Below are 143,280 nucleotides of genomic sequence, written 5' to 3'. Positions count from 1 at the left end.
CTTGTTTTTCAATGAACTTTACTTCCCCCTGTGAGTATCCTTTCGCACTTGCACCGCTCCTTTCCGGACAGACAGGATGAAAAAAGAACAACATCAATAAAACAATCAAAAAGCCAAAGAAACAGCAACCTGTTGTTATTGTGATTGTAGTGATCGTGGCTGTCCGTTCCGGTGGCTTCCTTCCTGCGAAGGCATCCAATGCTAACCCCTCAATTAAAAGGCTTGCCGGGATTTGATGTTCCCCCTTTTATTTTAGATTTCCTTTTTTGTTCGGTTGAGTTTAACCAACTCCATTCTAGGATCTTGATGATAGGGTGCGCAAGAGAATGGAACCACAAAAGGAATAACACACACTCATATCAAAGGGCAGACAGCATAGAGGGCGAGGATCCTTTTTTTTTCTTCACATTCAAACAGGAAGGATGACTTTCTCTCACTCTCTCTCATTCTGTCCCCGCTGTGTGTGTCGACGCTTTCCGGTTGGAAAACGCTCACACCCAAAAACAACATTATGCCCATGGTTCGACGATCACGCTGCCTAGCCAAGCGTCAAATTAATTCCATTTTCAGATACAAATGAAATCTACGCTCTACCACAACCACACCCGTTCTTCATCATTTTGTCCCTTTATTTTCCCTTCCACACCCAGCAAGTGCATGTATGTATGTGTGTGTGTATGTCACAATAAGGATGTAATAATTGGAAAACGAATTAACACACTTCCCTTCGCGATCGATCGTGCTCGATTGTCCTTTTCCGTGGTTCGACAAGACGTCATCCACGTCACACATCCTTTGTACATCCTTTGGCTGTGAGCAAAACAACAACTTACACACAACATTGTGCACACAGGTACCATTCGAAGGGACGCAAATTCTTCCCTCTCCGAAACGTTTCGTGTTGATACATAATTTATGAATCATGTTCCCTTCACCTACAAAGCACTAGCGGGCAAGCGATTTTGTGCGTTTTTTTTTGTGTGTGTCTGCCAGATCACTGTAGGGTTGGGTTGGACTATGGGAAACAGAACCGTAGCTCGCTGCTTTTATGAACAATCTTTTATTTTCATCCCCCCATTGCCCGTTGTTTGTTGGCAGAAGGGTGAAAAAAGGCAAACCATCGAAATGGTAATTCACCTGCCGCGCCACACACAGCAAAAAGCGACAACCTGCTACGGGGCCGAAGCGCTGCAAGTGCATGGGAAAAGGCTACATTGCATGCAGTGTGCCGCGTCACGGTGTGAGCATTCCGCTATGGGTATGGGAATTGGATGGTAATGTGGTGGTATTGTTCGCACGAATTACTAAAGAGTAGATAGCGCTGAAACCGGGTGAAGGAATTTTCTCGATTACACACACTACCGGAGCGCACTCTTTGGTAGAGACTAGGTTTTGAGGAGCAAAATGCGCTGAACTGTACAAATAATTTTACACCGATGCACGCTTATGTACAATAATGGATGTACAAATAGAAAATATAGTTGAAATAAATTTGGAAAATTATTTAGGCTCTAAATTTTCCCAGTCACATATATGCTCAGGATCGGAAAACTAGCATTACAAAATGCCTTACAAAGAAGAATTAGAATTAGCACGTATTAGATATTGCGAATGAAATTTCAAATCATGTCAAAAGGTTAGAAACAGCTAAAACTAAGAAACATCAAATAGTGTCAGAAATATCAGAAACAACATCTTTCAATTAGGCTAGCGATCGGCAAACTTATCGAGCGAAAGAGAAAACTCTTATAAAAATATTTGTAGAGTTACAGGTGAACAGCCAACAAGATAAACCAAAATAAAAAAATGTATGAAAGTTCTATAAAATGTGTGAATGGTAAATAGCCGCCACCTAGACAGCAAAGAGCAGCATGCGGCACGTGTACTTTGCCGATCGCTTAATTAGGCAAACCAAATACAAACATCATTTACATGATCGTTTTATAACATCCGTATAAAATTTAATCAAAACAAACTTATTAAAATCATCCAATGTTCATTTAATGTTCTTCGTGTTCAAATCTGTAAATGATGCATTCAAACGATTCCTTATATTCAATATTCCACCGTACAGTACCATTATCGTGTTGGCAAATAACTAGCCATATGACACCAAAGTACGACATGACAGTTGCGGGGACCGATTGCGCGAATAATAATTTTTTATAGCGACAACAGAAAAATCAAAGCTCATTCTAACGTTCATACTGCCCTGCTGTGCATGCAAAAGCAACATTTAAGCGGAACGAATAACTCCACCTGCCCCGGACCCTCCACCAGCTCCCACTCCCTCACACCCACTCAGGTGCATCGACCCAGTGGCCTATTGTTGCAGCGCTACCACCGTCCCGGCCCGTGCCGTATCGTCCGAAGGCCTTCCGGATGTGGCCGATGGCGATCAGACGCAACGGACGCCGGTCGGTACCTGGAGGTCGGGAAACGCGAGGCAGGGGGAAAAAACGGCAACAATCCTCCTTGGACCACCCCCCCCCCCTGCTCCTCCCCATTCCCTTTCCTTCACTTGTTTGCTTGTTGGCGGTGGGATGAAAAATCGTAAATTTTCCGCTGTCACGCTTGACGGACAAATTCCCTCCGTCCGCGCTTCACCTCGCTGGCCAGCGTAACAAAAAATCCAGCCAGTTCGAAGGAGGCAGGGAGAGGCCGTTAGGGGATGATGATAATTTTGATTGAGTCAAACCCATACGTCCACCCAGCTCTAGGCTATCCACCCACTTCCTGTCGAACGGCCTGTGCTGCCCTGTCCAACGATCTACCCCCTCCACTTTTCCCTCCACTTCTCCACGCTCTCTTTTGCGATAGTTAGATACGGCCGAAACGATTCCAGCCAAGAGGAGAGCCCTTCATTAAATGGGCATGACAATGGTGATTACGTGAGTGGATTTTTTTGTTCCTATACGTGTCTGTGTTTGTTGTTTTACACTCGATCGTGGTAGTATTTGAGCCCTGGTGGACTGATCGTTTGCATCGTAACAATGTGTTGATTTTGGTTTTGTTTTATAAACAAAGCAAGAAAGTAATTTAAGCGTGCACAAGGGGAAAATTCATTTGAAAAAGGATCATGATTTTAACAAAAAAAAACAGGTCATTTAAATTTTACTGACTCATTTTTTGAATAATAAGAATTTTGAAGAATAAGCTCATTTTTCATTTCTTAATCTACTCTGAAGTACGGAGAACTTCTACAGGATCTACATTCATCAACAGCTGTATCTTAGTGCTTTAACTAATTATTAAATACTTTTTATTATTCTACAAAACACTAAACCCTACAAAGGTTCATTTTATAACCACTCAAAACGTCACACCATACTTTTTAACGACCGCCATGTTATGACTCCAATGCAGTAAGGAATAACGATACATTCCCATCACGTCATCAGCTCAGGGGGACACCATCATGATAGACGTTTCCTTCGATTTCCTTACGAGAGCTTCCGAGTGGGTTTACGGCGTGCCGCAGCGAGTGCTGCATCATGTTGGGTCCCACCCACGCGAAACACACACACACACGGGCGCGGTATGTCGGCACTTTGACGGAAGCCTATCTCGGTCATAAAATCAGTGTCATTGCGTAACGGCCCCCGTTAGCAGTCGCGGACGACACAGATGAGCGGGTTAGATTTGTGTGGAGTGCAATCGCCACAGCAAAAATCACACACACACACAGGGATGGCAAGCAAAAAGTAGCTAGAGAAACGTCCGATCTGCAAACAGTTCGCATACGGGGCAATACATGATGCATGGTGAGTGAGTTGCTGTATGACAATGCTTGCTAATCGTTGTCCACGCCCGGGTCGATCGGGCTGCCTAATGCCGGGCTTCTCTAATGTTTTCCGTATCAGATGCCGCTTTGGTAGTGGTAGTGTGTACGATGCAATGTAAGAGACACACAGAAGCACCATTAGAACACCCGTTAGTGCATACATGACAAATCGAGGACAGCCCGACATGGGTCAGCTGATGTGTTTGTAAGTGGGAGGATGCATGTTACGTGGCCAGAGGGCGTACAAGCGTGATGATTAGTCATTACAAAGACAACATCGCGCTTAAGCCCGTAGAAAATTATAGAACCTTACTGCAAAATATATGCAAAAGAAAGAAAACTCCATCGGAATATGTTCATTTTGTTCACTTAATAGTTTATTCGAGCATTTAAAATACTTTACTTCCCTAACTGTAATTCTTCCTATTCCCGAAAGTCATTCTGCAACTGCCATGATCAAACCAGCATAACGAACAAGAAATATCGCTTATCATAGAACACCCAAATAAACATAGAAAAAACAGTGGCTACTCCAGCATAAAGCGATTGTACAATGCATCCTCTGTACGACCCTTTTGTACGACGAAAGTCCAACGGAAATATTCACTGGGACCCTCCGCTCGGAAAGGACCTACGTAGATATTTCCTGCATGAGATGCTCCCCGATAATAGTGTTTACTTTTGAGGTAACGTCACACAGCGTCACCTTCCGGTGATCGCGTCCCTAATTACAGACGCCCAGCGACGTGCAAGATGCGCACTTCCGGCGTCTAAAAGGACGAGCTCGGCACCTATCGGAGAAATAGCCAGGTCCTCGCGTAAGGTGATGATATTCTAGCACTCCCCCTTGCACTCTTACGTAGCCAGCCTTGAAAGTGTGTAACGTTTACTTCCACCTTCAACTGTGTCTGCATGAAAGTTGTATCCGCTTTGAAGTGTTCGTTCCATACCTTTTTCGTAGGAAAGTAAAATATATCCTTGATAACCGAGGGCCAAACCCCTCGTGCAAGAAAACAGAGCTTCCGTCTACCGTTAGGGAAAGATTCCGGAACACTTTCCTGTTCGTTGCCCTTTCCCTTCATCGTTGGAAGCGTTCCAGACGGGTTCGTCTGTCGAAGCATCTTCCTTAGCAACGGCCAACGCATACTACCCCACGGTGAGTCGGTACAGTAAACCAAGGTGATAATAATTTATTCCTTGAAGCGGAAACGTATCCCTACGTCCCTACGGTTGGAAACATCATGCAACGAACCCTTCTTCCTTTCGAGGAAGAGTAAGTTTCCGTTCCCGATCGATCCGCAGTCTGGCGTAACGTGGTGCGCAGACAACACGCAGTGAGTGTGGGCAGTAAAGTACCATAACGTTTCTTCCTCAAGGAGCATATCCATCCTTCTGAGGGCGTTTGCTTTTTTTTATAAGAAGATCACTACATTAACATTCCAATTATTCACCCCTCGCTAAAGATTGCTGTCTGGAAACGACACACACAAAAAAAAACAACCAAACTACTCGATCAAGAGTTTCAGAGGCATGCTTGTGCTCTTTACTTCTCACAGTATGGCATGATCTTGAGGCAAAATTATCATACTGATCCACCGTTGAGTGTCTGTGCAACCTGCGCACGGAACCGAATCCGGACTGAGGAGGATTCACGTTCCGCTACGGTGCATTTCGTTTCAGGTTGGTTTCAGGTGTGTGCCGTGGTCGGATATTTGCGTGATTTTTGTGGGGAAAAAGGATAGCCAGCGTACGCTCGAGCAATCCTCGTCACGGTTGCACAATCTGCGAGGGTAGTCATCGAGGAGGTTTTAAATTTTAAAAGGCTTCAAGAAGCGCAGGTTTGCCATCTTTTTGCCATCCTATTTATTATTATGACTTTCATCTATCCAAGTTTGACTTTAAAATATGATTTGAACGCTTTCTTATTGCCAATTCTAACAATTTTTTTTATTATAATAGACATATTTTTGTCAATATTGTATTGACAGGGGTTGGTTTAGGGGAATAGCATGAAACACATAGTTTCACCATCATTACAAATAATATGAAATCAAAAAAATAGAGCGCGAAACCGTAGAACAAGGAGCAAGAACCTCATAAACTAATCATATGCCTTTCTTTACCCTGTTCAGCAACACATAACTGTACGCGTATTAGTCTCAAATGTTTCACATTAACGCTTCTTTCCTTTCCTTATTTTCTTCGCTTCTCGGTTTCACATAACGCAAGCACGTAGTACGTCTGCGTCTTATCACGTACCCAACATCGCGGGTTGGGCACGTCGCTGCGACTATCAGGTTCATGTGTATGTGTGTGTGTGCATGTGTATGCGCGCAATGTTAAGTAAACAAGCGTGTGGAAATAACGTCGTACCACTTCCAATCCTGACGAGGTCCCGAGCACATCGGGAACCCTAAGCAACGCTCGTTTCATATTGTACCACATTTCCTTCCATCTCCAGCTTATCGCCATGTCCAATGGATGTCGGAGTCGTTGGCCCTTTTGATATACCAGGAATAGCGTCCTGCTCCTGTTGATTTTTGAACCGATGCAAACGAATTTCACACAAACAGTGGAGGCCTTTCATGCAATTTCCCTTCCCAAACAAATCGTCCGAGCTAAGAACGCGGCTGGACTTCTTTTTACAGTTGCGTTTCGCCCTCCATTGCAGCTTTGTGCTCTAATTCTGGGACCCTCTTAAGGCACTCATGGGCGTTTCGGAAACAAAGAACGTCTTTGTTGTACGACACTTAACATAGCAACATAGCAATGTTTTCACAGCTCTGCAGAACAGGACTTGCCGTTGAATTGTGTGATCATTAAATTTAGTTGTTCAAGTGCTAGAATTTATTGCAAGTGCGGGTAACCATTGCTAAGAAAGTAAGGGATTTTCTTTAATAAAGATGGTTTAATTAGTTTAGACCACTTAAGTGTCTAACCATTGAGTATTTTGAGCGAGCAGGCTTCGTATTTTGTATTTATTGTATTTATCTGGCGTATATTTATCTGACTTTGAACGTTTCAAGCATTTCTATTAATCTTATCATATAGTCAACCTTTTATGTTCCCGAACCGAATCGCCTCCGTGCAGTGTAAGGATGTTCCTACCGATTGCTCAAATAATTTTGCTCGTTATCATCCAAGCGGAAGTTCAGACCCTTCTATCAGAAAAAAATGAGAATTTGAGCATTACTCCCCTCTTTTTCATGTTTGCTTCGCATCCTGTGCTACATGAACCTTAACCAACGTACCACAACCAACCAACGGCAAACATCATCCTCGATCCTCGCACACAAGCAATGCTTTGGCCTAGGGAACTACCCAACACCATTCGAGCGGTTGGTTCTGATCTGATGACGTTTGGCCTCTTTTTGTGTATTCCTCTTCCGTGACCTCCCGTGAACTCCTTACCCTAGAGTCGGGCATATTTAACTTCCTGTGCATTTACAGCAGCAAAACCATTGGGGGTAACGTATGGCTTTTGCTAGCATCGAAATTTAAGTGTTGCGGCTGAAAGACTCGCCCAAAATCACGCACTGTTGCACATCCTGCCTTTTCAAAGAGCGTTGGACAAGTGGAATAAGCTTTACATATGAGTATGTCATTTTTACAGGAGTCTTGTATACAGCATAACTTCCATTAAACATAGCATCAACATTTTATTATCAAACACAATAGAATGTTGATGATCTAAGCTTTATTTCTTCAGGGCCTCAAAAGGAATTAGCAACCGTATTACAGATGAAAAAAGCGATTTGCGATTTTCAGGAATAGCATAAAACTTATTCATACAAGAAATTACCGTTAACGATAGATCGGTCATAATTGATGATGATCTATCAAAGCCGATTAGAAGCGTTGGTCGCGATCGTCTGAAACGGTGAACAGTTGTGTAGAAGCGGAGCTTACAAAAAAGCCAACTATCGTCAATGCCTAGAGATTGCTACTTTCAGTAGAGTATGATGAAGGATGCTTGAGTAAACGATAGAGCACAAATTTATTATTTTCTTCAAACGCACCCGAGAAGTCTGAGTACAATTTGGGACATCTCGGCAAACGGTAAACGAAGCTAAGCGGAACGCTACAAAGAATAGAGCGAAAAGACCAACAAAAAAAACCAATGCGACCCAATCACCTGACGTGTATCGAGAATCAACATAAAACTAGTGCCAATCAAGTGCTGTTTGTTGAGATTTCGAGAGTGAAAAAGCGTGTGGAAAATGATCCACTTCACTAAATCGCTAATTTCGTACAGTTCAACAATACTGGCGGGTAGCAAGGAGATTCTCCACAAACGTAGAGAAAAAAGTTCCTCCGATTTTCATCTTGATCTTTGTCTGTTTTCAGATTGGAACAAAACTCCATCCCCCAACAACCAAATCCACATAGCGAGCGGAAGTAAAATCGGAAGCAATGGGAATGGAAAGCGAAAAGCGATAGAAACCAGAGAGAATGGAAAATAAGAATGAACGTAGCCTCGGAAGAGAGGCTGAGGCGGCGTTTGAAAGCAAAAAAGTAGAAAAAAGGCAGAGATACATCCTCCAGGGCACCGTAACGCCCTCGGAACGAATCGGATCGGCACGCGGAAGATGAATTAAATTAGAGACGATTTGATTCCCCCCTCCGTTTGCCTGCCTGGTAAGCCTTCAGTTCGTTTCGTTCCAGTGTCCCCCAGTCATGGCATGGGGTCCATTTTTCACCGTTGTTCCAGTTTTCCGAGCAAAATTTTGTCCCGAAAAAGAAGTAACTTTTTTCCCACTTCAAGCAATTCTTTTACCTTTCCTTCTGTGCACGCGAACGTTTCGTGGACGTTGGGGAGCTTCAAAACAGCAGGCACCAGTAATGCGGCCAAAAAGAAGAATCTAATGAATTTAATTCTTGGGTAGGGGATTTCATCACCGCAGCAGACAACCAAGATGTCCCCAGGAAAAAGGGCATCTCCGCGTTATGATGGCGGGCGGGTGATCATGGACAAGGCGGACATTTTTGATCTAGTTTCATTCGTAGATCCAATCGTCATCCATCTGTTTGGAACACTTCCCTATGTCCCATCATGGCCTGGTCGCGGTAAAGTTTTTAGCTCTTACTGCATTTACCGTTAATTGTAGCGCAGAGTGTGGGGTGCAACCAGATAAACCCTTCCCAGGAGTCCGAACGTATGGGAAAGGGGGAATCGAAGCCGCATGAGACGAGTATCTTAACATGGAACAACCACTTGTCGACTTGGGTGTTACACAAGTCCGATTTTTTTTGCCCTTTCAGTGTGTGTTGTAGCTAAGACGCAAGGAACGGCGTAGGAAACAATGGGGTGCCGTGTCATAAAAAGGGCAAAACCCTAGAACGATGACGATCGCCTCCGGAGAGGGCCCGATCGCACGCGGATCGCAGGAAGTTAACCTCAATTAACGGCCTGTACCATACGATCTTTATTCCCTTTGCCTACTGGGGATACATTCTCACCGACACAGCGAGTGGCAAGGCAATGGTAGTGTGCGACTTGTGAAGGCATCTCTCATAATCAGAGGTTTGCTTAGGGGATGCTACGAGGAAATAAATAGATCAAGAATAGTGACATACAGCATGGAAGAGGGGATTTTGAAAACTGAATTATTTCACTTATTGGCTATGAAGCAACAGTTTGAAAAGAAAAGCTAGATTTAAGGCAATTTATACAGAAAAGTATTGAACCCGAAAATTATTTAGCACCATTTACATGGACTTTTATGTTAACTGTGATTTATGTATTATAATTTGATCAAGATGTTAACCTCCATTCCTTCGAATTAAAGATCATTCAAAATCATTTTCCTCTGCCGCACGATTTCCAAAGAGCTCAAAAACAGTCCCTGCACCCACTGCAAAGCGCAATGCACATGCGCGAGGAGATATAACGCTTCCTACGAAACCAGAAAAGAATTCTCCTTTTCATTACGATGGTTCATTCACCTCGTCCGTCGGGATTTTCTTTGACCTTCATTTAAGAAAGTATCTATTCATTCCTCCTTCTGTCGGGGTGAGGGATGTTCTCGTTGAATCGTTTTCATTTTTCCACGACTTAACTTCCCTTTCTAGCTCTTCCTCGCGGGGCTTTGGAGAGTTAGGGAATCGAAATATTGTTCTATGTTTTGTTAGGGAAAGAGCAGACACCTCTTTCCGGCTTTCAAGGTGCTGATGGAAATAATGTATGCAGGAGTATGTGCTGCTGCATATTAAATAAATCATGTCCTTTCAGAAAGACAGCTAAGAGACAGTCTTGATAATACAGTACTGTATAAAAGATCTTAAATGGGAAAGAAAAATAAAGATGAAGTTTTAAAACAGAATAATAGCTTAACGACGCTTATTAAACCAATGACGATGTAGATAAAAGAATGGATCTTTGTCCCTGCAACAGATAAAACGAATCTTCGCATCTCTAACAAAGGAAACGACAGCTATGACGACAAAAACAAATCAAAATCATTGTCAATTTATGAAACTACCAAAAACCATTGAACAATCGGATAAGGGCTTCAGCATTGAAATATTCAAAGCTATACTTTCAACAGCATTTAAATCGACTAAATGCAATAGGTTCATGGTACTGTGTAGCTCTACCTCAAACATAAGTGGAAAGCACTTCAAACTGAATGATTTGAAGAAACAACCCTAAAACCATCCACGCTCAATTTTTTATCCTTTCTCAAGCCGTGCTTCGATCAAATCAAAGAAAGATGCATTCAATTCCCACTTGCATCCCCCCTCTTTACACCTTGCATCCATTGTCTTTATGCTCAACAATTAATGATGCTTTTTGACTGCCCCCTTTCGTCCTGATCGAAAGCAGAAGCATAAAAAAGTAACGATCCCGAAAGGAGAAAACGTTTCGAGTAATTAAAAATCATGTCAAGTCATCCCTACCGCGGACCAAACGACAGGTTCAGGATTGGACTTTAGTATCGAAACGTTCCTCTCCTTTTGGGAGTGATTCTTCATCATATTATTTTCTTTCTTTTCGTGAACGGATGTTCGAAGGAACCTGAGCGCATTCCCACCTCAAATTTGTACGTAAACCTTCCCAAGAAACTAGAAATCCCGACCTGTCCGGTAGAGTCCACTTGTTAGCCGGACTTGGTTTTCTCGCCTGAGCTAGTGTAGAGGTCATTGGCACGAAGCTATTCCGTAAGAAAAGGGTTCGAAAGGAAAAGGGTTACGAGTTACGGGATGCCTTTCTTTGGGATTTAGGGTTTGGTCCAGCAACGTTTAAGTTAGATCACCCTACGATAGGGCGTAGAGAGAAATAGGCACAGAGAGTGTGTGTGTGAGAGAGAGAGAGAGAGAGAAAGAGATAGAAAGAAAGAGAGAGAAAGATAGAGAGAGGAAGAGGAGAAAAAATAACTAAAATAACCCAAGGATCGTAAATCGTTTCCACGGGGGAACAGGATTTCCGAGCCCCTTTTAACTTGTACAAAGTGGAAAGTGGTTATTGGGTTGAAAATAAAAGGGATCGTGACATGCATATTTTGAGTCCTTTCGAAATCGTGGGAAGGCTCCAGCAATCCCGCATGATTTCAATCTAGGTCCTGACCAAGCATCCGTCTTCACTTTCTCCCCAAACACTCGGCTCAGGGCATATATTTATATGCTAATTAGCGTATCCTTTCAAATGCTCTAATGTTCCATTGAAGCAATGGAGGTTTTTAAATGCATTCAGCTGTGAGCGCAAACGATCATTTTTTGAATGCGTACAACTTCAATATTTTAAGGATCTTTATTTTCATTCTTGAGAAGTCTTTACCCCCTGAAACTATCTTCAAAATAAGAAGGTATTGTATTTTTAGCTCATAAGATACCTCCCCCAGTCAACCTAGCCTTGCATCGAACCATCTCCGCGTGAAAAGAGAGACAGAGCAAAAACATTCTATTTTACTCGCAATGCTCCGAGGTCCTTGACATGGGCCATGCAGTCAAACCAATCACCCAAGGAAGTTCCAGCTCCATAGGTGTGCAACGGGAAAGCGACGGGAGGAAGCAAAAGGCTGGCGAGCAGCGCTGGAGGTTCAGAAACCGATCATATTCGTAGCGGTCGTCGAAAAAAGGAAGAAGTTAAGAAGGAACAAAAATCAAAACACGCATCTAAACACCAACACATTAACACACACACACGCCCTCGGTGCTAGTGCGCGGGGACGTGCGTCCGCGCTCATACGCAACACGCTAGTTGAATGACCCCGCGCGACCGCGATCGTTGCTCAAAGTGTTTTCGACTTTAGCCTTTCCTGCTTGCGCCTGCCTGTGCTGCCCGTGTGTCCTGCCGTGTGCTGTCGGCCAAGATTTGGAGTTTCTTTTCTATCCATTCCACCTCTCTCTCTTTCACTCCGTCCCACCCAACAAACCCCACACAGTCCCTTTTTTGCTTCTAGCGTGTATCGTTTTTGTATCGCGCTTCTTTCTTCGCTTGCGTCGTCGTCGTCGGCGGTAAAGGAAGAGATTAGATTGGATGCCTCAGCGCACGCATCCCGCCACTCCGCGTTTATAGCATTAGCTTCTTTTGTGGTCTTTTTCGTAGAGCGCGTCTTCACCCGTACGATTCGTTTCTATTTGACTCTCGCTCTTCCCAAACCTTCCCCCAGACCCCGGAGTCAACGTGTTCCATTCCCGGTTCCCGGTTTTATGTGTTTCCTTTTGTGCTATGCTCGGTGTAACGCTGTTTCTTCCGCTGCTACACGCCGCGGACGATCGTTAGCGCATCCTTCACCATTCCTGCGCGGTGGATTCAGCTCTATTCCTGCGTACCGGTACGTGCGGTTCGGTTTTCTATTCCCACTACCTTTGCCTTGTGCTCCAATGCACGTTACCGTGGAGAATTTCAATCCCACACGGAGTTGAAAATAGATTTCTCCCAGGATAGCTGGTACCCCTTTTAGGACACGGGCACGGGTGTTTGGTTGCGATTAGTATGAACAGCTAAGCGAGTGACGAGTGTTTTGTTACGATCCTCTCACAGTTGACCTTTTTTGAATGTTGATTTTTGACGCCGTGTGAAGAGGGTGAACTGTTGACTTATAATGTTTTAAATACTACACTGTATTTACTTGATATTAAACCTACACATTACCGATTTACCTACGAATACATCACAAACATCGTTCATGTCGAATCTAGATTTATTTTTCATCTTTTAAATCTTCATAAACACAATGTATTTTTTTATTTTTTATCAATATTCAAAATAGGTCAAACATTAAACACCAGCGAAAGATACGTTAAGAAAGCGATAAAAATGACTTTCTTGTCTAAGCTCGATTTGAAATTTGATCCCTGTTTCTTCGGCAACGTCTACGGTACCAAAGACAACAACCAAACAACCAAAAACATTAAAAAAAAAAAGAAACATGAACATTCGCAAATTCGCGTGATCGCGAAGGATGAAACCCCAAAACGAAGATTGAAGATCGCTACCGTAAAAACACCTTCAAGCATTAAACTAACCCTCCCTTCCTTCCCTCAAAAAAGGGGATCGCTCTGTTCGTTGCAAAAGTCCGGTACGGATGTTGCCTTTTTTTTCGTCGAATCCCCACTAACAGAAAACACGATGAGATAATCCTTTCAGTTTTGTATGATTTGTTGCTACGATTTGGTTTTCCTTCACCCTACTGTCACCACCAGTAGCTGCTAATGATTGCTTGTTGCGTCGGTTTTTTTTGCGAAACCGGATTGGGACCGTTGAGTAGCGGGGGAGGGGGAGGGGGGTGACTTTCGGGGGCCTTATTATTTGCCATTCGCGTACCTTCCGGTAATGGATCGCATGTAGAACCACCTTCCGTGTGCTTAAATATCGTTACATTCACGCTAGAGAATGATCCCCCTACGTTCCAGCTTCATGGCTCATTCACGAGAACGAGAGGGAGGCTAGCTGCGGCGGTGGGGATCATGAATGAAAAGCGTTTCAGAGCGGTCAGAAGGAACTCCAACATGAGCCACCGTCGACATAAACGTTTGCTGTGCGAGGACGGAGCAGCAGATGGATGCGGATGAAGGATTTAAAAAATTGATTTCTGCAATTAGCCTCAGGAAACCGAACACGATTTCGATGGAAATGTGATACAGCGGCCGGATGAGGATCGTTTTTTTGTGGAGGTTTTGTTAATACTATTCGCACAACCACATCAATTAACACCGTCATTGAGAAGCCTTTTTTGTTGCTTCAAGCTATGATACGTTTTGTATTATTCGGATGTCTTCGACTCCGAATGTGTTACTCTAAAACGATAACTTATATCAACATTTATCCTTCTACGAGAGAAATATGCTATAAAAAAAGAAACAAATCAATGAAAACGTGTAGATCGATCTGTAGGAATCTTTTTTGTTTCCTTTTCCAACACACACTGCTTGATCCGGCTCATCTTGAATCAGCATCACATAACGGTGTCGGAAACGTGGCCATGCAATAAGTTCCGTTCCTAATTTCCTTCGGTAAACCTTTTCACTCCCAAACTAACCCATTTCGTTTCACCGTTCCTTTTACACTGTACTGCTAAAGAAGCTTTAGCGACTGTACTTAAGCTTTCCTCTGATTTGTCTGGAGATTTTTTCATTTGGTGTGGAAACTGTAGAAACATTTTCAAAAAAAAAAAAAACGGTAAGACTTATGACAAAAATCGCCCCTTGACTCGTCCGTTCAGTTCAATAAATTTGTTTGAATATTTTTAATTCAAAAAACAACAATGACAAATAAAATGTCTGTCTTCTATGTTTGGATTTAGATTCTTATACAGACTGTTCTCTTTTTTATCATTTCCTAATGTGTTTTAAATACTTCCTCAAAACTATAATTATTTTAATTGTCAGATTTTACAGTAATTGTACAAGAACAAGACAAGAAATGATAAAACCTTCAAAATATATTAAAATATTTTAAATCAAAATTAGAGTTATCTCTCAAGTCAAGGATTTCTTTCTTTCCAGGGGTTTCCAAGTCTCTTTCGAATGTAAAGATTGTTATTCACCGCATGCAAAATGTTGTTCCACATCGATCTGACATTTCATTTCCATCATGATAATTTTTAAAATCTACAGCATGATTTTCAGCATGTCTCAAGCTGGATTTAGTTTGTCAGTTCTGTGTTATGTATTGAAAATCATGTGTTGAAACTGAAATTTCATTTTAATACACATAAACCCTTTGACAGCTGTTGAAAAACATTTTGAATACGGTGAATAACAATGTTTACATTCGAAACTGACTTGGAAAACCCTGTATTGCTTCAACTATGTAACTATTACAATTGCAAAGCTTTTGAATTCCATACATACATGAAATAAATGCTAGAAATTTGTCAAAATATGTATGCGTTTTTGAAAGAGTGTAATTTTAAAAATAATTTTAAATCTAAAACACTAACTAATCAATACAACGGAGATAATCTCCTTACACTGATGTAGTTATTTTTCCTTTAGTTGATTTGGCTCTGTGCTCTCTTTTTATCTCCTATGTCTCTTAAACACTTACCCTCAGTCCTCCAACTCATCCAGTACCAAGTCTCCAAAAGTCTCATTCATCACACACAAACACACAAAAAAATAAACCCCACCATAGCTAAACACTCACCGATGGATGGGATTTACATTTTACAGTTACGCAAAATGCGAGGAAAAAAGTAAGGAAACCCCAAAACGAAAACGGAACAACCTCGACGAAATGTCCCGCGCCTGCTTTGGCGGTACCCGTGGAAAGGAAAAACTGCGCCACTGGCTAATACACGCGCCAAGGAATGGACGGTAGGGAAAGGAAACGCACGAAACGATGGCAACGCGCAACGCAAACCAGCAAACCCGCAGCAACAAATGAACATAATTCCCATCGGTATCGGTTCAGCGGTGGATTTTTTGGAGGGGTGGAGATGCCTTTCCCACTCTTTTCGGCAGCGGTTTCGTTTTGCTAGTTTCTCTAGCCCGTTCGCTCATGACTTGCATGCCGCCATGGCCGTGGCCATTTTCATAGACAGGAAGTGTCGGTTCCGTTTCTTTCCTTTCGCTCGATTGAACCTTTTCATTTTTTTTTGTTGGCGTCCGTTTCTTCCGGAGTAGACATCCGATTCTTAGCTTCGTTGGGCGTATTTGCTATCACCCACATATTTGTTTGTAAAGTTGAATTGATGAGCAACATCCGTGAGTTTGGTACAGTAAGAGGTAAAGACATAGATTATGAAAAAAAAAATAGTCAAGCGTATTCCTGTAGATATATTGTATTTTTACCCTGAATCCTATTCTCTAGAATAACTATTGTAACATACACAGAAAACTTTCATAGAAAGACGCATTTATCAGCAAATAAATCCCCCTCGCCATCAGAAGCCAGGACCAGATCTTTCACTAATTTCACTCAACTCATCCAGGAGATAACGACCCTTGAATAAACGGTACGCCCTCAACGCTCGCAAATGATGCCGCGCTGGTTTCCAAATATATCTCCCTCCTTACGATCAGGGCATTACCCTCCGTGCCACCAGGATAACCTCATTAGTGGAAAGGACCTTCTCTCAGGCTGCGTCGTCGCGTCACAAATCCAGCCAAGTCAATGTTTAAATACCCATGCATGACGCACGGCGGGCCAAATACCGTGCCAGCAGATGGAAGCTAAATTTAAATGCCCTCATCGTCTGCCAGACCCCGCAAGGAACATCCCACAACACAGGGGTGCACATTTCGGTGAGAAACCAGACCAAAGCAAACACACACGCGCATGCTACTCGTGCAGCGGTTTGCTCTTTAAACATCGATTTGTACGGTTGGGTTCTGGGTGTGTGTGTGTGTTTTTTTTTATCGCTGCAGTTGCGATGGCTGCATTTGCGCACCCTCCCCGGTATCCTGTTGCTGAGCAGAGTCCTGGTCGACCCGCAGGGAGCCAGAAAACCCTCGTCTAATTGCCCTTTAAATTGAGCGAACGCATGCCTCGTCCTATCCATGCAGGCGGTGCGAAAGCGTATCCTTAGCAGGAGTTATGCTGCGTGCGTGTCGACACACTCGACAAACATGCTGCATCTGCTGGTACCTGCGCTTTAACTTTTCTAGCGTGGTTTAAATAACTTCCTCGCCGTGAAGGGTCGGAAGTGAAAGCATTTTTTTTAAACACAAATCTCATATGACTGCAGAGAGAGAGCGAGAGTGGCACACACTACGAGTGCAATTAAATCAATCTTGATTTAGTGTAGCACCATGAGAGTGTTTTTTTCTGCTTTTAAATCACAATACTATACTGGTCATACACAATCAAGATACACTCCCAACAAGAATGATACTTCCTTTCGCCATCATTTCATTGTAATCTTCGTTCCAAGGAAAACGAAAAAAAAACAGAAATATGATTTCGTGAGAATGTTTGGATGCCATTCTCACGAAATCATATTTCTGTACAAGTAAGAGAAGAAAGCAATAACAATCCTTCCCCAAATAATAAAAATCTGGCAAGTCTCATGTTCGACGGGTTCGCATCAGCAACGAACAATATTACACGCCACGCCAAGCCACATGTGACCGGGACCGGTTCCCAACTCTTGCCCACTTTCCCACTCAAGCCGGATGGCTGGGATTTGACGATCGTTTCCCGTCGCTTTCCCAGAGCCATTTCCCATCCGATGCAAATAGAGCACTTCTCGCCAGCAACCTGCAACCGCTGCCAAATGTGGATTTTCCTTTCCCGCTAGCTCCACAGTGAACCATGCGCTCGGCGTTCGTTCAAGTGGAAAAACAGATGGGGTTCCGCGTTCGATCGCTGGTCTGCCGAAGGAAGCAAAGGAAACTAATTTCACTGCTGTTGTTGTTTTTTCTCTCCCTTTCAATGAACAAAAAAAATGGTGACAAAATCCGAAACGAACGAAATCACTTGCCGGGGCCGTACGTTATGGAATTTGGGCGCTGAGTGATGTATTTTTCCTCTGTGCGGCAAACAGCATTGGAGGATTGGGAAAAGTCCCCAACACATTTCCCATCAACGGGGCAAGGAAATTGTTTGTCATGTCACGACGATTACAAAGCACTGCAACTAATTGGTTGGGGTTTAGCGATAAATTCTAATTTGAATTTCCTGCCCTTTTTTCTACACCGCATGCAACGATAATAAGTTAAAGTTTAGATAGGATAAATATCATCCGCCTAAACACGCTATACAATATTTTACTGACCCGAAACTATGTTAAAGATCACGATCTTTCGATCAACCAACATCAAACGTATCACCATCACGCTGCGGTTAACTGAAACCATCGGAATAGGTAACGGCACGCGTAAGGATCTGAATCTCACGAAATCCCTAAATTAATGGTCACAAGATGCTGGAACATTTGGTAAAAAAATTGAGCCAAAGAAGAACACAAGGTGAAAGGCCAATACGCCGCGGCAGAGTGTCCTCACGATCGAAACACCAGCGCTCTAAAATCCCGATCATTCCTCTCTTTCTAACCAACACCAATGTTGGTGCTCCACTCCAAACCACCCCAATGCCCTACCACCCGTTCCTTCTAACGGTATCCCACGGGGAGCAAGTGAACGAACGTGGATCGAGCGAAGCTTGGCTTGGACCTCCATGAAGGAAGCGTGTTTTCTATTTCTATTCCGTCATCTACCACCATTCAGCTCCCTACTTCACCCTGCCTGAAACAACCTCTCGCCCGAGGATCGTAAAGAAATTGTTCACCCCAACACAAACCGTACAGCCTGGGTCGACTCACCTCACGTCCGACAGTGCAGAATGGAACCGCTCGGGAACGAATATCCTCTTCTTAACTGCGGGCCCGCGGTCAATTCTCTTCCGTGCTCACTGAACCGGAGGATGCGAACGATCGTCCGAGGCGTGATTTTGTTGGCGAGCGCGCTCTCTCTCTCTCTCCCTCTCTTTTGCTTTCTCTCACGATCTTTGCTTTCTTGGCGTAAAGAAGTTGAATCTTTTTAGAGCGTAAAGTATTTTAAAACTAAAAAACCCCGTTTTGGCCGGTAATTGAAAAAGACGACTTCTTCCTATCTCATAAAATATTGGAAAATCTTCGCTAGTAATCTGGATTAAATATATAATGTTAATAAATTCTCCTCTGAAACACGACTTTTTTTCCTTCAAAGTAACTTTGAATCCATCATGTTTGTAGCGTAAACAAGTGAATTGAGCGTAATTTTGCATATTGCCGTAGCATGACAAACAGCGCCGTGGCAGTGGCAATATTTCATCTCATTTTATCCCCATTCTCTAGTTCATAAACATCTCACACCTCACACAAACCAAGTCGTGAACCGGTTAAAATGAACCGTTCCTTTTTCCATGAGTGGATGATGAAAATCAATATTTAATCCTCGTCGGAATTTCATCTTCAAACTCTCTCAGATTCTTCATCGTGCACATCGACGAGCGTAAAGCACCATGCTCATCTCAATGACAATGGGCCCATAAGACACCTATCATTTTCTTCTTAGATGCCTTCCAGCTTAGTAACTAACTCATTAAACATAAATATTTTTTTATAAAACTTGTTTGATCAATTCAGTATAATGTTTTCATCTGATAGCACTTCATGCTCATCTTCTGAAATACGTTCAAATTGTCTCCCAATTAGCGAATGTGTTTTAGGCTTTCAGCTCGTTGACATAACCATTAGAACATTTCGGTTGGTTATAGAATGCCTGTGAGATCGTAAAACATGTTTCCAATTATTCAATTACTATTCCAAACCACCTGTGCTCGGCAACTGATGGCAATTCTAGTTGGCAAATGACGCTCTGCATAAATTGTAAAACACACGCCATCAAAAGCCTTTAGCCCTTCATTCTAACACTGAAGGATAATTAAAACTAGAACCCTTTGCTAGGATCAAACCCTTGCAAAGTCCCCCAGCAGGTATCTAGCCATATCGAAAGTTCTTTGACCTTCTACACTTTTTACCATCCTAAAGGATGGTTCTGAAATGTTGAAATGACTAAAGCCTGCGATAATCCTTTGCCCAATTATTGTAAACGATCAAACTCTCAAACCAACTATTTCGATATTTGTGCGCTCTGATGAATGATAAGTTACGCTTGCTCAAAACACCTGAACTAGAATTCTAGGTTTCCTGAAATAAAAAAAAGGATCGATTTGAGCAGAAATCTGCTGATCTACCAAAAAGATAGCAATCCTTTTCCAGGTGGCACCGACAGGTTTTGTTTGACATACAAAAAAAACAAAAAACATCCCCCAACACCTGCCTAGAACAAAGCAGAAAAGGCTCCACTTGAATGTGGTTTAAGTGGTGTCCTATAGACGGATGTTCCTTGTCACCTGAAATGCTAGGATACAGCAGACCGATAATTAAACAAGTTACAGGGCTGGAGAAAAGGGTCATCATATGGATATAATTTGATAGAGCAACAAAGTGATATGCCGCTTGAGAAAACTAGGTCCGTAATATTCAGGACTCTAGGGAAGCTAGTTTGCCTTCCACCTTATCTTGATCCGCACCACAACCATAGGCTGCAAACTCATCCATCATCAGGTAGTCTCGTCTCGGGGAGGGAAAAACACCGCGTGCTGCGTAAAATTAATGACCAGCAACAGGTATTCGCGAACCCAGCGTACGATTTACAGGTGCGCATAGATGAGAGAGCATTTAGAAGGGATCTCTTTCGGTGAACGTTTCATGCCAGCCCGAGTTTTTTTACGTCATTTCAAACCATCCAGTGTGCGCTTTATGGCTATTTGATGGGCAGCGGTCTGTATAAGCTGGACAGGAGAACAAACAGGAAACCAAAACAAACGCTAAAAACTGATCGGGAGCAATTCGATTTCTTCCAGGTTTTTTTAATATCCCCAGAAAGGTACTCCAGATAGTATAGCATACACCATCCAGGGATTACTTTCCTTAAATAATTGCATTATATCTACCAGCGTATTGTTTACTTGTTGTAACATAACAATATACTTTCAGTTACTGAAAGCTACTGCATATTTCTTCCTTGCAATAAAAACTTTAATTACGATTTAGGATTCAGTTGAAAGTTGTATCCGATCGCGATCGCCGTCTTTCGTAACATCTCAAATGGATCGCAGGATTGATATTTTTTCTCTCTCCCTTTCTCTCTCTCTCTCTCTCCATCTTTATACAGGTGGCTCTGTTGGCACAGGTGCCATACACCTAACGCGTCTGCAACAAACAGAGTGAATGAATGATCGCGAAGAAGAGTGAAGCGTTGACCGCGAAGCGATTGAAAAGGAGAGCAAAACAACGACAACGGGCCACTGCTGAACAACAAAAAAAAGAGAGCCAAACCGAAAAGGCATTAACCATAAGCGATATGAATTTCTTCACACATTTTAGGTGGAAAAAACGAAGGTGGCAAACGAATGTAAACAGAAGCCCAACGTTTGATGTTTTTCTGCTCCACCTTTTTCGCTTCCTTTCCTCTCGTTCCGCACCTTCTTTCGTTGCTTACGTGTATACGATGCTTTGTTGTTTTTTAGCGTCAGTCAACATTAAACCGCGTGTCGATATTAATGCGTTATAGGGAACCGAACGGATGCTGTTGGTGTGTTGCGGTCCAAACGGCAAGCGTCATGTTTTGTCTGTATTTTGAAACATCGACCCATGCCTGAAGGATGTCAGATCGAACTTATATTACAAATATTTTTATTACCATCTGTTGAAACTTGCAGTTTCTGACATCATTTGCCAACAACAAACAAACGTAACAATAAACATGTTTGAACAAATAAAGAAATTTTGTCTATAAAATCTATAGCGCAGCGCTGTGTCTTAAATTCACCCAAACAAGCCTCTCGTTACTCATTTGTCCACCCGTCCACAAACCCCGTGGCGGAAACGCCTTTCTACGCACAGCATCTGAGGACCGCGGAACCCCACCCCAACTCCCCACGTGGAACAAATCGTGGAACCAGCAAGTGGGAAATTAAAAAAGGGAGCAGAAAAAAAAGTTTTCTCATCAAAGCACCGACGCCACCGACCGAACAAGTGGCGGAAAAATGCAAAAGCAAAATAGAGCAATGGTGGTGTGTGAAAAAGAGTGAAAATAGGCAGCGAAACAGGCAAACAGCGCGCGGCCCACCACCACCACCTCCAACAGCGCCAGCGAGCGAACAGAGGGATACTCTCCCGAGGATTGTTTGGTGGACACCCGTGAGCACAGTGGCAAACGGCAGAACAACAGCAAAAAGTGCAACCAACTCACACCAACTCCACACCAGCAGCAGCAACAGCGGCGCATCGCCATTGTGACCCTATTAAAGTTCATGTACCCGTTTGTTGTTTTTTTGTTGTTCCACTCGAAGCGCCACACGGGTGTTTCCCAGCATAGGCCCCCCTATTATGCTTGGTTGGCATGCTCTCCTCGCGGGATGCCGGCCACCAACACCAACAGCCAGCATTGCATTAGAAAGGCTATAGGGGTAGTGCTTTCGGTGCCGTTCTTTTTTTTGCGGGCCTTGCTCTCTCGTCATACTCCGGGGGCTGGTGAGAATTGTTTTGTGAAGTTTGTCGCTGTGCGCCTATGGTCGCTACGGAAGAGGAGGAACCGTTCCGATCCGGGTTTTGGGACGGAGGGGTTCGTCGCCACCCGAGCGCCCCGTTTGGCTGTGTGGGAATCCAGCGACTCTCGTGGCAATCGCTAGCGCTCTGTGTGCATTAGTCGTGGTGTGTCTCGTGTCTATTGCGTCTATTGCAGGCCGCCGGGATGAGAGCTATGGGAGTGTTGGGTGTGGAACAAAACCAAAAAAAAAAAATAGGAAAGGAAATCGAATGGAGCGCCCCTAACGACGGGCGGAGTATAACGATCTTCACCATGGCGTAACAGCTTCATCAGAAGTGGAGCATCAGCTATCGCGCGCAGGAAGCTTGGGAGAGGAAATGAATGGTACCCTAGCCTCCCCGAAAAATCATTTCCTAGCTTATTTGTGTAGTCTTTTCTGGGGTGGGATGGGGGATCATTTTCGCGCTCCAGCTCGATTGAAGCACACATTTTCTCAGCCCCTGGTGTCGTGGAGTGTTTCGAGCACAAGTACAAACTACAACATTCCTTATTGCTCCGCAACTACCGATCGTGACCAATTTTGAAACCATTGCGCTAGCCCGGTAGCTCCGGCAGGAACTGGCCCATGTGGACCGGCGGATAGGATACACCACTGCCAGAGCAGGATGACATATTCATCAAGGGAAGCGATCGTACCAAACGGATACTTGGGCTGCCAATGGAGCCCATGACTCGGCACGCTGCTCGCACGTCAAATTCAGTAGAAAGAAGGGAAGCATTTTTCATCATACTTGCCACTCGTTTTCCTACCGATTTCTCCTCCCCAACAAAGGGGTGGCCAAGGAAACTCTTCCGGAGCAGGCAATGAGCGAGCGCTGGCTCCAAATCGTTTCGTGAGAACAGGAAGAGACGAGACCATGGTTGGTACAGTGGTGGGAAAGGAGTGTTGTGAAGGAGAAGATGGAGGGCGAATAAAAACGATCAAGATGCGCTTGAAGCTTGGAGAGAGGGAAACGCAGATGAAGCACGGGTGAATAGACAAAACCGAAACAAAATAGCAACAACAACAAAAAAGGGCAGCCGTGAATACATAGATAAAGCGGAACGAGAAGCACAGACTCCCAACCGAACAACCGAACCGGCGAACAGACGTTTTGCCTGATTTGGGATGGGTGTTTGGGTGTTGTGGGGGGCCGAAGCGCTCTGCACAAGCTCCAAACGATTCCTCGGCCCTAATGATAAAGTAGGTTGATCATATTCCTGCTTGCCCTCGAAAGCTCTTCCCAACCGACCAGCCACGGTCGTAAGGAGCATCGAGAGGTATGCTTGCGAGTCGCACAAGCACAAGGAGCACTACAGACACCTCGAAAGCAGCCGTTACAGTAATAAATGCAGGAGTAAATTTGCCCCCGCCCCACCCGTACAGCGCTACAGCGTCCCGGGAGGGAAAGCGGACACGAAAAAGGAAGCTTGGAAAGACAACAAGTACATCTAAGCGCACATCCATTCGGGGGGGTTGGATGGGGGAGCCAAGCACCGTGGAACCTGGTCTATTCGTTTCAGTTGAATCTTGTTCCTTTCTTTCTATCGCTCTTGCTTTTCTCATCCATCGTCTCTGCTTCGAAGCTCCTGAAGCAGTGAATAGGCCGAGAGAGAGAAAGATAGAAAGGGAAAGAAAATGATGTACAGAGAGCTTTCAAGCATGAACGCCAAGGAGCTGACCCCAAATCGAGTTTCTTACTGCTGGCCAGCTCCTTGATTGTTCCTACTACTAACACCACCATCTAGCCAGCAAGCCTTTTTACCCCCATTCCGTGTGCTAGCTATATTGCTAGCGAGCGTCTGCAACTTGCTCTTGGGGATGTTGTTTCTTTTATTTTTTGTTGTATCGCTTCTTTCTTCATCAAAAGGAATAGTGGGAAACAGTGCAACAAACAAGAAAATGTGAGAAATGGGAAAGGCTTATGCTAGGCAGGAATGAAACAGAAAAGGAACGAAGCAATTGAAAACGCAACCCCGTTCATGCGCTGAGCACAATCACTGTGGGTAATATCCTATGGAATACTTTTCCTCGTTCGCGATCGAGCTATAGGCACGATCGTAGAGAATTGTTTAGAAGTAGCAAATCAACAGCCTAACATGTTATTGCAAACATTACTAGAAGGAGCCTATGTTTCTTTTTGAGATCCAAGTGATCGCCATCACGTTCGATACCAAAAGACGTCTAAAAATTGAACTTCCAATAAGTATATATCCAAACACGTCACTTCACCTGAGCCACATTTGATCGTAGGAACTTCACAGCCTTGAAATAACTTCTAATCATGTGTTTAGGTATCATTCCTTTCAGATTCCTTTAACCTTTTAACTTTCAGTTTCTCCTCTCTAAACACATACACACACTCAGGAGTACAGTTTCGTAATCAAACCTCGAGACGTAACGTGAGACGTCTTTCGTCCGACCTTCGGCAGCGACCCCGAGCAGCGAAGTGCTCCTTGGAACTGCCCGAGCAAACAAACTCATGCACAACAAGTGAGGACTGCTTAAACACACGGTCAAAGATTCAAATTTCATCACACTTGTTACTGGTGTGTGCAACACAAAATTCCTCGAACGAAGAATTGATCCTCCGAGATCGTATGAACTAAGACAAAACCATTGACAGCATGCCCAACATCTCTCGCTCCACTCGCTTTACGTAGGTGTCACGAGCCAACTGGGTACACCCCGTTCCGCCATTGCTCTGTTTGCTTAAAGTCCTGCTCCTGCGCTGACGATGGACCTTCCTCAGCGTGTGGTCTGTTGTCCTAGGTCCTAAAGTCCTCGTACGCATCACCCTGCTGCACCTGAACCGTAAGGCTTCGTGTGCCCTTTTCCTTGCTTTAGTTTTTCGGTTTCGATTTTCCCGCACCCGCGTGCAAGTTCGTTCACCTTTCGAATGGTTACGCTCTGTCAAAAAAAAAACGACGAGGTTTCGAAACAGAAGGAACTCAACCCCGCGAAGAAGCGAAGAATACATTCCTTCCCCAAACCGGGCGCATCCTACGCGCAGGGACCAGAGCTTACCCGTAGACCATCCCAACACATACACACAAAGGAATCACTGGCCGCGTTGGTGAATAGAATAAACCCCATGGGGAGGCAGAAAATCTGTTTCTCTCCCTTCCTTTTGCTAGTAAAAGACCACCAATTGCTTTCCCATGGTTGGTGCGTCGTCTTGCTGCACGCTTTGCCGCAGCAGCGAAGCGCAAGGAATGGATGATGATCATCACAGTTGCTTTCAAGTTTCTGTACCGCGCTCGGTTCGGAAACTCGTAACACGACTGGGATGGCGACGTCGAGAGGGTCGAAGAACCCATCGGGATTTTTGGGGTGAATTTTTCTATGCGCTCCTCGCCGTTGCTCTGCTCTGCTTTTTTCATTGTTGGACCCTGCCACAACCACCGCGCTACGGAGCAGCGTTCAGGTGATTCAGGTGCGTTTCCACCTGAACGAACAAAACCAACTGGCTTGGTCGGAGGTGTAAGGATCGTGACCGTGGAACGGGGCAGCGAAGATTCATCGTTGCGCCTTGAAAGCGGAAAGAAAAACAAATAATAACAATTATGACGTTAGCTTTTCTTCGCTTTTCCTCTTTTCTTTTTCATCCTTTTTTTTAAGCGATCGCACTTGCCGTGATCGTACGATGATGAACGATTTCTCGCCGGCTTGGAAGTGATGGCCACAGGAATAAATGTATCATAATGAACTAATTCGTGCTCGTGCATAGGTGATTTCGACTGTCGGCACATATGAAAAGGTTTATGAACTGCTGATTGTAGGTTTTCGTTATGCGCCATTGTGTTATGCGTTTTTATTGCTCAAATATGATGAACTTTACTCAACAGTGTTTCATAAATTATACCACTGTGTACGCTTTTTTATGTAAGCTCTCTTGCTTTACTTTTTCAGTAAGATTTCTGGTTTTACTGCAAATCAAATCAAATGTCAAATGGCCATAACAATATAATATTCAAATTCTTAGTTTCGTTCAAATCGCATCATGAATTTCATTCCCGCGACGATCGATAGGAGGTCTGGCTAAAAACTTAACGCCAAGCAACTGATGCCCATCAAACAACTGGAACTCCTTAGCTTCTTGCTGAAAGGATCTTCCCAGCGTCACAAAACGCCCCCAACCCCAGAGCACAAACATAAACTACCAGATTTCACTCTCCCTCGCGCGTAAGTAAATCTCGGCTTGTGAGCCACGACATTGAAAAAGTCGCATCGTAAAATCTTTCCAAACGCGCCGAGATTTCTTTCAACGGCACGAGCGCGCCCGTCCCAAAGGGAAGCACAAGCAAATCTCGGCAAACGGGTACGGGAAAAGACCGGTTTTTGAGTCGTTGGTCCTCCCGTGGTGGAGCGCACACCAAACAACCGATCCTCACTAGTCGTCGTCCGCGTCAACGCCGTTCGAACTTTTGTTGTGGCGTACATGGCTGGCAAAGGAAAGGAACGATCCCAGCGAGAAGGTAAACAGGAGGAAGATGGAAAGTGAAAAGAGACGGCAAAAAAAACAACATAAAAACCCATTCCAAAGGATCTTCCAAACCCGCAGCCCGACGAAACAGGGCATCATAAAAACGCCCGAGCCCTTTGCATCGAGGCATCAAGTTTCTGCCGGGGCAGAGGAAATGTTCAAGGATAAGGTCACTGACATCGTGACTTCTCGCGCTGATTGTTGCCCGCTTGCCTTTTCTGCTGCTGACAGTATCACGCTTCGTGAGCGCGCGCGCCCCGGAGGACTCGCGGCGCGTAGGACGTGCTGGCCAAGGATGCCGTTCGCGCAGCGCATTGCATTGTTCCCTTCGCCGGTACGCGCGTACATGAGCTCTTTTGTAAGCGCTGTACACGCTGTGGTTATGATGAGCTACCTCCGCTGGCAGTGAGATGAATCCACCCAAGCGAGCAGACAATAAACAATGCAAGCAGGAACGGAAAGGAAAAACTTCTCCAATCGGATGCGAACACACCCTTGCCCGGAGGTTGGGCGCCCGGGTGGAGATGGACTGCCAGGAACCTGTTCGAATGGAGAAGAAGTGAAAAGAAAAGAAACATACCACGATTTTTACCAAGGGTGGGGGGGGGGAGGAAAAGTAAAACCAAAAAAGGGATATGCAGGGCGGATTTGGGTCGCCGGTAGGAGGAAGAAAAAAAAGGACGATCGCGTCTCGGGGGATGAGGCATCGCGGGGTGGCGGTTAAAACAGGATTTTAAATTGATGCTCTTTTCGGAACGGGTATCTCGTAGAGGACATCGATGAGCCAGCGATTTTTACTGTTTCTGCTCCTTCCAGCACATCCTTATATTACAATCAGTTGAAATAAGAACTATAGAGGGATGGGTGCGGCACATTAGCCTCCCAGTTTCCTCTACTGATTCATTCACATGACAAAATTGGCAAATTTATGGACCATTTTAAGATATTTTGTTAACCCCAACTATTTCAATTTCAATATTTTTGGGCAAAATCTTATAAAATTGTTTCTTATGATGTGTTTCAACTATTAAGGCATTATAGAAACCTAAAAATAAGAATCAGTAAGAATTTCATAAGGTTCTTGGCACCAAAGGCATCAAAGATTAAACAAATTTATTAAAAGAAATATATTTTTTAGTGTTTATCAAAAACTGCATACCCTACAACATTTGATCCCAAAATTCTTAAATTCGCGTCCTAAAATTTTTGATTCGTTTATTTAAAAAAATCCTTACTGATCGACCAGTCAACCAACTCACACAATAAAAAGAATAAAACAACTCAAACATCGAACCGGTTTTGGGGATCAAACCCAAGATAGCCTCGCGAGCAAACCTGTTTCTAGGAATGGGGTGAAGAGAGCTTTTAACTCAGAAGAAGTCCTTCGCCTGACGCCACCCTGCTTGAGATTGAAGCTCGATAGCAGACCACAATTACAGGACATGATTAAACCCGTTTGCTTGGTTCTGTCTTGTTCATTACACCACGAATGTTTTGTTCACACACCTATGAGCAAAACGGGTTAAAACAGGGGCTTTGTAAAATTTGTGAAGCTTGTTGCTTTAAAGCATGCTTCACTAGCGTTGCTTCTAAGAAATGCCACATACGCTATCCTTTTCAGAACTTCATCAATCATTCGACCCTTTTACGCTAGCTGGGAGCTGACATTACATAGTGCAAGCAAGAACCGTCCATTTCAATATTATTTCTATCCGAATCCTTCGACACCATCACGAAACTTTCAAATCCTTGACGACACACGAACAGATTTCGTGGTGGATCCAGTTTATCAATTCAGCTTCCAACTCAACCAAAAAGAGAGGACGCGTATAAAGAAGAACACTAACTAACCGCGCGGTTTGGGAATGGAGCGTTGGAAATGGGAAAAATATTTCAAAAAGGAAGCCTTTCGTAACGAACTTTTGACTTCTTATTGTCGGTGTCCGCTTCGTGCGGTTTCGATCCCTGTGCGCGGTGGTGACTGCCTTCAACCCAAACCTGATCTGTGTGCCTGAAGTCCTCGAGCGCGCGATCGAACTGCGATCGTTATGTTGTTTGCCGGATCCTTCCGCCCGGGAGAACGAGTGGATGAAAGGATTGAGGTTGCTTGTGGCGTGTGTGCGTGTGTGTCTGTTTTATATTGCTTCGTTTAATCTGTTTGCAGGATAAAGATGCGTGGAATGTAAAGGAAACTGAGCTCAAAGCGAACGAGATTTCAAGGTTAGGAAAAGAAAAAATGTGGAAGAGTTATTCCATGTGTTTGCTTATCCTTGTGCAGGAAATTTGAAAAAAAAAGCAGCACTGACAGGAACTGAGCAATTTGGGAGCCGGTTGAAAGGATAATTTCCCAGTATGTACGCCAGGCTACATTGCTTGAAAGATAGTTTGTATAGATAGATAATTTGAAAAGAAGTGTATTTATTTGAATTTATCTGAAATCTTTATATGATATAATCGAATTAAACAATTAAAAAAAATTAAACCCCAATAAACTCTCTTCAGACTTATCGACTTTATAAGTAAACTCACAAATATCTGAAGCAATCCCATTCCTGCTCATGTTGACAACTCCAAACGACCTTAGGACGTACGGTCCCATTAAAATAGCATCGCAGTTTTATGGGTGATGCCCATGAAGGATGCAAATAAGCGAAGCGGAACGATAGAAGAAGCTCGCACCGGCTAGATCTCAACCACCCAACCAAAACAACAATGCCTAAAGCACCTCGCTCACACCGTACCGAGAGCATAGGGGTGCGATATGTGTGCCGTGTATGTACGGAAGGCATCATCATCGTCATCGCCAGCGCAGCACCAACAACACCAAGAACAACGGCAAACATGATCGAGATGCGGCGCCTTCTTCGCAGCCTACTCCGTTTGAGATTGCGCCCCATCGCACAAACACACACACACACATACACAGACTTGCAAGAACCTCCTGCGCGTAGCAGCGCGATCGGCCGGGTCGCGTAGAACCGTGCGGTGTTGCGTAACGCGTAGAGAAAAGAGGCGTTGTGAAGAAGCAGTAAGGCAGGGGTAGGTTTGCAGAAGGCGAAAGGGAAGCTCCCAGCGGGCTAAGAACGCGTGAGTGAGAACGCGATGCCTACACGCGTTCTCCAACCGTACCGCGTGCTCGCGTGGGTGTGTAGGTGCGGCGGCCCCAAGTGAAGCTCTGTGAGGGTTGCGTACGCGCGCTTCTGTGTGAGTGTGTGTATTGTGTGGAGAGCAACAAGTGGAGTCTTGTCGATTGCATAATCCCTGGCACCGCGCGGCTATACTTCACGTCACGGCCCGTAATCATTACAGCAGACGCTGGAGCTAGCGCAGGGGCTCCATATCTAGTCCCCGCTTAGCTTACGCTCTCGCCTCTCGTTCTTTTCGATTCTCCCATTCTCATTCTGTCACACTTGCGGAAACGGGTTCCATCCGTCATCCATCTCCCTCTCCCTATTCGATTCACGAGCATACTCTCTCACTCTCCCTCTCTCTTTTTGTCTCTCTTTCTGAGCGGATGATACGATCGTGATGGTTGTAGCGAGAGGGCAAAAAGCTGACGAACGGCCCGCATGGAAGTAATTAAATAAAAACACCCCATCATAACACCACCTACCCCCGGCACGACAAAGACCACCCCTTCGCAAGACGAGACTCGGCCCGAATTGGCAGTCCGAACAGGTTGCGAACAATTAGACACACATCCCACATCGTGTTCGAGGCTTGTTCTTTCCGGAGAGAGTTACCGCTTACGTCTTTGCATTTAACATAAGCACTCTGGCTTGTCCAAGGATCGAACTGGAGACGACATCGCTTTTGCGACAATTCGACCACATCTAGACCAGCAAATAGTGAGCCCGGCAGATGCGGAGGAAGCAAGTGCGGTGACGGCACTTTCCCTCCCGGGGAACGTGTATGCATGTATTAGTCGACGTTGCTCCTTTAGTGCACCAGGAAGGGGATGGGAGAAGCATGGAGTAAAAGGGGTGGAAAAGGGGACCATTTCGTTCCACATTTGCCGCACACAACGCTTCTAACAATGCTCTCACTCACTGCCTCTCGATCACTTCACAGCGATGTGCCGCACAGAGCGAGTGTGAGAGAAAGAGAGAGGGGAAATGAAAGAGAGCCAACGCTACCGCATTTGTTTCACTCGTTTATTCCATGTTTGCTCCCCTTCTCACTATCTATATGTTCCCTCGCCAGCTCCAGTGCGACAAAGTGAACCAGATGAGGATGGCACTGCCACCCCACGGTTTGCCCCGTAGCGGGGGATTGGGGGATGGGATGGGAAGGGTAGTACTCCCCTAGGTTAAACATACGAGCAAGTGACGGCATTGCTGAGGACGAACACTTTTACGCCCAGAAGGAATCCGCAGCTCCCGATGCCGGCACAAGTGGAAACAAACCCGGGCACGGCCGCAGCCCTGCCAAACGCCATTAGTGTCACCACCATAATAAACAGTCGGGCGCAAGTGTGTTCGTGTGCGCACGCTATTGTACGCCTGTAAGGGTTGTTTTGTACATGAGTGGTGGATGGAGCTGTGGAAGGAATGGGAAGGGTGGTTAGCAACGTTCCGGAGCCGGACGGAACTAACGCTGTACGCCGCGCGCTTCCTTTATTTGGATAACTGCGGGCAGCATAACCTCAATTTCGGTTACTTTTTTCCAACGCTGCTTTCTTATTTCCCCTCTCATTTGCTCATTTGCTCGCCCGCCACTTTCCCCACCTCCCCGTCTGTGGCCTCTGCCTAGGCATAATCAAGTGGCACACCATGCTCCTTCGCGTACGGCTCGTGGCAACACTGCCACGGCGTGAAGGAGCCGAAGAATTGGGACGGGTTTCTTGTGACAGCACCGATGGCCTTACGCGACGTGTTTTTCCTTGGCTAGTTGCACTGTAGTTTGGGTGTGCGTGTTTCGATGAATCTTCTTTGTTTAACCTGTTCATTCCTCTAACTCTAAGCTGACCTAGGGGCCTAGGTCTAGCCTATCAAGGGTGCAGAAAACATACTGACTGTCGCGAAAACGATAGCAAGTTGTGTAACAAGTCAATTTTCAATATAACAGGCTTTTCAAAATCAATGAAATAGTTATGAGTAGTTGTACAACTTAGAACAGATCCTAAAAGAAAAGTATCCTTCCCAACAACTATAAACACAGAAAGCAAACACGCCACGTACCTCAAACTCTTTAATTGTTTCTTTAACTTGATATTTTGTTACTAAAACTGGACCAAACTAATAGTAATATTAAATGAGATATCCCATATTCATAGTAGATACAAATAATATATACCACCAAATGTAAACAGAATGCAATGTAGAGTATTCGGTGGACCCTCTGACTGGTGCATACTATGTTGAAAAACTTACTCAATATTTACTTGATCCCAAAAGTTGCTCAAGAGCATAAGGATAAGGAGAAGGCACCACACTGGAACTGGAAGTGGGATGGGCAGGAATGTCATCATCGCCATCGTGAGTGCACCGTTATCTTATCTGAAAGCAGCTCACTTGTAGTTCCTATCAACTCGTGCCAGTGTCCACGGCACGACACAAAACAGGATCTCCCAGATAACAGTGCAACAGGCCGACGTAGCTGGACGAATGTTGAACCATAGCGTGGCCGTACATTTCTATCGCCACATCGTGTGCCAGATAGAGGATTTTGACGAATAAAAGCACAATTCTAATGATGGGCTGTTTGAGTGTAAGTGTGAGTGTAATTATCACACATCGTAAGAGCCTAGAATAATAGCAATAGCGATTGTAACTCGAATGTATGAAACATATCCCTTGACGCAATGTTAGCAGTTCGGGCCACACACGCTATACCGCACCCTATCCTTCTTTAACGAAGAAGTGAGCAAGTCTGCTGTTGTCTTGCCTTTCCAATCATTGATCCTGTCACGCCTTATCTATTGATTAGCGGCAACGTGAGTTTCGTAGCGTGAGAACAGCTCTAGCACCCGCTCCTGCCGTGACTGCCACTCGAGCCGACCGACCGATAACGCACCCCCAAGGAACGCCGTACCCTGTCGGTAGGAACTCGGCCATATCGGCGACACAACCTGTTCAAACGACCAAGGTTCAACGTACCGGCGATTCGTCATCCCGCACGCCCATCTACATACGCATATATGGGAGCAGTAAAAAATCACTCTACACACACACACACACACACTCACACACAGGCACACATACGCCAAACGTCCCTGTGTAGTTTCCATATCTTTCGCGCCTTTCTGTGCGATTGTGGGTCTGGTGTTGTCGCGGCCCCGCCGTATGTAGTGCTGTGCGCGATTGCTCAACCACGCCGCGGTGTGAAAGAGGTGATAAGAGGACAAACACGTTTACTTTAATTTTCAAGTCGCTCCGCTACCCGCCGTGCTGCCGTGGGGGGCCACACCCGCCGCTCCCTGGGCGCTATAAAAACACACAATCTACACTTGTTCGGTGTGGAGCAACAGTCCTTCCTAGACCAATCCCTTCCTCGCGTGGTGGCACATTTTTTTTGCTCAAACCTGCGGTTCATCTGTTCACAGCCGCGCGAGGAATAACACAACGGTTGGAGGGTGGGTGAGTCCGCATTTATCGGTCCATAGGTCCTCTGTACCGGTACCGCTGTTCACTTGTTTCAATATTTTCCTAGCCGATAGAAATGGTCCCCCGGCTTTACGTTTGCTGCTCGAGTAAGGTGCAGTAGCAACACTCCTGCGAGAATGCCCCGGAAAGGGTATGTGGTATGGTGATGCTATCGCTAGCAGAAGTTGGTACCTTCTTCGATCGGGAGACTGTTGCCGTATCGTTCCCCTCGCAAACAGTCTTTCGTGTTGGTTTGATGATCAAATTTGTACATCGCATCGAATGAGCACTGAGACAACGCCATTCGTAGGAGGATCGCAAAAAATGTAAACAGCATAGATATACTGTAATTGAACAGAGTTTTACACTACGTTTAATATCATAACACAAAAACGTATCAATTGCTCGCTTAAGAAGCAGTACAGCAAAGAGTGCATGGATTATATTGTACATCACTCACAGCCATCGATTAAACCCAAATTAATCTACAACGCCAAAATGCCTTTTCCAAATTCGCTCCCAAACAACATTCGAAAGCAATTCCCAACAAGTACAAAGTACCCTCTCCTTTTGCACTGTAAATGAAAAATCACATCCCCCCAGGGAGTACAAGCCTACGACAGAGTTTCGGATGTCAACTCAATTTGTCCACATCATACCAAACCACAGGACCATACCGTCACGGATACGAATACGCTTGTAACAATTTTCCCAGAAACACATACTGCCCGTGTCTTGGCCGACAAGTTGGAGGGCAATCTCCGAAAGATGACCCAGAAGAAGGGGTACTGTACCACCACCACCATCACCATCACCACCAGACGACCCATTGGAAGGGCTATTAATATACCCCAGCTGGACTCGGCGGATCCATCCCATCGTCCTGCCATTACTCATTCGATAAAAAGGAACTCCGAACTGGAGCGCTGCGCGGAAAGGCTCGCGCACTGTTTAAATGTGAAATCATGTCTTGTTCATCGTCCACTCCAGTTCCTCGGCTTCGCAGCAAATCGTCTCGTACATGGCGTCATATTTCTTTGCCTCTCAAGCACCAGAGACACACACACACACACTGCGACGAGGCCAATTTCTTGCGCGCGGCATTCGGGACACTGCAAAACATCCCCTGGCAGTGAGTGTCCGTGACGAGGGGACTACTTGGAGCTTGGACAGTTAAAACCGAAAACACTGTCGTTGCCCCATCGGTAACAGCGACATGCAAAAAAAAAGCTGAAGCTTAACGGCTTAACCGTCTACTTCCCCCCGCATACTGCCGCACCGAGACGGTTTACACCGAGAACGGCCCAGCAGTGTTGTGTGGCTGTGTGTGCGCTATGGGGAAGTTAGCGAGAACCTGGCAAAAAGCCACGACGACCCCGGGAGCCGTATGCGTAAAGTTGCTTAATTTGCATTCCATTCCCTTGCTTACCCGTCCCACTCGGCACGTTGTGCACAAAACCAACTCATCCAACCAAGTGTGGGCCAGTGGGAAGTGTGCGTACGTTTCGGCGGCTCTCCCTAGTGCGGTTTACAGCTACAGCTAAGCGCCGCTTATTCAAGTTCGCTCTTTCTGTTCAAATTTTCTTCGAAAAAAAAGTCCCCCGACTTTGCGACTTTACACCAAAGGACGAAAATTTGCATAATGTAAAACTAAAATTGCCTAGACATGTCAACGACACACACAGACGCGCTTTTGGCGAGCTTTAACATCACATAAAAATCGTATTTGCATTTAAATCATTTCAGAGCCAGCTACACCTTGCCCTTAGTTCCTGGTACGCTAGAAACGAAGGAAAATTTACACAACCTTCAAACACACCCAGAAGCAGTGAAACCTGCAGCACATAATTCGATGGAAACCATGATGAGTTCCGGAGGAACACCAACACGTAACTACGTGACGCTCGGTACGCCAGGTCCAATGCGCTAGCTCACCCAAACCGGGCACAAAGACTGACATGAAAATGACCTCGTTTATGGGCCAAGTCAGTGATACGTGGTACTGGGGCGTACCACGAATCACCCAGCCGTTCCCGGTCGGTGTATACAAAACACAATCCCGATGGTTACGATTCCTTTGGAAGGTGCTTCGTTACGGAGCTGCGGTGGGCCAAAGGCCAATACGACCAACTCCGCCGTACTCTTGGCTCTTGGGGTAGCTGATATAGCTTGCACAAAACAAAACACAGTGAGCAACAAGAGACATGACGAGGTCAAACTGGTAAAACTCTAACCACGGGTGCTGGGGTCTGGACGTCGCTCGTAAACTGGTGACAGTTGTGGTTCGCTGTCCTTCTAAATATTTTTACTGAATTTCTTGCAAAACCTCTCGTGGCAGGCATTCTTCTCTGGGAATTGCGACAGGATTCTGGTTCTCTTTTTACATACCTGCCCCCTACCACTGCTGTGGAAACAAACAAATCCCATCCCCAGTGTGAACGACCGTTTCGTCTTCCACTTCCATTTATCATCCATTAGAATCTTCCCAAAACGAACGGCGTGACGATGTGTCGGTCATTCGTACCCATGTGCATGAGTGCGTGCTTACTATACACCGAACTAGGGGAAACGCTTCTCGATTTAATTAGCTCCTCACCTCTATTGCCAATCACTATCCTGAGATGATCTTTGCTGATCTTCTTCCTCTGCGATGTGTTTGGTGCTTCTCCTTCGGTAAGCACTTCCACCGTTCGGCAGGCTCCCGTCAAAAATCAACAAAGACTCCACACCCTGACCGCACCTGTCCCGAAGGAATTGGCGAGCTGACAACATGTTTGTCCAATTTCATCATCGTAGCACTTCGCCCACCCACGTCGCAGTTTTGTTTCCTTGACACGCACCAAGCGCCCAAGAGGAGCTCATAGGTTTGGCATTTATAGTGCCGAGAGGTGCGTACGGAATAGACGCAAGATAGCCACATCACTGACCACCGTAAAGCCTCTGCCATCGTCTGAAGGTAGAGGAGGATGTAAATGAGCAAACAAAGCTACGGACTAGAAGCTGGATGGAACGTAACAACCTAGAAATCTATGTTTTTAGTTTACAAGGCCCTAAATTTGTTTTTTCATTGATTTAGATTTCGCTCTTGATTGAGTAATATTACAGTATCCAGAGATAGCATGTTTTGGTGGAATAGGAATAATAAAGAAATAAACAATAAACAAGAATTAAACAGAATGGCCAATCGTTCCGCCTAACATGATCATCCTCTATATTGACCAAGGTTCGGGGTTAACATGTCTCAATTAGTGTCTATGTAGAGTTAAAAATCAAAAGAGACTAGGCTCATGTTGAAGTTTAAATTAGTTTTGAAATAACGAAAATGTAATTCATTTATTGACGTTGTATATTTAATGTGTATAACACTTTTCCAGGATCTCAACCAATTGACAATTGTGGCACCAAGGAACACATGCGGGCTCTGCCTAGAAAGCACCCCGAACCGGGTAATCATCCTTTCAATATGCTGATAGTGTGCGTATGGAAATACATCCTCCCCTTTCGGCTAGCTTCCCACTGCCTGCCGATCCTGTCAACTTCATCGAGAAATGCAATTTCCATCGGAGCGTTTGACGGCACCATTTCGGTCGGATAAGAGTAAACTCCTCCTCTACCTACTCTACTGCCACAGCAAAGGGCTTACACGCTGATAAGCAAGGAGTGGGTAGAAGGCAACAACTGCACAAAAGTACAAAAATAAAACACACTCGCACATGGGATGTATCCATTGCAACGGGACCGATAACGGGAATAAGGCGGGTTGTGGTTGCACTGTACTGGTGCTGGTAGCCCCCCCGGGCATGTGTTATCTTCCTACTTTTACCATAGAAGCGGTCCATCCATCGTTTTCCATCGTCCCAGATGGTTTGGTTTCCTGTGAAATGCACACATACACACACACATGCGCCGTTATGCGTGTTGTGTGCGGCGTTATCGGTTGTATAATAAAATGTGTGACCAGCATTTCGCACACTTATGGAACACATTTTGTATTGAGCGCCAGTCAAAGGAAGCGGCTGCCGAATAGCATTTGCTTTCTGCTGGCGCATTACTGCTAAGTTTATAACGAGTTTATGTAATGCTTATAAAACACAAAAAACCCTATATTTGTACGAAATTTAACTAATATTTTGTATTGTAGCCATTTCATAAAGCATGTTCGTGAAAGGGCATTTCATCTTTCAAAGGCAATAGCTATAGAATTTCTTAAGCCAACAGATAAACAGGATCATACCCACTCATGTTCACTGAATCGATCAATTATCTATATCCAAACTGGTAACAACCATTCACTTCGGCCTCTGCAGAAATACCCTGTAACCGCCGGCATTTGCCAGCCTGACGCTCCTGAAATTTCCATCCTTTCTCAGTCCTTCTTCCTTCTTATCCACCCCTACCTCCCAAACAAACACGCGCGACGAGCATTTCCCGCAGCCGTCGTGTTGAGAGGCTGTTGATTTTGATTAAAATTAATTAATTCGAATTCGAAAAAATAAAACTGGAACGAACTGCAGTTGGAAATGGTGCTTCCCCGCCCCGCGGGTACGGGGTTTTAGTTTTTCTTGCTCTCCCCCTATACCCCATCACAACACACACGTGCTCTAGGCCCACATTTTCGCTATATATCGACCGCGTGGCGTATCAAAGCGTGCGTATCTAGTAGCCGGGCTGCCAGCATGAATCTGCTGACAGCTTTTATACATTTATTTATAGCTTGCCTTTACGCTACTTTACGACTTCTTTTTCGCTCTGCAGGGTCCTGCTTTGATCTCGTGACGCTCGTCGTAGCCCGGCCGCGTGACAAAGATTTGCTGAGGACAATGGAGGACTTGAATTGCTGGTCCTTTTAGTAGATTGCTTCTAATTGGTGGTAGGTACCAATTTAGGGCCCAGAGATCCTTAAACACACGTATCCCGCATGTGCAGTAACAGATTTAAGTGAAAAATGGATAGAAGTATAATAAGACCATACACAATATTTCATTGTGGAAAATAAGCTTGTAATAAAAAAGTACTATTTTAACAAAGTGTAAATCAAACGTAAAAGATTAACCGTCTCATTCATATTCAAATTCAGAGAAGAATATATCTTTTGATAATTTTAAGATTGAACGTTGTTTAAGATGCCACAGTATTTAACAAAAAAAACGCTTCCTTTTGCGGTATTTTGTAGGAGCAAAAAAAAGACAGCTAAACACACTGCAAGGCGCAAGCGCGGGCCTAACAACAAGCCAGAGGGATCGAAAAAAAGGGGTGTCTATTATTAGACCAATAATCTTTGCACCATCCTTCGTCGTCATCCGGTGCGGTAGAAGGGTACAATGACTAAAACCAGGATCGGTCGAGGGAGCTTCGTGTTGCTGGTCGTTGGTGCATGCGCCCTTCATTATCTCCTATCCGAATTGAAACTCATTCCTCCGTTGGCTAAGGGCAGAAGACGCCGATGGTGCTGTTATCAAACACTGCCCCTAGCTGCTGGTATAGCTACCACCATCATTGTTCACCACCAACGTCCAAATCAACTCCGGATGGGGTCAGAATCGGTCGGTGATGCTCGCTAGAAAGTGGCGGTACAAGAAATCAAAGCAATAGATGCAGGAACCAAGCCAAGCCGAAAGGACAAGGCGGCTCTGTACAGAAACTCCCGCATCGATTGACACACACACAAAAAACCATCCACCCATAGACCGCATGGGAACTGTCTTTTTTTTCCTTTCCGCGCTCTCCTGCCGAGGTCGTTGACAGCTCCTGCTGCGCTTAAGGCAGCGCGCTCTTTGCGAACAGACCCGGACGATCGACATTCCTTCGCCCCGCCGAAAGAGGCAGGGTGGTGCTGAAGTAGTAAAGATTCAATATAAAAATGACATCATGACCACAAAAGCAATAGCAACCACTCCACTCCAACAGGATGTCACCGAGACTGGAAGCAAAACACAAGAGTTCTTTCGGTGATCGGTTCTATTTTTGCCGATGCCGGGGAAAATAACATACGACCGGATACGGCTTCCCGTGCGTTTCCTTCGGGCAGGAAAAACACGAACGGAACGTGGTATAGGTGTGTGGGTATGTTGTGTGTGTTTGTTTTTTGGTCTTTTCCCGCTCTACCAGCCATTCCCGTGGCCCTGTCGTTTCCGTAGATTGTAGATATGTTGCGCATCCTCGAGTGGGAGTTTTAAATATAGAACACCTGCACACATTTCCCCCCGGTCTGTTGGCGAGGGGTGATGATGGTATTTTTTTCTTCTTCGTGAAAATGTGTGCCTTCAACCGGCAGCCGGTACCAGGAATAGAAAAGCCAAATCGATCATGTGGGAAGTGGGGCTTGTAGGTTTTGTGCTGTGTGCTGTTTCGTTGCAGCAAGGACATTGACACGATGACGGTAAAACGGAGAGCCGCATAGGATTCAAGTTACAAAACGTTACAAAACGTTACAAAACATTGCTTTTAAGGATGAAATATTTTCATTACAAAATACTAAAATTAATATTAAATCAAACGAGTTTTTTAATCAGCTCAACAACAACCTCTACAAGTTTCGTTTGCAATACAATAAAATATTTGGAATACAATAAAATCCCGTTTGAACATTGTCAAATATTTAGCAAATGTAATCCAAGAATGAGTTTGCAATATTGGCAATCGATTTCAAAAATCATATGTAAAAAAGTCTTACCAATAATATACGTAATTTAAGTAAAGATGAACTACAATCTGTATGTCTTTATCTGATTTGAATAAATATTAAGCTCTTGTGTTTGTGTATAAAAATAATTATTTTCTATGATACCTATTTTTCGGAAATGAACAAATATTTTATCTATATTTTTTATCACTTTTCCAATAATCTCACATGCGCATTGTTCAATATGCTGTGGTTGTAGCAAACCCTCCAACACAACAACTCCAATCATAAACCTTTCCACGGTGACGCCATTAAGAGTCGTTTAATGTGACGCCCACATGTATCCCGAAGGAAATTGGTCTGCCATTCCTCGCACATGCGCAGTATGGGAGCATATATTGAGGGCACTAAAATCCCATCACATATAGCCACCGAGACTGCAAAGGATCGCCGAGGCAGAGAAAGAAGCAAATCAGATTAGAATGTTCGACATCTTGCTACACCAGTGACAATCATTCTGCTGTGGGGTCACAAAATCCTTTTCTCTGCTGTAAGATACATTGGAGAAAAAAAATCAGACCGAAAAAGAAACACATATTCTTTTGGCTGCTTTCTGTCCCACGAGCGTCCCCACAGCGCACACGCAGAGTTCAAGGACTGTAAATTAGACAGAAGTTGAAACCGACCGAAAGCTGTCCCCTCCACCCGCGATTCGTCAGGAATGACCGCAAACTTGAGCCGCAAAGTGGCAGTGGACGGTACACAGCGACACGAGGAGGCGGCCCAGAGCGTGAAGCACATTTTGGCGGAAATGGAATATGCGTTGGCGGCAGGAACGAGCGAACGAAAATGAACGAAATGAATGAACAAACGCGCGCGCGCGTTTGCAAGGAGAAGCTGACGGTGACGGTTTTGTTTTATTATTTGCTTCCCTATTCCAGCCCAATATGGCGAGTGAATCGTTTTCAACATTTGAAGGTGCCCGCACGGTGGATGATGGCCCCCTTTCCGCCCCGTGTGGAAGTGCGCACCGATCCTCGCGGGCCAGGAGTGGGATTTGTGCGGAGTCGCCGGCGCGATGATGGGTTTTGATTGGGGACATTTGCGTTAGCTCGTCGCCACAAAACGCGAGAGGGTAGAGGAAGGCGATAAAACGTTAGCAAAGCAAAGGCATAAAACGCCAACCACTGGTTGTGGCGCACAGCTCCCAAAAAAGGCAGCAGGACTGGCCGCGGGATGAATATTGAAATGCCAAGCGTACTGTCCCGCCACGCACCGCAAAAGGATATGTTATCGGTTTTCGGGCCTGGTCGGCCGAGCGTGAATGTGCGGGGAATAACGAATTCTAACAAACACTCTCTCACCTCAGTGCTAACACAACTTCGGGCCATTCCCCCAAAAAAAAAACACTACGCCAAAGTCAACGAAAGACACGGCTGGCGGGGAACCCGAAATCGGATCACCGGAACGGAGTCCCCCGTTGGATGTGTTGGGCGTGGGAGGCCAAAACGACCGAAGATGCAAAGTGAGTAAGCAAATGATAAACAAACGAACGAACGAACGAAAAAAAAAGCCACGCACACACTCGTAAAATAAACGCACCGGCAGGAAATGGTGCCCGAAACAAAGCGCAAAACCCACACGCACACGGGGCGTAGGGAGTCAAAACGACACAAAAGAAGAGGCAGAAGAAGAAGAGCAAAACAACGTAAGAACCTCCTCCACAACGTACGATGGGGCTCGATCCTTGCGCCGAAAAGGCAATCCCTGCTCGCTGGGTTGGGGAGTTCTGCTTGACATTAATTTATTCAAATCTTCAATCCTTTTGCGGAGCATCCGGCAGGCAGCAGCACCACAAGGAAGGAATTATTCATTCGCTGCACAGCCGTTTTTGGACGTCCACAGGTCATCTTGCTGCTCTCGGGTGTCTAGCGATATCTGGCAGTGCTTTTGGTTCGCAATAAATCACGTGCTCAATGCTGGACGAACAAGGATATTTAAGTCATTTCCGTTGAGGCGTCAGCTTTATTGCTTTTTTTAGTATTTTACCACACCCCCAAAAAACCCAGATTATTCTGCCAGCATTCCTAGAAATGTGGTTCATCGCAAATTTACATTAAGCAGAAGCAACGGAATTCACAATAAAAACAGCACGCCCTCATCGGGAGGACTGCAACGGACAAGAAGATGGGAGTTTCTCCGTAGCACTCGCAAGTGCAACTCATCATCTTCTGGATTTTTTTAACCTTCGCTTGACATTGTCCCTCCTACCCCATGCGCAGTGTTCGAAGTATCCTCCTGCATGTCGGGACGGAACGGAGTGGAACGAACACTCACAACGACCCGGTCGGTCACAGTGAAGTTGCCATTTTTGCGTCATCGCTCCTTACTTTTCTGAGTAGAATGTACTACCCCCATGGAACCCAAAACGCATGCAAGCTTCCTTCCACCAGCGTGACCTTTCCAACCGAGGGACGACAGTGGAGATCACGTGCGCACACCATGGTAACGTTCGTTGAGCTGAGATTACCAACACATCGACATACACGCCCAGCCCAGCAAGGCAACAAGAAAGGAGGAGGAAGAATGCGTTCCACTCGACGGATCCACTCCATTCCAACGCATCGAAGGGGTTGTTGGATACACACTTCTCTCTCTCTTTCCTTCTCTCGTTCCCCCTGCCCATTCTTTCTTTCTCTCTCTCTCACACACACATACACTTGTACGCCCTTCCTTTCGTGCTGTGTAGCGCATGCTCGAAACAACGGCAACGGGGTATCATTTTACCCCCCACTGTTATACCAACTTGGCCGAAGAGGATCGAGAGGATGCCAGGGCACACTGTTCGGAGGGGGGGGGGGGGGTGTTTAGTCGACCGATTTTTCTCATCACCAATCTCTGCTGGTATGTGTGTCCGCCGTCTGTTTGTTTGCGGTTGCAATTTGGCAGTGGGAGGGATGAGGATAAAGATTGCGTGTGATCATACACACGCGCGCTCGCAGGAAGCAAAGGAATCATCAGTAACGCTGGCAAATAATACTCCGGACGCTTCCCTTGTCCTTCCCGTCCATCCTCTTGGGATGGACAAGTGTGCCACAGAGCGTTTGCGATGGAACACGGCTTGTGAATCGAATTTTCGCATTCGTCACGGTCTGGCCGGTTCCTTTTTTGCTCTAATTTTCTCGTTTTGCGCACCGATGATTCCTCAATTTGTCCTGCTGTCCCGCTGGCTGGGGAGAGCAAGAGCAACTCAGAAACAAAATCTTTACTTGGGTTGAACATTTAATCTATTGTTATCTGGCTTACTTCTTGTAAGGCTCAACTCATTCCTTTCTTATATTAATGTTTTATAGTCTTGATTAGGATCTTACGTCTCACGTCATCCCTTTCATAGCACAATACAGTATCATCTTTTTTGCATGCCTTACTCTCTCTCCCTTCCTCTCTCTCTCTCTCTATAATGTTTCATCTCGATCCTTTAAAGGTACGGTTAGCATCATCCATCTTGTGTTCATCCTCTTTTTGCTGCGCACAAAAAAAAAACGGAAAAGACAAACCATCTCGAACCAAACTGAAACAACGTTCAACCATAATAATAATTCTCCTTTCCGCCGCGCACATACAAGCAAACGCGCGCGCACACACATACAAGATGAAATCCTTCAAAACGACGCCAAAAGACACGCGAGCGCGACCGTTGCGATTGCGCCGTGGTGGTGCTGCTTGGGGCGCGCACCGTTTGCATTGGCTGTGTTTTGCTTACTCATCCGTTTCGTGGTCGTTGGTTGCCTTTTTCGAGATTGCCCTCCTGTTCACTCTACTGGGTACCGATTTGCCGCAGTTTGCCATTTCGGTTGGTTGGCCACACCGTTTCCCCGACACCCCGCACTTCCGTCCTGCCATGGGGAGGATGATGGGGGAGGGGGGGGGATTGCTTTTCAGGAGTCATATTCATCGCGTTTTGCAATGCTGGGGTTTTTTGTTGTTGTTGTTGTTGTTGTTTTGCTCTCCCTGTTGCTCTTCGGTGTATTTTGGTTTTTGCTCTGTTTTATTTGCTCTCTGTTGGGGCTACTTTTTTTTTCGTTCTCTTTCCTGATCGACTCTGCGCCGTGCCTGTTTTCGCTACATTCTCACTGGTTCCTTTTTTCATCCTTTCTGCGTTATTTTATATATTTTTATAACCTCCTCGGCGTTCTTCATTTTTATCCCATGGCTTGGTGGTGTGTTCTTCTATCTTCCTCCATACTGAGGATATGTTTTTTTTTCGCTTCTTGCACAGATCGCGCACAATTTTATTACTCTGTTGGTACTTTTTCTGTTAGCTGTACTGTGAGGAATTGCTATCCAAAGTGATCATATCGAGTGTTTTGAACATTTTACGATCAATGAAGTTTTTATCACTTAAGCTCTCCAATAAAAGTCGAGCAGCGTTTGAATTATTGTATCAATTGTATCATACATTAATGCAACAACTTTTGAGGTTAAAAACATGTTTTCTTGTATTTAAAAAACAAAAAGGTTGTGCTAATTTTTGGATCATCCGTTTGTCACATTAAAGTTCATTAGTATCGCCCTGTTTCTCGATCGCTTGATCTTTCGCACCACGAAACACGATGTTACCCGCGTGAGATTTGGAATGAAAACACTCATTTGTTCTCCCCACGGATGGGGAGAGAGTATCATTTTTCATCATCAGCAATGAGCAACGGTGAAAATATAAAGGCAACGCACCAGGGTATGATTTTCGTTTCGTCTTCGTACAAGCAAAACAATGCATTCGCCCGCCGAAGAAATGGAGTCTCTTGCGGTGTGTGTGTGTGTTGCCCTTTGTTTGCGAATCCTTCAAAAATAACTTTTGCCTTTTTCGGTACCACCGATGACGCCAGCGCCACACACTGCCACTGGGATCGGGTGAAAATTTGAGGGGCAAAGAAATGAGAAGGAAAATCGCCAGCAGAAACCTTCCCAGAGCCGACACAATTCAAAAGCAAGTCTTGTCGGTGCTCCTTTTTTTATTCAGTCTTCTTCTGTTATTTAATTTTGTTTTCGCTCGTTCCAACTCAACCTTCAGCCGTTCAGCATCCCCCACTCGGCATCGTCAAGGATGGCAGAGAGTCTCCTTTTCTGCTGTTCGCCATTACTGGCACCGCTTGCTCTGGCCCGCGCTTCTTTTCTCCCGGCAACCCCCAAGGACTTGACTGAATCGTACCGGGCGGGGCAGGACGGGATCGTGCAGACTCCTTTTGCTGGTGGTGGAGCCATCGGCTTTTGTCCTTTTGGAAAGCGGAACGGATCCCTTTTGGAAAGCAAAACGGGTATTTCGTGTATGCTGTCCCACGCTGCGGCAGGCCCTTCTTGCGATGCCGATCATTCGCTTTGCTGTGGGTCCTTTTGTGTTGGTCTTTTATTATTATTTTTTTTATTTGTCGAACATTCGCAGCAGGAACCGGCGTTGATAAAAATAACCCGAAACGTTCAATCATGTGGCCAGTGTGGCTTGGTGTAGTCGGTATGCGAACAGTTTGAGAAGGTACGATGGGTTCCGATCGATATTGTTTTGGGGTGACATTTTCGTTTTAAAAATGTGGCAATTTTTAGAGAAACGAATGTTAAGTACATAGTTAATAGGGTATAAAAAAAATTTCAATAATAACTCCTTTGTATTTACCTACTATTTAAACCCTAAAAAGTGTAGTTAAGATAACGTAAGTACATTAAATATTTTTGTTTTTTAAATACAACATTGTTCACGTCCTGGATGACAACTGTCTGGAAGGCAAAAACACTTTAAATCAACGGAGATGCGCGTCTCATTGTCGTCTCGAATGCTTCCCTATGATAATTTAAATTTAAAACTCCAATCCCCGCTCCCGTCCCACCGCTCCCCACAGACCGTAGCTCTAACAGGACATGCACACATGCGCAAAGAACTCGCGTTTGAGAAGTGAAAAAAAAACCCAGGCCACACACCCTTGTGCGTCCGTATGTGTGTATGTGTGTGAGCACACTCTCGTGCACTCCGATAGCAATATTGGTACGAAGATGATTGGGTAGGATTCATGCCTTCTACAAACCGCCAGCGCGCCCGAACTAGATTGCTTATCAGGAATGTGCGCAAGCGCAGACTATTACAAACACGGCACGACCATCACACAAAGGCAAGACGAAGGGGCGGAGAGTACACGACGATCGTTTAAACAGATGCCGAGATGGATGCTGAGCAAAAGGCGCGATGACGACGACGGTGTGGGGGGGTGAGGGGCATTGTAAATAAGCGGCCACGCTTTCCTTTCCTTCGAGTCGCACGGACGGGACACGGGACGGGCAGCGCTGCATGTACGAAATCTTGCGCGTGAAACGACAGGAAGCCGGGATCGTCGCTCAGGGCGAACCGGGAGATGAAGACGACTACGACGACGACGACGGGACGATCAAATTAAACACAGACCACTACGGAAAGCGTTCCCGTCTCTCGCCTCCCGCGATAAGCCGCCTAGTTTCGGGGTGGAAGGGAAGATGCTGCGGTCGGCCCCACGGCAGGAGATTCGTTGTACGTGAGACTGTTCGTAGTACCGATAGCACTACTACTACCATCACAGGACAAAACGACCCTCCGGACCGTGGATACGTACGGGTGTATGTTTATTTTATTCTTGCTGTCCTCTGTCCCACGGGGGTGCTTCACGAGGAACACTGTTGCCGGGTGGCCGAGAATGTTTATCTGTGTCCTTCAAGGGTAAGGAAGGGATGCTTGATACAATGGAGACGAATAAGGGCTAAGAATTGCAACATAAAAAGAGTCCAGTCGATTTTGGATAGATCATTGTCACTTAAAATAACAAAATTGCGTATGCAGTCCTCTCTGTGGGTACTAGTGGTAGGAGGTTTCAATGCAGTGTTGGGAACCAACTCCGGAGCCTATGCCGGAATCGGCTCAGGAGTTAGAATCGCCTTCGAAATCAGAATTGACCCCGAAATCGCATTCACCTCTGGATTCGGAATCAGAATTGGCGCCGCAATCAGAGTCAGTTCTATGATTAAAATCAGCTGTTTTAGAAACAAAATCAGTCGGAATGTCCATTGAGAATGGATCGTTTACAAGTAAATTTGGGTTCTTGGTGGCTATCGATACAATCATAGTTGCATAGGACCCAAACGCCTATTGGAGATGGAGATATTTAAATCGAATTTGATTCCAGAGCCGATTCTGATTCCGGAACCGGTTCCTGAACCGATGCCGATTCTCGGGTCGATTCCGACTCCCCAGTCGGTTCCAATTCCGGAGCCGATCCCGGAATCGATTCCACAAAAATTCTGAGCTAGTCGGAATCGATTCCGACCAAAACTTCATTTTTCCTGTCACTAGTCCCGTCACCTGGCGTGTTAATGAACATTTTGACGAATTCAATTTTCCCAGAAGGATTGCGATGCGATTCGTCAGTTTAAGCAGTCACCCTATTTTTATACCACCCTCGTATCTCGTTTTATCGTGTCCGGTCTAATACGAAGTTCGCCAAACGAAAGGATGAGTCACTTACATATGTCCTCCCGCCACATCCAATCCCAAAGCAAGCGTCATGCTGTATGGCATTTTAACGATGGATTTATACGCTTTCGTCTGTGTGTGCAAAGATGATGAAATCATGCCCAAATTAGTGCGCAAATACGGAAGCACGACCAAGAACGTGCTAAGGAACGAGTCCCCCCTGATAAACGGTTGAACGCACTGATGTGTTTATCCCCGTGCACCGCAAACATTTGCATTCGCCAGCCTTTAAAATCACATTAGTCATGCGCCCATCCCGTGTAGACGTTTGCAATATCGTTAGCTTTGCCTTGGGATGGAAATGATACGGACGAAGCAATGGTTCCGGTTCAGCCAAGGGCAGTTGCAAACAGCAGAAAAGGATATTAATCGTTTCATTGGCGCTGTGTTACGACGACCTCCAAAGGGCAGGTAATGAGGGCAATTAGGAAGCCTATGTCGGCCACCGGGTAGCCGTAATGAGGATGACGTTTGTTTGTAGAACTTGTTACGAGCGAGGAAAGCATCGCTTGTTGGAGGTAATTTATTTTTAAATGAATTGTCACACATTCGTAGGGTAGTCTAGGACACAGATCCTAAGATTCAGTCGATAAGTTATCAATCAATCAAGGGCTTCAAGGGCGCCTAATATCCAAGCATATACTGACATCAGTTTTATTCTCCAATAAACACATTTTTAATACAAGAAGTACCAAGCTAAACCTGAAGCATTAAGCATTAATTGTTGTTCCATTTGGCACCAATTTGTGTGTTCCAGGCGGCAGAACTTTACCGGATTTTCAAGCGTCAGAGCGTCCCATCAACAAAACCCGACCACACAATCGATCCCATTCATGGCCGCTTCCAATCACTCCAGCACGATGGCGGAACGGGACCGCGAAGGAAAAACATCCTTCCTCCCTATTCCCCCCGCCCTTCTCCTGCCATCCGCTCCGTTCAGCACGGCCGAACACTTGGCACATTCCGAAGCAACCCCTCCCAAGCCTCCTTCCCGGCAACACAAACACACACACACATCTGGAAATCGTTCCGACAATGCGGCTGTGGCAAATCGTTCGTTTTCCTTGCACCACCCCCTGCGCTCACCACAGCCCACACCCACCCCAGAAAGAGGAGCAACAGAAAAACAGCAGCCGACCCCCCCCCCCCCCCCCCTTCTCCACCGGGCGATCTTCATTTCCTGGGGCTTCCTGCCAGCGTGGTGAGGCGAACGGCCATGCGGGACATGCGAAGCAGTGAAAGCGAGCTAGCGATAAATAGAAAATCAATCTGCTGCCATCCCGCCAACCGTCCCCTTGGGCCCTGTGCTTCTGTGCACGTCCGTCCGTTCCCCATTCCGCTTGCGTTCATCTTCATGCCCCCTGTTACACACACACACACACAGACATAAAAAAGGCGATCATCCAAAGGGAGCTGGAAAAGTGGTAGAAAAAATGTGAGAAAACCACTCAGCCCCACCTCCTCCCCGGATTTGGCTCACCACCTAACAACACCCAACGCGCTGTTTTCAGGCCTCAAACGCTTTCCAGGGAGTGCGAGGGGGGCAATTGGGCGAGGGTGCAACAGTTTGGAGGAAGTGAAGTTGCGATCGAGGATTTCTAATTCCCCTCGGCCCTCGGCACGGAAGATCAGTTCATTTATGTGTGTGTGTGTGTGTGTGTGTGAATGCACGTTGCTCGGTGTGTTTCTCCCTCATAGTCCATTTTTCCTATTCCGTGCGTGCCGTTTCCCAACAGCGCGAGAAACAGCATCGGGCATGTGCGAGAGTGAGGGAGCGAGAAAGTGCGCGTGTGAGTGCGACGCACGAGCGGCTACAAATGGGGAGCAGCACGGTTCGAAACGCGCAAGACAGAGCGAGAGAGAGAGAGAGAGCGCGCGTGCAACGAAAACAGCAGCAGCACAGCTCCCACGGCCCTTCCAGCGGTCTAGCGATTCGCTTCGCGCAAGCATTTTCTAGCTCCAACGCCGCGCGCTTCTTCTATTAGCTCGATCGTGGCGCTCTCCGAACGCTCTCCAACACATGCTCACGTACCGTTGACACTGGGATACCGTCGTCGTCTCTCTCTCTCTCCCTCACACAACTTGCACCCGTTTCAACCCCGTTCTCTAATGCGCCACGGGTGTGCTGGCTCATGACCACTCCAACTCCACCGTACACTGCATTCTCTATGGAAAATGAATCAAACCCACACACACACTCATACAAACGAGCGCAGCCCGAGAAGTTTGCCCGCGATGACGCCCAGGGGGGAGGTAAGTTTCATCCGTCTCCTAGAACTCACCCCCATTTCCGAAACCTCAACACAATCACAGCAACGCTCCATCCTGTTCCTATCAAATTGTCTCCCTCTCTCTCTCTCTCTTACTCTCTCTCTCGCTCGTTCTGCCACGAACGGAACGGAGCAAGGGGGGATGAAAAAAGCATCCCCAACCTCCCCACCGATGAAGGGCTGTGGGTATACAGATGGAAGTACGCTGACACATACACTCACACCAAAACACCCAATTCAACCTCGCTCGATCTATTCCAACACCATCAAAGGATGCTCTCTCTCTGTGAGGAGGAAGCGCGTTGTTTACCGTTTTGTTTCTTTTTTTATTCTCGTTTTGTTGCTTTCCTTCCATGTTTTTTGCTGTTGCTGTTGTTGTTGCTGCTGCTGGCCGTTGACTGTTGCCCGTCGTAGTTGCCTCTCCTTTTGCTCCCTTTATGCGTCGTTAGACACAAACAATAAGCGGTGCTGTGTGTCCACTTTCCGGTCTCGGGCTGGATTTGTGGGTGGTGCGAGGAAGGGAGAGTAAGGGGGGGGGGGGGGGTTAGCGTTCGAGTGTTGGTGGGAATGGGAGGTCGGACAAGTCACTGCCGCGATTCGAGTGGAGCTTCTAGCTGGCTGGCTGGCTGGCGCAACCCCTAGCCAGCCAGCTAGTATGTGTGTGTGTGTCTGTGTCCCAGTCGGCGGTTTCTCTCTCTCTCGCTCTCTCTCTGTGTAGTACGCAGTGGCAGTGTGTGCGCGAGCGTTTGCGCTTACGTGGGCAAAACAATTTATTCTCGTCCCATGCCTGCGCTGCTGGCCCTCCGCTACTAGAGAGAGATCCCATCTTGGTGCGGGAAATAGGACATGAGGGAAAGGAACTGCGGCGTAATAACGGCAGCAGGAAGCGAGGAAGAGCGAGGAACGAGGGGCAGGGTCGGTGTCTCCAAGGTTCTGGTACGTGGCGCGCTCGCGGAAGGTTTCGTTCGGGTGCCCCCAGGAACGGGCCAACACCCGCCACCCCGTGCCTATACATCGCGATCGCCTTTTTGGCTGGTGGTGGTGGGACGAGGAAAAATATCACAAACGCACTATATAGTGCCCTTTTGAGAAGGGAGCCTCGGGTATGCACGGCCCTGCACAGCCAGTGTTGTATGTGTATGCGTGGAAAATGACGATGCCTACGATAGACGGGCGTGCGCTAGTGTGTTCCTCGATAGGAAATGGTATCCACACACACACACACACTTGCTGCTAGTAGTAGAGTGGAGGGCAAGAAGCTGAGAATGGGGTTGATGGGGAGCTCCCAGTCCGCGCTCCCAGTGGATCCTAGTGCGGCAACAATGCACCACTGTGCAAGCGGGTTGGTGTTGTACCCAAGGCTCCTACGCCCCTGCTCCTAGACCTGCCGCGCTGAACCGTGAAACAATTGGATGCGGAGTTAGCAGTTAAGATGCAAATTACCGTGCCCTGGAGTAGGATGTGAACCAGCAAGACCCAGAGATTGTGGAGAAACACAAGCAAGAAGAAACGGAGCAAAAGACATCAGACAGAACGAGGACTCCATAGTGTCCCCCCAAGGAAAGATGTTACATTCCCAACAGGAAGAATGTTTTCGCAAACGATCGTTGGCAGTGTAAACGTGGCAAGCACACACTATTCCTGCGCGGCGACTTGCCACGGCGTCATTCTCCAGCGGCACGGCTAGGCGCTAGAACTGCGTCTTCTAGCGACGCTGGGGCCGCAATTAGTGAACTTCCCTCCAGTATGTATACATTGCAGAGGGGAAGAGGGGGGAGGGGGATGAGTATGGGGATGGACGGTGGTGGAGAGAGCGATGCGATCACACGGTCATCACAGATGAGCTAGACGCGTCGGAGCAGGATAAAATTCTGCAAAAAAAAGCACGAGAGCACAATTTGATGATTTTATCGCACGTACACATCCTCCCGGCTCAGTTCATCAGTCCAGTGTGCCGCCGACGTGGAAAAGGCCAATTCTCCACCCTGCTGGGAGCAAAATGGGCGCTTCTGTAGTGGCCGGGGAAGGGTGAGAGTGGGGAGTTGGGAAAACTCTTGCGAGAAAAGTCATAAAAGCCATGGCGTGTAGCGCACGAGTTTCTACACCACCGGGTGTGGCCGCACGATGGAAGGGACGGGAGAGGATAGGGCACCCCGGGTGAAGAGGGGGGGGGGGGGGGGAGGGTTCATGAGAAGCGGGTCGTAAGCCACCGAATTCCCTCGTTCGCTTGCTCTCTTGCCGCGCTCGAGACCGCAGTTTGTGCTGCCGAACGCCTTTGGGGACGCTTGCAAAGAGCATGCGGCAGAGAGAGAGAGAGAGCAAGCTAATCCGAATGCGACGACGACGATTCATTTGCCACGGCATGGAGCTGCCTTTGGAGGGTTGGGAGGGGGTGCGTTTTTCTGAGTCTGTAGGGTGGTGGTGGTGGTGACGGGAGCCCTACGCGGATAGGAAACACAATCAACAGCGCACACACAACGCTGCTGTACACGTCCCATCCACATACACTTACCCACACACACGTATACTCACACATTCACACGTACACGTTAAAAACGCATCGTCACAATGGGGATCGAGAACTCTGTCCTCGGATGCGGATTGTGTCGAAAGAAGCGCGGCCACGCTGCTGTGTATATATCCCCTGAGTGTGCAAACGATGCGCACTGGCGAAGCTCCCCTCGAAGGTGGTTGAGTATGTGCGCGAACGTATTTGTGTGTGTGTGCGTTGGCGATTAAGTGGATAGCTTCACAGGGCGTTGCGTTGCATGAATGGGCGGAATGAGGGGGCAGTAAATAGTACAGGCGAAATAAAAACAGTACTGCCCGACGGATGAAGGAAATGTACTGAAAATCCTCAGAATGATTTGTTTCTTGAACTTGGTTACCTACGCAAAGAGTACTCGCCTCAAACGGATCAGGATGATGATGTAAACTTATTAGAAAAGAAATGAATTGAGTTAGTAGGAATTCCCCCAACCGAGTCCCAGAACAAAAAACCATCGGTTTTTCCATCGGTTCTGCTTTGCGCCACGTTGGTCGTCCGAAGTCCTCTTTCCGACATCGTCAAATCTCAGAAAACCACACACTCCTGTTGCGTGCTCCCCTTTTCATCCCCACCAACGCCGCTGACAAAACACAAAACCCACCACTGCCTCCCTGCCTGCCACACTACTCTACTACTCCTTACCCACACACAGCCGCAATCTACCCCTTGCACGTACAAAACGATGATTTCAAGCGCAGGGACTATTCGTGTCGCGACAAGTCAAAACTGTTGTGTACGGAAGCTTCAAGGAATTCTCCCCACCGCTTACTCCCGTGCTGGAGTGAGCGGGAGAGCACTAGCTGTTCCGCGCGCGCCCTCAAACCGTGCGCTAGCGCGAGAGCGAGAGCACTCGTATCCGTGCAGCGAACACAAACACACACACACGCGCGCAAGGAATGAGCGAGAAGCCGATGTGATGGTATGCAGCGCTCACTCGCTCGCACAGCGCTGTATCGCAATGTGCGTGGTCGGCTCAAGTCCGTCCAACAAAAAGGAGCGCGCGCTCGGATACTGTTGCGCGCTGTAGTGTGTGCGTTTTGGGTGTGGGCGCGCTTGTATGCGTGCGTGTCGCGATACGAATCGAAGCCGGCGCAGCCAGTCGCGGTGCTGTGTTGGTGCATGCGGGCTCTCTCTCTCACTCGCTCGCTCGCTCGCTTTCTCTCTCTCGCTCTCACCGTGTGTTGATTGCGGCCGCTACAGGAGAGGGGGCTGCACACACCCAGAAGATCCCTGCGCCTGTGGTCGGTGCTGGTGGGAAAGGAGAGCGCGGACGGTGCGGCGGGCGGAGCGAGTGCTACAGGGTGTGTAGGGGTGAGCAAAGGAGCCGAGCCGAATTGAGCGGAGCGCGCGCGTGGAGAGCAGTGCCGGGGATAGCTAAAATTAACACACACCCCTATTCATTCGAACTTGCGTCGCGGACTCGACAACACGTTCGCAGCGACACAGCACCGTGCAAGGCAGACAGTCCGTGTGTGTGCCTCTCTCTCGCGAGTGTGGAGAGGCTCAGGAAAAAGGGAAAGAAAATCAAACAAATTCCGGACAGACCGAGAGCGCCCGTACAGCGAATAGATACATACCGTCGTCGTCGTGTCGTCACCAGGACATACAGTGTGTGTGGGTCGGGACCGTGTCATAATCATCATCGCGGCCAGTACCGTACGCTCCTGCAAGTGGAGATAACCGTTCTTCTGTCCTCTGCGTTGGCCAAAGTGTGTGCTAGTGTACGGGATTGAAGGAAAAAAAGGGTTCACTTTTTTACTATTCCTGCGACATCGCAGTGTGTGTTTTAGTTTCGTGTTGAATTGTCAGCCATCGATATCGCACACGGCCGTGTGTGCTGTGTGTGTTGTTCCTCCGTGTGGCCAACCAGTTGCTATCGTGGGGCGACCGGTGTGATAATAGTGCGGTGTGTGTAGAAACACATACATATAGTGCGGCGATAAGGCAACCCCCTTTTGCCAGTGCGTAGCTAACAGTGCTTTGCCTGAAGTTCACCCAACGTGGTGAATAAAATCCTGAAGCAAAAGCTTCGTGTGCTTGTGTGTCTCCTGCGCTAAGTGACAAAAAGTGAAGCAACAAATAGAACGTACATTCCTTAGAATCGTGGAAAAAAGAGCGATCCTCCGACTCCCTTCCACCACCTCCCTGCTGCCCATCATTGCTCAAGGGTGTGTTGGGTGCGGTTTTGCCGTTCTCGATCGAGACTGTGTGTGCGTGTTTGTGTGAGATAGTGCGTGATTTTTCTGTTCTCCGTGTCTCCTCCGCTCTGCGTGGTGGGGCAAGCGGCAGACTCGTGGCACCGTGTGGCGTTTCTGTGCGTGATTTACTGGATTTTTCAGTATTAGTCGAAAATTTCCCGTTTCTCCGTTTCCACACCCCGTGACGCGATTGATCGATCGGTTCATTAAACCATGATAATGGATATGACATAAAGTGACGTCATACTGTCAAATAGCAACAACAGCAACAAAACCCACCCGTGTGTGCCGTGTCCTGTGTGCTGGATGTCAGAATCGTTCTTCCAACCATACAAACACACTTCATTCATGCACAATTAGCACACAGTCATCACTACTGATCTCTGCTGATGGGGCCCACCACGATGATGCTGCCGTTCGCTCCTCCGTGTCGCAGTGGTGAGTGTTGCGTCGCCGTCGCTGTGTGTGCTACCGCTTAGTGTCGCGTTTCCACTGTGGAAAAAAACGCAAAGCGCCACTGATTGTGCGGTGCTAGTAGAAGTAAAAAGAAACGGAAGGTCCAGTGTGTTGCGGCTGCTGCAATATTTATACATTTTTTGCGTGAATTGCCTCATAAAAAGAGGACCAGTGCGTGCTGCGAAAGTGTGCGCTTTAGTAGTGTGCTGTTGTATACCCACACACACACACTAAAAATCGCGAATGTGACGAGTGTGTGCTTGCGACGAAAGGCAACATTCTTTCACACACCACACCGCCGATTCTAGACGTGAGGATCATCCCTTGAGTGCGTTGTGTGTGTGCGTGTGCGTGTGTGTGTGTAGCTCTGCTGTGCTGTGAAAGAAAGAGCATCCGTTGTCTCTTCTCTCTCCCCCCCCCCCCAGCACAAGAGAAAAGTGTGTCGCGCCAGGCCCCTCACTCACAAGAAGCAAAAGAGGAAGAAAGGGTGTTCAAATTTTTGGCGCGCTGATTACTGCGATTGATTGTGAGAGGAAAGAAGATTTTTGATCGTGTGTGTGTCTGTTACTACGAGCACTAATGTGTGTGTGTGTGTAGCGTGGTGGGAAAAGGAAAAACGAAACGTATCGTAGTGTGGCGGGTTTTATGTGTCAAAAGGGTGGAAGTGAAGTGAAGGAAAAGCACAATTTATTGGTGGGTGTGTTGTACTTGTCGGCGGTCGGCAGCTTAGAGAAGTTTCGCCGAAAAACGTGTTCAAAAAAAGAGCAACGTGCGTGACACAAAGAAAAGCGCGTGTTTCGGGAAGCATCTCGTCAGCAGCAGCATCTCGAAGGAATCACCGAACGAGGAACACCAAACCGTCATCTCAGCCCCCCAATCTCCTGTCGTCGCCGGTGTTAGAAAGTATAGGTACGTGGCAGTCTTCTTTTTGCTGGCCGGGGAGATTCACTTTCGTTACGCGACTTTCGCGCGAACGCGCTTCACTGCCAAGGATGAGCAGTGTAATTTTTCTTAAGATTCAAGGAAATTCTTTTGCTACAAATGCGCAACATAAAGAGAGGAGAGAGGGGCGGTTGTAATGATAATTTTAGCTCGTGCGCTTGTCATATACTTTGCGGTGGTGAAACTGCTGGGAAATGACAGGCGGTGGCGATCCTTTTCGATCCATTTGCATCTGCATTTCATTTAAATGGAAAGAAAACGGTCACAGCGTGCATTTCCACGTGGCTGACTAAAATCGACAACCCTCGCTCGCCCTTCCTCCAACAGCCATTCCTTTTCTCATGAGACAGTATGCGAATGTTTTCGGGAAACTGTACCTCCCCCCCCCCCCATAGCTTGCCCTCCCCATTTGCTCTACATGGTCGGTCCGGTTCGAGATTTCTTTATAACTTTCTTTTTCTTCAGCGCTCACACAGACACACACACACACAAACAGGCCGTCCTCGTCGCACTCGGGGGGGTTGGTAACCTCTTTCGCTGGAAAACGGCCGCTAGCTCGCACGAAAAACCAAAAACATCGTGCGGTTGTTGATTTTCTATGCAGCGCCATCACCACCTTCCGTCTCTCTTTCGTTTTTGTTTTTGTTATGCCAAATGGTGGGAAGGGATCTTTTGCCACGTCGTAGTGTGTTTGTTTGTTTGGTGATTTTCGTAATTATATGTACAACTAATAGGTAAAATAGCTAAGATTTTCTGTTGTGGCACTGTGAGAAGAGGAGAAAACATTCTAAAGAGCTTCCCTTTCTCGTCTTCGAGAACGTTCCTTCACTTTCTAAGCAAACTTTTCAATGTTTGTGTTGTTGTTTTTTCCCTCTGTTTCATGGAAAAGTAATTGCCAGTGCTCCAAACGTCACACCTTGTCCGCAATCCCTCTCTACCTCTGATAGTGTTTCCTGTGTCAAGGATATTAATTTTCCTACTGCACATACACATACACTCCCAAACACTCTGTGTGTTGTATAAGAGAGCCCCCACATGAGTCTAAATAGGATTTGTTAGAAGCCATACCAAAACGGGATGGCACAGGATGGTGATGATGGTTGGACAGCAGGACGGCAGGATGGACGACAACCGTGCGCAAAGGATGCGTGTGACGCAAAGACGGGGTGGAGTGGTGGATGGACGAGCGGAAAAGGATAACTATCGAATGACATTTGGCTGCTTCTGTGTGGGAAACTCCGGTGACGGCTGTGTCTGGAAGCCTTTCAAGGACTCGTCCATTGCCTTGCTTCCCAGCACGGCGGAGACGGGACAGGTACACGTTGGCTTCGGTAATCAACCAGCGTCTGGACACGTGCGCGCGGGTAGTGGCGAGACGGATGGAAAACGAATCCACCCAACTGTCCAGTGTTTCGTCCTATTGCTACAGTGCGGCAAGGATATATCCAATTAGGCCTCTCCCTCGCCGGTTGGCTGTGACAGGATAAGAACTGTATCCAGTTGAACATGCCAACACGTGAATGATTGTCCACAAGAAGGAGGGGAGGAGGACGTGGCAGACGAGCATTGTGGAGATGTGTTGTTTTCATTTGTTTCAAATTGGGTTAAATAACGAGGGAACAACAAACACACAAGAAGCTAATATGTTCTCCATTGGGGAGGAACGGGAGGTTTAACAAAAAAATACTCCTCATCCAAGGTACATATTGTCGCATTCTGGACAGGGACAGCGAGCGTGAGTCATACAATTCTCACAAACACAATCACAAAGCTTCAACCGACACATCACAACAATAGCTGGTTGGGTGGATTCGAGCCGTATGTAGATTTACCTCGTTACATGCCTTTCAACATACGCTGCCACAGTCGTCGTCTCCCTTGTAATAACCCCAAGGACATGCTGCGGTTTTGGCTTGTTTACGGCCGGTGTGCACTCTCCCAAGACGTGGAGTGAATAAAGCAAGATCTTGTCCTGCATTTAAAAATAAACCATCCGTGGAATGGGCGAAGCACAGATTGGTTCCCACCGTCATCAACTTGGAACCCAAAGAGAGAGAGAGACGGTGTGTGTTCTTGTTGGCGAAGACACTTATTTGATGTATTAATTTAGCATTTTACTTGTTGTGATGGCCAATGGAAGCTTTCAAGAATTCAAAAGAAAACCAAGATCGGAAAACTGCGCCGGAACACAGCGCTGTGAAATGGAATGTGTGCCGCAGAGAAAGGAATAGAGTGAGAAACGATCGTGACTGCGATCCTTGAGCCCTCTCCCCACGAACACGAGCTGCAGAGAAAACATGGGAAGTGTTTCACAAACTGTGAAGAGTGTAGAGCGAAAGAGAGAAGAAGAGATGTACTGACCGAGAGACAAAAAACGTTCTCTCTGCAGTAGGCAATCAAAATGCAGCGCACAAGTGTGTGGTTGAGAAAATCTCTCCCATTCCCCCCCCCCCCCCCCACGAAAGAGTCTCCACAAGGCAAAAGTGTTGGGGGATGGATGGGGGATGAAAAGTAGGCGATGGGAAACTCTGGGAGCCAGCAATAGGCTTTCAGAGAAACCAACACAAACGCTAGAAAACGTAGCAGTCGCAGCAGCATCAGCCGGCAGCTTCATCTTCGCGCGAGTGTTTCTGGCCCAAGTGTTCCTTACCAGTGACGAATGGTTGAGCGTGTGTGTGTGCTTGTGTGTGGGTAAGCTAGGCGAGGAGGTTGAATGTTTGGGGTGGTATGAAGATGTAGCTTTTGAGGGGGATGGGGGTAGTTTAAGTAGGTGTAATAGGTCTGCACTGTGTGCTGAGGCCAAGCGTTTACTACTACCAACAACCGGATGGGGCATACAGACACACGCGGGAGAGCCGTACTAATTGTACGTGACTAGTGTGACATTTGGCTGATGAATGATGCACACAATTGTCCTCATCAAGAGGTTCCATGGCCCATCTTAAACTTTAATTACAAAACTTGAATGTTGTGGGGATTGACTCGTGGATGATCTGATAAAAGATTACATTCTGTATTCAAAAACGGCAGCAAAATAATCTGATAAAAAGAAATGGATGAACTTAATCCAATCGACATCATCTCACCACCATTTTGTCTACCATTTGTCCCATTTGTCTACAAATCCAGGAGGCTGCAAATGCTTTTGTACTACGTTTGTTGCATGATGGTGGTAGTTTGCCAACCCTGGCCGCTACTGTTATTTTCCCCACCGAACGAGCGAGATAATGTACGTAAAATGCAAGGGGGGGGGGGGGGAAGGAAGGTGAGCTATGGAAAACGCACGGCACGCAGTTGTTTGCGCTTGTATTGGTGTGCATATCTCCTCCTTTTCAACGAATACGGAGCGAATACGTGCGCTGAATTTAGGGGAGAAAAATGAATCTAACAAAAAAAACTAGGAAGGGGAGAGTGTATTCGCTCAAATCGCTCTCCTTTACTCTGCTCGCGCGCTCACTTGCTCTATCTCTCGTTCTCTCCCTCTTCAGCTTCCTTTTTGCTAGGAGGAAAAATCATGCATGCGGAAAATACAAAATGGCGTCTTTTTGTTCAGACACATCCCTCTTACATTATACACCGTGGGCCGTGGGCAAAGGTTTAGGCAGCTTGACATGATGTAAACTCGTTGTAACTTTTCGGTTTGAGGTTTAAAAGCACACAAAAGCACATCCCACGTAAAAAAATCAGTTTTGTATCGCTCCTCTCTCAGAACGGAGTTGAATATGTTAAGACATAAAGCTCAAAACGTCGTCATGTCCCCCCCAACTTGCCACAGTTGTGTAGGTTGCGTTGAAGGTCTGTTTTACAACCGTAATCTTTCCGTTTAGCAGACATGCTAGGAGGAAATTGCTTCGCGCAATGTTCACTACTCTCGTTGTGGTTGTAAAAAAGCCCCATCCCCCCTCCCCCTTCCCTTCTTTTCCCCTCTTCCATATCACACAAGCGATCCTACTCGTATATGACGCTGATGGGATGCACTTTTCCGCTTGTGCAATTGACGTTCACTGTCTGTTCTCTCATTCCAATCTCGTGTACATTAACTGCAGCAGTAATTATTTCTAACCATGTGAGTGTAGAATGGACAAGCAGCAATTGCTGCAGCTATAGAAGATTTTAGTTCGTTTCATTATTTAGTGCACGATGTTTTCATTTATTAATTTTTTTCCTCATTTAGCTGGCAAAGCTTTTGCTAAAATGGAATGAAACCTACAAACGAGATCTCTCCATCAGGGGGGTGCATATGTATAAATATATATAGCGAAACGAAGTTGATAATGTGGGCAAAAATCCTGATTCTCTAGCTGGTTCTTGTTGCTATAGGCGTGAAATCTCGTTTTCCTTTCCTACGCGCGCTGCAAGCGAAGGACAGAGGAGGAGAAGAAGGAGGAGGAGGTCCACCGAGTGGCGGGAATGTGGACGCCACGGAATCAATAAATCGAACGATTAGAGCAGTTTGGCGTAAGCAATGTGCGCGTATTTGTTTGTGGCTGTGTACTGCACGATTCCCAACTTCCAAGAAAATATCGTTTATCAGCAAATTAGTTTTTGTTTGCAGTTTGCATAGAGTTTGTAGTTTTATCAAACTGTTCCATCTACCCGGCGCTTTCGCACACACATTCGTTTAGTGGAGAGGAAAAATAAAATGTCGATGAGTAATCGTTCAACAACCCCAAAATAAACCAACTATGAACAACACAGATGCGTCGTGTGTCTTGCGTGTGTTTTCTTATAAGAATCTAATAGGAAAATGTTAGTATAGTAGTAGCAATCGAATCCTCGCTGTACTTCCATCAAACTAACTATAGTCCCACACCCCCCCCCCCCCCAATACACACACACACACACACACACACACACACACACACACACACACCAGTTAACTCCTCTCGAAATCGTGTGTAGGAAGAACCGCAGCGCCATGGCAAGTCCGATGATTGTGTGTGCCGCGCAACGCTTATGAAAGTGTGGGTGGAACGGGTTCGTCTCTAACGCCCGTCACAAAGAAGGGAAGCAAGGGTGTGCTAAGGGGGTGTTGTGTAGCAGCAGCAGCAGCAGCATCTAGCACACGAAACGTAGTCTAGACCAACACAACCGCGCACAGCCCGCACAGAGCGGCGGCACCACGGTAACATAAACTGAAACTTTGCCGTGTTCATTTTTTCTCTTTTTCTTTCTACCATTTGCTCGCGGGGGTGGCTGTCAGTTTGCTTCGGTTCTCATAGAGAAAAAAAAAACACACAACCACGCGATCATCGTGTATGATAAACGCCAATGGGGGTGGTGGGATAGATAGGCTGCAGTGTGAGTGTGTTTGTGTGTGTTAGTACCGGCACCACGGACATGGATCCATGGCTTCCAGTGATCGCGCTTTGTTAAACCTCCTCCTCCGCCGCGCCCCCACGATCATCCCTCCCTCCACCCACTGTGCAGTGTGCAATGGTATTTGTTGGAGGAATTAGATGGTTCATTTTGTTTCCCAAAAGGCAATCGTGTGCTGCAAGGGGGGAGGACGTAGTTCCATCATGGCGAATGTGATGCGCTGCCTGCTACGTCATCTTGAGTTGCGTGTTGTGTTGTTCTTCACTTCCTTACACTATATTATCCTTTTGATGGTGTGATTTTGATGAATACATCACAACATCACACAGTACGTTTTGCTGTGGTGTGTGTGTGGTGTGATGGGGTGATTCAGTTGGCGGCGGCGGCCAGTTTTATGAATCGCGTACAGAAACGCAAAACGTGAATATATCTCTGCACTAAAATAAATATGCATAACCCATTTGGAAAATCCTGTTTGCTTGCGTCTCTTACCCCGTGTCTCTCTTAAAGAGCTCCTGGGTGGATTGTCATCTGTTGTTTCGCCCTTTAGGCGGGAGCGTGTTGGAATGTTAATCTACTTCAGGGTTTTCCAGAATAATACAGGAAAATACAATTCGATGCTAGGTGGGGCGTGGGATGATAAAACTATTCTCGAAGCTCTTAGGTCTTTAGGTTCTTTAGGTCTTAAAAATAAAAATGATCTCCTTTGCAAAGATCCGATAAAAAATCATGTAAATTAGAGTGTTGCTCTATTTCCAACTCAACCTTTTATCGATTTCAGTATCAAACGCATAAATTACATAAAACACAGACCCCAAATTGCGGTCCGATTTATTATGATTACTAGATAGCCACCCAGCCATTCGGAGGTGTCACAAATACGTCAATGATCATTAACTTTGCATAATAGTATGCAAATCATTTTAATTCTGTTTTCTGTTGTTATAAAGAGCGAATTATGTTTTATTTTTAGAGAAATTTCTTTTTGGCACACAAATTTGCATACATCATGTTGGCAGAACTGCTGCAGCAAAAACCAGTGCACAATCCCCTGAGCCTTTCATTCGAAATGTTTGCTCTCTGATGAAGCTTTATCCAATCCCACCCTTACTTTATCGACCCAATCGTCATTTGTGGCAGTGGTGTGATCCAAAACGCGTGTGTGTTTGCTGCGGTTCACGCTTGTGTGCGGAGTAAGTTTGCGGTAGTTTTTGTTGTCATCCGTGTCGTCGTTTCGTGTACGTGTGTGTATGTGTGTATGTTACGCCATCCTACATTCGATGGGGCCACGCATTAAACTAACCTGTGCCGAGTGCGGAACAAGCGAGCGAAAGAGAGAAACAGACACAAACGACGGGGAGATGTGACGATGCGGTAATAAATATGCAATCGGTTTGACAGGTTGACAGGTTTGTGAAGGTCATGATCATGGGCGTCGTCGGCGCGATCCGTGGAGGATGAATGGGACGGCAATCGGAGGGGAGTAGGAAAGAAGGGGTAAATTTGCTGCCTTGTGTTTCCGTCCCATCTTTAAGGAAAGTTTTCCTACCTTTCCCTTCGTGCTGACCCTTTCCACTCGCGGGGAACACTCGCACAATTCAACAGAACGCGCAACTTTGCACATTAAGAGGGCAACTGTTTAAATTTCGGAGAAGTGTTTACACAAGCAAAGGCATCATCTCCAATAACAGCGATCGCTAAAGGATCCGTTCGTGCTTGAGTAAACAAGCGTTCAGAGGTCTTAACTACACACAAATACCTGCTAAAAATTGACAATTCCAGTTCCAACCTAAACCGGCTCACTTTATAAAAAATACTTTTTAACTTTGTTGTTCAATCGGCAACTTAATCGCACGTAGATGAAGAATAAATTAGATCCAGTAAAATAGGGTCTAGCAGAGCCCGGTGGTGGTAGTGTATCCTCGCCGTTCTCTGCTGTTCCTGCCACTCAACCTTCTTGCCATCCCCACGCTAGCTGCCTAAGGGCCTCCACAAACCCCCCACACTCAGTTGAATATTCATTTTTGTGGTGGTAATGGTACAAAAACCCCATCCTAATCGCCGCCACAGACCGATAGCAGCTTTGTGACCAGTTGTTAAATGGCACTGAAGGACATTTCAACAACTAACCTCCTCCAACCAGCCCTCACTCCTCCTGCCACTTCTGCTCAAAGTTTACGGAATGGAGTCGCAGTTCTGTCGCGCGAGGAAGGGATGATGTAATTTTATGGGAATAACGATAGGAAGAAACCCCCAGCCGTAAATCTTTACCGGATGAATGAGTACGTCTCCTGAGTGGTTAAGAAGATGCTGACTTCAGGGTATTATCTAAGCATTGCAAGCTGCTAAATAGTGCCACATACTCTCCTGTTAAAGGAACGATTGTATTGAATGTTACATGATCTTTTTCTGACTCTTATAAATGCTAAGTTTAATAAAATCGCTGAAGGTTTAAAAAAAAATAAAAAGGGTACTTTTCTATTGTCGAAGCTTTCAGTGTTTTTGCTGTACTTAAAGTGAGCCTGGGCTGGAGATGTGCGTGCTGTGAAAGTACATTTGAATCTCGAAGGGCACTATGCGGTGTAGCGTCATTGGGTCGTGTACACTGGGCAGAAGATCCCGCCGCACCGTTCGTAAATGACGTTTTATCTGCGTTAGGACTGAGGGTGCGTTTTGTCACGTTGTAATCTTCGAGCTATAGAGCTTCTTCCCTTGACGCTTCGAGTTATTTGGCTTGGGTGCGTCTGCTTTTTATCTCGCTGTCTGACGTCAACAAACCCGGGTCGGCCTTACAATCGTTCGCAGTAAAGCACGGAAGTAAAGCGCAAGTCGGTTTAAAGTGAAGAACAGTTCATACTATTACTTGTGACAGAATATTACAACAACAAATAGTAGTTATTTAACAATGTTTTGCCACATTGATTTTCCGTTCTAAAACGAGTGGGGATATAGCTTCTTAGTTAATGACATTCTTTTGTATTTACTACTACTAAGCACAAAGTATTAATAATGTTTTTTTTTTGTCTGTTTCTCTCCACCTACAGCCACCAAACCTACAACCGAACTGGAAAGACTGAATCACCCTAAGTTCAAGCTGCTGATATACAGCAGTAAAGCGATAGTAACTTTTATCTTGCCTTCTAAAACGTCTAAACGAGGAAAGATAACGAAGGACGACGACTAGCAGAAGCATCAACAACAACAGCGCCGATATCGGAGTACCCCGATAAGAGCAACGGCTATTTACGTCTCTGTTCCCAAGGGACCCCGAGATAGAGAGGACACAGGATTCCTTGCTTGACGGAAAACAAAACAACAAAAATCACAGTAAAAATGACATCCCAAAGATTCTGCCTCCGGTGGAACAACCACCAAACCAACCTGCTCGCCGTGTTCGACCAGCTTTTGCACGATGAAACTTTCATCGATGTAACGCTGGCCGTTGAAGGTCAGCACCTGAAAGCACACAAGGTAAGAAAACTGCGCCGCGTTTAGGGCCGCCGTCTCTCTCTCTTAATGGACAAATGGCGCTGTTCCCTCTTTGTCTAGTCTTTTTTTCTAGTCAATACAAAAACCAACCAACCAACTAACGGGTGACGGGTTTCGTTTTTCTCGCCAGATGGTGCTGTCCGCCTGCAGTCCTTACTTCCAGCAGCTTTTCGTCAGCCATCCCGAGAAGCACCCGATCGTAATCTTGCGCGATGTACCGTTCAAAGACATGAAGTGTCTGCTGGACTTTATGTACCGCGGCGAGGTGTCGGTCGACCAGGATCGGCTGGCCGCCTTTCTGCGCGTCGCGGAAAGCCTCCGGATAAAGGGGCTCACCGAGGTGAACGACGACAAACCGAATGCGCCCTCTGGCTCGGCGTCCGCAACAGCAACCAACTCGGCCGGCTCGGCTGCCTCAAGCGGTGCGCAAGCGACGGGTGCCACCACCACTACCAACACAGTTCCAAACGCGACAGTACAAAAGAACAGCAGCGGAAGCAGTGGCATGGTGTCGCAAGTCGACGATGACGAAGACGATCGCTGCTCGCCCGTACCCAACAGTATTGCGGTGGCGCCCAACGCAGCCAGCTCCGGCCAGGCGCAGGGCGGCCATCTAAAGCCGCTACCCCCACTGCTCTCCTCCACCGGCATCGTTACCCGCAGCCACAGCAACAGCTTGCTGCAGCAAGGTGGCAGTAGCGCCGCCAGTGGCAGTGCGATGGTGCAAACGAATCCGCTGCTCGGTACTGCCCTCTCGCAACAGAAGCGCAAGCGTGGTCGTCCGCGAAAGCTGTCCGGAAGCGATGCAGGCGAGGGTGAAACGGAGGGAAATTTCGTCGGCGGCGGCGGTGCGCCCGGTGAAGAGTACGACAGCAGCTCGATGGATATTATGGATGTGAAAATTGCCAGCAGTGGCGCGTCCAACTCGGGCGACGACGACCAGCAGCTAAGAATTGTGAGCAGCCGCACGGACGACGACGATACCCTGATGCACGAAAAGGCCGAACAGCTGGACGACGAGGACGACGAGGTAATGGACGATGAGGCGGACGAGCTGGTTGACGATGTCGATTTGGAGGCGGGCGACGAACCGCGGGGTACCTCGCCGTCACTGGACGAATCGATGGAAGATACCACCGGCAACATGGACGGCACGACCAACAACAATGGCAACACGAATCGATCCGGCAGGCAGCATCAGAAGCAGGGCACCGCGGCAGCCAAGCCGTCGCGAGCTTCCAAGCGCAGCCGAACGCGGAACAACGAAAACAGCTTATCCGGTGAGTACGACGAACGCCTTTTGCGGCCATTTGCGGCCATTTGCGGGACAAAAAACGCATATCGCACATACATGCATTGCACACACTACTGCATATTAGAAGAAGAATAAATCGCACAATTATTTGGTTTGGTTTTGAACACATTATTTTCTTCATACTAGCACTGGGGACACACACATTGACTGCTATACACGTATATGTGGCTCTCGTCTGCCACTGTTTAATCACTCGCATTAATAATCACTCTTTTCAGTGAGTTTTGAACCAGAGTAGACTCACTCTTTTCAGATTCATAATAACAATTCACCACACAAGATGACGTAGCTACCTACCATTATTTCGCGATTCTATTCAATCTGACGTGTTTCAGGTCGACTAGCTGCTTACACTTAGATAACTTGTTAGTCGGCAAGGAAGATGAGTGGGTGGAATCGTAGAAAACACTCAAAACACATTGAGCAGAGTTTAGTTCATGCCTTAACTTTTAATTTAAAATCACATCTATACTTCTTCATAGACAATTGACATATTGAGTAGCTTGGAATTAGTACGAGATATGGTACATATTACAGACAGTACACACTCTCCGTTATATAAAAAACATGCACAGAACACTTATAAAACGTGATTCTGCCGTGTGAGATGATTTTCTATAGTAAATTTTTAAAATAAAATTTTTTCCCCATGGTCCCATTTCCTATCTTTTGTCGTAAAATTTACTAACCATGTATATATACACATATATTTGCATATAAACACGTATTTGTTGTCTTAATCGGGTTCGTAAAAAATGATTGGTGTTTAGTTTTAGACGAACAAATTCATTTACAATTAAATGGTGCCATTTTACTGCTTGCAACGCTTATGTTTCTACATCTATTCAGTATCTGTTCGGAAAAGCTAAAAGGGATGTTTGTAGTCCGCCGTCACTCATCGCTTTAGGGATCGGTTATAGCGCGATCATTCGCTACCTCTGTCATAATACTTCAAAGTGTAGCTCACACTACCGCCACCTAGAAGAGCAAACTAAAAACCAATCAAAATAATACAATGTGTTGTCTGTGTGCGTGTGTGTAGAAAAAACGAACAAATTGAATTTTAATTTAAAATAATACACCGTGCACACAGAGGAACACATTGCTTTATTCGTATTGGCGCTGTTTCGCTCAACAAACCTGTCAATAATTTTAAATGTGCGGCGTTGGGATAAAACACACAACATAATGCACATTTCCTTTATCTGCCGTAATGTTTCGGATAGTGTTAGTGGTCGTAGTTTGCGTTAAAAAACAGGCTTAAACCCATAACAAGCACACTTAGGTTGAATGAATAGCGCAATCCAATATTACAAGCCGAAAACGCGGACAAGTATATAAAAAAGGTGAGTTTCCGCCTTCCCATGCCGCTGAAGCTTTACGAATCGAATGATTTAATGAAAGAGACTCTGAAAATTGAAAACGTATGAACATACGTTTTCGTGAAATGAAGCATATTTGAGTGCCAGTGTAACAATAAAAGTTGTCAGCAAATCGGAGTTCAGTTGGCGATGAAAATACGTACCAATATGGCCCAAAGTTGGCAAGAACATAGGCCAGTTACCACCAAGTCTTAAAGGTCCCTCATAGCTTTCCGATCGTGATATTGATATGGTTTTCTTGGAGTAATTATTAGCACTAAAATTATTTAGCAACTAAAGTAGTAGAAAAAAAGTATTTGTTTGTTATGATTGGGTAGTGCTTTTGTTTGATCGTTTCATAGCATAAACGCGCACGCTCTCTCTCTCTCATTCTTTTTTCGCAATTACTGATTATCCTGTTGTGCTAATCTATCGCTTGCTTTATTCTCTCCTTTCTTCCATCCCTGATGTGTTCTGGTATCGACAAAGCGAAATATGATTTGACAAACAAAAATGTAATACACTAATGACCAAATATTGCACATTCTAATGTAGGAAATCACATTTTAATCGCGCCAGCGAATGAAAACATGAGCACAAATCCCATTCCATTAAATCATCATCACTAGAGCTGAAGCGGCTTGGGAAATTGGATATTTTTCAATGCTTTTACCTGTAATAACATCTGTACACACATCATGATTCATTTCTAACCCTATGTATCCTTTAGTAGTGTATTAGTTTCGCTTTTGCACCCTGTCACAGTACACATTTTCATTGATCCATCTTGTCCCTTCCGTCTGCTTTGTTGTGCTACTTCTAACTAACCCAAAACCTTCCACACTAGTCACCGAATTGAACTTTAGCTAACGTACGATCCTTCGACTCTTTCTCTCAATATTTGTAGATTCGAAAGATTCATTTGCTGAGGATGATAAATGCAACAAACTGGACGGCACGGGTGCCGGCGAAGAGGAGGACGACATTGAGGATGATCAGTATGATGGACGCGAACTCAATTCGAGCCTAATGGAGCCGCAGCTGCTGCTGGACGAGTATGACGAACCGGTCGAGTTTAAGTTCGATCCACGCACCGACAGCGGAGCCGTCGATTCAACCTCCAACAGCAACTACCTACCGCCCTTGCAGCCGAAACCGGGTCTAAAGATTGCTAGTACCAGCGGGGGCGCGCGTATGCCTCAAATCTCGGTCGTACCGACGACGGCACTCCAAATACCGAAGCTGGCACCCCTCACGGCATCCGGCGGCGGTACCAGCAGCTTCCTTGGCGGTGGATCAAACAACAAATCCTCGGTAAAGCTGCACAAACGCGCCCGGCTAATGACACCAAAGAAACCGAACGGCATGACCACCACGCAAACGATACTGAACAATCTGAACAACAACCTGAACGAAAGCTTGATCTCAACCTCGAACACCGCCAGCGGCGGATCGTCATTGTGCATCACGGGCATCGGCTCCGAGATGTACGACATGTTTTCCGGCAGCGTGCTCCGATCGTCGAGCCCGCGCTCGAACTCGAACTCACCCTCGGTGAAGGGCGGCAGCGGCAATGACAGTGGCTCACGCACGCACAAGTACGCCGTGATTGACGATACCGAGGGCAGCGTGCGCGATTTCTGTACCAAAGAGGGTGACCACGTGTACCGGTGCAAAGTGTGCGCCCGCGTGTACACGCACATCAGCAACTTCTGCCGGCATTATGTGACCTCGCACAAGCGCAACGTGAAGGTCTATCCCTGCCCGTTCTGTCTGAAAGAGTTCACGCGCAAGGACAACATGACGGCGCACGTGAAGATCATCCACAAGCAGGAGTACGCGCAGCAGCAAACGACAGGCGTCGGGCCGGGCGGCACTTCGCCCGCCAGCGGCGGCGGAAGCAACTCCCGGGGCGAGGAATCGTTCAGTGCCACCCTAGTGGGTGGGCGGAACGATTCGACCAACGGTGGGAGCTCCCTCACGACGGCCTCGATCATTAACGCGGTCGGACTGCAGCCGAAGCTCGGCACGAACAGCGGCGGTACGGGCGCTATACGGATCATGTATCCCTTTCCCGGGAGTGGCCAAGCCTCGCCGGCGGCTGCAGCCACAACAGCAGGATCAGCCGGCAGTGGCACGGTCGGGACGATTACCATCAAGAAAGAATTTCAAGAGAAGTCATCGTCCTCATCAGGTGCCAATTCTCCGACCGGTTCGGTTTCGTCCAGCTCCAGCGGTCTCGCTGCGCAACCGGCCACCGCAACCGTCAGCCAGTAGTAGGAAACACCGGAAAGGTTAAGCAATTCCACCACACACCTGTTCAACTGTTGTCCCCCTTCCCCGGTTTCCACAGAGCGACAAAAAGGACCAACCACAGATGATAGAGGCTAGTAATTGGTAGGGAAAATGAAGCAAACTGCTGCAGGCTCTTGGTTTGCCCGTCATATATGGGACTGTCCCTCCTTTTTGCGACAAAATGCAGAGAACTGCACGATCGGTAGGCTAGCCCATACAAGAGCTAGAAAAATCATTCCTTCAAAAGGGTATTTTGTAGTTTTATAATATCGTGGAACTCTCCCCCTAAAACCTGAACAAGACAACAACAAACATGTTGGGGTGCGAGTTCTTCCTTTTTTTAACAAGCAGGTCTTTGTACTGGTTTTTTTTAAATAGTTGTTATAAGCTTGAGTGTGACGCTGTTGCTCTAAGTGTCTAATCAAAAATCGCACACTAATTGCTGCGTTAAGTGAGTAACCGTAAAAAATTATGGTGTTACTAAGGTGTGCTGTGTGTGGTTCGGTGTATGAGCGTCCAAAATCGACAGCCCACTTCTTTCCCCACTCTACATTTAAAATCGACCAAAAGTTTGGCCCCTAGCAGCGGGCTGGCCCAATACACACACCCCCCTCGATGGATTCTCCGTTAGTTTGTCTACTACTTTATATATGTATTGTATGCGCGTATTTAGTGTTGTAATGTATTTTTAATTAATGTTTGTAAAATTTTTGTTTGCAAAGATAATTGTGTACCCGTTTGTTTTATTAAACCTCCCTCCCGGTGCGCTTGGTTCCGAGGCAACTCCTACTCCTCCCGTCGGGGAGGGGGTCATATACAACGGCACAAAACAACAATTGCTTCACTAATGTCTTCCCCAAAAATAGCAAAAGCAATCGAAACGACGAAATGCTGTGCTTCAGCTGGTTGGAGACGATCATTCGATCGTACCAGTCATTGATGCGCAGCCGTTTTTGAATTGTAGCAAAGTACCACCTAAATCATAGTACTACGATCATGATCTACGATCTGTGTTGCCGCAACGCGCATGTAGTGCAAAGAGAAAGCAACATACACTAATTCGCATTTCCTTTCGGTATAGCTCATATTTAGGAAAAACAAACCATGAAAATGTAGGGAATGCGGAAACACCATGCATCCACTGTACATTATTATTTAATAGCAGGATTGTTATTTGTTTTGTGTTCTTCTTTTAAACACAGAATCAGCCCAAAGAATGATTCGATTTGTTTCCTTTTTTTTTTGTTAATTATTTTTATAGCAATTCTTTATTTTTCTAAATTTATACATACATATTGGTGGGTGTGTAGGTACGACATAGCGGCAATGGCATTGCGGTTTGGTTTTGAATCATTTCAAATATTTCATAACAAGCTGTAGTTGTTATTGTCCGTCAAATGGTTTTAAAACAACAACCAAGTTATGAGGTTTTTGTTTGATGTGTTACCTTAACAAATTTTATGTTTAAAATTACAATCTGTCTTTGTTATTGCATTGGTCTCAGCTTGGTTTGTATTATTTTTATGTTATTTAAACTTAACGGGCGCGTGAAAAAGCACACCATCGTATTGATTCAGAACAACATATGTATGAAGGGCATTAATGTACGCAGAATTGTATTTAAGAAAATGTATGGGACAATGAATTCACTTCTCTTACTACTATAGACCGCTGTCTTTTTTACCATCCAACTGAGATGTGTACATCAAAATATTGGAAATGTAACAAATTTTAAGCTGAATTGTTTCAGAGGTGGTTTAGAAGAGAACAATCAATAACCAAACTAAACCAACATTGGCCGTTAAATGTTGCATTCGTCCCACATATGTTTAATAGATGTATAAAACGAAAAAGGCTGAGATAGTAATTGTAGTTCGTAATCTTAAGCAGCGTCGTAACGCACTTGCGCGTGGTTATGTTGTCACAGAGCTGGGTGGAACATTTTAATTTGCGCTCCTGCGCTTCTTCAACCAGAATCATCATTGTGCGCTTAGTGCGCCTTCACCAGGCACCACACACAGACACACCGATTCACACAAACTAGCCTGCTGCAGGTTGAATAAATGTAACCCTTTTGGCTATAGCACGATAATGCGAAGAAGAGTGTAATATTAACACGTAAATAAAAAGAGACTAATTTGTTTGTTATGTAAGCATCAATATAGAAGGACAGCAGGGACGAAGGTTGGGTGATCTTAAGGGGGAAGGTCGATAATGTTAGCTTTGTAATTAGTGTGAGTAGTATTTATGCAAAAAGATAATCATATCCTTAGCTACTATTATCAACAGCACCGTAGTTTTTTGTTTTAAATATTTGTTTCTGATGAAATGGTTCCATTTTTCCAAAACCTGGTCGTGCCGAATAACTGTCCAAGGAGAAGTAAATTGCATGTTCGATGAAACTTGCTACCAGGGCATAAACATTTATCCCATGAGGCGAGCGATGCTAAAAGAACAGAAGACGAAGAGGAACAATCGATAAAGAGAGGGACGTGCGTGCATTTTATGATAGTGAATAATATAGTTTGTTTTGTTTGTTTTTCATTTTGTGTATCAAGCATTTTGCCACCCATAAGGCACACTTGGGTTTTGATGGGTGTTGCAGTAGGAAAATTATGAACCACGAGCAAACGATTGAGCTGTAGCAACACATTGCAATACATGTTCTAGTTTTATGAGTTACTTACGCTCGCACTATTGTACTAAAAGTAAAGCATAATAATTTGCAAATTAATCTCTATTTAGCGAACGCGTTGCCTACGGTAATGCGGTTCACAAACGAACGCACCTGGAACAGTAGCTAGGTAAAGATTGAACTCTGCAATAAACACTTGTTTAATCTTACTATCTTTCCGTGCACAGATATTCCCTTCGCAAATCCAATAGTTAGTGCAATTTTAACGTATTAAGTACTTCGTTATATTACTCTGAGAATCTGGCACATCCCCAAATGAAAGCATTGTGGAACAGAAGCTATCCGATATTCCGTTCGTTACTTGCCGCGAGTAGATGTACATACAGAAAGGGAGTTTGAACAGAGAAAACTAAATTCAAAAACGTATCTGTAAACAATGGACAGAAAGATGAACTTTTTTTTTGGTGCAGCGAGGAGAGCAGAAAGAAGCAAACCAAGTTTACCAACTTTTTGTCCTAAAAAATAATAAATCCGCATTTACACTAAATTCTAGTTTACTTTTCTCGACGTTATATTAAACATGCATTGAAAAAGGCATACAAATATCACGGAAAACGGGCATAAAAAGGCAAAAAGAACGCAAAGGGTCGTTAGTTTTAGTAAAACTAATAGTTATATCTAAGAACAGAATCACCAAATAAGATAAATAAATGATAATAAACGCACACACGTATTAAAAGTAATCTTCAACCATGTTTTCTGTTTTGCTTTGTCCTCTGTGAACTTGCAATCGATTTGACCAGATGAGGATGTTCTTTGAAAGAACAATGCAATGCAATGCAACGATGCATCATGCGTGCAGTTGGGTTGATTTTGGCGGCAAATAGGCACGCATTTGTCGATAAAATAAGCTTAATTTTAATCCAATTTTGTGAACATGTTTTATCCTTAAAGCAGCACAATCAACACACATTGAATTGTATGTATATTTAAACAAATGCTATTTGATAGAAACACGCAAACCACATAATAAACAATGATATGAAATTGAATACCTTTGTTATTTTATTTTACTTTTTAACATTTATACTTAACATTTGTTAACATCCGTCTACCAATTTTCATGTTGTTTTGTTGGAATAGAATCATAAGTTATTCTAATATGTGTTTTATTGTCTATCCCTTAAAGGTATGGCAATGATTCCCTATCAAGGGTCGGAACTATCCATATTCCCCATCAATCTGGAGAAAAAGGATCGCAGCACCAATGCAGTAGTAACAAATCCGATCAATGGGGCAGAAGAAGAGGAGGAGAGTGATGAGGAAATTGAGTTTATTCTTCCTAAGGCGTACTGTGCGAAATTCTCAGACGAGGCTGCTTCAAACCCGCCGGAGTCATGCGATGGTGATACATTACCGCCACTGCTGCAAGAGTTGAAACGGAATGGGCATCTGCAGGATGTCACGATAATCGAACGGCGTAGATCGTTTGACGTACCCTTGGTACACCAGACTGCAAACGGGACTGATGATTCACCGAAGGAAGCTAAAGCACCGAAACTCGACGAAACAGACAACGATGAACCTAGTGATCTTCGTGTGCGTGCTACGGCTCAGGACACGCCGACATCAGACGCCGAAGCGATAACCGAGCTGGAAAACCGTACGGACCACATAAATATGCTGAGCGGTGCATTTTCCGCTAAACCAATGAGAATACCTGCTACGGCAGTTACGAAACGTCGAACACGCCACACCATATCGCCGAACGATCCGGCCAAAGCACTCACAGAGATGTCCGTTCGCGGGCTTGATTTGTTCCAGTACGCCACGATCAACGGTGGAATGTACCAATGCATGGAGTGCGCTAAGGATGGCTTTGAAAAAACGTTCAAAAACAAATACAGCTTCCAGCGGCACGCTTTCCTATACCACGAGGGCAAACAGCGCAAGGTGTTTCCGTGCACAGTGTGCGACAAGCAATTTTCACGTCCGGACAAAATGAAGAACCACTTGCGTTTGGCCCACGAAACGGTGCACGAAACGGCGCACGAAACGGGACACGAAGCAAATGGAGAAAGCTCATTGGGGGTGGTCAATACAGGGCTGTGTTTGCAGTTGTCTTTATCTCAGGATGTGCGTCAGGAGCAGCAGTATCACTACCAGAAGCTGTTGGAGCATCATCACGCCCGCCAACAGCAAGAGTTGTCGTCGATAAAACTACTGCACGAAGAGCAAAGGCGTCGGCAGCATGAGCAAGACGTGATGAGGATTAGAAGTGTGGTCAATGCACTCAATCTACGTCAACTGCAACAAATGCAGCAGCAGAATTCACAGGAGCTGGACTTACGCATGGCACCTTCAACGGGACAGCAGCCCGATGTACCGAATCCTACCGTACAATTGCCTACGGAACAACCTTCTCTCTCGGAAAAAGCCAACGAATCCTCGGTCCCGATAGCACAGTTGATAGTTTTGAACGGCAGTATCGGTAGTCAATTAAAGCGAGATGGCAAAAGATTTGCAAAATAAGTCATTGAAATCATGACAATGAAAAATATTACTTTAATTTCCGAGATACGAAAGGAAGACTTAAAGCGCTACCAGAAAAGACATTTTAAATGTGCTGAACAACTATGCCAATGGACGCGAACACCTCAGCACAATTATAACACCAAATTTACTAATATTTTATATACAATTAATACTTTGCCATTTAATACCTTGCACACAATGCATATTCGCAGGGCGAATTGATTGGAAATTATCGTAGAAAGAGAGACGGTGCAACAACGATGCTCAATTTATAAAACGTGCCATTGAAAGATATTATACCATTGAATGAATGAAACCACATACTAGAAGAACAACGCCGTTTACAACGTTGATAGATTTAGGATACGCAACTGTTGTATCACACGCTCATCTGGATATTACTAAGACTGAGTAGTATGGCTACGTTGCTTGTAAAACGTAAAAAATCACACCCATACGTAAACTGAACTATCGATCTCTCTGTCTCTCTTGAAGAACAATTTTCACGAAGAGTTTTGTAGTTAGTAGTTGTGATATATCATTTGCATCACTCAAATTCGAATTGAAATCTTATGAATTATTTGGTAGTTATAACACTGTTTTTTTGTTTTATTTTATTTTTAAATAATCAACACCCATCAAAGTTGAATTTTTAATATAATTTTTCATACAAATATTGCATTCTGTGTTGTTGGGTACGCATTGTATCACACATGAACCAATGGAAGTTCAGGGTACTCATGAGAGAAAAGTTATATATAACACTTACACGATATACGAAGCATACACACCCAGTTGAATTGAAACCAGTTGAAATAGTTATTACAAAAAAAATGATATAAATACATTAAATTGTTGAAGAAGTATGAATTGAAAAGAAATGATAAGGAATCACAATTGAAACGGAAGTCAGAAGCAGAAGTTCTTTTATGAAAGAACTTGTTCAGACACATTGAAAAGGAAAAGAAGGAACATTCAAATACCCGTTCATTTTTCGATATTTGAATATTGCCAGTGAAATCTCAAGTCCGGTCGAAAACGGACAGGCTCCTTTATTTGTATTTATCTCTTATACGAAACATCCTTAGTAGTGATCCTATGAATGTGAAAAATTAGCTGTTGAAGTAAATCAAAGAACTGCATAGAACCTAGGAAAGAATTACAAAAATTCACAGGACTTGAATTACATAGCTTTAAGAAAATATTATTCCTTGAAATATTATAATACTCGAAACGAATTTGTATGAAAATGAAATAAACAAGCAACAAGAAAATTATGTTTATGTGGCTTCATTTTACTTCCAGTTACGTACATTTAATTTATATTCTCTGAGTAAATTTCCTTGAATGACGATTTACAGAAAATGAAACGTTTGAACGTAAAATAAAACGTTTTCCAAAATAACTAAAATCCGTTCTCAATAAAATAGGGATTTTCAAATCTAATATGAAGCAGAAGTATTGTAATAAAAATTATTGTCCTTCATGAAACAAAAGAAACCACTCCTCTTCCAATGAAGGTGTAGAGCCTAGCCTAATAAATGCATTTTCTAGAACAGCAAGCAACGTACTACCACACATACGTAACAGCGGTCGTCGTATTACTCACCACTGGACAGGCTAGAAGATGCGATCCGTTTCGCTGCAATACCAGCCAGAAGAAAACCGTTTTGAGATATAAGCGACGGTTTTTGGACTCCAAAATGTTGGGAAATTCCCATCATTTGGCTAGGAATTTGTTTGCCCGTGCCCGTGAAAAGCAATCCGTACCAGGCCCAAGTGCACTACTCAAGAGCCGATCCAGTAGCGAAGGATTGCCGTTGGACCAGGCAACAAAACAACATATTGCTGGTCCTGTTGATGGTGCTACACGCTCGAGGACATTATAAATAAATGTACGGATAGTAAAGGAAGGGATCCGTCTCGTAAATTATCAATCGATTGGGATTTGATCGACAGGACAGTTTCTTTGTACTGGGTACGGCACAACGGCAACAACAATAGGGTAGCGATACTAGGCTGGGGTATGAGTTTCAGTACCTTGACTTTGGCCGAGATGATCAGGTGGTGTTTGGTGCCTGGTTTTTTAACATGTTTTTATTGCACCTCAACATCGATGTGGTAATTATTTTATTAGTCCAGAACAGCAAGGAGGAGACTTTTCACTGCTCGAAATTTGGTGAAATTGGAACCTTCGTCGTTATTGTTCCGGAGATATTGAATGGTGTTTAACGCAAGTTAAACCATATGCGAACTAATCATCACAATGAAGCAGATTTATCGAAGGATTAAGTGAAGATGCAGTAAGATTTCAATAGTTTAACGCTTTTTAGTTGAATGTCCGGTAGTTAGCTGACAAGTTCAATTAACAGCACGCATTTGTATGGAAAATCCGAAACATTCTTTAAAATATCATGGCCTATTAAGGTATATTTATATGGAAAAAATGAGTGGATTACAAGGCACAAATTTAAAAGCTAGCATGCAATCAAAGTACGACCAATGAGGTCCGACTGTGTTCTGAAAAATACAGACAATGAGAATGAAAATACAGCACAAAATGAAAGTCAAACAATTGGTATTGTTTCAAGGATCAAATCCAACGAACCTAATTACAGTCGAGAACCGAAGATGACTCCAATTAAAGTTTTCAGACGTGTTAAACAGATAAAAATGTGATTATACATGTCTGCCACGGGTCTAGCCGGTGGGCTAGAACGCGTCGGATCAAATATACCTGTATATAGGTCCGATGCCGTAGGAATAATTCAAACAAACATCGCCCGCTACCTATCACACTCCCGTGCACAGAGCATCCCATAACACGCGGTGGGTGTAAACCAAGGGATCAAAATAAAACAAGAAAAAGGTAGTCTAGACATTGGCACACACTAATACATTTCGCCGATCTTTCGCACCAAATGTCGTGTGTGGGTCCCGTAACTCCCAGGAAAATCTTTGAATGGAACTGATCATAGATGGTGGCTAGTGCGAACGGTGCGAAACGTATGCTGCGTCTATGCCACGTTGGTCCATGTTCGATCCTGCTCAGTGCTGTTGATTAACTATGCACCTCTCAGCCCAACGTGTACAACAACCCCAGTCCGTGTATTGAAGGTAGAAGGATGAAGTCAAAACAAAAGCAAAATAGGCACCTCTCGTAGGCTGTATTTGTTTTGCCTCGGTCTAGAATTGTTGCAGTCTCACTTTCTCTCGATCGGAATACGAACAAACATACCTGTGCCAGATTTGGTTTAAAACTGCTCGCAGATCGTTGCAGCATCAGCAGTCGTCGTACAGCAGCCGAGTACCGTGCACAGTATTGCGCTGAGATCGTTGAATTTTCCTACAAAAATCAAACAAAGTTTTCAAACCTTCATCCTGTTCAACGCTCTCGAAAAATAAAACAACAAACAAAATGGCTGACCTGTCCAATTTTCAACGTTCCTCACCGCTCCGGACTCCGATTCGTGGTGCCAAGCTGAAGAAGCAACCCAAACTGATGAAGCAACACACGACCGACGTTCCACCACTGGCGAGGCACCTACTGCGATCGCTTAACAACGACCGGCGAAACTCGCTGTCGAGGGCAACGCGGCTCAGCATCGGCCACACGGTACGGCGAGATTCCTGTCTACTAGATCAATCCTGCATGAATCAGTTCGACGATAGTTTCGCGCTCAATGCGGACTGCGCACAGCCACTTACGCCACGCAAATCGCCCCAACTGTTGCGCCGTGGATCGCTGACGCGATTGGGCAAGAAGAGCAGTCGCCAAACCGCCGGCCAAGTAACAATGACAGGGCTGTCTAGTGTAATCTCCGGCGGCATTGCATCTTCGCGCAAAAAGTTTCTCGGCGTGCGCAAGCGAGTGATGAAGCTTCTGCCACGCCGCCCCACTTTGGGCTACAGTAAGCTGGGAGTGGTGTGAGTTGTGTGGCCCCGGCTGGAGGCGCTGCAGTAGGATTTTGTAGCCTCGTAGAAGAGACTACCCCTTGTGAAGCTATGCTAGGCAGTAGGTTCTAGGTGATAGATTAAGTATTTATTTTAAAACTGCAATCGATTGATTGCAAAAGATTGAAAGCACACAGGAGAAAGCTAAGACTGATAAAAAGAGTACATTAAAAAAAACTTCAATGTTTAAATGTATGCAATACGTAGCATAAAGACAGTAATGTTAAAGATAAAAAATATTGTTAATAATAAAGCCTTGAACTTTGAATTGAACTGTAATTGAACGATGCAATTTATGCGAAGGTTTTTTTTCACATGAGATGGAGATGGAAAATGATAATAATCTTTTTTATTTCAAAGTTAGGTCACGTGATAAATGTTAAGTTAAAAAATGTAATTCCAATTCCATTCAAGCACAAAACTATAGAGGCCATGTGGAATGTAACTATTTCATCTGTGGAAGGGTGATTCTCATGATATAAAAGATGGATCAGCTTGCATTCCTCGGTGCATTCTTACATTGTTTTTCGGTCAAGTGACATACGTATTAAACATCTGAAATTGTTTCCACCCTTGATTGTTTCAATAACAAATTTGGATGTATTCTATTTAAAAAAAACTCCACTTCAATTAAAATCCATCCGGTTCGTATGAAAAATTACACAACACATTTTTCAGTTACATTTAAATCTCTTTAAGTTTGCAATACCCACCACTAGAGGGCGTGAGTGCGTTTATGTTTCCTGGCGTTCATTCGATTCACTGGGTGTTCATCCGTTGACAGTTCTCTGTGTAAACAAATTCCTCATTCCCGGTAAAAGCTGGCGAGAAACTGGATGGCAAAGGAACCGGTGTGAAAATCTGCGTCTTCCGGCAGTGATGCAATAATAACATCTTTCAACCACCTTAAAACAACCTCATCGACGGGTTGCAAACACGCAACGACAAGGCGTAATTATCATCCCAAAGCATCACAACGTGCCTCGCAATGGAGCTGGAAGACAACACAATCGCTACGGCAACGTTGGGCGGTGCGAAAAGCATTTACTGGTCCTCACTGATAGTAAGACACACGAGTGGCCGCACTTGAGCGTTTTTAATTAATCGATTCCCTTTCTCTTCCCCAACCGAACACAGGCGGGTGGAGTGGCCGGGCTGGTAGTGGATGTGGCACTGTTTCCCATCGATACGGTGAAAACGCGTCTGCAGAGTGAGCGTGGTTTTATCGCCTCGGGTGGATTTCGCGGCGTGTACAAAGGGCTCGCGGCCACAGCAGCCGGCAGTGCGCCAACGTCGGCCCTATTCTTCTGCACGTACGAAACCATGAAATCACACCTTCGCCAGTACGCCAGCCATGATCAGCTACCGTACGTGCACATGGTGTCGGCAGCGGCCGCGGAAGTGGTGGCCTGTCTGATACGGGTCCCGATCGAAATCGCCAAACAACGGCGACAGGCGCTACTGCACAAGGGTAACGCATCGTCGCTGTCCATACTGTACGAGGCACTCAGGAAGGAGGGCATCCGGAAGGGTTTGTACCGCGGGTTCGGTACGACCGTGATGCGCGATGTGCCCTTTTCGCTGATACAGTTTCCACTGTGGGAGTACTTCAAGCTGCACTGGACGGATGTGACCGGCACGGCGCTAACGCCCCTGTCGGTCGCGATCTGTGGCGCCATTTCCGGTGGCATTGCGGCCGGGCTGACGACGCCACTGGATGTGGCGAAAACTCGCATCATGCTGGCCGAACAGCTCGAAAGTAACCGGATGGGAGGGATGGGCCGTATACTGCGCAACATCTACCGGGAGCGTGGTATACGCGGCGTGTTTGCCGGGTTCGTTCCACGGGTCACGTGGATCACGCTCGGTGGTGCCATATTTTTCGGTATGTATGACCTTACGCTACGCTATTTGAATGAAAATGAGGATCGGTGAAATCGCTCGCCGCCTATCGGGTAGGTGATTAGTTGCGAGCGTTGTTAAAGAAAGGACAGCAGAGTGATTAGTTAGTTCAATGATGCTAATGCTAGATGTAACCAAAACCTCGTAGAAGAACAAAATAATGTGTATTGAAGTTCAGTTTTTTTTAAGTACACAAAACTGTTATCCCTCATCCAAACGTTTCCGTCGTTTACGTACATTTGTTTTCCCTGCTACAACCATATCACAATCCAGATACAGTGTAATAAGAGCGGTTCCTACTCCTGGCCTGCCTGGCAGTACTGTGTAGTTAAGTAAGTTCCTAATCGCAATACTTGTTTTTCCAATCGAAACCGATCCAATGGACGGTTCCATTGTATTTTCTTTGGTGTGTAACTGGCCGACGACTGCTCTATCGATTTAAGTGTATCACAAACCGTTAGGGTAATTCTATTCTAACCTACCAAGAAGCTAACAGTGTGGAAAAGTGGGACACATTGCTTAATTGTATTAGGCGAACAGCTCGTGGCTGCCCCCGTACCGTTGCCCGGCAAACGGATTCCCGCCGGATGCTTCCTCGAACGGCGGCTCCTCCAGGCGCAGCTTCCCGCCCTTCAGCAGATGATCGGTTTCGCGTTCCTCCCGCTCCTCGTCCAGATCGGACGATTCGAAGCTAAAGCTGGGAACGTAGCTGTACTTGGAGCGAATCTTATGGCGTCTCCTAGCCATCAAGTACACCTAAGGACGCAGACCATTACTCATTAACTGCCACACTGGTCCAATCAACACAAAACTTACCACAACGGACAGCAGCATCACCGTAACCAGTACCGCCAGAGGGATGAACAGGAAGTACAAATTATCCGACCGGTCCGGATATCGTTTCGCGATGTTGATACCACCCTCTGTGACCGGTGCAGCTGATTCCAGTGTGACGCTGGGAACGGATTGATTACGCACAGTATCCATCCTCTGGCTTTCGCTTTGTTTGCCTACTGGATTGACCGAAGCACAGTAAGCCCACGACTGACCAACTCCTCTCACCTGCACTTCCGCGTGTGTTTGCGTTGCTTCTCTCGTGGCTGGGTGGGAACCGCCTGTCCCGGTTTTTTAAACAAAGTGTGCTGTGTTTGTTTTTGTGTGACTATAGATACCTTTAATTCAATTAAGCACGGCAATGGTCTCGCGTGGCGTTACTGCTGTTGCTTGTGTTGGAGAAAGGAGTGCACTTTATGCGCGTCGTTCTGTTGGGCTTTTGCTCCTCTTCTTCCACTGTTTGCTTAATTGCATCTTATCGCATTGTGAGGAAAAGTGACATTTCTCTCTATCTCTCACATCGCTGCAGTCCTGCGATAAGAGGGAAGTGACACCTTCCCGGTGCGTGTGTATGTAAATTCTCGGGATAAAATGTCTTTCCCTTTCTTGGAGGAGGCTGCTCTGTTTATTTAAGTGAGAGTAGTAAAAGGGATGAAACAAATTATGCTAATCTAATAGACTTGGAAGTTTCGGATCGTGCACACCAATTTAATGACAAAATCTGTGTAATAGTGTAAATATAATCTGTAGATATATTCTCGATACGCTGTACAAATAACCGATTTGTGCATGTGATTAAAACGTTGCTATATCAGTCGTAAAACATACAGTATCAATCTAACTGGAAACCATCTCACGCACACTGCATCACTTGCACGATAGAGTCCCGGCAGTGCAAAAGGTACAAACAAATAATCAAACAAACAAAAAAAACTTAAAAAGGGCCCATTAAGGCTAGCGAGACTAGAGTTCTTCATATCGTGGGCGAGTTTTCAGAAACACGTACACCACTATGCACAGGAAAATCACTCCAATCGTGGGTAATACTATCGTTTTCATCTGTTGCTGGATTTTTAAATTTTCCTCCTTCCGCTCCTGGCGCTGTTTGCGCGTTTCTTTCGTCTGTCCACCGCGTAGCTTGCGCATTTTCCGTTTCTAGTCGGTGCTGTGCCGAATCGTCCGAACGAGTCTGAAAAAAAAACGCCATCGAGAAGAAAATTGAATTCCATTATCAACACCGCGATAGATAATCAACTGCCCCATTGGGGTATTGTTCCACTGTGATGAAAGGGCTAAGCTTCTAGAAAAGACAGCCAAGATATGCCACGCTGGAATGTTTCGAATACCGGCGTACGGGTCGATGTTTTTGGCATGTACCCTGGCAAGCGATTTAATATACAGTACGCACTAACACTCACCTTAATGGAGGGAAGTATTTAATTCTAATACACACGCTGGAAAGCAACAATTGTATCACAACTGATAGTTTAGCTCAGCAGTCCTTTGAAACTGGCTCGCTGATGATGCCTCAGTCCGGGTCCCGTTGGCTAGCGGTAATTGTGATGTGTTGTACAGTCCATCGCTCAGGTGCGTAAACAAACTAAAGGAAGCTGTCAACGTGCAGTATTAGTACAGCTAAAATTGTTCTAAATTCAAAAACATCGTGATAGCGTATGCTTTTCTGATGAAATTATTATTTTTTGGTAATTTCTTTTTTATAAAAATATTGAAAGAAATCCTTGGAATGAACTTCAATTTATCTGTACGAATTAATTACCGCTTCAGCCTGATAGTCATCATAATGATAGAGCTAATTCGAGAGGATTGTCTATTGTGATACCATCTCCTGCAAAATATGATAAACTCCTCAGAAATTTTTCACCTATTAATCAACTACTCTCGTTATTTTATCGAATAATTTGATACTTTGTACAATTCTCGTTATTGCGCATAGCTAATGCTTTACTTAGTATTGTCCATAAAGTCCTTTGCCTCGTTGATCTTGGCGGCCAAGTACGGGGAACCTCCACGGTCGGGATGATTCAACAGCATAATCTTTTTGTGTGCATCCTTGACCTAAAATAAAAGGCACAAACTGCATAAATACATTCTGCACATTCCATAAACGAGTTTGCTCTCTCTCTCTATCCGGCACACCTTTGCCTTGGATGCGGATGGGCTTACGCCCAGAATGAGGGAAGCTTCGCGTTTGTTCATTTTAGCATCGAATCCCCCACGGTAGTACTTCGAGCTGGCCATCATTTCAGCATCAAACTTGGGCATATTTTTCAGGGCTTCCTGCATTTTGGTCGCAGCATTGGGCATTTGACGCATTAGCGCTCTTCCTCCATACCCAACCACGGCTAGGCCCAGCCCAGCCAGAATGATCGAGGATGTCTGTTGGGAAATAGCACAAAACGTTATTATAATACAGTTAAACACATATAATTAAACTAGTTTCTTTGTATTACCATGATTTAGTCGATTTCACAATCAGCCAAAGATTACGTACTTTCTGGAAAAGATTGTAAACAATAATATCGTGCGACAAGACGGAAATGACAGCAATCGCTGTCATGTCGCAAACCAGCCAAACCGCGCTGTCAAAATTGACAGTACTAAAACGGATCGTTCAGTGGCCAACGGTTGTCACGACCTGTCACAGCGCAACCACTTCCGTTCTTTTTGATCGTGAAGTGTAACCATGGCGGTCGGCAAAAATAAGGGTGTCTCGAAAGGAGGCAAGAAAGGTTCGAAAAAGAAGGTCGTGGATCCGTTCACGCGCAAGGATTGGTACGATGTGAAGGCCCCGAACATGTTCAAGAACCGCCAGGTCGGCAAAACCTTGGTTAACCGTACCCAGGGCACGAAAATCGCCTCGGACGGTCTGAAGGGCCGCGTGTTTGAGGTGTCGTTGGCCGACCTGCAGAACGAGCCCGATGCGGAGAGATCTTTCCGCAAGTTCAAGCTGGTGGCGGAGAGCGTGAACGGCCGTGATGTCCTTACCAACTTCCACGGTATGGCGTTGACGACCGACAAGCTGCGGTAAGTACTTTTCCCTTCGAGTGAATCGCACTTTCCCGGAATCCGGCCGTATGGGAGTGCGGGTGTGTGTGTGTATGTGTGTGTGCCGCGTCATATGTCATAGACAACAAATGCGGCTTGCGCCTAACCTTAGCGGCACTGGTGTCTCCCGTTGCATGGGAAGCAGGAGGCGAAACACGTGAAAAATTGTCATGAACTGTAATCGATTGGTTTCCTTTCTTCCGTCACAGATCCATGGTCAAGAAATGGCAAACCCTGATCGAGTGCTCGGTCGACGTCAAGACCACCGATGGCTTCATGCTGCGCGTGTTCTGCATCGGCTTCACCATCAAGGACTCGATGTCGCAGCGCAAGACCTGCTACGCCCAGCACTCGCAGATCAAGAACATTCGCGCGAAGATGACGGCCATCATCAAGCGTGAAATCACCAGCACGGATCTGAAGGGTGTGGTGGAGAAGCTGCTGCCCGACTCGATCGCCAAGGATATCGAGAAGGCGTGCCAGGTCGTGTACCCGCTGCACGATGTCTACATCCGCAAGGTAAGCATTGCCCTTTCGAACAACCCCCACAGCAGCATAGCATGCTGAGAGTGTGTGTGTGTGATAAACGTTCCTGATACAAATTTCGTCCTTCCCCTCGGGCGTTTGTGCGTGCGTGTGTGTGTGTATCGTTTTGCAGGTGAAGGTGCTGAAGAAGCCGCGATTCGATCTGTCCAGTCTGATGGAATTGCACGGAGATGGCGGCGGCAAGGCTGCTGAAGTGTCGACCGGTGCCGCTTCCGGTGTCGTCGTCGACCGTCCGGAAGGCTACGAACCACCAGTACAGGCGTCCGTTTAAATATCTGCGCCGATGCTTGTCCGGTGTTGAGGGGGTGGTCGTGAAAAATGTCAGCCCACCAACCATGTGCTGGATGGTGCGGTGTGGTTTGACTACAATCTAATTTTCCAACAAGTATAGGAGTGTGTTTGAAGCAGCGAGGAACGCGAAGAGAGAAAGAGAAAAGAAATACAACCTTCGACAGCGTTGTGTACACAGGAAATTTGTGTCTTTATTTCGATTTAACGTTTTCATTTCTAGCCAGAAAGAAACCCATGAAACTGTTCAGCTTTGGACAATTTATCTTCAAAGCAAACCCCGCTGTAAGTATCGCTCGTATCCGTTGAATGATGTATTAAAAAGAAATCAATTTTCGTTACAGCAATTCCATGATCTACTTCATCGCAGAAGAAACAGCCGGCTAGCAGCAATTGAAAAGGTGAGTTGAATTAAATGTGTTTCAAACTCTGTCCTTTCCCTCTCCGTTGCCTTCAAATGATGAAGCAAATCTGTAAATGTTATTTCTCGTCGCTGAATTCACGTAATCATGAACCGAGAAAAAGAACTGTGTCTGATTTTTCTTTAATCGACTGAAACATTCTTCGCTTTTCCTACCTTGTTAAGCTCATAATTTAATAAAACGTTTTTGGTTTCCTTACAGAACCTTCGATATTACATTGCAACGAGCGATCATCGTTAAGATTATACTGTCCACCGAGTTACATCGTCATCGAAACAGGTAAATAAATAAAATGAAAATCTTTTTGTATACTTTAGCACAGCGGTCACTTCAAACAGAATATAATTAAATGATGAAGCAAATCTTTAAATGTTATTTCTCGTCGCTGAACTAATTATGAACGACGATAAGAATGAGTCTGATTTCTAGAATCGATTCCAATTTACAAATTAGTCTGCTTTTTCAAGGTCATGTAGTAATGAAACGGTTTCGTTTTTCTTCCAGATCCTTCTACTAAACGGCCAAAAAGTGGACGATCGTCTATAGGATTGTTCATACATTCCACCCTCGTTCCAGTACCAACGTCATATAAAGAGGTAAATAAATATTATGTTTATCATACTCGTTATCGTTAAAGCACAACTTTCTATTTATGATGATTTCACCCAGCTCTCTCTCATACACACATGCAGAAAACTGGTTCCATAATAACCTACGCTATTGATAATTATTCTACTGATTTCAACGCCAATAAGACGTTGTTATTGGATTTGATAAATCGAACAGCAAAGAGTATAATTGTGTCATTTTTGTTTAATTTTGCAGATTCTAGCTACTCTGCTGGCTGGATAAACACTGCAACAAAGGTACGTAGTGATTGGAGCGATAAATTTAAAATACATTTAGTTCTATTTCAAATGATGATTTCACCCAGCTCTCTCTCATACAAACATGCAGAAAACTGGTTCCATAATAACCTACGCTATTGATAATTATTTTACTGATTTCAACGCCACTAACACGTTGTAATTGGATTTGATAAATCGAACAGCAAAGAGTATAAATGTGACGATTTTGTTTCATTTTGCAGATTCTACTCTTGGTGTGCTACACTGCTGGCTGGATAAACACTGTAACAAAGCAAAGGTACGTAGTGATTGGAGCGATAAATTTAAAATACATTTAGTTCTATTTCAAATGATGATTTCACCCAGCTCTCTCTCATACACACATGCAGAAAACTGGTTCCATAATAACCTACGCTATTGATAATTATTTTACTGAGTCTTTGTTGAACCGTAAAGCAACGCTTTGTTAATTTTAAAAAGCTAATTTTAATTTATAATTATGTTCATTTGTTTTGCAGATTTCCTATTCCAATAATGTGCAAACAATGATGAATGCATGCAGATGAAACGGCCAAAAAAGGAATAATTACGATGATAGCATTCTTGAGAGGTAAGAAAACTAGTATTTCCCCAAATAATACTCAAAATGTTAATGTGTGCCCTCTTTTATGATGATATCACTCAGCTCTCTCGATACAAATCTGAAGAAAGCTAGTTCCATAATTTCCTACGCAAAAAATACAAAAATTATCAACTGATTTGCTGCAAATTGAATAGAGGAAAGGCCTGTGGCATTTGCGTGAATGTGCCACTTACTCATGATTGTTTTCTTTTTCGTTTCAGATGAATAACTCAAACTACCTTAATTGGGAATTGATTATGATTGATGACATCAAGGTAAGAAAAAGTTTCACTATTAAGCATTAAGAAATAATATTACGAACTTGTTCACTTGTATGATGATTTCACCCAGCTCTCTCTCATACACACGTGCAGAAAACTGGTTCCATATTTCCTACGCAATAATATTGTACTGAAACGAAGAAACAAGTTCAAAATGAAATTACTCGATTGAAGCATGATTTTACTAAGCGATCTTCATTCGTATTTTTTTTCTTCTTTTCTCAGATCAAATTCATCCTCTAACAAAATGGCAAGATGAAATCGTTCTACATTTTTCGATGTTCATAATTTCCAAAGGTAAGTTTAGGGATGGGAGGATATGATTAACTATATCAAAAGAAAATGTTTAATTTAAATGATGAAACTGATGACGAGACTGATAGTACAGTTTCGCCACAACGTCAGCCATATTGTAGCGTTCTGCAGCAATTTGACGTTAAGAATCTTTACTATAAGATGTTAAAATGGCCCTGATACAAGAAAACGCAACCGCTCTTTACGATTTTCTTTTTCCAATTTATTAATTATGTTTTCTATTTTCTTCTATTTTTCATAGAACTCATTTTACATCACACTCGCTCTGCGGGCTGGTACGGTGTGTCATCCTTCAAATGGGCTTAAATGTACTTGAGATACCAGTTTTCCTTAAGGTAAGCATGCTCGAATAGCAGTCAAAATGACCCCCCCCCCCCCCCCCTCCTTATTTAGCACCTCTTGGATCCGAATGTTTTAATGATGAAACTGATGACGAGACTGATAGTTAAATTTCAATACAACGTTAGCCATACTGTTGCGTTTTGCAATAGTTTAATGTTACAGAAATTCTACTAAAAGATGTCAACAAGGCCCTGAAATATTACGCTGGATCGATCCGCCGGTATCGTGCAGCAAACGCAAAGTTATCGTACAACATCAATAACTAATAATGTTCCCTTGTTGTACCTTTCTTTACAGACAACATTTAATGTACACCCATCATATTCAAACGATGTTCGCGCTGCTAGTTGGTACGGTATCTCGGTCAGGTAAGTCTCGGGTATGTATGGGGCAATAGCAGCTGCAGCAAAAGTAAACAGAACTCTATTCAAAATAAACAAACGAGTGCAAAGACAATAAACGGATATGGTTGTATGGTTGCATTTTTAAAAAGCATATCACAGAAATGTTAAGCCTAACAATGAGTGGCTAAAGCGCAATAATCAATATTGAGAAATCGCTTTACTAATGTGCTTTTGCGTTCTGAAGCGTTAATCGTTGAGCTGGCAAAGAGACTAAAGAAGGAGGTAAATGTGTGTGGGGAGAGTTAGTTAAACCTACATTTAAATTATTAAATAGCATCAGCTCTTTATCATTTTTTTGTAAATGGAAGGGATTTGCTTGTGCTGTATATAAAGAAGACTTCATTCCCCCGTGATCACAAAGTGTCAAGTGATATTGTGCAAGTGTTTTCAATGGAAAATCAAAATTCTACTCACTCACTACTTAACCAAAGCATCATCGCTTCGGATGATATTGTGGGGCTTAATTCGCTGGTCAATTATCTTGTGATGACGTATTTTGCTCATTTTTTCGGAATTTGTTTAATAACAGCACGGAACGATAGTTTTTATCATACTGCTCCGCTCCCAACGATCGTGCTAGAGATTCAGGATAACGATGACTTCGAAAAGGCTCTCGGTGTTGCGGTTGATATGGGATGTCAGGTGGGAATTGATATTGTAAAAAGTACCTAATACATCGGAGAGTGTACGACTAACTTATTTGTGCGTTGTACCGTTGCCAGTCATTTATTGTAACAGAACGCGCGGCAGGCGCTTTTTTCGACGCCTTCCTTCCGGTGCACGAAGCAGCACTGCAGCGCTCGATGGAAAAAAGAGTTCTCATGCTGCTTGAAAGCAGTGACTCTCCGTTTCTCTCTACCATAAGCCAGCTGCTTGTCGTGGAGGGTAAAATTGAACCACGCGTTAGCGTTTTTAATCGTAAATCGTTAACTAAAATCAATACTTTCCTCCAGAAATTCCAGAAATTTTAATTGTATTGCCTAAACCTACCGTCCAAGCATCCGGTACTGTCCAGCTGTACACGCTGGACATTTCCGATGGCAATCCTGTAACTATCAATCCACGGGTGATCGATGTGATCGACACTCGAAATGACTCGTTTCCTAACACCAGGAGCGTCAATCACTTCCCGGACAAGTTTGCGAACATGAACAAGCGGCGCCTAAGGCTTGGAACCGTACCGTACCTACCGAACGCTTTCATAGAGGATAAAGTAAGTACGATGGTGGTGTCCGTGATGGAGCTACCTGATCTGATCTTTCCTTGATGTACTTTCCACCCTTATACAGCCCCTTGGAGAGGGAAATGCACGATACATCTTGCCGGCGAAACCGAACGTATCGGCAATGATCAGCGGCACGGAGCTGTGGTTGGTGGTGCTGTTCTGTGAAATAGCCAACTGTACGACGGAAATCATGATCGGTAAGTGTAAGAGAAGCAACGTGTGCTGCATCACTTTCTGTATTTTTGACCATTCTGTGGTTGCCCTCCTCCCCTGCACAGCTTCGGAGTGGGGCAACGTGCTAGACAACGGTACCAAGTTTGGGCTGCTTGGTGCGCCGGCCAAACGGGAGGTGGACATAACTCTCGCCGGACTGTACACGTGGTACTCCAGCTTCCAGCATCTTGCCTTCAGTGCGGTCCATTCGCGCTCCGGCTGCACCTGTATCGTGGCAAAGCCACGCATCATTGCGAACTGGCGCACACCGTTCCTGTCCTTTACCGGTTCGCTGTGGGGTGCGGTCCTGGCCGCCTTCGTTGCCGGTGCGTTCGCCGTGCTGGTCATGTCGCGCAGCCGGCAGCGCATCCTGCAGCTGGGCGAAGCCACGCGATACACCTTCAGCGATTCGGTGCTGATCATGATCGGGTTCGTCATGGAGCAGGGCGTACCGATGCCGAACGAGCTGATAGCGTCCTGCCTGCTCTTTGCCACGCTCATGTTCGCCGGGTTCATGATCGGCAGCAGCTACAATGGTGGTCTGGCCAGCACCATGATCGTGCCGCAGTACGAGAAAAGCATCAACACGGTGCACGATCTGGCGGAGACGCGCACGACCTGGGTAGGTGTGACCGTCAACTGGCTGTTCTCCATCCAGCTGGCCTACCAGCCGGACATGCTGACGCTGCTGACAACGTTCCGCGAGTGGGAGGAGGGAGAGATTTCGCGCCGCGCGCACGAACGCACGGTGGCGATCATCGTCGAGCGGATGGAGTACGGCCACGTGGCCCACCCGCAGATGGAGCTGGACGCGATGAAGGGCCGCAAAATGATGGCGGAAGACATCTACTGGGAGTCGGTGGTTGGGATGTGCTCGAAAACGTGGCCGGCGCGGGCCCGGTTCGATCGGCTGGTGCTGGATCTGAAGGCGTTCGGCATACTGGCCCACTGGGAGCTGATCGGGGTGGCCAGGTATTTGAGCTTCAAGTCGCAACAAATCTTACGCTACTCGCGCGAAACCGGCGGCGACGAGTTTACGCCGCTGCGTATGGCCAACATTACGGGCGCGCTGCTCATCCTGCTCGCCGGGCTATCGCTGTCGCTGGTCGTGTTTGTGGCGGAACTCGCGTGGTACTGGTGCGGGCCAAGAATCAAGCGATGCGTGGCCGACTGTCTAATTAAGTGTAGCATGCGTTTTGTCAGAAACAGGGCCAGACCAACGGGCAGAGAAGTGTGAAATGGGATGGTACATTCAAATTGTAAGCTACAGCACTTGAAAGCAGACAAACCAAGACAAATTGAATTATTTCAAGCTTTATTCTCGCACTCATTGTAGTCGTGGTAGAAGCACATCAGTATTACAATAATTGATTCTTTGGATGAAATAATGCCACTTATCCTTACATCCCCGTAGTATATTCCCAACGTATGATATACGCAGTGAGAAAAGGAAAATGATTGGAGTAATTTAGGCCATAATTCGACCACACAAAGAAGTTCCTGTTGCCGTCCGTCTTGCGTAACGCATCCAAGGATAGCGCTTTATCCGTATTGCGATTTGATACTTGCGTAAGTCGCACAGCACAGCCATAGGAAACAGTTAAAGAGCAAGGAAGCGCAAACACAATTTAATTCTAATTTGCGTGCCCATAAGCCAATGGTCCAGGGCAGAGATGTCAAACTGATGGTCTCTGATGTCTTTTGGTTTGGCCCGCGACCGCTTGAGCCAAAATTTCTTTGTAGAAGCATTTCTGCTTCTATAGTACATGCCAGTCAATTCCGGACTCCTGAAATATGAAGAGATTCTCAACTTCGCAGGTTTCTCCACTAATTGTCAGACAATGCATCATCATAAAACCATGTCGTTTTTTCCCCTACTTTCTATCTATGCATGTATGCATAAAAAAGATAAGATTTCCAATAACTGTTAAAGTCATAGCAGGATAATCAAATATGGTTATTTAGATGAAACTAAGCTTTCAATTCCGCACATTTGTAGTGAAATGGATAAAAATCAATGAAAAGTATGTTATACCCAATGAAATCAATGAAATCAATCAATGAAAAGTATGTTATAAATCTATACAATTGGACCAAAAAATTCTAGGAAACGGCCAAAAATCGTGGGAACGCACCAAATAAATATGGGAACCCATCAAAAATTTATGGGAACCAACCAATAAATCGTGGGAAACCCTGTAAGCAATTTCTGCAAGAAAAAGACCTGTAAAAATTAGCAAAATCACTCAACTAACAGGAATTAAAAGCGCAAACTTTCACACTTTTTAGGCATAATGTTCTGAAAAATAAAAACTGCAAAACGTTTAGAAATCAGGTGAAATCAGATGTCAGCACAAACACGTGTTGCTTTTGATATAGGATGATACAAACGATCTCAAGACTTCCATCACGCATCCTACCAAGACCAATGTGATTAGATTAACTACAGGTGGGCTTATGGCTCTGATTTTGGTCGCGATAATGAATGAACATTTCTCTGGAGTTTGGCAGGAAAGGAATAACGGATACTAAGGACTTTTATGACACCTTGTACTGCTCTGTAAGATGAAAATCTGAACAGTACTGAACGACCTGTTTGTAAATTACTTTAGACAGCATCAAAAGTAGGGAATTCGCTACTACAATTCTAGCTCAAAAAAAATTAATAATCAAAATGACACCGATATCAACTTCACTTTACAAAATTTACGGCTCTGCATTGGAATCAACGCGTTAGTCAAGGGCAAATTTTACACATTATTTTTGCGTACTGAATCTTATTAGCTGGCATAAAATTATGCAATTACCTATGTTCCTAACCTAGCAAAAATTAACACAAATTATCAAAAAATATGGCAGCTCGGGATTATGGTGGGTTCTGATGCGGGATCGGAAAGAGGATAAGGGAAGGTTGACATCAAACATAGAATATACACAGTTAAATCGACGAATTGCATGAAGGAGGGGGTCATTACGGCCCACTGCAGTTCGGCGGGATGGGATCAGTCAGGGAGGACGGTTACGAAGGACGCGGTTAGGGGGGCGTAGAAAGGGATAGAAGAGAGGAGGGATGGAGAATCAATATTACCAAGGAGTAATGCGGCAATAAAGGCAGATTGGGCATGGGAACGGCGGTTTTCCAATAGTTCCAGGCCAAGCTGCCGACACCTGCCCTCGTAAGGAGGCATGGGGGAGGACAATCCACCCAGGATTTTGCATATAGCAAACCTGGTGAACGATCGCAGCATCCGCTCGATACGTTCCACGTGGGTCCGAGCTGTAGGGGACCCGACTACTGAGCAGTACTCCACGCTTTCTTCGGGCATATAGGGTCGGAGAAATCGCTAGCAATTTTCTTGGATTTTTGTATCATGTAATATCATCGCCGGTCTCGTAGTACAGTCGTCAACTCGTACGACGTAACAACATGCCCGTCATGAGTTCAAGCCCCAAATAGACCGTGTCCCCCATACGTAGGACTCACTATCTATCCTGCTATGGTAACAATAAGTCACTGAAAGCCAAGCCCACTTCTCACTAGTGGGGGTATAGGCAGGCCTTGACCGGCAGCGGTTGTTGTGCCACAAGAAGAAGAATATCATGTAAAAACTATGCTGTTGTGGCCCGTGCTACTATTTTCAATGTCATTTTGGCCACCAGAGTAAAAAGAGTTTGACATCGCTGGTCCAGGGCAATGTTGAGTGAACTGCTCTCATGCTCTCTGGCCCCCAGGGATGGAAAATAATTGTAATGCGTTGTCCCTTCATGCATTATTTATTCGCAATGCTCGCGTAACATGTCCTTCGCAATAGAAAGATCCTTATAAGAAGGATCCACCGCAACGAAAGTAGTACTCACACGATTAGTTTCCCCTCCTGGATGGCTACAAGATGGTTAACTTACTACCACCGAACATCTTCAACACAAGCCTGCAGTTTTTACTCACCCATCTGTTGCGGCTATACTACAGCCATCACTATACCGTGTGCTTCATACGATCGTTCCACGACAGCATCCCCTTTACCGCCGGGGATCCACCATTACCGCTGGTACATATCGTGCTAGAGGATGAAGATCTTACTGCTGCTGCACCGCCCAATGGAACAGCATGGTCCATCAAGAAGGAAGAATTCTGCCAAAAGCTACTCCAAGCCGTGGACACCAACTGTGGCGGATTTGTCGTTACCGAATCGATCCTATTCCCGTTTCTGGAACACTTCTACGAGGTGCACAAAAGGGCAAAGCTACGTCCGTCGCCGAAACACCTGATCGCCATGACGACATCTGCAACGTTCGATCGCAGCAGGCTGTTGCAATACAACCAGACACTCGAAGCGTTGGTCAACTTGCTGCTAATCGTGCGTTCATCATCGGACAAAGGAAACCATCACCGGAAGGACGCGTTCGAACTACACACAACGCAGCTGCTCCCGAATTACCCGCTCGGTGTAAGGATCGAGTTGGTGCAAATTGGTAAAATAGTACTGAAACAGGACGCGAATGGAGTGGTCGAGTTTGAGCCAAAGCACGATACCGAAATCGACTTCTTTCCCGATAAAGTGCGTGATATGAAAGGAAGAAGGGTGCGCGTTAGCACGTTAGAGTATGTGCCCTGTTCCGTCTACAAGAAAGTGGTACGTTGGGAGGATGGGAAGTTTACCTTCATTACACAGTGCCTGCATGTGTGTCTTTTTCGTTTTCTCCAGCCCATCGGACAAGGAAATGCAAAGTGTGCTGATGATGCGGCACATGAGTTTTGGCTGGATGGATTCGAACTGATACTGACCATGGAGTTTTGCCGCCGTCACAACTGTACCGTGGAGCTAAGTATGAGTTTGCGCCCCTGAAAATCACAATCTTCAGTCTTTTGCAACTTTTGTTCGCCTGTGCCCTCGTTTTAGTTAACCAAACGGATTGGGGCGAAGTGTTCGAGAATGGAACCACCACAGCTATACTGCACGATCTTGTGGAACAGCGGGCGGATGTCGGTTTGGGGGCCCTACTGGCATGGCACGCCTGGTTCCAGCTGACAACCATCACCCAAATGATCGGCATATCGATGATCTCGGCCCTGGTACCGAAGCCCCGCCTGCTACCATTCTGGCAAACGCCATTCCTGTCCTTTCCTCCCTCCCTGTGGCTTGTCGTAGGTATCACCTTCACTGCCGGCACGCTGACCGTTTTCATGGTCAGTGTTGCCCGGCTGCGAATCTTACCACCCAATGGTGACGATCGTCAGAGGCAATCTCGCTCCCAGCACCTGCTGGACGCACTGTTCTTCATGTTCAGCCTGTACGTGGAGCAATCGGCACGGCTGCGCAAAGATCTGCTAGCCGCGGCCATTCTGCTGGCCGCCCTGCTGTTCGGTGGGTTCATGATCGGTAACAGCTATGCCGGCGCACTCGCCAGCACTCTGACGCTGCCACGGTTCGAAGCGTCGATCGACACGGTTGACGATTTTCTGGCACGGGACATGCGCTGGACGGGCGGTAGCGCCGTGTGGATCTACACGCTCTACCTGGCGACAACGCCTGCCATGATACGCATGCGGGAAAGCTTCGTCGTCATACCGGACAGTGCGGAGCGCGAAAGGCTGCCCTTTACCGATCGGCGCATGGGCTACGTCATCGAGGGTATGATGCACGGTAGCTACGGGCTGGGGACACCGCTCGCCCTCAATGCGTCCCTGCTGCTGCAACCGCTCAAGCAACCGATCTACTTGGATCACACGAACGGGTTCTGCAGCAAGGTTTGGCCTCTCCGGGACGCTTACAATGCGTTCATACTGGAGGTGCACCAGTGCGGTGTGCTGCACTATCTGGAGCTTACGGTAAGCCGAATGTTCTACTGACAACTTTTGAGTTTGCTGATCTACTTATTTACTATCCCCTGCAGTCCCTCATACGACACTATGGACTGACGGTGCAGCGCAACATTGTCACGGCACGCTCGCAGGACAACGGTCACGAACCTGTTGCGCTTTCGATCGATCACTTTTTGGGTGTATTTTTCATCTACTTCTTTGGCATTAGTTTGGCCTGCATCGTGTTCGTAGTGGAGCTGGTACTTGACCGATGGAATGCAAGATTTCAATAATCGCGAAAAAGGAGAGAGAGAGAGCAATTATGTTTTCAATAGCTATCAACACATGGTTTTCCAGGGGTTCTCAAAGTTTGTGGGGGCACTTCCTTGATTCTTTCTAATGGGAAGTGGATTTTATATGGTGAAAATTGGACTCTATGGCGTCCTTTTTAGACAGGCTCGTTGGAAATTCCTATTAGATTTGCCAACAAGGGTGCTATTGAGTACAATTCCCATTACATTATGTTTATTTAACGTAAGAAGGAGTCAATAATGTGTCCCAAAGCTATAAGAACATCTGGAAAACTCTGTAAAAGAACTTTTCACAAGCACAGATTCAACTCTGTATTCACCACCTTACATCATACTTTCAGTTGGATTGCATACTTTCAGGGGTATATCTCTAACTCTTGTATATCGAATTGCCCCTGCAAGTATGCAAACAGTGTGGCATCATTACTTGTTTAGCTGCGAGACATGCAGCCGCAGACTACAACGCACGATAATTAAGAAAACAGTTACATCGAATTATGATAAGATTCGTACACACAACAACTAGCACCAGTAGTAAGGAGAACAACACCCCTCAACTGAACTACGGCTAAATCATTACTTATCAACTCTGAACCATGAGTGTGGCATCACATTTAGCTTTATACTACACACTTTAACACTTCAATACGCGTGAAATGAATGATCCCTTGCTTCGTAAATATCCAACTAATTAACAGAAATGATAAAATGATGACACTTGTCTCAACAAACCTTGACGTGCGTTGTTGAAACAATGACACAACCAAACCGCAGAACGACACTCCTTCGACATCCTGGAGAAGAATTTTAATTTCTCGATCAATAACACTGAGCGGGAACACAAGCAATTCATTTTCTTAATGGGTCCATTTATTTCGATTTGAAAATAGTGATGTTTCATTCATTCTCAGTGGTCGTGCTCTATTGATCAATACAGCGGCGGCAACAATCGCCATATATCGTGTTGATTTGGAAGAAGGTAAGCATACATCAGATAGTAAGATACTATGATTTGCAGAAAAACAAGCGGTCTCACCCACTCGTCCCTACCCCCTTTACGAATGTAATTGTGCGTTCCGGTCTAGTAGTTAATCGCCACTTATCACACATTAAATTAACCTAAGCGCATCAGAACTCTCTTCCGGCTGAGCAGTGGAGACGAACTCTCCCGTGTATGTGCAACCACCACACCACCACGTGCAGGGAGGAGAGCCGCGCTAGTACGCCTTTTATACATTTTATCGCAACATATCGGACGATTCCGACCAGTCGATACGTAACGATCACAGTGAAATGACTTCAAACGCGTTCTATTCGTCGAATACCGTCACGTGGGTGGTGGCGGTGATTGGTGTCTACTGCCTCGTGTTTCGACCTGCGCTAGTTCATGCACAACAATCGCTCACACAAGCCGATATGGACGAGATTGCCAAAGGAATGAGAAAGGTGTGTATATCGAGACACAAAATTTCCGAAGGTATGTAATGATATTGCCCGAAAACGCTTGAATTCCAGTCAGTTGAATTAAATTGATTTGTCCGTTGTCTGGGGCATCGTTCTAGAAATGGCCAACTATCCCAGCCAGGGCATTTTTCCCGACGATCAAGAGTTCAAGGTGAGAGGGGTTTCAAGTAGTTTTATTGTTTTTTTCTTTCAACAGTTAAGTAAACATTACAATTCTCCCTTCATTTCAAGTGTTACGTCGCATGCCTAATGGATCTAACCCAAACAGTAAGTATTATTTTTGAGCAGTTGTACAACCCTTCTCTTCCTTAACGTTATGTTGCCCTGTTTTGTATTTTAGTCGAAAAAAGGAAAGCTCAACTACGATGCAGCAGTGAAGCAGATCGAGATCCTTCCGGAAAATTACCGGCAACCGTTCCGGCTGGGGCTTGACTCCTGCCGCACAGCAGCCGACGGTGCCGCGGATCGCTGTGAAGTCGCGTACATACTGCTGAAATGTTTCTTCAAAGCGAGCCCCAAATTTTTCTTCCCTTAAACTTGTAAACAACAACGCCTAATTTTATTAAGAAAGGTACCATAAAAAAAAACAGTTTTGCTCGAACTTGTTTGATTGTTTGATGATTTGGGGCGGTAAGCTGCAGGCCGGGACAAGTGCAATTTGACATTGAAAATCAGCAAATAATGCACCTGTCACGTCCTACATCCGGAGCCCTAAGATTTCTGTTCTCTTTAAGGTTTTTGAATCAAATTTGCCTAAAAAAAAGACTAATCTATTTGTATTTGCACGTTAATTCAGGAGTTATTTTTGATTATTAATTTATGGTTAAGTAGCTTTGTTAAAAACACATGCGAATAACTTAAACTATTGAACTCAACACTATCGTAATGTTCTAATAGCGCTGCTCATCTAACAAACTAATCTCAGACAAACTAATAGATCCATCTCTGCTATTGTTCATACTTTACACACAAACAGAACGAAACGAAAAGAAGCGAAGTAGGAAAAGTCACCGAAAAACACATATGATTTCAATAGAACGGGCATTGATGTAGCCGTTGAGCTTTGAAAGCCGATCGAGGCTTGAGCACGTGATCGTGATCGTTCGCGTATGGGCACATTTCACAGTCACTAACACTACTATTATTAGAAGAAAAAGGGTGTAAAATAGCGCTCGGGTCATTCAATGTAACAAAAAAAACCCTCAACATTTATCTGGAGACAAATCGGTATGACGAATGGACAGATCGCACCCATCCCATGCTCTTTCAACTCCAACTTCCAAGAAAAGAAAACCCAATTCTCACACGAAACTAACAGCAAAACTAGTTATACAGAGAAATGACCATTTAATTTCGCCAAAACACACCCTCCCTCCCTCTCGAGAACTTGGCACTCTTGGATTGAATAAAAAAAAGGATGGAGGACAGACCCCTCTTGTGTCTAAAATAGAGAGAGAGCCCAATAAGTGAGAATAGAAACACTGTTACGAGACACACGGTTAATGGTTTCATCCGGTTCAATTCCACTGGAACAACTTCTTCACGATCGTGTCCGTGCTGTTTTTTTTTTTTTCTTCTAATTTGATGGGTTTCTTCCATCAAGCTTCATATTTCGTTTCGTTACGTTTCGTTTTGTTTGAGGAAAGAACAGAAAGAGAGATGAACTAAACACTTTGCCGTCAGTCATGCATGTATATAGAATTTACAAAAATAATTGATATTTTCTGCGTAAATTGGATTAAATTAATAAGCCAAAGCCTGTAACATGCATCGGGAAATTGTTATTAAAACAGGCACAATGACAATTTTAGTATAATATTTTAAATACAACATTTTCTGCTGTTAATCAAGGTTAAAATCATATCAAATCTTCTTTAAAAAATAATTCAGAAGAGTTATACACATTATGTACAATAACAAGTTAAGCCAATGGACGTTTTTTCGTGGAATCTGAAAAGCCTGTAATTCTGACCAAATAATCATTCGCTATTTTTTAAATTGGGCTCCGAATGCGTTTTATCCCTTCAATTCACACTTTTTTCTCTTCCTTACTGATAACTGAATTTCTCCTCTTCGTGTGTGCAATAATAATATTGAACACTCTCCGCTTGAAATACTCCCTCTGTCACTAATGAGATCATATGGACACAATTTAATAATTAAGGAACTTGATTTCACTACACTCAACACCACACCTTCTTGAACTTGGGCAAGTCTTCACGGTGGGGGGGGAGTACTATTTCTCGCTGCTTTCTTCAAATTAGGCTCTAATTTTGGGACAATTTAAAAAACTTCAAGCGTACCCGTAAGATTTCACAACTTTTTCTCTCCAGCATGAGGAGCCTTCGCATCGTTACAGCAGCATCATCACCTATGGAAGAGGAGATTATACTATTGCCTACCATTTCTTCTGAATTGGGCGCATATTTGATGGAACGCGACCCTTCATTCTAATCAAATTCAACGCCTAAAAACAAAACAAAAATACTAAAACTATCCTAAAACAGTATTTTACCTTTAATGCACTCTTTCCCCCCACAGGGTGTCCTCCTAGTTTCTTCTGAGAATGGTTGAAAATTACCCTCCAGCAAACCTGTAACTAACATGCAACAACTTCGTAGAATTCGCTTCTTTCTCTCCCCTTGAAGGTTAGGGACGAATCTCCGCGTCATCCCCTCCCTCCTAAGCTTGCAGAGATAAAAACCAACGGCAATCACAGTCACCCCCCCCCCGGTGGCTTCAACCCCAAAACTACTCTCGAGCATCCCTCCCCCCGCTATGTTGTCCAATCTGCCATCTCTTCTGCTCGTTCTGCTTCATCTCTTCCTGGTCTGCCGCCCTGGTTCCACCCGCAGAAAGTATTTCCTTTTATTTCATTAACGGTGCTTTTTTCCCTATGGTGATCGCTGTACACGCTCGTCGAGGAGTCGCGCGATCGGGAATAAAAAGAGATCTCCACTACCCTCAGCACCGCTTCTTCTACCCCCACAGGGCTTACGCGGAAGGCTCTCAAACACGGATGATGATGATGATGATGGTTAGAAGGCTCGGAGGAATTGGGTGGTTAGAGATGGTTAGTGTTGTTATGCGAGCGGACCCTGCCGATGGTAGTGATGGTGGTGGTGGTGTGTAGCTTTCGGGTCAATCCACGCTGCCCTTTTACATTCATCTTTCAAACTCCCCACATTCCCGCTATTCGCGCGTTCGTTAGTGGATTACCACCGCAGCGCACGAAAACGATTGGTAGAGAGAAACGTTCAATAGTAGTAATGATGCAATAGGAAAGGAAAGGATGCCCTCTCTTCTCCTCCCTGGCGAGAAGAAATGGGACGAGAAGAAGGTAAAGAGACCAGTCATGGCCTAGAGGGGACAGCCTTCCACAATTCCTTCCCAAACCCCGCACTCGGCACAAGCGCCAGCAGCCAACCGACTCTACCAAAACCTTATGAACTTGAAGAAGTGCAATACACACGGCACACGAATCTAGAACGGGGAAGGAAAGGAAAACGAAAGACTTGTGCGGGCGCGCGGAGCCACAATAAACCTCCTCCTAACTGAGTGTGTGTGCCTGCCTTTGAAGAGATACTTTTACGATCACCACGCACTATGCGTGCCGCAACCCTTGATGATGTCTTGAAACGATATTCCTTGCTGCTGCTGGGTGGGGTGCCATATTCGCTATTAGAAGAATATATAAACTACGCCATTATTGAGTGGTGCTGCGTGCGTGCGCGCTGTTTTCAAACGAATGCATGCAGAGAGAGAAGGAAGCACCATCTCTCATCGCGAACAGGTACTGTTTGCACAAGGAGCAGCTCACACCTCCCCAACAAATAAAAGCCTATTTATCCACTACCTTCATGAGGACACTTAAACGGCACACGCACAATTATGGGTTTTGAGCTTTTCGATAGGCCACGACGCAATGCCGCAATAAATGCAACAAAACACTCAATGCTTTGCTATGCACGCGTGTGCCGCTCTCTTGTGCTCCAAAAATTGCACCAAAGGAAATCGGTTTCTTCACCTGGAATACAACAAATGAAGGAAAAAGTAAGATAGAGGGAGAGTTTGCCGGAGACTCTCCCCCCACGATGTAGATACAGGCGCAGAAAAAAGGAGCGCATGAATTGCCCTCTTGTCCACCCTCCTACCGGTGGGGAGAGGTTGTGGCAGTGCCAGTTCCATAATGATATTACCGTTATGGAAGCACGCTAGAGGAGTATAGACTTGCTAGATTCTTCCCTGGAGGCATTTTCCTGTAACTGTAAATGCGTACACACACGTAAAAGGTGTCAAAAAGCATCGTGTTCTTCTGGATTCGTGCTGGTTTTCGAACGATTCCAAGCAAAGCGGCAAGAAAAATGATCATTTCAAAAAAGAAAGAACAGCGATCGCACCCAACTTGAACGATTAAGAACGTAACTATTGAAGAGAGCGAACTCTTTTAAAAATACAAACGATTTGCATAGAACTCCTCATACCATAATTGAATATAGAAGTGTGAAGAGCAAAGCTGAACAACAAATGAGTCGTTTTCTGTCCCCGGTACAATTCCATTACTTAAAGTAGCTGAAGTAATTAATACCAATGCGTTTATCTCGATAGAGTTAAAAATAAACGAAAATGCTACAAAAGCCTTAAAAAAACTGAAGAAACGAGATCATGCAAAGAAAAATTTTACACATCTTCATGTAATCCATATTTCATTCTAAAATCATGCATGTTGTTACTGAAAAGATCAAATGAATTTGTTATTTACCTACTTCAGATACCAAAATTAGGTTGGGGGTGAACACATCCTTCTCTATGGCACAGGCATACGTCGTCGTCATCGTCGAATGAAGAGAGGATACACTTCCTAGATCTACAGCGTTTCGTGAATTCAGGCATAAGGCAGAACCACCCATCATCGATCGATCCAGCAGCGGAAGTAATGTGAGAACACATCTAAGAGACAACTCTGAAAAGAAACTTGTGCTCCCAAGGAAATAACCGCACCACCACCACACACTAGCAACTACAACACCACATCGTCTCTCTTCCTAAGCTTCCGCAGCGACATCCAACGTGATCTTCCAAAGTGTATGTTGTTCTGGGGGGAAGCATTTCGATGTCGAGTGGCAAACTTCTGGAGAGATTTCATATTTGTTTACTTGTCGGGATCGGACACAACAATGACGACACACCACTCTGTATCCTCTTTCACATTTCACCCGCACATACGCATGCACAACGGAGCACACTGGGGCAAGCTTTGGTTTAAACAACGCGGCCTTTCTCTCTCTCTCTAAGGACTCGCGTGTTGCGCTTGAGAGTGCTCTGTTCACCATGCACAGTGTAGGTGTACATGCTACTCGAGATACGGAGGGGAAGGAGTGTGCGGTCATCGTGTTCGTCAACCCTTGTCGAACATGTTTGCTGACTGTTGAGAATCGCCAACAACAATACCACACACATACCGTTTCCGTTGGGATCGTTCATGGAGGAAGCGTGCGACATGGAAGACGGTGGACCTTGCTGCATTTGTGATGCACTTGAAGAGGCTACAACTCCCATCTGTTGCTCCATTTGCTGCTGCTGCTGTTGTTGCTGTTGCTGCTGCTGCTGTTGTTGCTGCTGTTGTTGATGAGCTTGTTGTTGCTGCTGCTGTAATGATGATGCATGGTGCAAGTGTTGCCCTCCGCCAATGATTAGCCCACCGAGCGGGCCCGAACCGGGTGGAGGAGGAGCCAGTGACGTTACGATCGTCGAACCGTGGGACGGTGATAGTCCTTGCTGTTGCTGCTGTTGATGGTGTGGTTGCTGCTGCTGCTGCAAGGAGCCGGGAGTGCCGGGTGGCGGTGGACCCAGATTGGAGACGTGATGCAGCGCCGAATGGTGATGCGCCTCGAGCGGCACCGGCTGTAGCGTGATGAGCGATGCTGGCGGCAGCTGATGCGCGACATGTGCTGCCGGTTTGCCGTACGATGGGTGCATGATCAGATTGTTGTTCTCGGTTAGATGGTGCCCGGTCACCACCGGATAGCTCATGGTGTAACCACCGCTCGACGATACCGCCGTGGTGTAGGACGAGGCCGCCACATTCAACAGGTGTTGCGTTTGCGCGTCCTGCTGCAGCTGCTGCTGAGCGACCACGTCCGAGGATTGGTGCGGCTGTTGCTGCTGATGTTGACTCGTTGGAAGCATTTTGAGTGTTAGTAAGGGGGGATCGATGTGCGTGTGCGTTGCTGCTCTCCTCTCTGTTTTCTAACCAATAAACGCTAGTAACGTTGACGTTTGTAGAACTTACTTAAATGAGTACCTTTTTTCTGTGCTTTTACTGCACTTTCTAACCTTAAGCAAACGTGATAATATGAAAATCTATCAAACTAATATTTGGTGAAATGAATGAATTGATATCAAAAATCTGTTGAAGATTCTAAAAACTGCACTGAACCCTTCGTTTCGTAGCGATAAAAATGCAACTTTTTCTAAGCCTATTTTTGGTTTGCGATTGGGAGGGGGAAAGAATCTGACTGTCGGTGTACTTGGGGGCAATGAATCAGTTAATTTATGTATTATTGCAAGTATTTTACGTGTAGATTTCTACACCAGAGATTTGCTCAAAAATTGCTACTGAATATTAGAACTAAACTAAGTGGATGGAATTACGCCGATCTCAGTTTAAATGTAATATAAATAATTGGATAAATAAGTTTAATCGTTAATCTTGCGTGTCGTGTTATTGCTTTCTGAAGGAGTATCGTTCAATTCGAGAAGTATTATTAAGGCTAGAGCTGCTAATCTTAATGTAAACTACTGCGTTGATCTGAAATGAGAAACAAAACGAAACAAGAATGATTAGTTAAAAATAATTAAACTGAAGCTTTTAAGATATTGCTTAGAATATTTGCAAGTAGCAACAGAATTAGAAAGAAACAAGTACTGTTCCTTCCCTTAGATCATATATTGATCGTTCCAGTTAAACCACTCTGTATAAATAAGTGCAGTGGCTTACTTGGATTAATAACAAAAAGACAGAGAGGGATGGTGTGAATTGAACGAAAGAATTCAGCGCGCATGCTGCGATCTATGCACGGTGGCAATGGCACAGCAGTAGCAGCTTCGTGCTGATTACAGTGCATGCTAACCACACCACACCAGTGAACCAATATTTGTACTACTTTCTCTAATAGCATGCCATCGAACAGAGAGATCCCGACGCCATTACGCAATTTCCCTTTGCCATCCCCGCCCCCTTTCAGTTCCGCGTTTTAAGCGATCAATCTCACTGATGGATGAAAAAAGATCTATAAATAATAAACAGGATCATGAAAAGGCTAGGAGACATGATGCAATGCTGCTCTGTTAACCGGAATGTGGAGAGTAGTGAGAGGACAGCCAGTGACGCGTCTACGTCTAGTTAAGTATTAGATAATTTTCGCGTTTGCTTTGGGCTCTTGTTTGCAAAAACCGGTTGGCATAGTCTGGAGAGCGAGCTGAACAACTAAAACCATCTTATTAAGGACAATTTTCCTCCCTTCTCGACTTGCTGCTTTCGACAGATGTGTGAAGTAACAAATTCGTACTGCTTACTCTACACCCTCTAGAGGTTAATGACCCTCCCATCCATGCCCACACAGCACACAGCAGCAGCAGCAGCAGCAAAAAGGATCTGAGTATTAAGGGAACAAAAGAGTTGAGAGAAGATATGAAGTTCGTGTACTCTCAAAACGAAACACACGCCCGTCTCTTATTCAAGGGCAAAAGGAGGAAACGCTCACAACACATTGTGAATTACAACATACAGTGTTGCGTGTGTGTTACTGGTTCTTCCCTGCTCACATTCAAAAAATGAGAAAAAGAACGAGAATCCAACCATACCACTCCCTCTCCTCACCATGTGTGCATTATTGCCTTCCTTATGTAAGAGTAGTTTACTGCAAATGAATGTAGCACTGAGAGGAACAGCGTGAAAACATGGAGGGATACAGAGAGGGCGCGCGCGCGACCGAAAGGAACTTCAGTAAATTCTTTTACACCCCGCACCAGAGAGCAAGTACCAACCATCCACCAACAACCAGACCCAGTGTTGGGGCACTTTTTTTGCCAAGATGATGATGCCCACACACACACACCCGGCGCGTTCAGGCGTCGAGGAGAGTTCATTCATTCTCTGCTCAAGAAAACGGTACATCCACCCTTGGGGCCGGGCCGACGACAACTCGCCTTCAGACGAAAGAAACGTTCCACACAGCACACCACAGCAAGCAGCAGCCGGTAATGCAACGGGCGCAAAAATGGACGAAACAAACAGCGTAGTCCGCTGCGGAGCGTTAGACTTCTCTCCTCCTTGCGCATTGGGCAGACGGAGGAGCGCACCAAAAGACTGCGCCAGCAGGGCAGCACACGGTATCTTCAGAGGAACACTGATCGGACAGGAGGGTAGTGAAGCATCTTGGACGATGCTCCAATGCAGATGCATTTGTTGCAACACACACTACACTTTTCTCACCAATAATGCGATGCTTGCTGCTATCACTGTCTTACTTGCCACAAACAGAAACTATGTGCCATAATAATGAAGGAGGTCGCGCTTCACAGAAACAGGTTTCAGGAACGATCGTGTGTGTGTGTTTGTGCGCCTCCGAAAGTACCAGTGAAACAACGATTTCCCCATTCGATTTTCCTTCTCGGGTTTTGTAAAATATTACTGAATAAAATGCAATTCGGATAGAACTTGCAAGTTGGAGATCCACTATGATCATATATCCCAATACAAATTCCTTCTTTCTCTCTATTTTCTCGTTTTTATTTTTCAGTGCATACACACTAATACACTAATGAAACGATCTTGAACTTCTTCTCCCCGTCCGAAAGGTGTCATTGACCGAGTCTCTAGTAGCCTTTGCTCGCAGACTTTGCCCGCGAACTCGGGACAGAATAGTTACATTCACCTCTAAAATTCTCATTCCCATTCCAACTCCACCACCCACATCATATCTCATAAATATACCACCTGAAGAACTCCATCGACTGGATTCGTGGCTCGTGTGTCTCAAGGTTGCTCTTTTCGCGAGGAATTCTGCGGTTTATTCGATGTGTACGACAACCCCTTAATGTTGTGAAAGCAATTTGGAAAACAAAGCATACACGTTGGTGTGTAAAGGGGAATAATTGAAGAAAAAATCATCACAAAAGTGTGCTAATGTTTTCTAACAAAAAAAGAGCTTATGAAGATACCAACCAGTATTCCTCACATTGGTGAAGCACAAACTTCTACCTATCCTTTTAGTATATTTAATTCCAACTCAAACGCGAAGACTTCCCCACAGAGTGTGGAAGTGTGCTTCGTTCTGGTTTCTTTTATCTTAGTTCCCTGCAAAGACCGCGAGTTTCTGCTCCAGTGAGCATAGCCATAGACACACTTTACCGGACATTGTTCCGAACTGCGAGCGCGCAACTAAGCGGCGGCAGTCAGCCAGCAGCAATAGAAGAATGAATATGGTTCACCACACACCACTACGGTGTGTCTATGAGGATATTTGTTCTGCCTCTCTTTCTCGCACATAGTTGTTGATCTTTGCCGCTGCGAGGGGAGAAAAGGGTAACGCAATTCTCCAATCCACCGCCTTAAAGCATAACAACGCCGATCCCAACGTCATAAATAATTCCACAGTCATGAAATCGGTATTACACACACCACAGCACATTACACCACACCACCACCCCTTTATCCGTAACACACAGAAACTTCCCTCCGAACTAGAATGTCTTCCCAGTGAGTCTCCCCTCCCTCTCTTATGTTTTAAAATGCAACATTTTAGTCAAACTAACGCTGCGTTCCGGACTTGTTGGGAATAGTTTAATGATCTTTTCGTCTCTTACACCACCCACCAAGTGGTTCTTGATTTAGAAGTAAACCATTTCATCGCTATTTGATAGCAAAACAAAATCTAGAGTTTCTTCTACTTAGAAGATCAATGATGATCTTCGATTTTAGAGAAGATTGTGAAAGATGTATGAAATCAACAGAGTAAAAAAGGCAGTGAATCGCAGAACACAAGCTCTGTTAAAATGTCACCAATTCCTCTTCAATGTAGGCGCACACCACACCACACACACGACCGATCTTTCGAACCCCGTACCGATCACACTTCCGACTCAAATTATACTTTTTTGTTTACTCCTAAAGGGAATGCTCCATACAACATACGACAAAGTCGTGTACTTTGCTTCCATAAGCCTGAAAACAGTATTGCTGATTCCACACATTTTTAAGCTAGCCTGCATACACGACGTAAACAAACAACTGCCACCATTCAGAAAACCCTTCATGAGGGGTACAACACGTTGATGCTGTTTTGGTTGGTGTAGCAGAAACTGTCGCCGTCGCAAGATCGTTTGAAACTTCCCTTCGAAACCCCTTCGAGGACGTTTTTGCAGGTTCAAGCTAATCTCCTCTCTTCATTTGATGATATACAGAACCAACATAAACGAATATGTGAGATACTTTTCTCGCCACACACATATGAGGGACACGTTGAGATGAAGTTGGGGAGGGTAGAGGTGGTGCTCACCATTTCATCGAGATCAACGAATTTGCTTACTCAACGGAATTGTGTCGAGGAGGTATAGTAGTAAGTAAAGGAAGGCAGCAACCAGATGATTTCTGAGCTCAGCAGAAACGTGACTCGGTCAGCATTTTTTCGTTCAAATGCCTCACACTACTACTACCACCTAAAGATCGTCTTCTTCGTCGAGATGCATTGGAACTTGGACTTTATATTCTCCCCCGAAGGAATGGTTGAAGTTGAAGCGGCGATTCAGGCTTTAAAGCCCCGACTTTAAACTATGCCCGACTGTCGAGAAGAAAGGAGGCCCCACCAAAGAGTGTAACACCCGCGTCGTCCGTCTCCTCGCCGCCCTCGTTGAAGTTGTTGCGCGAAGTGGTTCTGAGATATTTCAGTTGGTTTTAAAAACCGGATTTAACGGCATCGCTCAGCTCTCGCTCTCTCCCTTCCTTTTCTTCCATCCAGGGATTGTGGAACCACAACACACGATTTCTTGCACCCTTTAACACCAATCCTCAAGAACCAACCTCCTCTCTGGACACGCTGGCGGGGCATTTTTCGTTAAATTACAAGATCCACAAGTAGACACGACCGACTGGCTAAATTGAAGGAAAAACAAACCGTTACACAAATAGCGATCAGGAAGAAACTTTGCTCCCCCGCGAGCATAATGATCTTCCTTCCTCTGCAGAACACCTCTTCCCGAGCTATATCTGACAGAAAATGTGTTACAAGCACAAGAAAATGCAGACTTATTCTTCTGCTGGAAAAATGCATACAAAACGAAAAAGAACCACCACTGTTATATACCTTTTTGTCCACTGGAATCAGCTGCTGGTAGTGAAATAATACACGCTTCGGGCGGAGGAGATGCATTCATATTCCCATGCACCACCAACCACACACCATACAAAATCGTACCATGATTGTGGGGGGAGAAGGATTCCAAGAATGGACAAGATATGGTACACCCCCCGGATGTGTCATTTTGTGGGCAAGTTTATAAACATCGGAAAAAGAAGCACACGGGAGAGCCTTATACATTTCTTCGAAAGAAAGCTGATGCTGAAAGAATGCCATCAGCGAAGAACTGCACTGTTTTGGTCGAAGAATTATGTGAAAGGGCGACCGCAGCAGACAAAAAGTTCCATATTTCCATGAATTTCTTCACATGAAGCAATGAAACTGGCACGGAAGTGCATGTTTTCCTAACGGGAAATAGTTCATTCCACCTACACAGCCTTAAATGCTGCTTTTCAAAGGTAACAACACACACTAAATGTTCGAAAATTTAACTTTTTGTCTTAAAAAGTCGACAAATGGAATGACCCAAACGCACAACTATCTTACAACCCCATTACTTACTACTTCCACCCTTTCATAGAGGGAGCGCGTCGTGATGTAGTAGTAGAAGAAAGGTCAACGGCTCAAAGCACCCAGAAACCTTGACAATGAAGAAGCCCACCACCACCCGCCACGGCCGACAATAAAATGCACGAGGAGCGAAGAACACACACCAACAACACCCGCAATGCACAGAAAGAGATAAAGGAGAAGGGGAGTTGTGGGTTTGTTTGGTAGAAGTAGAAACCAGACTAGACACAAGTACCGCGCACACCACCCCCTCCTCTTCTTCTGCTTCATAGCCTCGTCGTCCACTCTGTGTGTTTTGCTTTGAGAATGTGTGCATGTGATGACGATTTGGTGTGTGCATGTGTGCGCGCGCGCGTACATCACCGCGATCGTTAGTAAATGTTTCCTTCTTCCTGCATTGTTCGGCCGCGTTTGCGATCAACGATCCAGCGAGAATCCATTGTGTACCGGGGGGCCGGCCGGTGTGTTAGGGACTGAGAGAATGGACAAAAACGCGATACACACACAACCTTTGCCAAGTTTAAGGCCACAACAACACGCACTTTTGACAAGGGGATCAAACAGTAAGAGGAGTAGGAGGAGGCTGGACATTCTAAAATGTTGGTGCCATTTCGAGAAATTTTAGTTAAAAATGTAGAGGCAAGTTTGACCATTATGTACATATCAACGCAATTATAACATTCAAATTTGAATGCAAACGTAGCAGGAAAAGCTAAACAAAAGCTAAACGAACATTCACACCTGTCAAACGGTCAATGAACTGGTGGGTCTGCTATTTGCAATCAAGACGAAGAACACACCGTGGTGAGAGAGATAGTAGTAAGTGGAGCAATAGTGAAGAGCGTATTTAAAATCCCCCACAACAGCACACAGCCCCGCCGCCACCGACCGTTTATCCATCCACACACAACACAACAAGAAGTTGTAGAAAATACTATTCATCATCGTCACACACCGGACGAACCACCCCACTACTGTTGTGGTGTTCTTTTGATCTTTCTTCATAGAAATCGTTAGCAATTGAGCCAACTATGCCGGCACGACCAGTGGATGGGCCAAAGCGACAAAGCAAAAGCAACAGAATGACGTGAGCAAATCATCATCGTCACACGTCACTGTTGACAAACCTTGGTGAAGGTGCGGAGGAGGGTTGAAAGAAATGTGATGTGGTGTAGAAAAAAGTGCATCTGAACCACCACACAACCAGCAACAGTGTTCTGAAGATGACCCAAGAATTCCTTCATCATCCCTCGCTGCGCGTGTGTGTGTATTTGTTAATCGAGATATCAGACAGAAAAAATAGATAAATCGACGGATAGAGGTTGTGTGTGCAGAGAAGAACTGATTCCAGAACAAAAACAACTTACCTTCAGTACACACCACACTATAGAGCGAATAGAAGAATCGAACATTAATCAGCAATTGTTAATATGATCAAGATTTAGCATCACATCACATCCCATCATCGTCCAACAACAAACAGACAATATACTGACGGATATTATTCCCTCTTTCGCTGCAAATGCTTTCGATACAGAGAGGATGAATCCGAGTAATTGCAAAAAAAAAAAGACAGAATAGCACATGACCTTAAGATCTTTCAAACCATTCCAATTTTCCATATCATGAAAGCAATAGAACCCCCTTCTCATGCAAGGCACACAGCAATCGCAATCGTTAACACGAGAGCGTCTATGATTTATTCAAAGAGGCATCCACGATGAGCTAAGATGATGAAGATCATCTTCTTTTCCTGTGCGTTTGTTCTGTATTCTCTCTCAATTGCACAAGCCCAAAGGAAGGGAAGCAAGCGAGAAATGGGCGAACTGAATTCCAAAGCCTACTAAAAGCGTTCCGTTAGAGGTTAATCACTTTTCTCCTGGGGGCCTCCTAAAAGAGTGCCTAGCGACAGAAAGCGGCACACACAGGGGGAGAGGATAGATCTAACGTGAAGAATTGATGATCAATGCCGCGCGCTCTGAAGAGACGAGACGAGAGAAGTGAAAAGAAACTGGTCATCGCAAACACAGTACCGTACACATATTGGTTAAATCCATTAAAACAAGTCCGTTTGTTTATTGCAATTATCCATTAGAAGAAATCGCAAAACATGATCGACAATAGTTAGTGGGTATTTATTGATCTTGCGAGTTGTATTCGTGCCAGGTGCTTAAGATGAGATATACCACACACCATAGAAATAGCAGCTAAAGAAAGCATAACTAAAGCATTTAAAGCCTCGCAGCTTCATGATGCTGCTGCGTTCTATTCTACTTTCACTGATTTCCAGAGTAAAACGACGTACAGCTTCTGGGAAGAAAGTTTCAGCACGAAAGTTAGTCCATTGTCTAAACGACTTTCTCTCAAGAAAGAGAACAGAAGTTTCACATGACTTTTCACAACAGAACTACTACTACTACTGGGCATTGTCTACCACTTTCGAACACATCAAAACATACTGAACATGCGCGTTAGTAGAAAGCAAAAGTCTGGCAAAGATGGTCATGTTCTAAAGCAAAACACACTCTTAACAAAAGCAAGAGTGTGCATTGGTGAAGCTCATGAAAGGGCATTAGACGCTCTAAAACGTCGCAGACACAGAAGATGAGAAGACCAGAAATGAATTATATCATGTTATATTCACACGCTTGAAACAATGGTTTACCAGGAAATGGGGGAGCCACAGTGGCAACAAACGAAAAAGAATCTGACGTTCGCTTTTGTTTCTTGGATTACGATCATGACTGCGATTGCAGTAAGAAACTCTCGCTCAAACCAAGAGCTCGCTCTGCTGTTGTTCTTTTTAAATGATGGGAATTCTTGGGTAGAATTATTGTGCCAAACAAAGAAACCGTGTCTTGCTGTAGCGATTACAAAATCATTTCAATGTTACACTTTCATCGAATCGAAAACGAAATTGACGGTAATGGTACAGGAGGGAGAGACATTACAAAAATATATGAGAATATATACCTTTCAAAATGCCAATGGTTCCAAGTAAGGATTCGTCGATTGCGATGAATAGATGCTTTGAGCAATGTAATCTGTAACAGAGAAGAAAGCAAATAAATAAAAATCGTTCGGTAGGATCGTTACGAATCGTGAGACACGTTTTAAGCTAAAAGTATACTAAAATTAATACTGGATTTTAACATCAAGCGAACGAAGTGGGCAAGTTCATTACATTTACGGTGGATCCCCTATAAGGTTTACTTCACAGACTGATGCTTTTCAGGCCTTACCACACATAGGCCGGGACAAGTGCAATATTAGTATGAAACACAATTTTGCTCTTGAGCCGGCCGACGCGTAGTCCTGATTTTTATTCGACTAGTTTTGTCCTGCAAAATAAATCCCTAAAGAAATTCCAACATCTTAACATAAAGAAACAAAGAACTCAGCGGAACAAACGAAACACAGTAAATTAACTAAAATCAACAAAGAAAACTCACAAGACCGGCAAGACACACAAGACAACGATATAGCATTACTCCTTCTAGTCATTAAAACGATAAGTCCATGGTTCGAAAGGAAAAGCTTTTATATGCGAGAAATTCAACACTCCTATGAAATCACTATACCGATCTGTTATTTGAGTTAGTAGGTGAAGGTTCTTTCCTCTCGAACTCAAACGACTTAACATGCCCGTCATGGGTTCAAGCCCCGAATAGACCGCGCCCCCATACGTAGGACTGACTAGCCTACTATGGTAACAAAAAGCCACTGAAAGCCAAGCCCACTTCACTAGTGGGTACAAGCAGGCCTTGACCGGCAGCGGTTGTCGTGCCAAAAGAAGAAGGTGAAGAAGTAATGAAAACCCATAGGAAGCTGGCGCGAGCTTATTTCTGGAAATGTTTCTTGAAATGAGTAACATCTTTCTTTCTCGTTTCATTGAAGTGAACAGAAATTTGAAGTTAAATTGAAATTGACAGAATATATCTGAGCTCTGAACTGTTTGAATTTCACGAGCTGAATTCGCTTCATTCGATCTGAAGTATGGCATTCCTGTGCTGATCAGCGCGCGTAACGGTGATATCGAAAACATCACTCCAAATCACGACGGAATCCCTCCGAATTGCCATCATTTCTCCCTACCCCAAAGAACACATCCACACATACCTGAAGGTTAACCAAAAATTCAAACCAGAGAGGATTCAACCTCCTCAAACAAAGAAAAATAAAGAATTACGCGATCTTTGCTGAGTGGAACCTCGAACGAACGTGTTACACGCGTTTTATAACGGGGCTCAGGTCACCCACCACCTCCACCGACATATATACCTCCAACCTTTCCTCTTCATCATTCACCCTTACACACCTTTGCTCCACACACCCGCCCCGCCCCACGACCCTCTTTTTCTCAGGGGGATTCCTTCCGCCCCAAATCAATCGACGCGGAACACACTTTTTGGTCGTGATGGTGTTGGCTTACTACACTTGGGAGAGTGAGAAAGAGAAGAGCTAAGGTGTGAAGTGGGAAGAAGCAGCGAAGAACGGAAGGTTCAGAGATAGGTTCGATGACAACGATTTGGGCGCGCGCGAGCGCAAGTCTCCGTCGAAAGTTGGCGCTCCAGCGGATGGATGGGGAGGGCGGGGCCGTTGCACGGTGGGAGTGGATGGATGATGGTCATACGGAATTGGGTAGAGGGACAAACGACGCGACAAGCAGGCTACACACACGTTCGCGTACGAGAGCACATTTTGCCGTTATGGCTAACAGTACCTGCACCATTCTCTCCGAAACTCCCCCCCACAGGAGTGTCGTCGTATTTGGTAATCGCGAACACATCCCAACAACGCTAGTACCGTTTTGGGTCCAAGTAGTGATCTGATCATACCATGCAGATGAGTCTTTTTGCCGTGGATAGGTGCACCTGAGTGTCACCGGAATAAAAACGGAGTTGTTGAATTGTTTGAATTTGAACATAAAATAGATGAGAAATTAGGAAGAGTCAAAGGAGCAAAAATCCCTCCCAAACCTCACAGTAATTGCTGAAGTGTTTTTTCACTGTTCACGGTGCAGGATGTATTTCAACCCTAATTGGTATCATAAAGATCACAGGTCGATATTTCTCTCGATTTGACGTGAATACGCGATTTCGAAAGCATTCGTTTATGCACCTTGATGTAGAAGAAAGCAAGACACGCCAGACGACACAGCCTACGTCGACGATCGCTACTGCTCCCAGTACGCACTCCGTCTCTTCCCCCACCCCCCTTGGTATCCTCCACCTCTCCTCTTCCGCATACACCGAAACACAGCATCCATCCTCCCAAGATCACAACGGAAGCGAGATGTCCCGTTGACCGTAGGAGGAGGAAGTCGATGAAGTCAGACGAAAAACACGGCGGCTCGGCGGACACACCGTGAAGATCATTCGGTGTGTTACTTAAATGCTGCTGAATCGATTCTACAATGATGGGGAGGAGGGAGTTGGGAGTCTCTTCTCTCTCTACACACAGCTGAAACTTGCGCGGACGACCCTTACACACAACACAACGCACTGAGGAAACGAGAGTGTTGGGCAAATATAGAAGGAGGCGGCTCCCTTGTGCTTCGACGAGATGCCTCAGCTTCAGCCTTTCGCTCACTGTTCAATACACTAGAGAAGCGGCGTTTGTTGTGCGCTCTCCTCCAATATGCACGCTCTCTCGTCGCGCGGGTTCGATGATCTTCGACAGAGAGATGAAAAACGGGACAAATCTTTCACGGCCTCCTGCGCTTCCTGCTTCTACTCTCCCCCCCCTCTTGGATCGGATATCTCGTGCGTTCGTCGTAAAAGCACGTTGTCATCCCTCCATCTCCCCCTACCTTCTTCACGACTTGTCAGAACAGGTCGTTCGATTTACATATTTACAGTTAATCGAAGACTGTCAGCAACTGTACCTTCGTGTATTTATGTACCCCCGTGCACAGAAACCAATGTTCGGAGAAGCGGAACACAAACTGGTACTCGGAACGCTGAGAAGTAATGCACAGGTTGAGGAGAATTTTGTGAAAATGTTATTCGAAATTGAAATACATGTTGCATTTCTTTACGAGTAATCGATCGGCGATGTACACCGTTAACATGGCCCCACACCACAGGACGACAGCTGCTGGACACATTCATGATAAGTAGGACGCAAAGCTAAGATATGCATCAACTACAAGACCAGTTCGCTCGTGCTGGAGGAACTAGCCAGCTGCTAAAAATTCCTTCGATTCGCTGATAGCAGCAGGAGCAGCTGATTACACACACGAGGGACGTTAAGTGACTGGTGGAATATCGTGAACACCAGATACCATTGGTTGTTCATATCTATTTAAAATTAGATTTCCGTACTGAAGGAATTAGGGGTACAGTTGGTAAATGTCTAGTCATCTTCAAAAGCTAGACAATATTAGGAGCTAGGAACTATATCCATATTGGTATCAGAAGATTCATAATAGCAAACATCGAACTCTAGGCGCGTCTATTATACACATCTCTTGGCGTTCAAAAAGCTTTGAACTGATCCAGAGAGCACATTATAATACAATTATTAGCATTCGTCATTGAATAAATAGTAAATTATTTACTATTAAAATCGAAATCTATTCAAAATGAAACTAAAAATGCCTGGAATTATGGACAATTTAAACTACATATTAGTTAACGGAACAAACACGATTTTCTGTTAAATGTCGGTTATACAAAGGTTACTGCAAGTCCGCCCAACTTGACTCCCGTGAACGAAAGAAAACCTTGGCAACTGAAACCCTATCCGTAAGCGTTCAGTTCACACACCGCTCGCGCTTCAAACATCCAAGCAACAGGTAGGCAGGCAAATAGGAGACAGAGCCGGACCCTAACCACGAAGACCCAATTCCGTTGGTCAAGTTACCCTTTTTATAAGGCTGCTGCTTCAACAGGTATGAGCGATTCAGAACGAAACAATACAAGCTGACTTCGGAAGGCACGAAATAGCATGCTGGTTTCACTGTAGATCGATCGTTAGTATAAAAATGTAATGGACATGCCCAACTTCTAACCAACTCATTGTATTAGGAACTCTATTCCGAAGTAGAAATGAACTTTGTCGAAAAGAAGAATTAAACCATGCTCGGGGTAGTAGAGTTCCATGTGTTTTATGCTCAACACCATCACCATCGCCATGCCTGCAAGAACAGCCTCCTATGCGGTATTATGTCGTCTTCACGCGAAAACTTGGGTTCTTCGACACCACCAAGGAACGAAAAGAAGAGGCAAAATAAAATGAGTTCGTTAATGCTGCTGAGGGGGGAAACAACGCTCGAAACTGCGTGTATTTCTAGCGTCCTCAACTTGTTGAAATGCGAACCCCCTGTGTGTGCGTGCGTGTGTGTGTGTGTGTGTGTATGGTTGGGTACACACAAGCGAGGAGGGATCCAAAAGCCGTAATTCAAAATATAAAAAGAATGATTCAAACCCGTCCGGCAGCGTTCCGTTCCGGTTCGACAATTTTTCACTTAACTACACACTCACACACCATCGTATTATATCCCCCGGAACGCTATTTCCACACATTACAACGAACTGCGAACGCTGCTCGGAGCTGGCTGTGTGTGGCTTCAAGCGCGCTGCTTCCGCCAGGGAACAGTGGAATTACTACAGCCAGCGCACGCCGCTTACTTCGATGGCACGAGAGACTAAATCCCTGCTAGCACCACACTGAACTGAACATTACTTTCTTGAAGTCGTAATTTGTTTGTGAATGTATTTAGAACATGTATCCTGATATCAATTCGAAGAAGCGCCAATCCTCCTCACATGATATTCGATGAGAGAACGTAACACTCCTACCAATTGTACATCTGAAAACTTACCAATTTTCACACAGCAGTAGTCACCAACGTCCAGAGTCGATGAGGACCGTTTGTAGGGCTGAGAGTTTCACCTTTTCGATCGTGTTTTGGTTGGTTAATTGTTAATTAATCAGAGCTTGATTGACAACACATCACGCACAATCACAGAACACACCAAAAGGAAACCGTTGAAATCGATCCCTTCGACACAATCCAGCAGAAGTACTTAGCACACGCTTCCAAATTCCAGAAAAACCACATCCGTATGTCAATTCCACACAGCATCACCACACACGCGATTCATTCGGTTTGGGGATATTCTAGTCTCAAGCACTGTGCGCGCTTGGTGACTCACTAAAAATTCCAACCAACCAATCAGTCACGGAATCATAATCGTGCACAACAATGTCAAACTTTTCGAGCCGAGCATCTGGTTACCGTCGTGTTTCGCGAGCAGTGGAACCAGACCAGCGAGCCAATATTTCTGGGACATTCAATGCCAGACCCACTACACACTACTTCTTGATGTTGCGATCACACACCGGTTGTTAACTAACTCTTCACAGGCATCTGATTTTCCGCACAGCTAACACCGCATCACTTCTTTTCTCCGCCGCTGTCAGACGCACACCTCTCTTCTTCTGCTGACTGCTGATACTTGGGCCAATCACACCAGACCACCGCGGTTAGCCAACCAACTCCAACGACTGCTCGGATGGAAATGAACACTGCCGCACGCCAAATCCTACGATCGACTCGCGACAAACGGACTTCTTGGTAGGCACACCACAAGCACAGCACAGCACACACACGATCACACCACTACCAACGCATCCGGTCTTGCTGTCACGCTCGCGCTATCCTGTTCGCACGCGTTCGATACAGTCTCGCTCGATACCGACGCACACATCCAACCGTACGCGCGCACACACACGCACACTACTGCGCTGCGCTCTTCTAAATTGCTCAGAACAATTCTCGTTGCCCGTCTCTTTCGCACTTTGGTTTCTCGTTGTGGGCTTCCTCACAGCGGTTGCCGAAAACCAGGAGTACCGCATGCCACCATGCGCGTACACCAATGCAAACGTTGCAGGGTTCGTAGCACATGTTTTCAAATAGCACACAAGTCGTACAGATTTATTAAACAATTTATTTTTCAAGAAGCGTGTTGGATTAGATACTTCCAAATTATATGAAATTGTTATACTTTTTTATGTTTTTATAAAAATAATAATGAAACGTTAGGCTTTTTTTTAATTCCCCATCATGGCAAAAGTCGTTTACGATATTTGTAATTCCAGAAGATCATTTTAAATGCTTTAAAATAATCTCAAACCCTCTAATCGCCCCACTATAGCATTGGTTCATACATACGCACACACGTGCACGGCCAACTTTCAGCACCGCTCTTTACTTCCTCCGATACAAAGCGCGTGTTTGTTCTGTCTCTCGACGACGGTTTCCTTTCCTGCGTACCCGGAAAGTTTCTTTTGTTTCCACCCTTCCGACTAAGAAGAGCTCCGCGAGCTCGTTTTGGTCCACGAAGGAAAGAAGCAGAAGCAGAAGAGGAGGAAAAAAACGCTAACAAAAAGAAGCGTTCTCCCTTTGCACGCTTTTTCCCGCTTCTCGGCACGCTGGTGGCATTTTTCTTTTGTTTCATCCATGTCGAAACATGTTCTACTGCGCAAGCAGCAAGCGGGAGAGGTTTTTTTCCTTCTTCTTCCGTCTCTCCCGTGCGTACTCTGTTGCTGGCACGACGCGGAACACAGGAAAAGAAGACGGCAGCGCCTACTGGGGCTGGAAGATTCGCGTGCAAAATGTATAATTCGTTGGAAAATTCCTCTGCAAGCAACTTTGAGGATGGTTCATTTCGGTGTGGGCCGCGCTCTAGCAATCCCGCGTGTGTGCAGCAAACGTTTCAACAAAACTGCCCGATTTGTCCATGCTATTCAAACCGATCCCCAAGAAAACGTTTGGCTAGCACACCAACCATTATTATATCGAACTATACAATGTTCTTTGCTCGCATACAAACTAAAGGGCTCCATTGCTTTGAATGATGACGATTATTTGTGTGTTATGCGATCGGTTCTCGGTCGGGTTTATTTCGGCATACAGAGTGTTTATTCCATTGCCGCACTAATTCTTCTGCCGTTGCCAGCGGTGCTGCTGCTGCTGCTCCGGGGGACACATGTTTTCAAGCCTGTTTGGAAACCTTTTCGCAATCGAGAATACAAACACGCACACACACACACGCATGTATTTCGTGGTAGAAAGAAATGCCGAAATTTCGCAGCAAGGTGATCCTTCCCTCTGATCAACGTGCTATCTGATTTCAGGCTATTCTCTCAGAGAGCGAGAAAAACATGTTTCGAAGGTTGCGCATGGTAGCATAAAAATTCATGCTTGCTCGCTTCTGGTTTCGTTACTTCATTCAGCCACCTTCCCCTGCGTTGAGGGGGGTGGGGGGGGGGGGGTCATGTCATTCCGCACCTCATCACGGTGATATGTTGCTGAAATATGCTTGTCTTTTATTCGCTTTATACCGCTAGTTTTGAGGAAGGTTTCGGCATTGTTTTCTTATCCGGCGTGTTAAAGATGGTAAGATTTCACTTCTATTTCTGTCCCAAAAAGTTAATTTTAAAATACTACCTTAAACGTGGTTATGATTTCTTTGAATGGCCACCATTTATGTATTGAATTATCTATTGAAATTATACTTTTTTTTAACTAAAAACAGAACAAAAACTACAACAAAAGAAGTGCAGAAAAAATGAAACCGGAAACATACGTTACACATAGGGCTACTCCGCTTCTATGCTGTTAGTGGCATGTTTTATGCTACCATAAATAAATAAGGAACAGTGCTCCAACAGAGGGGTGGGACGGGATGTACATTTTTTTTTCTCAACTCCAGCCACAGATCTATAGAAAGTGTAGAATAACAGGGACTTTCGAAAGGGAACCCTTTGGAAAAGAATTTGTGCGCAACGAACACGTGGTTCTAAGCACGAACAAGAGCAACAACAACAACAAAAAAACAGTCCACCCTGCTTCTTATTTTGAGGAATTTCTACTCCCAGTGTTCTGCTTCCGTCGGTTGTCGGTTGTCTCATAACGCAGCAACCATCGCCACACCACATGCGCACTACGCACAATCAAAACAACATTGTGCTGTCTCCTATCGACGCGCAACCGTTCCCGCCCTGCCAGAGTCTGCCCTTTGCTGCTGGTTGGTACTGTATCGCGCCGGAACCTTGACCTTGAGAGTGAGCAAGACCAGCAAATCGGTGGAGGGTGAGACCGGCAAACCAAACAAACACCGGCACCAGATGGAAAATAGGGGCTTCGGTGTCTTTGCACAACATCCTGCCAGCAAACCTCGACCAAAACGGGTTCAAAAGCGTTGTTTTATTGCAAAAGGATTGCAAATGGAATGGATACTTTTAACACCACTAGGTGCTATCTCCACACAGCACAAAGAACTTCAATGCGATACAGGAAAGGTCCTTCAAAACCATGCTGCCAAGGGACACGAACGATGAGCGCAACATAAATCTGCATAGTTGCATCATAGAAACTCGTTCCTTGATTTTCAGTTGGAAGCACCAAAATTGCAAACAATCCTAGATCCCGTAACTAACCGGATTTTTTTTTGCCCTACAACACCGAATGACTCATCGGATTCGCATCTTGCCATTTTACCGCGCCCAACAGGGACGAATGCCGTAAACTTCATTTGTATTAACTCGGCACACCAATACACGTGCATGCTAATTTCTTACCCTTACAGCTCGAACGCACACCAACACAGCCACCGGTGTAGTCTCTCGTACGCACGACGCACGTACACCTCAAAAAGCGGCTCCTGGAGCGGCAGGAAATAACCGCCCGTTTAAGGGCAGCGAGGAGAGGAAAGAAGGAAGAAAAAAAACACAAGGTAAGGGAAAGCGAGAAAATCGTTGGCACACGAGAAGAATAAAAAGAAGTGCAGGGGACAGAGGCTTACCTCGGAATTGCGGCAGATGTTCATCGGGGCCTTGTTGAATGCTCCTGCAAACGGCGGTGCGCAAAGAAAAGCGAAAGGAAACGATAACAATGCAGTAGGCTCTGGGCCGTGGGCCCACTATTACAACAGCCCTTGCATTTGGCTGTGGCTAAAAGGTATGGATGTTCTTCTCGCCGGATTCGTACCATGCGTATTGGCTCATTTTGTTCCAACTGCACTGATGACGATAGGTGACCACATATATTCAAATTACAAATAGAAAATTTTCCACAAAAAAATAAAACTACAAACTACACTTTTAGTTAGATTTCACTTGGACATATTTTCAAGTAGGTCAACATTATAGCACATTCTACATTGTTCCAAGCTTATTCTTTCCACTATACGCATTGTGTTTTCTGCGCCACGGTGCACTCCGTCCGTCGAAAATGTAACCCAACTGGGAACAAATAATTTCCAACGAAATGTTTACCCGAATCCTCTCATCGACATCCGGGGACCATTTGAGTGTCGTTCTATTGTCCCCAAACTGATAAACAAACGATCGAATAAGCAATCGCGGACCACCAGCGCTAAACAAAGAGCTGTTTTTGTCACAAAACAAAACAAAAACACACAACAAAAGGCCACAATCCTGCACACGTTGCTTTGATGGGTGTCAACAATTTTACCCCAAGAGACAACAGAAGCACACCAACGAGCAAAGCAGGCGTCATCGTCCGGCGTGCATGTGTGTGTGTCTTTTGTGAGACGATCGAACCAGTTTTACGCGAAAACACAGCTATTGATCAAGAAAGAGTCACACCATTTCTGTCCCCACCCTCCCTGGTGTTCCGTAAAATTGCACAGAAATTATTTTGTCGTTTGAAAGGCACAGAGCATCGGACGCGTGGCTCTATACAAGTAATGATTAGACGACCGAAAGAAGAAAACCATGGCGAAGAAGCACAACCAACTTATGGGGAAACTTACCTACATCCTTTTGTTGAAGCAAACCCCGGCGACAGAAAAGGAGTCCATCTTCCTCCAAGCAGGGAGCAGCAGCAGCAGCAGCAGCTGCACCAACTGGACCGAGTGAAAAGGGCGCGCACGCGCATGCGCACACGAGGTAAACCCGGGCCATCTTTTGTGTGTCACTCCCGTGTGTGTGTGCGGTGCGGATCGTTTCTCTTGTCTTGTTTTTGTTTTCGTGTTTTTTTTTCTTTCTTTCGATGGGGAATTTTCCTGCCGGCCAAAGTGTCTGATCTACGCGGCGATTATCATCCTTCGAGAAAATGCTGTGGCATCGAACAGACGAGAGGGGAAAGGTTTTTTGGGAAAGGATATGTTCACTCAAGCAAACAACGACCATCTGTTGCTTATCTCGACCGGTGCGTATAGACGTGCCAGGGACGGGAAGGAACATGTTCAGACAGGAAAGTGTCCAACCAAAGGTTGCTTTGATTTGATGGTGTAAATTCAATTACGCACCCAGAGGTGATCGGGAATGAAATGGAAGCATCTTACCAGGATGTAAACCCGATTTATCCTTTTATTTTGCGTTAGTTTTTATGCAACTTCATAATGCTAATGTATGGTACACACAGCACTACACATAATTATGCCATTCCAGAAATTTAATCATTCTGTTTCTTCTTTCTAAAATCTCTCGTACAAGAGAACGCATCACAATTTGGGCTTCACTTCTAACTAGTGATGGATAAAGTTGGCTAAAATCCTGAGTCCGATCCGACACCGATAATATCGGAACCGACTCCAGAAGGTCGATCCCTCCAGCATTATCCGGAGCCGTTCTGAATCGTCTGGAAACGCCCGGAGTCTTCCGGAGTCGCCCGGGGTCGTCTGGAGTCGTTCGTAGTTGTCCGGAGTCGGTCAGAGTCGTTGGAAGTCGGAGTCATCCGGAATCGTCCGGTTCGGAATCGTTCGGAGTCGTCGAAGTCGTGCGGAATAGTCCGAAATCGGTTGGAGTCGTCCGGAGTCGGCCGAAGTCGGCCATCGAAACAAAGGTCTGTATGCGAAGTGTACGTGCAAAGTGAAAGAAAAAAAAATGAATTGTAATGCCTGATCACAAGCACATTGCATCGGTTGGCTCCTGTCTGACGACCAAATCCGAATCCGGTCCACTACGATCGACTCTGGACGACTCCGAATGACTACGAATCTGAACGACTCCGAACGACTCCGGACGGCTCCGGAACTAGTGGTTTGGATTTGGCCCGAGTCGGATTCGGACTACCAATAGTCGGAGTTGGATCGGAGTCGTGGGTGCGCTCCAAAGAGCACATCACAACTGCTAACTCCCTCCATCATTGCATTTACACCGGAGGAGTGCTTGCCCTCTGCTCGTCCAATTCGCCCGTTCGGAGAGGAACTCCCCAATGGGTTTAAGAGGGCAGAATAAGCATAAGCTTAAGCATTGGCAAATAGAACGCGATAACCGGGCAGACGAGCCAGAGCCCCATTTGGAAGCCCTAAAGCGGCCCCCTCGTTGCAGCGGTTTGGCGTCAAGTCGCCGTCAGGGCCGTTCTTGATATGGGGCTCCGAAATTGCCCTGTGCGCAATAATTACTATGCTAAGTGTTTTGTGGGAGCCCGCGGGCATGCCTAATCAACCTAAATGGACGCCGAACGCATCGCTGTTTCGGGCAAATTATCATGTTTTTGAAAAGTGGTTGAGACAGTTGAATTTGAGGTAGTTGGGCTGGAGATTCAGGGTATCTTTACGATACTGGTATGACTTGTTGTGAATGGTAAATATCTGCTAAACTTAATACATGTTTAAGCACAAAGTATTTTATGGAGATTAAAAAAAAACAATAGAACAACACTCACTACACATGCAATAATGTTTCGAAAAGTTCACATTATTGCGAGTACAGTGCCACGTCAACTGCAGCTTGCTAGGCCGTGTAATGAGCACGGCATTTCAGAACGGCGAGAAAAGAAGACAAACAATCAATGATTGCGTCCACACAGATATATTGAGCAAAAGTCGATTGCGATCATTCGTTGCGGTTGAATAGTTCCGCTTGCAGTCACGATGGGTTGACGACGAACGGATCGCGCAGAAGAAGAGGGGTACTGGATCTCTCCCCCATAAAGGGTAAAATAAGGGGAAGAACGGACTGTGTTTATCTCACACCCTTCAGTACGAAGAGAAGTAGTTCATTTGTACACTTTTCAATTCAGCAACACAGGGTTCGGTATCACCTGTAAAGACTGTTAGTTGTTAGTTGCGCTTACAGCTTTATTATGTGTAAGAATATTTGCAATATTTCTGCAAGGACAATTATTGTCTCACATTTTGTAGCAAACAATCGCCCAGCGTTGTAACTTTTTGTCGCTTTATTTATTTATTTTCCTGTGAAGCCGTTTGTTACATGCAAATGCAAATATAACATGTTTTTTTTTATGCATACATTACTGCTCCACGAACGGAAGTCGTTATGCATCCTAATAAATTGTGTACAGTCCATCTAGTGCCAGCAGACTAAACCCATCGACTGATCGGGGTCTCCCTTTGCAGCGAGATTCCGCCAAAAGCGGATGCACCTGACGCACTGTAAACAAAGCGACGATCATTTGAGAAAAAGGGACGATTAATCCACCTTGCCCCTTATTTTTGGGACTCAAAGCCTACATACAGCGTAGGCAGCTTAAATAAAGCAAATATTAAAATTAAAAAAAATGAGTACATTAAGTTGATCATTGCAAACATGTAACGATAAATTGTAATTTGAACGCTTGGGAAAAGAAGGATTCTTTTATGTTGTACTTCGAATAATACTTTGAGGATATTTCAGAATGAATCGGAAGATCAACCAAGCGATGGAAGGTAAATCAACCGAAGAGTTATGGTACCCCATCATCCTCATCGAGGAAATTTCCTTCCCTTTCGAGCGTGTGGCGATCTGTCCCTGAGGGTATGTGTGTCCAGGGGATCAACCAAAGGCAGCAGCAGCAGCAACACGCACCCCCAGTGCGGTCAGTCGGTGCAACCGAAAATTCATGCTTCTGCAGTTCTGTACCAAATTACCCCATCCTTTGGACACCGGTTCTTCGTCTCTTGTTGCCAAATTCTCGACGAAGAAGGTCTTCCGATTTTCTTTCCGAGATTGTTTTCTGTGCTCGCTTTTCTTCTTCCGCAATTTGCCGTCCTAAGGGAGTTTGCTCCGGTACAAACGCAGAAGTGTTTCGTCGTCAATCCACCTTGAAACGATGATGGACCGTGTTCGGTCGGATCTTGGGTAAAGGTGCATACGATTTGTCGTTTTGGGTGGGTAGGGGAAAGCGGGGCAAAATGGGCATGTGGGGCAAAATGGGCACCCTCTATTTAAGCATTATTTGACTACAAAGCTACTTTCCAATGCTCAAAATGTATTCATTAGAGTGTTTTATGAACACCATGTAAGTTTCATAACGCTAACACAAAAAATAACCAAGAAAAGTGCAAAATAAGGTTTAGTAGCATATTGATGTAATTTTTGTCACTTCGAAAATAAGCTTAACCCAGTGTCACAGGGATGCGTTGAAGTTTTACATTATATATTATTAAAGATGTGATATTTCTATACAATTTGTCTGAAGAAAGCAAGGCGATCGAATGCGTATTTTTACTAATATAACATAAAATACAAAAATGCTTCACGTGGGGCAAAATGGGCAGTTACGCTTGGGGCAAAATGGGCAGATACTTTTGACAAATGGCGTTTGGTGAGGCTATGGTGTTATATTTGTCGCCTCAATAATGATAACAGACACAGCTTCAAAAGAATCGATTTTGTAGATTTAAACGTGTAAAAAATGTTTTAATTTTGATAACATATTTTTGGAAGAATTTTAAGGGCTTTCCTGACCAGCAAAACAAAAGATAGAACGAAAATACAATTCACGAAACGGTGCGCAAAAGCATAGACCATTACCTAAGCGCAGTTGTTGTGGCCCATTTTACCCCAGTGTTCTGACGTTTCACAGTTTGTTTACATATGCCCATTTTGCCCCAGGGCTATGCCCATTTTACCCCGCGTGTCAAAATAGCTTCTCGTAAAACATCAACTTTTATTTTACATTATTTTATTGTTTTTAAGTTGTTTTCATTCTATGTGGCAATTTTAATCCATAGATAAATAGTGGAGGCATACAATAATGCATGAATAATTGTGTTTTGTGGCATATTCAATGGAATATTCAGTAAACTGCTTAACATGCCCATTTTGCCCCGCTTTCCCCTACAACAGTTGTTCAAGAGAGAAAGAGTTTATAAAAAAGGGAAATCAGACAGCTATTTAGATCACATTTTTTGGTTCGATAAGAATTGTCATACACGCTTCGCTATAAATTATAATAGGGACACATCAGCTAGACCAGCAGCTTGTTTCTAACGTGGCCTAGAAGAGGGTATATTTAAAATTTCATTATTCATCTAATTTACACCGACCCTGTTTAGCACGCGGAGAGGCATTTTTTTAACCCGACCCAACTGATCAACCCTTGCTTGAGGGGGGTTTTAGCTGCTTTTTGTATTTTTTTATATGTTTTTGGGGTAGAGGATATTATTTCGGCACTCCTTGAAGGTTTGAAGGCTGGCTGGACGACCGCAACCAGAAAAGGTTCGGTCGGGAAGGAATCTTTCTCCAAGGTCCACATCGAAAGACCCATCATTCCCCCCACAAAATAAACCCTCTGCTCGGCACTCACACACACACACACACACTGGTCAGGTTTCCAAATGTTCCAAAGTTGCCGTTTTGTTTTTATGTTTCGTCCATGGTTTTGTTCGTTCGTTTTCCGCTTCCATTAGGTTCATTGTGTGTGTGTGTGTGTGTGTGTGTTGTTTATTGAGGCAGATGTTTAGCGTTACCGCATTATTATCCTGCATTCTTCCTGTGTGGGGGCTGTGTGGCCCAAAACGATCGCGGTATGGAAACGGAACGCAGGGAGAGGGAGCTGCAGCTATTTGCAGCGATCGGCAAGTTGGAGCCGTCCAACCTCCTCGAAAGCAAGGTTTTATCTTGATCCACATATCCTTCAACATAACCGGCAAGGGTGATATCCGAGACGAGACGTTCTGCGGACGTTTTGGCGATGTCCGTCCATGCTGTGCTGCGTAGAAATCGACGATCGACGACGGATGGATGGACGATCGTGAGGTTTAAGCGTTAAGAGCACTCGCGCACGTTGGAGAATGCTAGTGACGATGGGTTTTTTATTATTTGCTTACAAACATTATTATTAATCCCTTCTAAACAACACATAAAGTTATCCGGATGAACAACATTCAATCAATTTTCTAGCTTTACGCCAACAAGCTGTGTTCTCTCTTGAAACCATCTAATCTGCCCAGCTGTTTGCTTGTACAGCTCGAATGAAATCCAAATTGCATCCTTCCTACAGACCCCCCCCCCCCACCCCCCTCAGAGAGGCACGATCTAACAACCCTGAAAGCGGCTGCTGATTATGATTGTGTTTTCCAGCCAAAGCTGCTCCGTAAGTAACAATGCGCCACGATGTAAGGCTTAAGTAAGTCAGCTGGCAGTGGGTGCTCTGCTGGGTGGCTGGTGTTTTCCTCTTGCTTTCCTCGGCCACGCTGAAGACAATTTCTTTACACTTCTTTTCTTCGCTTTATTTTGTTTGTTTGCAGCATTTGTTGCAATTGCAACAAATTGCCTGTTGGTACAGACGATGAGGAGGCTGCGCTGCACGCTGGCCAATGAACCCGTTCGCCGAGTTGCGATAATGATGCGCACACAAACACGCCGTGTTTCGCTGCTTCTGCTGCTGTTGATGATGATGATGATGCTGGCAATGTTGCAGATATCTCGTCGTATTGCGAGACCGGAAAGGAAGGGCGGGAAAGGATTGATGCAGTATTGTGAGACGCAAACCGAAGATCGAAGGAAATTATCAGATCAGAAAGATTTACCGCAGCAGTGTAGGCTTTCGGAAACTGCTCTGCAGCGAGCCTTCCCTGGAGATGCAACGCAGCGCAGCGCAGCTGCTGCTGTGGTACTACATCTACACATCCACCCAGGCGCAGGAGGGAGGAGACGGGAGCCTTTTCCCAACGGCATCAAAGATCGGGCAGATCAATCTGTAGTCCCGTTATTTAGGGCGAACCACCAATTCGCCGTGGTGGACGACGCTGTGACGTGCTGAGATAACATTTCCCGGAGATGACCGGAGTTCTATGGGATGCATCTTCTGCAATTTGTACGTATTGCTGCTAGTTGAAGGTTTAGTGCCGTTTGTTCTATTGTACAAGGCTTATAATTGATTCTTACACTTTCTACCAGGGGCGTTCAAGGATTTTGCTACACGGATGGACCCCGTCGGCAGGATGTTGCTGTGCAGGATGGGATTCGGATTTCACTCGGACACACACACCGGTAGCGGGTAGCACATCTCTTGCAGGGACATTGTTCAGGATGGCTCGAACTTTCCCAGGTGAGCACCTGATGAGGTGTAGGCTTCGACACATACGCACCCGTGGGAGGAGAGCCCATATATCATACTCCATGTAAAGATATGTGGGTGTTCCGTATGATTTGACTTATGCCGAAAGTTGGCATGTACGCATGCATGCATGTTTGGAGGACGAACCGAGCAATAGGGAAGTCAATTTATTCCGAAAACATTTCAATGTCGATTGTGGATTGGCAAATACAGGGTCCCGCAACAGGTACAGCGACGAAGCACCTTTTACCATCAAAAGAAACAGCTCAGCATCCCTGACCGGTAGAAGTAAGTAATCCTCTTCCCGGGGGTGGATTATTGAGCAAATTGGCAAGGCTATGAGCGGTGTGCTGCTGAGCCGTTTCAACGAAGGCGGCAACCATAGAGAATATGCACATTATTTAATGTTAAAACAAAAGCAACAATTTAGGGACCGCGGGTAGCGGGTACCTGTCCATAGCTGCTGGCATGTAACCTGGGATCTGGGAGAGATTAATGACAGAGCTTCCATAAAACGGACAAAAGGCGGTATTACTCCAATGATATAAAGGAAAAGCAAAGGTTCGGAAGATACAATTTGTACCCCGCTTGTGAAGGTAGATCTTAATGTTACCTGTACTACTTTCACCGCTTAAAGTCAAATGGTGGGTTTTTTTACTATGTTTTCTCAAGGTTATGAACAAAATAACAAAATTGTATAAGCCTTGCTGTTGCTCATACAACTGGGCAGCGTTTTAAATGGAACCTCTTTGCCCTAGCGATACAGCCTATAATGTAGCGCTTTATCCTAATATAGCACACCGTTTTAGATTACCGAGGAAACTGCATTTACTAACAAGTGCTTCGAGCTGCTTACGCCACACTCAAGATAAGTAACATGAGATGTGCATATAATTCCGAACCTGCATCACCCGCACTAAACAGCTATCTCTTCACCATTCTAGGCATGTAAGCTGGCACGAAGGGTGTTACCGTGGCTTCAATTATCAACGAGGAGAGTGCGCTTACCGGGCTGCGAGCGGATGGTCAACTGCCTAAAGACAATACCATTCTACCGACACTAATCGGCACCAAGAAGAAGGTGTGCGTTACTTAAGCCACCAGCAGCAGCAGCAGCACCATAAGTAACATTAAACGTACCGCCTTAGCACAACCCTTTGCTCCTTACCGATCTTTCTCCCAACACCCGTGGCTTTATGTGTGTGTGTGTGCCCGTGCTTCTTATCTCATCCTACGCGGCCACGGTAAATAAGGGCCAAATTTGAGACACGCCAAACGCACACGCAATGCACCACCAGTGAGCAGCAGCAGTTGGTTGGTGGTGGTGGGGAGCCTGTTTGGGATTTGGGTACGGTAACACACGACGATCGATGCTTTCTTTCTACACTTTCCCCTCCTCCCCTTTTGCATGCCTAAGGGTCGCATCAGATTGAAACGGTCGGATGAGCCTGAAAAAAGTTGGGCGGTAAGGGTGGATGAACCAGAAACAACAACGAAACAAAAAAAGGGCCCACAAAGCAGGTTGCGGTGGCCGCTGCTGAAAGTTATGATCATGGCCCCGCAGTACAGTTTCGTGTTCGTTCGCTCGCTCCATACGCAGTGCAGGAGGTGTACAGATCTTGCCACCGAGACCCCAGGATGATTGGGTACGCTATGGTAAACTGAGAGTGGGCCCACAGGAATCATAGTGTGTGTGTGTCTGTGATAGCAGCAAAGAAACTGGGCAGGCATATTACTTCTTGGAATTATGCAGGTGAGCAGGTTTACGATCCATGTTTTATATGTACACATTTTTTCGACGCCGTTTTTAATGCTTTCCGTTGCGTGGGGAAAGATTCTTTTTTGTTGTCTATTTGGTTTTTTTTGTTGGGATGGGGGCATTTTCATGCAATTGCTGGAAGAGTCTTATGTGCTACGGTTTAATGCATACGGATTTGGGGGTATTGTGTGTTTGGAGTTTTTTTTGGAGAAGCAAGAGTTTTAGCGCAGAATCATTCGGTTGGCAGATTGTACGGGAGCAACTAATGCGCTGTGGATACCAATTTGATACCAAAAAGATGCACAATATCTGACTAAAGATCAGTTTCATGTAATCGGAAGAATGCTTTACTGGAATTAGAGTCAGAATTGTTACTGAAATATGGCGTACTTCTTGTTAGTGAATCGATGTAATCGTGCCATCAAACCGACTTATTTAACCAGGAGCTCGGTTTTACTCGGTTGGTCGAAAATCGATGCTAAAACCAAAACCAAATCGATGATCAATTCAAAATTAAGAAGATTTCGTGCAAATTGGTCTTTTTTCTCCCCCAATCCATAGAAACCAAAGCATGCTACATCAAGATCAAATGCCTCGTACATCAGCAAGAACGAGCATGGCAAAACACTACCCCACCGCCTGCTTGATCGATCTTTTCTCGATCGGTCTAATTACAACATTCTTCCTGATTGCCCTGATCCAATGATCGGCTCATCGCCGATAACTTTAAGCCGATAGCGTTTAAACGTGTTACCTGCGGCCAGCGAGGCTTGGGTGGTGGTTTCGGGTCAAACATGTCCAGCGTGCCTAATTAATCATTTACGATTTCCTTTGCCGTGCTAGGCGCCTTACACCCAGAAGCGATAGTAGGACACCACATGGTATCGAAACCATGTACTTCCGATCGAGCTGGCCACGTTTGCTTCCCTCGGCATAGGTACTGCGCGGGCACGGCTTAGGTCCGATCGATGTTTCCATTTCACGGCTGATTGGGCATACCACAGCACAGCCAGCCAGCCAGCCAGCCAGCCAGCCAGCCAATCGGCACCGCAGACGGGTCCAATTAGTTGCATAATCGACCCTTGCCACTCCCGGTTCCTGGCCGGAATAAGGTTATTTAGAGGGTTTTGAAGGTTCGTTTGAGTGTACCGATCGTAAAGGCAAAGGCCTGTAAGTTCAAAAGCTGCAGGCACCGTTATAGGGACGCGTTTTTTAAATAGAAGATTTAACGGTTTGCTACAATGGTTGTTAGATTTTCCATTAAAACTAAAATGAACATTTAAACTGTACTTTTCCTTTAACTTATTGACATCTTTCTTTCCCTTGTGAGTGATCATAACAAAATATGCTGATTTTTGGTGGCTTTTTTGCATTCTTTTTTTCTTCCAAACCGCCAAACGAAAAAGAACTCAAACATTCCTTTGAGGCATACCGAAAAATGCATTTCCTCGCGCCCGAAAGCATTGCATTGGTCTCTCATTATGTCGCAAAACAACAACACGGAGCATGCCGATCTCGAGAAAAGAAGGCACACATACACCATTTACGACGACACCTGCCGCCCTACGGACGTATAGATGCGGATGGGTTAGTAGTTCCAATTGCCACCTTGATGATGCACTTTTGTGTAAAACGGTGTGCTGTGTGTTTGTTCTTGAACCTGAATCGATTGGAATTTGCTTTTCCACCACTTGCCTTTTATTACGCAGGTAGGGTAGTGTGTGCAATAAAAAGGACAGCTGCGCAACGTACCCCGCGCGCTCGATGCGTATATATCGTGGCACAGTTCGTGGCAGACGCAATGGTGGAAGGATTTGGCCCGTACTTCGTTTCTGGGGTACGTTCAGCGCTATAACCCTTTATGGAATCGGAATCGTACATTGAGATCGCAGTAGAATCGTGTCGCATATGCCTGTTGCGTTTCGTGCATGTGCATAAAAGAACAATAATAATTCCCAACCGGGAGAGGAATGGTGGCATCCTTCCTGCAGCAGTACCGGGGGAACTGGTAGGTGTAGGATGGTTTATAAAACCCCTCATAAAAGCGATCCTTACAATTCTCCTGAAAGCGAGCGCATTCTGCTATCGGTTTGGGGGAAGGAAAACAGTTTCGGCATTTAGTTCCATAAAACCTAAAAACTGCCGGACAATTGCAGGGTGGAATGGAAAGTTAACAGTACCCATACCAATTTTGCCATAAATCATCGCCAGAAGGGCAAGAAGAAATTGGTTTGAATAGTTGTAAAGCGTACCATTGCTGGTGGAATTAATTTTACATATTAGACACTTTCCTTACTTTATTGGTTGCCATGTACCCACACCAATGGGATGGCTAGCTGTTTAGGCTTGATGAGCCTGCATAAAAATGCACCCAGTAACCAGCTATCCATACGTCCACTTTATTTAAAGTATCCATTTATGGAGCTTTTGTGGAGAGATGGCACGTTAACTCATTGCACGCTGCGTAACAGGTAGATGTTGGAGGTTCTCTAGGTGGTGTAAATTATATTTAAATTTACGGCAGAGGAAGCATTTTATGGTAACACATTTCAAAGCTCGCTCAAAAATGTGTTTTGTACGGTCGAAAAGCTATTTAAGACCACACTACTGCAAAGATGGCTTATCTCGCGTGTGAATGCATTGCTTCACGCTAATGTGATCGTATTTAAATTGAATTTTAAGATCCTTTTTACCGGATAACAATAGTCTGCGCAGTCTTTTCTAATCGGATAACCTATTGGCAATGGAAGAAGCTAGCAGAACGACAGAATGTCCTTTTCCCCTTAGCATGGTATGAACTTGGCTTTCACATGCACTAAAAATTGATGCAGTTACGGTGTGGAATGTACCTCTACAAAATGCCCCTTCCCAAAACCGGCACAGGGAAATCGAATCAATGATCTTTGCAGCCTCGTTCCTTTACACACAAGGATACGCTCCGGGAGACAGGACAGGTTACACTAGCATATGCGGCGGGTATACACTGTGACGAATGTGACGCTTGATCAATTAGCACCTCATTTGCCTGACAATTACCTGCAACGATAATCACCAAACACGATTTGCCGGTTTGGCACATCCTTCTGGGAGATTCAGTGGCCGGTTTACCTTACCTTTCTCCGGGAAATTACAACCCTTTCTTGCTGCTGCTTGCTTCGGGATGAATCTAGCCCGTTCCAGATAAAGGGTTCTGTGGAAGGTTCTGTGAGTCCTTTTTTTAGCTGATCCTGCACTCAACCGTGGACCGTCCGTATGCGACGGAAGTATATATGGTAGGATAATTTTTTGTCCCTTGTTGCTTATAAATACTATTTTATAGTACAGATGGATGGATAACAACGTTGGAATAATATTTATAGCAATAAGATGCATTATGCTGATTGCCTTTGGATGGATGATACGTCCTTGACCATATTGACTGCCCATAAAGTAGCAAAGCAAAGGATACCATTAGCCTATGTTTGAGGTAGTTTCGGGTCTTGATCAACTTGTACCTTCTACACGAATTCCAATGCCAATTTCTTTTATTTATTTAGAAGAATATTTAGAATCATACTACATAATCCAATCCTCACCAAACCCATCCCTTAATGATGTGATACGCAATAAAAACATGACTAACTAGTACGAGCAACCAGCATATAGTAGGGGAATAGAAGCAATTGAATTGAATTTCCATTTTCCCAACGGAAGCATGACCCTCGAGAGGAGTTTCGCTTAAGGGCAAACATTCGATTCCAATCAAACGGTTGGCCTTTTTATCCTCCCCAAGGGTTGGTGTGTGTCGTCGTCGTCACACCTCGTGAAGGGAGGGTGATATACATTTTGCTGCTTCCCCTAATGCGTGGCCACGGTCGCTTGTACCAGGTTGCACGGCAGTACAGCAAGACGAACGCATGTCTCTTTCATTCGGGGTGATATTTTGGCGAGAATTTATGACCATCAACAGTGAAACCACATCCTTAGAACGCCTCGTGCACAGATACCGTGGTAAATCGATCGTTAAGTCATCATCGATCACGGGAATCAGGTCGCGATTTACGGTAGCTCGAGGAGATGATTGGGAAACAAATCGACATGCACAATTCTCACAGCGAAGGTAGGACCAATCAAGAAGAGGGACATTTTTGTTGATTTTAAGTTACATTTTATCGTTGGTCTATAAATCAAACTCTCGGCATTCCAGTGGCATAGTGAATGTAGCTTTCGAGTCTTTGCTGCTATTTGGAGGAATGTCCATTTGGGCAACCATAAAAGGTACGAGAACAAGCGAAATGTCTACCCCTAATGAGAAACGTATGACCGATAAATAATCTCTAACAATGAAGCTACTTGGCCATACAGTAAAGATTTTCCCTTTTCGTTGCTACAGATTTCACAGCAACACACAATGCAAAAACGGACCGCTCGAGAGGGTGCGAACGCTAATGACTGTGAAATTGGACAGTTCCGATAGGCCAAGGGATACAGTGTTTCACAATTGCTATAGTCCGTTTTGTTATCAAAGGAAGAACGATATAGAAAACGATACATTTTAAAATAACAATATAATCAATATTGCCTGTATGATTATCCTCAGGCCAAAGACGACAATAAAACATAAAATTCCGTTTAATCCGTTTAATAAAAGATAAATGTCCCCCCGGCTCCGGTGCACTGTAATCCTTCAATCTTGCAATCCACACCGGTCCGATGAGTCAGTCCCCTGAGTGCATAATTTATGCGCTTTCCCCTCTTTGGCAAACCAACCGTCTTACACACGCTGGCAAGCTATTTCTAGAAGCACGAAGCGTCCTGGCGCCGCATTTAAAAAGGCCTTCCGTTTCTCCCCGCTCACTGTGGTCTAGCCAGCTCGACCAGGAGGTTTTGTTATGATGCTATAGCGTTCCATGACCGTGCTCTGCGAAACGGATCCCCGCAAGGATGTTGAATGCTCGTTAAAAGGAAGAGCGGAGCGCGCGCGTCCTGGAGTAACCGATGGGTCGTTGGTAACCGATTCGCCCGGGTCGGTTTGGGTTTTGATGGTACTGCTGCTACCGTTTGCGCATACGCGAAACGCAAACGAAACCCTTCTCAAGGTCAGGTCCTTACGCATAAGCCTTACTTTTCACCCCTAACCGAGATACACGGCCGGGTGGGCATCTGGGGAATGGGAAATTGATTCCCATTCCTGACGTTTTTTTACTGATTTCCCCCGTTTCCGAACACAGGGAGGTTGTTCTAGAACTTGAGATCGGTAGGCAGAGACAGCAAGGCGGGTTTTCTGGGCGAATACAACAAAAAACTACACTCGGCATTAGAACACGAACTCATTCTCCCTATGGTTTGGGGTTTGGTGCGATTGTCTTTGTGGTGCGAATAGATGGAATGTACGCATTGCTGTCGTACGCAGGACATTATCCGCCCGGGAAAAGGATATAGAGAAAGAAGCATGTGCTAAATTCAACAATGTTTTTGGCTCATTTATGAAAATAAGATTTGTTAGAATAACCATCTAAATTAATTAATCTATATATTTTTAAATTGATAAATATTCCCATTGTTTAAGACTTCTCCATGTCCCATATAAAGCGTTATTTAATAAGGGAAACACATAAATTACATTGAGGTTTAAATAAATTAAAAAATAATCTACATACGTGATACATAAACAATGATTATAATGCGTAAATGAGGACAATCAATACGCAATAATCCCATGGGATGGTTCTGAATGTGTTGGGCGCCGTTGGGCGAAATGGATTTCGTATTTGAAATGAATCGTAACCATTCGTTCTAGACAATTTAAAGCTCATCGACAATAGTTCACACGTTATGCAACAGTAGCGCAAAAATAGGAGAAAAAAGGAGGGAAACAACATCTTAAAATATGAGTTCTGTTTGTATTTTCCTTTCCAGCTAAAATGGGAGGGCACAAACATTCCCTCCCTGTTTAATAAGAGCAGGATGAAAAAGCAGGGGAACAAAATGCGCACCAAAACGCATTTCCTGTTCCTCCAAACAAAAGCGGAATAAATCCTGCAACCAGTGCAACGATGGAATGCAGTTTTGGGCATGTCTGTGTGTGTGTGTTTTGTGTTTTCACATTCATTCACCGACGTAAGAGGAGCAGCTTCATTCAGCAGCAGCCTTTGCCAGTTGTTGCACACGCTGTTGAACGATAAAACGCAAGCCCTTTTGCCTTGGATTGGTGGTGGCCACACAATGGCACAATGCCAACACGGCCACATCGCCGCATGTTGTTGAGTGGTTTGTGTAGTGATTTTCTTCTGCGCACACGCACTCCGCATACGCAGCAAGCCGGGGCGTAGTAAGTGCTCGAGTGCTCGACTAAAAAGGAAGCTGCGCGCTCTTGTACAAAGAAGATCCTTCCTCGTCTGCGCGCGTTGCGTTCCCGCCGTATGTGCAACCGACCGACCGACCGACAAGCACAAAAAAGGAGTAAGTTCTCACGCATCATCAAGGAGATTCCTATCAAGCGAAACTTCCACCCGAGTGGAATCGTCTTTCCATCCTGCCCTGGATGCTCCAAACAGAACAGACAATCCTTAACACGTGAAAGCGACGCCGAGCGATCGTGAGAAACGACCAGCAGCAGCAGCAGCAGCAGCAGAACGGCAGCAGTAGAACGGCAGCAGCTTTTTTATGCATCCTTTTACGAGTTCGATTTTGATGGAGAAAATGATGGAAGCCTTTGCTTTCCCTCCCCTTCCCTATCACTGCTGTTCCCGGGCGTGGACGGGCGGGCAGCATAAGGACCAAAGGTACAATAAAACAGAGCGACCGCTTGCGTAGCAGAATATTGCCATTGAAATAAAAAACACACGAAGAGCTCCCCACGGAACTCACACACACACACGCACAGGATTAGTGTATCGTCGTGTACCCTTTGCTGCTGTTCCGAATACCTCGCCGAACCCCGCTGGAAGAGATGTCAGTTTCAATTTATCATAAGAATGGACGAAATTTACATATTATTCTTACGTTGTGCTTCCGTGACAACACAAGAGCCTTGATGTCCCGAGAATAGGCTCGATCTTTCTTCTTCTCCTTGCTTCTCGCTTCCCTCACGTATTTCGGTGGGATTTTATGCGTGCACTGGCCCTCTCTGCGCTCTGGAAGGCGAACGCGTTGGGTGCTTTTTTTTCTATATTGTTTATTAAACCACAAAACTTGCCTTTCCATCTACTTTACGTGGCGTTCTTTTGATCGTTTGATCGTTTGCTTAAAAATGTCACATCGTTTCGAACGAAAGGTTTGAAACGATACTAATTGTACGGTCCCTTCTGATTGTTGGCAATCCGTCTAAATGGTGCAGTATGGTATCGTGACCTTCTGGTTCATTTTACCATGGTTACACAGTGGTGTAGCACAGTCAATCAAACAGGATCCTTTGGGTTGAGTGATTTGAGCAAACCGATCCGATCCCGCTCCGACCCAAAGGAAACGGCAATGGGCCACAGAAAAGAGGAACCCTACACAGTTGACACCTTTAATTTTAATTTGATTGTTTATCCACGACCCCGCGTAGTGTAATGGTGAGGATTCTGATGTGACGAGCTACAGCATAAATTGTACGATCGTTTGGTGGGTAAGGGAAAGAAACTCCTTTTTTGATGAGGTCGGTTGCGATCGTTTGAAGGAAAATGTTTGTTTTTGAATAATGGTAGACCAACAATTAGAAGTTTATGTGTTAAGTTCAGAAACAAAACAATAAATTTTAAACGCACGAAATGTACGAAACCCAAATATTTCAGCTCGGTGTTTTGAAATATATTTGTTCGAGACATTGGGAGCAGTATATGGCACATTATAATCCTCATGCCATATAACATTGCTTACGCAGCATTTAAATCTCTTTTACTAAGGCTGTTTTAATCAGCATTAATTGAACTAATTGAACAACGACATTGCTGAAATTTGTAATAATAATAATAACAATAATAATAATAATAATAATAATAATAATAATAATAATAATAATAATAATAATGATAAATAATAATTGACTTTGTACCAGGACTTTGTACCAGGAGGCTTCCAAGACTTATTTGTGTACTCACGCAGCCTAATTGTCAAGCCTAATGCTACGGCCTGTATGACCGTCAATCGATACTGTTCAGCTTTGAAAGAGCTAATGTATCTATCTAATATACTACCGACCTGCCAATCAACTAGATTAATCGGTCTAAATTAAGTTTAAATCTATTCCTCTTCTTGGAAGACGACATCTGAGGTACAGCAATAATGGTTGTTTTTATCTTTATTTTGGGCCCTCCTTATTTACGATGTCGCCAATTGAATTAGGCTTATACCAGAAAGTGGTAATGGCAATAATGTTCAATATCGTACAAAGATAATTTTTGATGGTCAACAATCCACCAATATGGCATGATTTCATATCCCATACATCACAGATGGCCAGTCCAATTCGAGGCTAAGCTAGACTAAGAACATCTACGATTGTTGCTCCAAATTAGAATTAAACAAAAATTAGCATTTTCATAACAGTTCAATTCTTTATGCTAGAATTAACTCACTTTCATTCAGCTAATTCAAAATTAACAACGGCAAGCTCAATCCAACACGAGCAAAAACTCGTCAACCGTAAACAGGATTGTGCACACATTCCGAAACCGGTAACCGGCAAGCGTAAACCAGTGTCGGAGCGCAAAATTAAATCAGCCAACTCCTCCCCTCAGGACGAACCACCAGATCTGACGACTCCCGATCCCAATTCCTTCGTCCGGTTAGTAGAGAGACCGTGCAAAATACGGCTGAAGGATATTTATATATTTTTTTCATAGAGTATTTGAGCCTACTGGCTACAATCGCCTCTTATTACGGCTGAATGGCAAATCCGCTTCTTCGCTTAGTGAGCAACAGCACAGCACAAGGTACAATGCAAACCATGTCTAACCTGTTCTTTCTCTCACTCACTCTCTATCTCTATCTCGGTTCTTGGTAGGGTCTTTTGCTAATGGCAATGGGTTGCTGAGACCCGTGCGTCTTAAGGCCAAAGCTTTCCTTGCCAGCAAATACAAAAGGAAAGGAAACACCTGGAAATACGAGCCGACCGATATCCGTTATCCTTGCGCTGCTGCTGTTGTTCGCTAGCCCGACTTCTCTTGTGCCAGCGACGAACATAGCAGGCCGGGAAGGAACGCTTGATTATACCTGTTTGTGTTTGTGCGTGTATGTACCCCGGGTTTGGGTCCCGCGCGCTGTTCACGGTGCCCTAATGCTTTTTCTTCTAGATGTTGGCCTTCTTTGATGGCTGCTTTGTTTTTGTGCTGCTGTGTAAATCTGATGCCCAAAGCTCATCCCGACCGACCGTACTGATAGCTTAAGTATGTGCTGCAGCCTCGTACTGATGTGTGCTGGTCAAGAAGAGTAGGCGACGGTTGGCCCACCGACATGCTGCTGCTAATGCTGCTGGTAGTTGGAAGCGGCGGAACGACTGAAACTATGGTGTGGCTGCAACAGACGACCCCCGATCCCCGGAGGATCAAATTTCCACCTGGTCCCAGCATCACGACACTACTACCACCACCACCACCACCAGCATCATCATCTCATCCGCCGGATTATCCCAACGCCGGAGATCGAACGCAGGTAACAAGAGCTAACGAAATCTACTTTCGTGTTTTGTCCCATCTCCCGTAAGGATAGGATGAGGATTTGGTTGTATGCTTTGTTGATTGAAAGTGGTGCTAGAGTAGTGCTGCGAGAAAAATGTCCACCCTGCCTACGTCCACAGAGATTTTGCGACACACTTCTCGCCGCCATCCGGGATGCAGCGACAAGATCATCTCGATGAGTTTTGGGGTGCTATTGTACCGTGTGCCGTGGAATGATTGATTGGATCTTTTGCTAACACTCTCTCTCGACCAGGTGACCAGGCCAGGCAGGATACGTTCGTGCGCCCGATGCTTCTACTGCTGGTTCGACAGCTGCCCGGCCAGGGGTTTCGGGAAAGGAAAACAAAAATTACGACTCACCGAGTGTGGCCACTCGAAACTGCATCATCACATCGCAAAATCATATCATGGCAGCCTTTCTTCTCTTTCCAGTGTTCCACAGCCCAGAAACACAGCTGGCCATTACGATCTGTCGTTGTTGGGCCAGATGTGTCACACACAAACACACACGGGAAGATGTAAAAAGGTACATCGTCGTACCATGTGCTGGATGATGAATTGGGTGCTGGATGTGTGAATTATATCATTTCGGGACAATTTAGAGCTCCTTAATGACGACGGAAACGTTGTAAACGATTGTGGCTGGATGTGACCTAAACATTGTGCCACAGAAAAGATATAAGTGGTTGCCCTGGTTACAGCAGCGTTTGATCCTTATATCAATGGTACACAGTTGCTTGCAGGAAGCGAAGCGATGTCTTCGTTTGTAGACCGATCTGAGGTGGTGGTGATCGACAAACTTGTTTTAAAATCATGAACTGCATGTAGTCATAAAGCAAAACGATTTATTTATGGCACTGTAAAATGGACTGCTGCTAGTTTATTTTGCGTAGAAAATGTATTTATATAGAATTACGTCTTATTCGAATGATAAGATTTATAATACATGTTCTATATCGATTCGAATCAGTTCGCTATTGAATAACAATTGTGCAAAGATTTATGATCGATTTCCATGAACAATCGTTTATTCTTTTATGATGTTATATTTGTAAAAGAGTCAAATTTTCGGTCGAAACGTTCAGTACTGTTATCCTCTATACGGGGTTTAGGGATATGACGCGTCTTGAGAAGATTGATCATAAACTTCTTCAATCAAAGTTTCTGGTCAATTGTGTTCAATCGCAAAGACAAGGTAAATCCTTAAGTTCTTAATTCTTTAAAAATGCTTAATATTGCCCTCCACTTTACCAATTCCTTATCTTAAGGAAACGTTACGATTACTAACACACGTTAGCAATAATAGCTGTAGTTTGAATTGACAGTTTTTAACTGCAAAAATAAAGTCTTCGACTACATACATTTTCTTTCATTTCAGTTTCTTAAATTGAAATCGTCACAAGTCCTCATGAGGGAACGTTAAACCATCGGCGGCTATTCCTTTCCGAACTGCTTCCAGGTGCTACTTTCCACCTGTCACAGCCACTTTATAGGCTGCGGGCGGAAGTTGTAAGATATTAAGATTAACAAATGAAATGGAAAAATAAATGAAGAAGGGTTTACATCGAAAGAAACTCTCTATCTCTCAACATTGTCCTTTCCTAACTGGCAGGCCAAAGGATTCGGACAATTTGTAGGCAAGTGTTATCACACGTAAATGCACCTTCCTTTTACCCACGTCCCTCACACATGGTGCAGGTTAGTGATAGATTCGTTCGATAGAAAGACAACAGGCAAAAGGACGGATTGAACGATCTGTGTCCATTTGAAAGATGGCGCTTAAGAAACACGTCCCCGTGTAGTGGGCAACCTGCAGCGAAAGACCCGCCAAGAGATGTAGGAAGTCAGCCCGGTGGACAACAGCACCCAAAACATACGGTAGACGTAACACCGAGAGAGAAAGAGAGAAACAGAGAAAGAGAACGAGCTCGTCATTAAAATCATCACCATCACCATTACGCAAAACCGAACGATCGTTGGCTGGCACGAGCGGCGTAAAGGAAGGGAAGCGAATCAAGGACGAAGGACGGGAAGGGCATGGCGTTTCTTTTGGGCTGACCAGCAGCAGCAGCAGCACTACCAGGACTCGAAACAATACACCCATCTCTTTCCCCTATTCTCAACTCAACGGAAGGGATCCACTTTTGCCCTCCGATGAACACGTTTCGGGACATGGAAAAGGGAAGGAGCAAATGGAACCGAGAGGGGGGAGGAAGGGTTTCTTCGTACGAACTGGAAAAAAATACCAGAAGACACGAAATACACACCGGACCCTTTAGGTGCGGGACAGGTCGTACAGGCGTTTGCTAACGGCAACAGCAGCTTTACGGTGGGGGGATGACGGTTGGATGGCACATGAAAAACGGAAGCAAAAAAAACGGTTTCGGATCTGCAGCTGCCGGCATCTTCAATTCAAAACAACAACAGCAAAAAAACCCCGATGAAGGTTAAGGGAAAAAGATGGCGCAACTTGTGTCGTTTCGAAGGCAACGCAACAATCGTCCGGGAAGCCGGGTTGAGAAGAGCGAGAGAGAGAGAGAGAGAGAGAGAGAGAGAGAGAGAGAGAGAGAGAGAGAGAGAGAGAGAGAGAAGAGAGATGAAAAAAACACGCAAAACCGTATAAACCGCAACCGATTACCAGGAAGGTGTGGAAGGAAGGTTTCCATCGGTCGAGGAAAAAGAGCACACATTTAAATAAGCCCAACAAAAACCCAACTGAGGATGATCGTAAAATGTCCCGAAAGCTTAACCAAGCTGGCGTGACCTGCAACACGCGATCGTAGTTTGCAACTAGTTTTCTTAAAGTAATCGAACAGCCAGTAATTGATTGTTCTAATTAGATGTGTTTTAAAATTATTTAAACAATTATTTCATTACACAGCATTGCTTCGTGCACTGAAAAGGCCTTCTCTACATTTGGAGAGCAAATCAA

At 45.2% G+C, this 143,280-nt stretch overlaps 9 protein-coding genes across 10 annotated transcripts; 6 read left to right on the top strand and 3 right to left on the bottom strand.

The window, feature by feature from the left end:
* Nucleotides 1-53,387: 53,387 nt before the first annotated feature.
* On the top strand, nt 53,388-74,934 carry LOC1274194 (protein tramtrack, beta isoform). Of its 2 annotated transcripts, none has more exons than XM_061641466.1 (4): nt 53,388-55,929; nt 64,326-64,752; nt 64,901-66,050; nt 73,566-74,934. In XM_061641466.1, exons 2-4 carry the CDS (start codon nt 64,615-64,617, stop codon nt 74,906-74,908), a joined length of 2,631 nt encoding a protein of 876 aa, XP_061497450.1. In that variant the 5' UTR covers nt 53,388-55,929; nt 64,326-64,614; the 3' UTR covers nt 74,909-74,934. The 2 variants fall into 2 exon arrangements, with proteins under 2 accessions (XP_061497450.1, XP_061497449.1); XM_061641465.1 differs by lacking the exon at nt 73,566-74,934 and adding an exon at nt 68,354-73,119.
* A 4,712-nt stretch (nt 74,935-79,646) lies between these two features.
* LOC1274193 (S-adenosylmethionine mitochondrial carrier protein homolog) lies at nt 79,647-80,984 on the top strand. The gene is made up of 2 exons (XM_313279.6): nt 79,647-79,928; nt 80,003-80,984. The coding sequence occupies exons 1-2, from the start codon at nt 79,854-79,856 to the stop codon at nt 80,798-80,800; spliced, it is 873 nt and encodes a 290-aa protein (XP_313279.5). The 5' UTR covers nt 79,647-79,853; the 3' UTR covers nt 80,801-80,984.
* A 1,343-nt stretch (nt 80,985-82,327) lies between these two features.
* LOC1274191 (single-pass membrane and coiled-coil domain-containing protein 4 homolog) lies at nt 82,328-82,747 on the bottom strand. Its single transcript, XM_061643913.1, has one exon. The coding sequence runs from the start codon at nt 82,745-82,747 to the stop codon at nt 82,565-82,567; it is 183 nt and encodes a 60-aa protein (XP_061499897.1). The 3' UTR covers nt 82,328-82,564.
* On the bottom strand, nt 82,328-84,209 carry LOC1274190 (mitochondrial import inner membrane translocase subunit TIM14). Its single transcript, XM_313276.6, has 4 exons — nt 84,073-84,209; nt 83,759-83,998; nt 83,020-83,677; nt 82,328-82,790 (listed from the first exon to the last, which is right to left on the bottom strand). Exons 1-3 carry the CDS (start codon nt 84,073-84,075, stop codon nt 83,564-83,566), a joined length of 357 nt encoding a protein of 118 aa, XP_313276.4. The 5' UTR covers nt 84,076-84,209; the 3' UTR covers nt 82,328-82,790; nt 83,020-83,563.
* On the top strand, nt 84,088-85,686 carry LOC1274189 (small ribosomal subunit protein eS1). The gene is made up of 3 exons (XM_313275.5): nt 84,088-84,646; nt 84,877-85,186; nt 85,326-85,686. The coding sequence occupies exons 1-3, from the start codon at nt 84,306-84,308 to the stop codon at nt 85,482-85,484; spliced, it is 810 nt and encodes a 269-aa protein (XP_313275.3). The 5' UTR covers nt 84,088-84,305; the 3' UTR covers nt 85,485-85,686.
* A 226-nt stretch (nt 85,687-85,912) lies between these two features.
* On the top strand, nt 85,913-91,525 carry LOC1274187 (uncharacterized). The gene is made up of 10 exons (XM_061643914.1): nt 85,913-86,202; nt 86,428-86,789; nt 87,014-87,668; nt 87,900-87,971; nt 88,231-88,324; nt 88,629-89,377; nt 89,458-89,620; nt 89,689-89,948; nt 90,025-90,157; nt 90,239-91,525. Exons 6-10 carry the CDS (start codon nt 89,126-89,128, stop codon nt 91,408-91,410), a joined length of 1,980 nt encoding a protein of 659 aa, XP_061499898.1. The 5' UTR covers nt 85,913-86,202; nt 86,428-86,789; nt 87,014-87,668; nt 87,900-87,971; nt 88,231-88,324; nt 88,629-89,125; the 3' UTR covers nt 91,411-91,525.
* Nucleotides 91,526-93,839: 2,314 nt separating this feature from the next.
* Nucleotides 93,840-96,316, top strand: LOC11175491 (uncharacterized). The gene is made up of 4 exons (XM_003436463.2): nt 93,840-94,807; nt 94,880-95,000; nt 95,075-96,003; nt 96,069-96,316. Exons 1-4 carry the CDS (start codon nt 94,064-94,066, stop codon nt 96,267-96,269), a joined length of 1,995 nt encoding a protein of 664 aa, XP_003436511.2. The 5' UTR covers nt 93,840-94,063; the 3' UTR covers nt 96,270-96,316.
* A 1,155-nt stretch (nt 96,317-97,471) lies between these two features.
* On the top strand, nt 97,472-98,542 carry LOC1274186 (general odorant-binding protein 72-like). The gene is made up of 4 exons (XM_313271.6): nt 97,472-97,764; nt 97,850-97,902; nt 97,983-98,018; nt 98,092-98,542. Exons 1-4 carry the CDS (start codon nt 97,581-97,583, stop codon nt 98,284-98,286), a joined length of 468 nt encoding a protein of 155 aa, XP_313271.2. The 5' UTR covers nt 97,472-97,580; the 3' UTR covers nt 98,287-98,542.
* A 4,041-nt stretch (nt 98,543-102,583) lies between these two features.
* LOC11175512 (GATA zinc finger domain-containing protein 10) lies at nt 102,584-118,253 on the bottom strand. Its single transcript, XM_061647151.1, has 3 exons — nt 117,510-118,253; nt 112,655-112,725; nt 102,584-104,562 (listed from the first exon to the last, which is right to left on the bottom strand). The coding sequence occupies exon 3, from the start codon at nt 103,938-103,940 to the stop codon at nt 103,014-103,016; it is 927 nt and encodes a 308-aa protein (XP_061503135.1). The 5' UTR covers nt 103,941-104,562; nt 112,655-112,725; nt 117,510-118,253; the 3' UTR covers nt 102,584-103,013.
* Nucleotides 118,254-143,280: the final 25,027 nt, after the last annotated feature.

The sequence above is a fragment of the Anopheles gambiae genome, chromosome 2, assembly GCF_943734735.2.
Source record: "Anopheles gambiae chromosome 2, idAnoGambNW_F1_1, whole genome shotgun sequence".
NCBI classification, from domain to species: Eukaryota; Metazoa; Arthropoda; class Insecta; order Diptera; family Culicidae; genus Anopheles; species Anopheles gambiae.
The sequence above is the reverse complement of the archived record's forward strand: the minus strand, read 5'-3'. Positions and strand labels throughout refer to the sequence as shown.

What these genes read in the sequence shown, in the direction of transcription:
- LOC1274189 (XM_313275.5), top strand. Translation starts at nt 84,306, where the DNA reads ATGGCGGTCGGCAAAAATAAGGGTGTCTCGAAAGGAGGCAAGAAAGGT. An exon ending in TTGACGACCGACAAGCTGCG is followed by an intron (nt 84,647 to 84,876) that starts GTAAGTACTTTT and finishes CTTCCGTCACAG; the next exon opens with ATCCATGGTCAAGAAATGGC. An exon ending in ACGATGTCTACATCCGCAAG is followed by an intron (nt 85,187 to 85,325) that starts GTAAGCATTGCC and finishes ATCGTTTTGCAG; the next exon opens with GTGAAGGTGCTGAAGAAGCC.
- LOC1274186 (XM_313271.6), top strand. Translation starts at nt 97,581, where the DNA reads ATGACTTCAAACGCGTTCTATTCGTCGAATACCGTCACGTGGGTGGTG. An exon ending in GAGACACAAAATTTCCGAAG is followed by an intron (nt 97,765 to 97,849) that starts GTATGTAATGAT and finishes GCATCGTTCTAG; the next exon opens with AAATGGCCAACTATCCCAGC. An exon ending in CCGACGATCAAGAGTTCAAG is followed by an intron (nt 97,903 to 97,982) that starts GTGAGAGGGGTT and finishes CTTCATTTCAAG; the next exon opens with TGTTACGTCGCATGCCTAAT.
- LOC1274191 (XM_061643913.1), bottom strand. Translation starts at nt 82,747, where the DNA reads ATGCGCAAGCTACGCGGTGGACAGACGAAAGAAACGCGCAAACAGCGC.
- LOC1274190 (XM_313276.6), bottom strand. An exon ending in CATCCGCATCCAAGGCAAAG is followed by an intron (nt 83,678 to 83,758) that starts GTGTGCCGGATA and finishes CTTTTATTTTAG; the next exon opens with GTCAAGGATGCACACAAAAA.
- LOC1274194 (XM_061641465.1), top strand. Translation starts at nt 64,615, where the DNA reads ATGACATCCCAAAGATTCTGCCTCCGGTGGAACAACCACCAAACCAAC. An exon ending in AGCACCTGAAAGCACACAAG is followed by an intron (nt 64,753 to 64,900) that starts GTAAGAAAACTG and finishes TTTTCTCGCCAG; the next exon opens with ATGGTGCTGTCCGCCTGCAG. An exon ending in CAACGAAAACAGCTTATCCG is followed by an intron (nt 66,051 to 68,353) that starts GTGAGTACGACG and finishes CAATATTTGTAG; the next exon opens with ATTCGAAAGATTCATTTGCT.
- LOC11175512 (XM_061647151.1), bottom strand. Translation starts at nt 103,940, where the DNA reads ATGCTTCCAACGAGTCAACATCAGCAGCAACAGCCGCACCAATCCTCG.
- LOC1274193 (XM_313279.6), top strand. Translation starts at nt 79,854, where the DNA reads ATGGAGCTGGAAGACAACACAATCGCTACGGCAACGTTGGGCGGTGCG. An exon ending in TTTACTGGTCCTCACTGATA is followed by an intron (nt 79,929 to 80,002) that starts GTAAGACACACG and finishes AACCGAACACAG; the next exon opens with GCGGGTGGAGTGGCCGGGCT.
- LOC11175491 (XM_003436463.2), top strand. Translation starts at nt 94,064, where the DNA reads ATGGTTAACTTACTACCACCGAACATCTTCAACACAAGCCTGCAGTTT. An exon ending in CAACTGTACCGTGGAGCTAA is followed by an intron (nt 95,001 to 95,074) that starts GTATGAGTTTGC and finishes CCCTCGTTTTAG; the next exon opens with TTAACCAAACGGATTGGGGC. An exon ending in TGCACTATCTGGAGCTTACG is followed by an intron (nt 96,004 to 96,068) that starts GTAAGCCGAATG and finishes TATCCCCTGCAG; the next exon opens with TCCCTCATACGACACTATGG.
- LOC1274187 (XM_061643914.1), top strand. Translation starts at nt 89,126, where the DNA reads ATGGAAAATCAAAATTCTACTCACTCACTACTTAACCAAAGCATCATC. An exon ending in CGGTTGATATGGGATGTCAG is followed by an intron (nt 89,378 to 89,457) that starts GTGGGAATTGAT and finishes TACCGTTGCCAG; the next exon opens with TCATTTATTGTAACAGAACG. An exon ending in TACGACGGAAATCATGATCG is followed by an intron (nt 90,158 to 90,238) that starts GTAAGTGTAAGA and finishes TCCCCTGCACAG; the next exon opens with CTTCGGAGTGGGGCAACGTG.